The following is a 127,851-nucleotide window of genomic DNA, read 5'->3' on the forward strand; positions in this document are numbered from 1 at the left end:
CTCTCTCTCTCTCTCTCTCTCTCTCTCTCTCTCCCTCTCTCTCTCTCTCTCTCTCTCTCCTTCTATATGCTCCTCTTTTGTCTTCCTCTCTATGTCCTTTCCTGGTGATCCCCTCCTCCTGCGGGACTCCCAGCCGCTGCCACACGCCTCGTCACCGTCCTCTCGTGTGATGCTCCCTGTGTCTGCGAAGCGTCAGCTGCTGCGGCCAGGTCCCTGCGTACGGTGAAACACTCCTCCTCATCAAGGGTGTGCAGAGCCATTTTTATAATTGTGCTAGCTGCTGGGCACTGAAAGCCACAGAGCCAATCAGCTTCTATTAGCACACAGCTCGCTGAAGACAAAGTAGGGTGCTGCTAATGAGATGCATACTGTGTGAGAGGGGAGGGAAAACACAGCTACACTACTTCAGCGTTGGAAGATGGTAGGGACCAAAGCATGGAGATCTAATCATTGAAGTCTGTAAGAAAGCCAGTAGATGTACTTCCTAAAATGTTGAACTATTCCTTTAAAGGCTGAGCAATATGCTTTTAGAAAAACTGGATTCTCAGCCATTGTGCACAAGCAGTACATGAAAGACATGCTCAGACTTGCCGTCCCATTTTTTCCCTTTTCACATCCACACACACACACACACACACACACACACCTACACCTTTCTCACCTTTTGCACATGGCTGCCATGCCCAGTGGGGATCTCCAACAGAGTACAGACAGTTCATTTTATGTCTCAGCTCTGTACACTGCAGTTATTAGTGCTAATTACTAGGAGTGTTGCCAGTCAAAGGAAAGTGATGATACGCTATCTACATGTCAGGCGCCAGTTGAACGTCTGCCTGACAGAGAGAGAGACAGCGATGAATGAAGTGGAAACCCACCGACTTGATGTCCTGAGAGTGAATTTAGCACTCTTTGCCCACTGGTGAAGTCTGGATTCAATTTGTCTTCCCTTGTCTGTGCTGCTGATCAATACCAATTGTATTACAAGTGGAACCGGGCCAAACCAATGTGCACTGTCAGCACCTGCACATGGATGGATTGGCAATACCGCTGTTTATTCATATCAGGGAGAAACACGTTGGGAGTAATTGAATCCATCTTAAACTGATCCCTCTCATCATGTATATCAATAGCAAATTGAGGATAACTGTATTATCACTTGATCGCAAAGTCAATTTGAGGGTCGAAGGCAGCTTTGTGTGTCATGACAAGTGAAAAGTCTGGAGAAGTCACATGTGGAACTATGTGAAAATGAAATAAACAAAGCGCTAAAGCTCAAAACAATGTAAAGAGAAAAAAAACCCTCTGCTCCTTAAAAGAATAATTTGATATTTTGGGAAACACACTTTTTTGCTGTCCTGCCCAGAGTTACATAAAAATACCATTAGCTCTCTCATATGTGTTTGTCAGATGTTACTAGCTACAGTCAGGAGAATCTTATCTTAGAATACTGATTGAAGACTTTGTTTAATTTTGGACATTAAGTCTTTATGCTTAGCTGCTCGGCAATTGAGGAAATAAGGGTATTTCTCAAAATGTGAGAATATTCCTTTAAAACCTGTCACCCTTTTAAAAAGGTGACAGGTTTCTGACTTTATATTATTACTTAAGTAATTTCCCTCTGTGTCATTATCAACTACAACTGCATTTGAGTCTGCTTAGTTATTGATATGGTGACATTGACTTGATTATTATTGCAGCTGTCTTGGCCACAACACTTGTTTCCTACTGGATCTTCAGTATGTAATGATTGGCACAAAAACAAAATAAGAGTTATCTAATATATTTAAAAATGCCTCATAAACGTGTCTATATTTGATGTGTTTTGCCATTCTCAGTTTTGGCTCCTGTCTACTCTGTGCCTATTAAAAAAATAATAGCAGTGCAGTTTAGTTGGCACAAAGTGAGATAGAAGATGGTGCCGTCAGCTTTTAGCGGAGACAAGAGAAACAAGGGTTATTGCCGTATTTATACCATCATCTTGTACAAGTATTACGTGAAAATATCAGAGAGATTTGTGTGGATATACAGAGCTGTAACACTGTCAATTTCTATGAAATACAAAATTATTTTTGGATGCACTTTCATGCCAAGAACGACTTTTACATTACCACTCCCACATTTATGGAGCTGTTAAAAGCAGCTGTTCCATTACGCTTAGGTGTTTTTATTGCCTCATGATGCTGCACACAAAACAGCAACTGTGTAAAGCTATGACAGTACATCCAGAAACAGGCTTAACAGAGAGCAGACATCATAAAAAACTTGAAGCTGTGAGTCTGAAAATGCCAGGTAAAATCAGACCGTACAGTTTCATGCGCAGGTAAACAAACACTCTGTTTGGTTGGGAGGACAGAAAGAAAAACAGAGCAGAGGAAGTCTGCTGGTTCAGTGTTTCTGTGAGAAACAGGGTGATTCTCTGTTGACTTCTCCGTTTCCTCCGAGGAAAGGGTGTAAAATCAAGATGTTCATCAACATGCACAAAAAAATAAAAAGTCACACTGGAGGAAGTGTGTAATTACAGCTGTCCTTGGCTCAGCTGGGAAAGAGAGAAGTCATAGATCCTCCCATTAACTGAATAACGCTGTATTTTAGCCACAGAGCAGAGCACAGACCTGAAAGGGAGAACCAGTCAACTCAGCATCAAGCAAGAGAGCAGCCGTGACGAGTCGGTGCTTAATTACTACACAGGCAGAAGACCTTGGTTTCCTCCAACTTCCCAATGACATTATTGGAAACTGGTATTTTATGAGACAAATTGCTGAACGAAGCAAAAGCCCTCCTGAAAAGGGGCACAAAAGACTGGCGTGGCGTGAGGGTACATAACTGATGGCCTATCAATACTCATTAGTTTGGAAACCTATTAATTATTTCACATTCACCCAAAGGAAAGGAGATGGAATGAAGAGACCAGGACAGATCAATTAGGGATGAAAGAACATGTGGAGTCATTGTCAAAAGATTAAGCCTACTAAACCTAAGTACGACCGAGGCTTCTGTTAGATTTTATTGGTTTCTTCTGCAACAAAAATGCAATTAGTGTCTAGAAAGGCTTGTATAGAGCAGGAGGAAATACATTTCAGGACAAAACAGTCTGCAAAAGATTATAATATACAAGTATATATATATTAAATTGACATGGGCATGGTTCATTATCAGGATAGATTTCCTCGGTCTCTGAAAATGGGTTTGTTTGTTTTAGATATTGCCAACAGTGTTTAAATTACCCGTGTTGAGGTTGCCAAACGGTCTGGCAAGATCATCAGGGGCCTCAAATGGTCCATTTTTCTGCCAGTTCTTTCAGGAGATGTTTGGCCAGGTCTCTGATTTTTTGCCGGTTCAATGGTTTATCGGAGTCTGTGATGGAGCAGTACAATATGAACCCCAGGGAAGTTCAAAGGCAGCCTAATCTCCACAGACCTACTGTCAATGAGCACAAAGCACTCACAAGGTGGTGCAACCAATGGTCACTGTCTTACAAACTTTTTATGCAGTCAGGCACTTCTCTCTTTCTCTCTCTGTAATCCCGAATCTTTCACCTGATCTGATGGTTTCTCTCTTTGCTGCGGCAGTTCTATTGTTAGTTACACAAAGAGATCAGGAAGATAGACGCCTCTATACATTGTACTACAATCCACCTTTGTGAAACTTTGGGAAAATCCACACACTCATAAACTTTTATCGTCTGACAGTCACTGGAATATGTGTGAATTTTCCCTCATCTTTGTGAACCTCATTTTTTTAGTCAGTAGTTAATAGCTGATATTGTCTTATTGTACTGCATTGTGGGGTTTTTCTTATATGTTCCTCTATATGTAATTATGGTGGTAAAAATATCACAATAACCTTTCAGTGTAATGTATTAAAATACTACAGCACAAATTATAACAAATCAAAAATATACCATACCATTAGTCAACATACAATTAAAGTAGTATTTACAACACAACTAAACATTGTGAGTGAGGTACAGTAGTATTTGTTGCAGGCTGTTGTTCTCACAGATGTGTATTCGTTTGGTCATTCAGAGTATGGACCACTCTCTGAAAACAATTCTTCAAGAAATTCTTGTAAATAATTGATCTGTGTTCCTACATGTTGGAGATAGTTGTCTTCGGACTTAGTTGAGCGTATCAATTATACAAAGCTTCTTCCACGGATACATCTTCTTTCTTGTGTCATGGCATCCAACATCTCCCTCTCTCTCTCTCTTTCTTTCTCTCTCTCTCTCGCACTCGCTCTGTCTCTGTCTCTCTCTCACCACCATGTATCCTTGTTGCTCAGCTTACATTTTATCTTTTATGTTGGAGATGGTTTCGATCAGTAGGCAGGGTCCCAGGGAGGGCGGGGGAAGATGAAGGCTATTTTACTACACAGTATAAGAGCATCCACCTCATGCTCAGGGAGGAAAGCCACCCACACTTCATCTGCCTTACGCCTCAAAATAGTGGAAGGAAAAAAAGAAAATCAATGGTGTGCTTTACACACTCAAGAATTAAAGCCAGATCATGGAGGACTGCAGGAGGATTTGTGTTTCTACTGTACATTATAACTTTTGGAATAAAGGAGCCAAATTTTGACTCTAATCCAGCTCTGTATAACTTCCTGTAAGTGTTTTAACAAATCATGGAATTAGCTGCTATGTTTTGAGGGGTACAGATAAGCATCTACATTTACAGTATGAGCACGGATCTGAAGTTTGTTGGACAAGTCTGATGTATGTTTGGCTCCTGAACTGCAGAGTCAGGTGAAAAAGTGCAAGTGGAGAGTGTAGCTCGTCCTGTAAGAGGCTTTCAGTTCATCACAACATGCTAGCACAGCTTAGTCCACTGCAGCATTTTATCAAATGGCACAGCTGTCATTTTTGGATGATCCCCTTATGTGCCCTCGGCCTGGACACCACTTCCTGAAATTCAGTGTTTCCACATCCCACAGATAAGTTTAAAGCATTTCTAAAATTTCCCCAGACAGTCGTACTTTCTAGTGCTTTGCATGAATGCCTGTTTTTCTCTATTTAAGCCATGAAACTGAATTTGACATTCAATATAAATTCATCATATAATGTAATTTGAAAAGCCATTTAATAGAATTTACTTGCACTCAATAATTTCATTCATTTTATTCCCATTCTCATTCTCATTTTCTTACTGCAGACAAATCTTTTTTTTTTTTATATAAAAGTCATGTGACAGATCAACTTTAGATTTGCAAATGCTTGGATATATCTAAGTTTGAAAATGATGTCCACCGGCAGCGCAAATCATGAATAGATTCATTACACATTTTCATTCAATTCATTTTCTCTGTGTAGAAATCAAGGAGACATTTTTCTATTCTTTCTATCAATGTGGAATTCTTGTTTTTCTCCGAAATGATGCACGCATCGACCACCATGTCCTCTGGGCTATTAGGAGGCAATCGAGCAGTTCCCTCTTTTTAACTGAAACGCACAAATCAGTGGCAACATGACAAATGCATTGACTGTATAACTGACAGCAGTTTGGAATATTGCAGCGGCAGCCTTATTTGTTTAAAGTCAGCTAATTTTTCACTCTAACAGCTTTTGACACACGTCTTGCACTTGTTTGACAAACTTGCTGCAAAGGCTTCTGCTTGAGGGTGAGCTCCAGCTTTCAATAATAAACTGCTCTCTTTGGATATTGTATTTTAGGTTCATGTAGTCAACCAAATGTGGCAAATACAATTTCATATGCCAATAAGCAGTGATGATGTGAGACACCGGTTCTCTTCATTTTCTTTTTCACATGCAGAACTTACCTTATGTCTTATACCACTGATATATTGTCATTGCTAATTGAAATAGCAACAATTTACGTGTTTCCAGCATTTTCATCTGGTTAGGTGAGGTTGCGATACTGCTGCATTATTATAAACAGACCAAACCTAGAGCTACATATGTGGGCTCAGAGGATGCATGTGAGAGCCAAGCCTGGGGAAGGAGAAGGTACACTAGAACATCTGAAACTTTCTGACCTGCCAGAAATTCAACCTATCATCCAAAAGCCAGATCATTAAGCGTTGTGACCCTTCCTCAAGCTGAATGTCAAACAGCAACCGATCTGACAGAAACTCGTTCAGACTCAAAACTTAGTTGGGGGGTCCAGCAAACGTGTCTTGCCTAGTCTTGTGTGTTTTAGCACAAGTATGTATGCAGCATTGCTTGAGTTTGCATACGTCAGCTGCACAAGTGATGCCCAGCACATGGCAGAGAAGAAGCCCCTGTGTTTCTGTGGGAATTGCTTTACCAGGCTACGGTACAGGTTGTCAGATTGAGCAACGAGTCAGTGCTGGATTTTATGAGAAGTGCTTTCTGTTACAAGAGAGTTGGTGCATAAGTCTTTTTGGGTGCCCATGCAATGACAGCTGAATATCATTTATCAGGACAGGACTATCAGGGGATGTGGTCTGCAGAAGCGCTGACATGCTGAACTGCACTGCCAACGTTGTTGCCATCTGAGCCCGGCCATGACAGATGGGCAGGTCAGGACTCATGATAAAAAAGGGCCCAAGGAGCTTGCACAGTCGCAGCCATCCCTGTCCCTTTGGGTGACACAAAAGGACTCTGTGTCTATTAGGAATATTGGATTGATCTGGGCCAGCATCAGTTCACCTTCAGTAGAGTTTGGTCAAAGATGAGTAGAATCATTATTGAGCACACCTCAGACAGCCAGCAGATTAATCATTGTTCTAAATCAGTGCAAAAACTGACTACATACAAAACTAGCTATAGTTGTAAAATAGTGCAATAATGCACTTTAAATACACATAGAAAATAGTGGACTTGTCAACAAGTAAAGAAGTCAACATTAAAGGCCACAGTAGATCTCAGCTTTTACATTTTACATACAATTTTACAATTTACAGATTCAGTCTCTGTCACGCAGTATTGGCACACTGTAGAGCACATAGCAACACTCTAAAACTTGCCAGTTTCAACCTGTTTTATGTCAGTTCTGCTCAGGTTCCACCAAATATTAATTATTACAAATAAATAATAAGTTGTTTTATGTTTTAATTACTGTACTGTAAGATCACGGTTCAGGTCAGTAGATTAGCAAATATGAACGACTGGATGTGATCTGACATAGCACAGTGAGTCACACGCACAGAGAGACTGGATGGGTTTGGAAATATCTTAGAGGCAGAGGAGATGCACTGCGGCCACCGCTGACACCCACTGCTCTACCCGCCATGGCCAGTTAATCAGCCACAGGGACCCCACATAAAAGACAAGTAACTCCATTATAATCAGTTTTTCTATTTTTTAAATACTGAGCATTGAACAACTCTTAACTGTGCGCTGTGGTGATTAGTCTGCGAAAACACTTCACAGAATCCCATTAAACGGCTAATCAAGAGTATCCTATGCTAACAAGGTTGTGTCAAGGATTTTAGCCTCAATTGCCGGTAATGGCCATAGACACATAATACAGTGGCACAAAGTTACTTTTGAAGGCCTTTATTTCAGCAGGAGCCCCGTGCTACGGCGCTCTTGAAAGCATTGACTCTCAATAATGAGAGGAGGTGTTAAGTTATTCATCAGTGGTGCTCTACCAGTGTTGGCCCTCCAGAACCCAAACAAAGCATGAACTGCTTAATTTGCCCTGACCAGTGCCAAGAGGGCCCATTTAATTCAAGTCAATCAGCGCAGTGGCATTCTGAAGCAGCGGAGCTTTTACATGTCACTGGGGTCTGTTGTGCATTAATAAATATTTATGAAGCCGATGATGAAGTGCTCTCAGGGTTTATGTTCCATTATCATATTTTTGTCGGAGGAGCAACAGTGGAGTCCTTGTGGCCTCCTGTATTCAAAGTTCAGCGATAACAGAGGTGCAGGTGTCGCCACCTGTGTGTTGGCTCACTTTAGCTGAGGAGTCTTAATCTATAGTTCATAAACTAGCAAAGAGCACCTTGTTTCTCTTAAAATAGTCCCCAACAAATGCATTATGTGCATTGTCCAGTTGTTTTAGGAAATTACTTTAATCTTTTTTAAAAATGAAACTACATATTTGTGAACCATTTTTTAAAGATTAACGTCCTCAGTATGAGCCAGTGGAAAGTGTTGAGAGATGGTGAAACACTTGGTTTTGGTCTGGTTTTGTTGACAATAACAAAAATATAGAATATCTACAGTTTAACCTTTAAATTGACAAATAATGAAGCACAAACAGGAGGCAATGCTACTCTGGCAGTAAGATATTTCTAAATGTGTGGCTTTAATGTCCTTGCTCTGCTCTGCGTCTTCTACAGCAGAGCAATGACTGGACTGCTAATGGACCCTGACGAACAGGAAGTGGAAGAATATAACAAGCCACTGGAGACATCATGTTGTACTCCAGAGAGCCATTAGCTAAAGTTTCCATGTATTTATCCATACACAAAAAAAGAGTGCAGTGGCTTCTTGCTAATTGCCAACAGAAAACTGTTGAGGTAGCTAGGGTGGTGCACCCTAGCAGCAGACTCCCCTCTCGCCATCCCTGATGGTTCTGTTCCACTCTGAAATTTTCTGTGATGCATGCATGAAGGAGGGAGATACCTGCTGTACTGACAGGTGGTCCCTTGTAGATTCAAGAAGTTTGTACACTGACATAAGAGCCTGGGAGCCAGAGTGGCACTGGAGACTGAGCATGTGCAGTGTAACTGTAGTGTCACACAGTGACACGAGGAGGAGATCGGTTTGTGACGGACAGGAGGAGCAGGGCAGACGGCGAATGAGTGACGGGGACTCCAGAAGATGGCTGTGGTTATGTGAGGTGAAAGTGAGGGGCCTTGTTACAGCCTCACTGTTGGAAAGGCAGACACTGACCGGCCCTGGCCTGGCAGGCTCTGTGAGCTTTAGATGCCTCCAAACAATACAAGCACACCACTTTGTGGAGCGTAACCGACACCCTAAGTAAGCCCCGGGGAGGGGTAAGGTTAAGCTGGAAAACAAAACACCAACGCAGGTCATGTAATAGGCCTCTCATTTTGCACATGTCTTTGTCAGAAACCTAATTTATTTAATAGCCTGCCTGCTTCAATGCCAGGTGTTTGGCGCGAGTAAACAGAAGGCAGCGACGATGAAAGCATAGCGGGAGAGAGAGAGAGAGAGGACAAACACTTTCCTCACATGCACTGGCGAGATGTGATTTCCAAAGTGAAGATCTGGTTCAGCCATCTGGTGATAGAGAATAGCAGGAAACTATGTCAGCGTGCTATTTTCAATAATGCAGGCATGCATGCTGTCACTATATAATTGACAATTCAAGGGGAGAATTCTGTGAAATGTCAGCCTCTGTTCGTTTATTGTATATGCCTTTTATTTACATCCCACGGTATAAATCTGTTTCTCTGTCTCTTTTTACCCTCAGCACAATTGACACAAAAGACGAGACTCCAGTTTTCTATCACACTGCTTGAGTCCATCATCTGGCTGGAGAGAGTATAAATAAAACCAGTTCGCCTAAAAATACATAAGAGATAACTGCACCTCCAGTCCTCACTCTTGATCCTGACCTCTGACCACCCTGTATATTCCTCATCCATACTACATTGGTTATCATATGATCAAATATAACCTCAGAATTGAGCCCACTGCAAATAACTGCATTTGTTTTCAGCAGAGGTTGTATTTGCAGACATTAAGCCACTATGCCGCTCTCTGGGATCGCATTCATATTCAGCTAATAAAGGTTGCCAGTAGAGATAAATCAAATCTAAAACTGAAAGGTCCAATCTGAATGTGCATTGGCCCTCAGTGAAATGAAAGCGTATTTCCCATTCAACAAAATACAAGCTGCTGATTATGTGCTTTGCCATTTCCTTTCAAGGCCTTTGTAGTAGTGAGAGGTGACAAATGAGGCATTACTACAAAAAGAGTCAAAGCATTATCCAGAAAAAGACAGTTTCTCAGTTTCTCCATTGGTACAGATTTTTTACTTAGACACTGTGACATTATCAAACAATGATAATGACCCATGTGGTAAGTAATTTAATTAACTTAGAGGAGATGGTTTCTGAAATGTGAAAAATAATACATGGGTGTCGGCAGGAAAATGAACTGCAGCAGTACATTTAGTTCCTGTGGGTTCTTTTTCCTTTTTTCTTCAGGGCCTATTCTTTCATGGACACCAGCAATAGGCATGTCAAATTTTTAATATACGCCAACTCCGTTAATAAAGGCAATGCTGGTGAAACTGTAGAGTGTCTGGCAGATTCATATTCCTCCATCTCCACCACTCCACTCAACTCCATCCTTTACTATTATGAAATGCAAATGTTATGTCACCCGCCCACTTCACGCAGAGATAAATCTGTTATTCTGTGCATTACGACACAGAAAGTCAGCACCACAACGTTCTCATTGCAGCACATAGTCACACAGTGTTAATTTGCACTCCAGTCTTTACCATTCATGCTGCATTTTATAACCATTTCCTTTCCATGACGGGGAAATTAATTGAGTTTGAGACGCCACCACATATGGAATGGAAAAAGAGGCATATAATGGATTATTGCTTCCCTGAAAACAGGATTGGACCAAAATGATGGAATTGGCTGTGGCACTACAGTAAAGTATGATGAGGTATTGTTGGAGGAGAAACTCTCCCTTGGATCAAATTATTGTGATATTCGCCTAGTTCAGTCTGTGAGGGACTATCAGAAAAAACTGAAGAGAGTCACATCAAACCTCACCAGTCAGTAGTGCCAAGGCAGACACTAACAGTAACAGTAATCTGGATATCAAGCAACATACGACAGCTCAGTCAGATTCCCTTGAATGCCTCCATATTTGTCTGTCAGGAATCCAGGTGATAAAGATCACCAGGAAACTAGGGAGGATGAGCTAAGAGATAATTCTGGCTTATTACAACTATTGAACAATTACTTCTATCAGAGTATTTCTTTCTATCAGCAAATGACACTGCACTCACCAAATTATCCGCTACGTTCTCAGAACGTGGTGACATATACTTCTCACCACCGTAATATTTATCACAGTTTACTTTGACCTCTAGTCTACTCTCTGTAGTATACAATTCCCTCCCTGTAATTTGCAGATGATGTGGTGCTCTGTGGCCTCATCAGACCAGGACCTCCAGCATGCACCGGGGCTGTTTGCAGTCAAGTGTGAAGCGGTTGGGATGAGGTTTAGCAGTTCCAAGTCTGAGGCCATGGTTCTCTGCAGGAAAATGGTGGATTGCTCTCTTCGGGTTGGGATGGAGTTTCTGCCCCAAGTGAAGGAGTTTAAGTATCTTGGGATCTTGTTCATGAGTGAGGGAAGGATGGAGCAGGATATTGACAGGTGGATCGATGCAGCATCAGCTGTAATGCGGGCGTTGTACTGGACCATTGTATTGGACCGTTGTACTGGACTGTTGGGGTGAAGAAGGAGCTTAGCCGGAGGGCAAAGCTCTTGATTTACCAGTCGATCTGGATATATCATATTTGCTGGATGGATGGATGGATGGATGGATGGATGGATGGATGGATGGATGGATGGATGGATGGATGGATGGATGGATAACCGAAAACTAATCACATATCACTCATCCTCTGCCAATCAACTTTTAATTTCATTGTGTTACTATTGCTCAGCAATCAACTTGTCGAGTACAGTGTTATGATAACTGACAGAAATGATGGGCAAAGCAACAAAAATAAAACCCAAGTTATGATAAACCAGAATTTTCCCGAAAAAATGCTCAAGTCTAAGGTAGATAAAAGCCAACAACATCAAGAAACACACAATAAAACATTAACTGTACATAAAAAAATACAATGTAATTTATTCAAAAATTTATTTTGAGGATTCATTAAAAAACACCAAAGGTGATAATATCTTTGCAAAAACCGTGCTGTACAGCTCAAGATCACATAATATTAGCACCTAGCTTTATAAAAATGTCAGTTATGTAATACAAACACTGGTGAGCGCATCATAATAATACACTGTTTTCAATAACATTTCATCACATTTATTACATCAAATAACATCATAATAAACATATTCAAACTGTGGTAATTCTCTTGATGTTCTTGTAGTTTTCCTCCTCTTGGCTCTCACTGTGTACAGACAGGCTGCTGCAGTGCACAACATCAGGGGCCTGGAGAACACCATCAAATTTAGCTCTTAGTGGCAATACACCAGGTAGTTTTCTGCAGCACTGTCGATGGACAACAGTCACAGGAAAAGGCTACAAACTAAGATTCCTATCCTGAAAGCTTTCCTGGAAACAACACGATCGTACATGAGTGCAGCAGTGATACTGTGTCTTTGTCCGGTGTATGATGACCCTCAGACATATCTGAAGACAGCTTGAAGACAGCTATTGCCTTAAAGGCTCTAAAAGTGGCCGTCTTTCAGCTTCAGTACCTCCAGATAAGGTAATCCTATTACCAAATTTAAAGCACCTGGTTCATTACTTTAAGACAGGGAATCTGAACTGAACTTGTGAGCTCAAGTCAGCGCTGCTCCACATCAGAGGTAATTGGGGAAAAGCCAGTCCAGAAGAGTGCAGTTGTCCCTCCGCCTTTCATTATTAGACACCAGTATTTTACACAAAGTATCAATAGAGTATTTAATCCAAAATCAGTGTGACAATCAATTAGTCAGTCACATTAAAAACTACCCAAGGCACAATTACCTCAACACGAACATGTTGGGATCACGTTAGGCCAATGAAAACATGTGCAGGATACACAGCATGTATTTTTATCAGTTTCTGTCTCAATCAGGTCTCAGTTTAGTCCTACATGTACACTTGTAGTTCATGACAATATTTGGATCATACACAGTAATGGAGGAGCCACTTAGAAGTGCCCTGTAAGCTAAAAATAGTGCTGATTTTGAGAAGCTCTACAAATTTGGATTTACTCAACAGTGGTTGAGTTTCAGTTGTCTGATGGGAGGCCACCTGACGTGAGACAGTGTAGCGGTGCAGTTCCCTCCTGTTCTCATCAGTGTGAGAGAAGCAGGAACTCCAGCTGCAGAATGACTGAATGCATTATTCAGCTTCAGTCGATTTCTGCCTCTATTGGTTTCTCTCTCTCTCTCTCTCTTTCTCTCTCTCTCTCGCTCAGCCCTCTCACCTTCTTCTCTTTCTCTAACGTACCTTGCGAAAGCTGGCAAAGTCCTTCTGGCTATGAGTTGTCATGATTAGCTCATTGTAATCTGCATCTGTGGGGTGAAAAACAGCAATTTAGCCTGATCTAACCTCACAGCCCCTCTGACCAGCTACAGCCCACCAGCTCAGACCTCAGCAAAATAGTAGGATTCAAGCGATTTAGTGGCTCAGAGGTCTGAGATGTGTACAAAGTAGGCACGTCATCCTGATTTTAAATGTATCTTTTGTTTCTGTCTGAAAAACAGAATTTAAAAAATTAAATTAAATATGATTTGCTTGATTTTCAAACGAGCATTGTGTTTTGCAGCTGCTCAATTAACTGTGATTGACCATTTCATTAAAGCCAATTTGCAAGTACCTCACCCACATAGGCTAATACTTCTGTGAAGTTCACTGTATGTTACTAATAAATAATAAGGTGATAAACCAATCATTTTTGGATGTTTAGTCAATTTACCACAATATTACAGCTAACTATCCTGTAAACCATTCTGCAGTGTTTTAGAAAATGTCTGCCATTCCACACATCCATTGGCCTCCACTGCTTTCTGTACAATATCAAAATATATTAGCAGACTATTGAAATATGATTGAGTTGTGTAATCGGTCACAGTGAACATCACGTCTGTATTATTTTTTGTCAAAGTTGGGCAGATTGGAGGCTGCAGTGAGTCTCTATGGGAAAGTCACAAGACAGACCATGGCTAGCTGGTTAGCATGCTAACTTCAGTAGAAGAAAAGACCGGTGGTCCTTTCCACCGCTGGAAACAGCTATTGGCGAGTAAAGAAATGAAGTTTGTTATGCTAACGTTGGCTATGTAGCGATTGCAAAACTTCCAAATAGCTCCATTAACTTTGACAAAAAATAAAAATACAAATTTTATGTTCAGTTACATGACTTTATATTACGCAAAATATTGATTTTCATATTGTATGGAAATGACATGAAACCAATAAATTCCTGAAACTATAGGAAACAAACAACCAGAAACCTAAAAAATAGGTAGAATGCATTAAAGAATATTGTAAAATGTAAAGTTTACATAATTTGTAGTTAAGAAGCTAAAGCTGACAGATGCAAACACACTGGAAAGGTCCTTTAAAGTGACTGAAGCAGTTTTCAGTAATCTATGAAGTTCATTGACCTTTACCAGTGACCTGTCAGAAGCAGAGCACAGATGTGCCACAAATGACCGCTATAGAGGTTTGTGAGGAAACTATAAACTTACTACTGTCATATTAGCCTGACATGTTAATTAAAACCTCTGTAGCTCATCAAGTAATTGTTGATCAAGTGGTAATAAAACTGTGACCTACGTATGCAGTTAGCATAGTAGTAACCTACTTACTATAACTAAATTACCGAAATATTTCTCTTTACTCTCTGATATGCAGTGTCATTCTGTTTTACAGTTGTAGTTGTCATGGTGAACTACATGTAGCTCTCTTACCTGTGGGGCCCTCACTAGAGTATCCCAGGTTGACCTCCCCCGCTGTCACCTCAGCAACCGAGCGTTTCCCAACCTCTGATTGGTCGAACCTGCAAATACCCAAATGAACGGTCCAATGGAAAAAGTAACCTTTAGCTGGGGTACGGCAGAGCTACACTGTCAGAGGCTATGCTGCGGTGAACAGACAATTTTACTTTCTCATAAAGCTGCTGCACTGTATCAGAGGCTGCTGCATTGTTTTCATCATAAAGTGCTTTGATAGATAAAAAATGAACATCATCATCATTTATCACTGCATTTTATTAGCCCCAACCAATGTACTCAACTCTCTCTTCAGTGTGCTCAGTGGAAAAGCTATAAATTGTATTTCAGCTGCATGGAAAGTGCTGACAAATACAATGTGTGATATATCTTCTTAAATGAGCTAATGACAATTTGAATCTTAATTAAGTTGCTACAAACTGTAATGGCTATTTAATGCATGCAATTTCAAATTCATGTCTTCAGTTTTCTTTTATTATCAGGAACAATAAAAGTCCATTCAGGCTCAGAAATAAGATGTATGTATTAACTAAGATTCACGCTGAGGCCTCATATTATAGTAGCTTATGTAAAGAATAAAAGGAGCTCAACGCAGCCGGGCCTGCATGTCTCTGCTTCTGCCACAGATTATTTGAAGCTTCTCCCTCTACGAGAAAGTCACTTTCACTTAAGATGCCACAGTTTGTCTCAAAGTTCTTTTTCTTAGTTCAGAAAAGTGAAAAAAATCCAATGTGTTCATTGTTTAAAAATAGCCTCATAAAGCAGAATGAGTCTAGAAAAAGAGCTTTTAAATCTTACCATATGGCCGCCTGTGGACTTGGTTCTGAAAGGTAAAAAAAAAAAAGAGGCATAAAGTTTACAGAACATCAGACGTTAACTTAATCATTCTCACTGCATTGACCACAGACCCATTGTGCTAGCTCACTGCATCTACAATATGAAAGCTGTAAATGTCCTGTTGTTTATTAGTTTTGGGTTCTGCACTACTATCATAGCCTCCAGTCAGTTCAACAGTGAAAGCTGGAGCTGAGTGTTAATGAGTTTTGTAACACGGCTTCATGGTTGTCTTTGCCAGAGGTCCTCCTGGCCACAGCAAAAATACAACAATGTAACAATGGTGCAGATGGTGCTTGCCCCAGGAGAGGTATAAAGTGTTTCTTTAACAGGGAGAGAAATTGCCTTTGTCATTATATTTTAAATCCCTGCTGTCATGCTGGCCAAAGTCTTTGAGGGGGCCTATATTAGATCCCTTCTATTTTTTAAATAATTACAAAGCATACATTGTTCCCCATTGAGGTGGATTACCCAAAGAAAAGCTTAGTGACTTGGAAGCAAGCCACATCCTCTAACATGTGAAATCTCCTCATGAAGTTAATTTAACTTGCTCAGGGATTGTTACATTAACGATACTGAGACTGAATCAAGGACGACGGTGAAGGAGGTATTAGACGTTTCAGGTACAGAATCAGCAGCCGAAGGAGAAAGGTCACACCTGCTTTATGATAATCCCTTAGCTCTAAACCATGGCCATGATTTGCAATGGTCCAGAATCAGTCACAGGGATTACAGTGACTTCTTAATGTGTGACTCAGGGCCACTTTTTGTTATCGCACACAAACAGGCCTCCTCCTGCTCCTTGTGCTAGAGCAACGATCCCCTCAGAGATGGCACTCAGGAAACATCTCTGCAACGTCCTGCTTTCCTGGCCAGGCTTTTTACAACATCACGCCACTGCACTTCCGCACCTCGCCAAGGTATCGACCTCTCTGCTTGGAGAGGTGACAAGTAGCCTGGCCACATCACAAATATTCCAGGTCGGGTTATGAGCTCCAAAAGAGTTGCAGTAAAACTGTCTCACTGTGTGGTGATTTTAAAACCTTATTAATGGGTTTATAGCATTTCCTGACCCATGCAAGACCTGGAGGGCTGTGAAGGAAGAGTTGGTGCTGCCTTAGTCACCTTTCAACTTTAAAAACAAAAGTTCAACTTAAAGGAATAGTTCAACATTTTGGGAATTATGCTTAGGGTTTTTTTTTTTGTTTTTTTTTGATGAGAAGTAGATGTGTGACGTGAGAGAGGTATTAATCTCCTAATCTAACTCAGCAATAGAGTAAAAAAAAACACTGTCTGACTTCCTTTGTTGGACTAACTAACTCGTGAGATACGCTGTGTCCTTTCTGTGTGGCACAGCGCTTCAGTCAAACATACCGACTCATCAGGCACGAACCAGGTGTGATTCAGAACCTCTCATTCCCCAAGGTACAATTTCTGCCAGTGTGTCAAAAACTGTAATCCTTTTAGCAAACAGGTTGATATCCTGTCCAAGGCCACTGCATTCCCAACACACAACTGTCAACTTGTTTTCACATCTCAGCCTTTATCAGAATGCTCCCACCAACGCAACTATCAAGGTTTAAGGATATAAACCCAGGGCCGAGACACAGCCCCTTTTATTTATACAGGGGAGGCTCACTGAAATTACAACCTATCTTTTTTTTCTGCAACAACTTTTATTAAATCAAACACCAGCAGTGAAGAGGCTGCAGGTCCTGTGGGAGTGAAACAACTGTTACTAGCTTGGTAGTTTATATACTGTAGTAGCACATTAAAAGTACAGTAGGACAAACTTCAAACTATAACAACTAACAAAAAATAGAAATTACAAAATAAAGTGCATAAACAAAGATATACTAGTTTTTCTGCTGTGACTTATTCTTCACTGTGGTTGGCTCCATAACTGTCCAGTTTCTGATGCCCAAGGAAATAAATTTACACTGTGTAATGAATATGATTACAAATGAGGTAAGGTATGCTACTTCAGTAAACACTTTTAAAAAAAACTTAGATTTCAGACTTTCAAGTCTTGCCAAAATCATATTTAGTCATGTCTTTTCCAGACAAACCTAATGTTCAAGTGATTTATTTAACTTAATAGTTGACAGTGGAGCCAGCAGGCTGCAGCCCAGCAGATGGAGACACAGCAGGGGAATGTAGTGACAAAACTTGCCCTGTAAACTGTAGCTTACAAGTGGATGAGTAATGACCACACCAACATCTAACTGACCAGAATTACACATGCAAGTACATTTTTAAAGTTGTTAAGTTTGCTGCATCTGACTCACTGTATGCTGAAAAATCCAATTTAGTTTCAGTTGGACTGAACACCTGAAAGCTGCCTTGCACAAACTGTCCAACTAGTGATATGCCTGGACCATGCCCTGCTCCTCTGCAGTAGATGTTCAGGATTGATAGTCATTATTTCTTCCTGTCTTGATTTTCCCAGTTGTTTCGGGATTCAAACTGGCAGCCCTGCACTCATGCACATACCTCTCCAACATCTTTGTGTGCTGCTGTTGCCCGAGAAATAAAGCTTTCTGCTGACAACTAATGTTCTGCCTTTGTCAGAAAAAATATCGTGTGCCCTTGGTGAAGGCCAGCGCAGGGCAGTGCCGAGTCACAGCGTGTAACCACCTATCTCCTTCATTATACTTTAATCACAGTTTCTGCACTGGAAAAGGGAAGGGGGAGGAGGGGAGGTTTTTTTTTTTTCACCTAGAGCAATTTAAGGAAGAGAAAAGTGCCTACTTGCTTGTCTCCTTTGTCTGTAACAGAGGACAGTGCAGATGCAGAGCAGGAGGAGCAGCAGCAGAGCAGAGAGGGAGGCCGTTACTGCCAGCGGGACTGTGCAGTCGTCTCCTTCCTGCACCACCTCTGCAACTGAGGGAGAGAAGGTCACATCAGTGTTTTAGTAAAAAAAAAAAAAAAAAACGCTGAAGCAGTGTTTTTACCTTGCAATTCAATCACAGATTTGCCGACCTAGTGTGAAGAAAGCTGTGTTTAATTTCCTGTTTTAATTTTTAGGTTTCAAGAGAGTGTTACAACCACAACTGCAAAGGGAACATTACTAAAATAATAATGCAACATTTGTATTTTGAAGCTGCGGGCCTTACAGAGGTTTGCAACCTCAGCTCCGCTGTAGTGGCTGTGATGCAAACTCATGCAGTGTTGATCTGGCAGCTACTTTCTATTCCACTCTCCCCTTCAACAATAATGCTGAGTGATGATTCACAAGCATCCCCCAAAAAAAGGGAGAGAACAAAATGAAACAAAAAAAAAAAGACGAGAGAGAAACACACAAAATGTAGAGACAGAGATCTAAACTAGGACAGAACAAAGAGAGGCTTGACAGACGGCTCTCACTGTGCATTTGTGTGTATTATTTTAATGTGAAACACGATGGCTGTGTTACAGTCTCACCCACTGTCAGGCGGACGCTGCTCTTCAGTGGCGTGGGGAGGGCAGACACGGAGGCCAGACAGCACACATAAGAGCTCTTTGCGGCCGTCACACTGAGGTTGCTGCTCACAGTGAAGAGGCTCTTCCCTGACTCTTCACTGCTGATGTTGTATTCACCCTGGCTCACCTCCACACCATTCCCCACAGAGAGAGAGACGATTACTATCACTTACAGTATATTCTAATTGGGATGACTACGTTCTAACTTGCCAGACTTTTTCAGAGTTTTTCTGTAAGTACGCCAAATGTATCTGAGCTTAAAGGAGCAGTTCACCCATAAATGTTTACTGTATAGGACTGAGGGTGAGTCTGCCTGTCACATTTTGTAAATGAAAAGTTTTAAAAAGTTGAGCTTTTTGAAGGTGATGGAGCTGTCTCAGATTTGTTAGCATCGGTTCAGCCTAAGGAACAAGAACAACTTGCATTGACAGCACCACTCCCACTCTATTCAGAGGCAGGACAGAATTTCCTGTCATAGCAGAAATACATTACAAGTAGGTACAGTAAAAGGGATGGACTTTACTAATGGTCAATCAAATCAGCTCCTCTCATCCCCTCTAAAAGCAGTGCACTCATCACCGTGACAACCTGCCAGTTTCCCAAAGGAAGAGACTTGAAGCCACCTCTTCCAAATATAAATATACTTGAGAAGAAAGTAGTTTTGAGTTTAAATGTTAACTGTGAATTATTGTGAGTAAAATGTTTTAATAAGTTTTGAAAGAGGCAATGAAGAAAGTGTTTTTAACATAATTTTGGGGCTTTTGGGATACTATAAACTAAATGCACTTGAGTACATTTTATTTGTATTAGGGTAAGTTACAGCCAATAAATAGATAGCAGTACATATGCTTTGGTTGGGTTTTTTGGAGCGTAAAAATAAGGCAGCTGTGAAATTTTTTTCACATAAACAATTTTTTGGCATTAGTGTATTCTGATTAGGGATATAAAATTGCTTTTTAAGTTCTCAAAGTGACATGTCTCAAAGGGGTTTTACAATCTGTACAGCATACAACATCATCTATCCTCATCCCTCAGTTTAGACAAGGAAAATACCCAAAACGTTGACCCATTTCACTATAAAGATGAATATGATGAGCATGTCTGGTTGCAGTACTTACCTTTCTGTCATTCACCTGCCACTGCAGACGGGGTTCAGGGTACCACCCTACTGCTTGGCATTCAAACAGCACTGACTGGCCCTGGAAAGCCAACTTATTGTCCCCAAAGACTTTCACGCTGCCCTTTTCTGCAATCAGAAGAAAGTACATTCACAAAGTTGAATTTTTTCTTTTTTATGTGCCCACACACATGCACAGTATACTGTATGTATGCCTGTATATTCATGCATATGCACCAGTGTGAGTAGGTCTAACTGATTTTCATCGACAGTCTCCTTTGAAATTCATGCAGCTTCATGCTCTTATCTTTACCCAAAGATGAGCATCACTTCTCCAGTTGGCCTGAAGATGGATTTCATTCGTCCCGGGTGATTGATCGCATGTCTCAAAAGTCTCAGTTGCCTGACGAATGCGTTTTCCCCTTCATCTCCTTCCCTGACAGCCAAATAAGCCACTTAAGGCCCTGGGAGATACAGTATCTCATATTTGAAGTTATTATCTAGCAGAATGAAAGGCGGTGGATGCAACAGACAATTGCTATAGACAGAAAGATAATTACAGAAGCGCCAGTGCTTTGTCTAAGCGAATGACATGTCTGTGGTGATTTAGTTTCATATCCGCAGATGTTTAGTACAAATCATTGGCTGTCCCTTTTCTCCAGGGGCCTTTATTTGATGCCTGATTTGGTGTCATAAACATCGTACCGTCCAATTCTTACAGAGACCGGTTCTGATAGTGGACTCCAGCTGCTCTTGGATAGAATCTCGGCACGGGTGGATAAAGTGTTGGCGAGGAACCAGCAGCCTCATTTGCACTGACTGAGGGGCTCTGGGCGATCACGGCTGATTGATACATCTGAATAGAAAAAGAATGACATCAGCACTTCCTCCCAAAGCTCCGATCTAAGTGATCCCTGAAATAAGGTTTCATAAGGTTTGTTAATCACTGAAGGGAAAGTGAAGACTGTGGGCTGCGGTGGCGGGCTCTGAGAGGCCGTGAGCCCCCAGCGAACTCTTAATTTCGGTGATTTTTCAGCAGGGGTCGTCAAAGGGGAAATTGCCACTTTGAGGGCAATATTTATAGACTTTTACGTGTGCGTATGTAGGATTGGTGTGTATGCGTGTGTGTTACATGAACAGTATATAACATGGGCACTTTATGTGTGGGTGTGATTTTTTTGCAAATGAGAGGGGCACTACTCACATGCATGTTCACTCTTCTGATTTATATCAAAGTGTTCTCCTTTTCTGCAGCTCTAGCCATCTGCAGATCCTCTTTATAGTCATGAGCGCATATTGATTAGTTCAAGTGAAAGGTTTGTGTGTTTGAGTTGGAGTGAGTAAGAGGAATAAGCAGAGAAGGAGCGGCGAGAGCTAGCGGGAGCATGTAGTCATATTTACACCATCTTCATATTGGACAATTAAAGCAGGGAGTGTGGATGGTAGCACACGGAGTCAACCAGGCCTGTGTGGATTTGTGGCTCTATTCCAACAGTATATTTGAGCTGCAGTACACAAATCACAGGCAGAGTTGCTGACTGTTAACTGGGCGTGCCAGGATGCACAATTAATTCAGAGGCTGTGTCAGGCCATAGTGATCCTCTGCATCCACACTGGAGGGCCTGATTCACCATACACTACTGTTAATGGCTGCATATGTCAGTGGGGATTTGTGGCACTGGCAGCAATGAGGGCTCTCTCCATAATATATTGGAGGCGATGGGTCATTGGTTTTGTTTCCTCTCGCTTTTTGCAGAGCGGATGTTTCCACGCTGATTTTTTTTTTTTTTTTTTTTTTTTAAGCTGAGCTCTCAGTTCACTTTTTGCATACTGTTATTAGATTTTTTTTTTTTTTTAAACTTGACCTAGAGAAAGAAACATCAACACCATCCATTCATTTCTTCTTAAAAATAGGATTGGTTGTATTGGAACAACCTCTTTTTCTTACCGCTAAAGTGACAAAGAATTTAAAATCTAATTTTTAATCTTAATATATTCTTGTAATAATCATTTTCACAGAATTTCCAAATGTATGATAAGTATAGCAAAATAATAAATATTCCAGCCAGATATAGTAAAAATGCTGAGCTTTAATTATAACATAGGCCATCTTTATATAACACATTTAACTTGGTTTAATGCTGTTATAATGCATTTGAGTGAATGTGTGAGCAACTGGAAGGGATAATGTTTAATCCCTAAGATCCATAAGATCCATTGTGTGTTTATCAACACTGGTATATTGGTCCAGTTAGCTAGATGGCCATGGCAGAACAAACAATATTCTCACCTTACCTATTTTATGACTTTTTTTCAATTTAATTAATTCCACAAGTTAAGGCGGAAATATAGATTTATCTTTCTGTGCTCTCCCAAGAAACTCAGACTGAATGATGATGATGGGGCCAAATGAAGTGCAGAAATGACTCTAAGTTGTTTTGGATGTGTTTTTCTTTGGTAATTACTATAAGGAATCCCGCTTGTTAAAATGCTGGTTCTCACTGCAGTTCCTGCTACAGATAACAACTCCATCTAGAAGTGCAGAGAACAACAGATTTTTATCAAGTCCTGACTCGTAACTCTTCAGCAAATGTGCCACCCAGTCCTCCTCACACAGCATAACCCCTTTGGCACAGCATCTGCATAATAAACACTAAATGAGGAGAGGAGAGGAGAGGAGAGGAGAGGAGAGGAGAGGAGAGGAGAGGAGAGGAGAGGAGATTGGTTGTAGCTGCTGCCTGTTCTGACTGCCATGGAGTTCAGCACTTTCCAACTGGTATTTATATCTGGGGCCAATCGATTCCTGTCCTCGGCACCACACCCACACTGTCATTAACAATGTCACAAGAACCATCAAACACGCCAGGGTAACTGTACTCCACCACCCGGACCCAAATGATTTCCCACCCGTGATATACACCATGATTGATCACTCAGGCACTAGTGCAGCAGAAAACTTTGATTCTCTGAACCCTACTCTACAAACAAATGCTATGTTTTTTTTTTCTCTGATTCTTTGTGTCTCTTTTTTTTTTTTTTTTAGTAGAGAGAGCAGTGTGTGGGTGGACAGAATCAAAGCAGCTACACAACTTTTGCTTAGTCCCTTCATTTACCTCTTTTTTTTCTCTTCTTTTTTTTCCACACTGCTTTTTGCCTTGTCAAGGTTAAATTCAGTTTATTTCTGCATTCTCTCACACTGCAATGGTTTTCAAGAGACTTGCCATCTGCTTGGTTTCCTTTCCATATGTGTGTGTGTGTGTGTGTGTGTGTGTGTGTGTGTGTTGTGTAAATACTCGTGTTTGCAAGAAAGTGAGTATCCCTGAGAGAACCTGGCTGCACAAAAAGCCTTTGAAATTCAATTCAAAACACACACGTGCACACAGTACCTCTTCTGACTTTCACACACGCAAACATATGCTCACATATGACCATACAGACCTTGTACAAACAGGCTTGCTGTTTTCCTATCAAAGTCCTGGAGGTCACAGGTCACTTGTCCCTGGTTGTTCCTCTCTGTGCTCTTCAGGACAAATACCCAGCTGTCTTTTGAGATTTGGCTTTTCTCAGCTGTCACATTAGTGTTGGTGGATGGCAGGACACCATGCAACTTTGAGATGGTGAGTGCCACTGTGCCGTCCAGCAGCCACACCATAGCGGTCCACTGGGTGTTGGGGCTGCAGGTAAAGCGGGCCTCCTCCCCTCGTAGGACGGTTAATGTTTCAGGTGACAGCTTCATCTGAGCTCCAACTGCTAAAGGTCCAAGGAGAGACAGACATAAAATATTGTAACTGAAGTGACATCTATCTTGTAGTGAATCTGAAGTGAAAACGATTCAAAACACCATAGCATCAGTTATGCGCACTGCTTCTGAACTACCTTGAAGGGAATAGTTTGACACTCTCTTGTGTGTTTGGTAAATATGAAGCTACAGCCGGTTAGCTTAGCTTAACACCTAGCCTGTCTCAGCTCACAAATTAACACGTTGTATATCGTTTAATTTGTATAAAAGCCAAAATGAAAATGGCCTTTTGTCATAGTGAGGTTGCCTGGCAACAATATATAACTCAATTTTATATTAAATTATATGAGGCTTTAGGTTTGTAGGTCTCTTTGGATAAAAGCGTCTGCCATTTGAGTAAATAAATGTAAATGTAAATGAAAAGCATTAAGCCAATCACAATTAAGAGGCTGGTTTTACAATATACAAAATGTAAACCACACACGTCTACTTATGGGATGGGTTACAAAAGCAATGTATATTTTAAAGATGCACAATTTAACAACTGTCAAATGCTACAGTTGTCAATAACATCAATACAAGTTTAACAGGATTGGACAATATTTCACTTTTTTCAACACAAATTGACTCCAGACCAAATAAAAATGTATCCAGGGTACATAAACAGCAAGATCACATTTGCAGTAGAAATCAGAAGGAAAACATCCAATCAGTATATTGACATACACAGAGACTCGGGGGGATAGATTGAAATTAGTGTATGCAAGGAGAAGGAAAAACCATTAATGTAGAGTAGAGTCAGTGGCCAGTAAGTATGGATACATTCAGCTTGGTCAGAGTGAATATGGGTTAATGCTTCGGTGTACAAATCAAAACCTTCCCATCACAGAGGACCCAATGCATATCTCCTCAAGACAACTTTGACAGAACATTCAGGACACGGAGGGTGCAAGTAAGAGATGAAATGATAGTAAGAGAAAAAGAGAGACATCAAAGCCTGAAAGGGATAAAGAGACAAAGAAGGAGAATGACAGCACAACTCCCTAAATCTGCTTCTTACTGTGGCTGTCCAGAGAGAGATTGGCGATTTGGCTTGTCAGGATGAATGAGGGCAAATAGGATTTAGGGAAGAAATACTGACAAAGGAGAAGAGTGTAAATTCATTAGTAGCTGCCTGCAACAGGCCACAGCATCGCTCTGCAGGGTAAACATTTAACAGGAACCTGCAGAACTTGATGAAGCTACAAGCAGTTGCACGGTTGGGGCTAAAATTGATGAACAGACTCTGAGCAATCATCCATAACCAGCTGTACAGTGTACTGCGAGGACCTACTCTTCAATTACTCTATAAACATTAGTCAGATACACGCATAAACACGGAGACACATGCACACAGATAAATTCCGGCACATCTTTGTGGCTTTTTGTTGCTGATAAATGAAGGAGAAAAGGAATTGATATTAATGGCATGACCGTGAAATATGAAATAACATGTTTATGCCACAGTACTCAGGGTGATGTATAACTTGTTTGTGGTGAGCTAACTGTGTTACCTTCTACAGCCAGCATGCAGAGTCATAAATTATGCATCCGTTTAGGAAATTAGGTCTGAGAAATATCTAGGCCACCCTATACAGCTATTCCTTTTCATTGCAATCAGAGAATGGCAGACTAATGAGCATAATTTGTGCGTGCTCCTATTGGGACCATGAACCAGTGACTCTGAAGTCCCCTGACCACCGGCAACATCTTACTGTTAACTAGATAGGCAGCCATTTTAAAGAAAATTAATTATAAAGTGCAAATAGATCATTAGGCCTTCTAATTAGATTGTCTGTTGGTTTAATCTGAAGGGTTCCGCTATTAAACACACCACGGCACTGAATGTGGCCATTAATACAAGCACATTACTGGCCTCTGTGACACAACTCCAGTCAAACAAGCTCCTGTGTTTGTCATGAACTGAAGTCTCATAATAATAGTTTTCTGCAACTGGCTATTGGAGAGGTAAATTACTGAAATATTTTTGCCAACAGGTCTACCAAATATGGCAATCCATGGGGACGGTTGGATTACTTCTCTATTTCCAGTACCCCTATATCTTCGTAAAAATCATGAGCTGAACTCTCACCTTGAATCCTGCATGAAAGTAGGAACACCAACAGATGAACCACCATTGTTCAATGCTGGATGATCCTGAAATTAAAATAATTGAATTATTCCATATATCGGGCCACATTTTATCATAATCTCAGGTGGTTTTTTGTTTTGTTTTTTTTTTGCATCCTCTGTAGCTTGTCTTTTAAGTTTAGCTGGTAATACAATTAAATTAAGAAAAGAAAAACAGGTAAAAAGGTAATAAATCCTTTTTTGTTAAATTTAGATTCATTCTCATTTTATTATTCTGAGTTTAATTCATCCTTGTGCGTTCATGCCTTTCCAAAAATCATTCATTTAAAAGAAGACTCAAAGCAAATTACAGCAAATGTGACGACACCTGAACAAACCATCTGTTAACCGTTTATCTCTTGTCTCTATGACCACAGATAGGACTGTAACTCCATGAAAGAAACATCAAGTTCTCTCTCTCTTCCACACATGTAAAGAGTATTTCTGTGTTGTCAAAGTGCGACAATTACAGCTTGTATTATTACTCAAAAACACCAAGTTAACCAGTAAAATCACTGAGATCTTGTATGTAACTTGTTGCACGGCACCTGTCTCTGAACCATTTCTTTCACACAAGGCAGAAAGTCGCATCTCCTGACTAAAATTGAGGTTGAGGTTAAGTTTACAATAACTATCAATAAATCCCAGAGTTTGTCTGGCTCACCTCAGTCTGGCGTCTCTGTGGATCAGCAGCGAACGTCACATACAGTGGATACATGTCAGTGATGCTGCTTCTTCCTCATGCCATGGTGCTCTATCAAGCAAAGCTGTCCCGTTAAATATTACCACACTCGGTGGGAACTTTGTACTGTGCAGATGTAAACACACAGTGTGACTCATTCTGCAAACAATGTCCCTTGTAAATCCCTATTTCCCAGGGGCCCTATAACTAGACCCCCCACCCTCTTCAGATGAATGCATTTGGACACACTGAATAATGAATGATAAAAGAAGAATGACCTATTTGGTAATTTAAGAAATAAAAAAAAAACATTTGGAAACTTTAAGTTTACATATTTTGTCAAAGCCAGTGCAATGCATGACATCTTATTTGCGTTCAGTGCTTTAGCAAAGACATATTTCCTGCAGAAAGCATATTTACTCAAGTGATGTACTTAAGTTTATTTTGACATACATGAAGCCAAGTGGCTTCTACTTGAAACTTCAGCTCCATTTCAAATCACAGGCAAATATTCTATGTTTTACTCCACTACATGTATTTGATAGCTATAGTTATTTTTTATTCAGATGAACATTTTACATCAAGACACATATCATAAGCGTTTAGTAATACAAACGATTGTTAAACAATAAAAACAAATTAAAAAGTCAGTGTCAAGTAAGGGTCCTTTGTCACATTGAAGGCCCAAAGAAGAAAACATATCCAATATCCTCCACACAAAAAAAGAAAAGTTTGTGTAGCAGAACTTTGTTTTATCATCTTTCCTTCCTCATTGTGATCTCATGAACCCTCAGATTTGTCGTTACCCTCTGAGGAAGAGTTTACCCCTAGGCTGAGAACTGCTGGATTAAACTACCAGACTTTGTATTAAGTATTAGGTTAAACATTAGCTTCACCTCAGGTGCAAGAGTAAAATGCTGCTTAAAGCAATGATGCATCAGTATTCACAACCTAATATTGTAACTCACGGGGGCTTTTTCTCTCTATTGAGTTCTTTTACTTTTGATACTTTCAATACATTTTCCTGTTTATACTTTATTTGAGTAAAGGATCAGAGTACTTTACTGCGACCTTCCAACTCTACGCCTACTCTACTCTGAGTTTGCGTCTTGACTCTCGAAATTAAACAAAGAGCAAATTCCCCAGTTCTTATTTTTAGTTCCTGTAAAGTGGTGGTCCTGCCTAGATGACAGGCTATTATAGGTATATTTAGCATATTAACAATGCTTAGATGTTTCAGTAAGATAACTACAGTTCATGCCAGGCCATTTCTTCCCATGTCATCTAATAATAATGGTGTACATTCCCCTCCACCTCTATTCAGAATCTCAAGGGACAAGGCATTTGCTTTCCTGTTGGCCCGAACACTGCTCAGACAGCACAATGGTCCATTGATTCATAAATATGCCAACAAAAGAGTTTAAAATAAAACAAAAATAGAACCACAGAGGTTTTCTTTTTTTTTTACCAGTCTACTTTATTGCATTTTCAATTGCATCCAGGACGGTCTTAGTCACATGTTTTACTCTTCATTCAACAAAGTGCATTGATTAGACAGTAGTATTAGCAGAAGTAATTGTGGTGGTGGTGGAGTAGTTTGCAATCTTGCAGGATGTGTGTATTTTCTTTCTCATGTGGCCATTAGGAGTCGTAGTTTGCTTTCATACGTTCAGCTGTTTGAAGGAGTCATCATGGCACAACATCGTAATGAAAGTACAGGACATTTGCTAAAGAGTGAGTTGTGAACCTCTGAATCTGAAAGCCAGGAGGCACACGCTAAGGTATGCCAAGGGAGTATTTTTTGTTTGAAAAGGTCACTGCCTCTTTGTGTTAGAAAACTAGAATCTCTAAAAGTAAAACATGAGAAATATGTTTGAATTTAACAACATAACTGTTGGTGCATTTTACAAAAGCTACTCATTAAAAACAAACGGACGCCTCTAGGCTACTCTGCACATTTTCATTACAGTATGACTCTACACGCAAAATATAAAAATTAAGTCAACATTGCAGTCAAAAGGGATGGGGGTTGCATATGTGGGTTAGGACTCAGTTTGGATTGACGCCTTCAAGCACATGACCGACGGTTTCCAGTGGGGTCCAGTACGGCCTTGGGGAGTGGTGGACGGGGCTGTCTGAGGGGTTTGAGTGGGTCAAGCATCAGGGGTCAGGGAAAGACAGGACAGGAGGCTCCTTCAGGCTGAAACAAATGAAAAAAACAAAACAAAAAAAAAACGAGGTCACACACTTCCCAGTTGTCTGTGGTGGCTGAAGGAGCCACCACCACCGCTATGGTTGTGCCACCTAGCGTGCCTGCTCCTCTAGAGGCAAATCTGAAGCTCACTTAGCAGCTTCCTCTAACAAGGCGTGACAGGGGCTCGCAGGGGTTGGGAGACAGCAGAGGGAGGAGGGAGAGAAGCATTGCCATTCCTTCAAAACCAGCATTGTGGTTCTTCCTGCAGTGGGTCATAGATGCCTGACATGCACTGTGGAACTGAAGGACAGGCTTTGAAGATTAGGATTATTATTATTATTATCTTCACCATCATCATCATCATCCCTGTCTCTGCCTCAGAGGGACAAAGAAAAAAAAAAAAAAAAAGGAATTGTGAGATGTTTTTGTTATAGCTCCAGATGATCCCCAGGCACTGTGTGTGCTCACTGAAGCTGTTTGCAGATGGAGACAACAGTGGCAGTCCTTTGTAAACAGGCTGCTGCATTATTTTGTTTCAGTGCATGTCAACGGAAAACAAAAGACAAGCAAGGTGAAGCAAGAAGAGTATCGGCAGATTTATGCATCTTATATGTTGAGGCAAGAACATGACATTATAATGAATATTATACCGCTACTTCATAGGGACAGTGTGCAGTGTAGATAAAGCAGACACGTTGAGTAATTGTTACCATACAGTGGCCTTTGATTTGACAGCAGGGTCAAAAAGGAACACAAAAGCATACGTGTTTATCTGTTTAATTAATCTGGTTACATAAATGCCAAATATAAAAGGGGATTTATTCATGCTGTGGTGATGTTTGTAACCAGTTCACATAATGTTGTACTGCCCTCCAGTGGTAAAACAGAAGCATTAAAACAAGACGGCGATGAGAGAAAATGCATTTTACCTGGACAGTAGTAAGTCAACATCATCCACGTCTCCTGGCTTCAACTACTCAGCCTCTTCCTCCTGCAAAAAGAAATAATCATGTAGTTAAGGAAAGCAATTAAAGATGGTTGAGGTAGACAATCAGCAAGAATGTGTTAAAATCAGTTTTTTAAGTTGCTTTGTCATTCTTTAGGTTATTACACCATATTTTTAACTATTCTGATGGCAAATTAGTCAGTTTTGTTGAAAGTGCCCAGTGAAAATTCACCCCTTCACCTCATTGACCTTGGTCAGATCCACTGCAGGGGGATTAATGGATTTAAGAAAAAAGATTACATAGATGATATATAACAGGCAGAAGTTTTCCTCTCTGCAAAACCAATTATCTTGCCTCTTGCTGCTCTACCCAGACTACGAAATCCAACATAAACCAGTCACTACTGGGGCTGAACCATCAACATGTTTTGTGTATTTGTGTCCCACACACAGCCATCCTCTTAATAAGAATGAAACAAGACTTTTTCTGCAAGCAGATCAAGCAGTTTGTTGTAATACTACCTGTGTTTCTTCCAAGTCTTCTTCTTCTTCCTTTGGCACATTAAAAAGAAAAAGAAAGAAGGGAGTAGTGTGAAGTCATCGTCCAAATGGCAGGAAGGTGAGAGGACTTCACATGTTAGTGGCTGTAGCGATGGGTTGGTTAAAAATGGAGAAGTAATCCGAGAGAAGTGCAGTCAAAAGTGGAGACGGAGGGAACGAGAGAGACTAAGGAAACTAATGACCTGCGGGTTTCCACATATTCTGAGATGAGCTTTGTGAGACAAGAATGGTGCTTAAGACGGGGGCACCCTATAAGATGTTTTAAATTCTGAAACGACATGTTATATGTTGTATTTAAGTGCAATCACTCAAGCTGCACTGACTGTTCCTTGTTAGTACAGTTTGATGACTGCCTTCTTGAAGTAAACAACTCGCTCACTGGGGGACAAAGGGAGTTGACATCATTATCTATAATTAGATGCAATGATAATTTGATTCCATCCAGTTGTACAACATAAGGTATAGTACCAAAACACTATCACACAAACAGATCTACACGACCTGGAAACAAATTAGGCAGTAACAAGACTGTTTTTCCCTCCTAGTATTGCACAGTGACAAGAGGTGCTCCATCTCCTCCATCCTCTTTGGAACTTGTCACATCCACTTTGTTTCAGAGTGCTCTTGGCAAAAAGAAGCAAAAGCCATGACTTCTTAAAAAAAAATTTTAAAAAGAGGAAAGAAAAGGACAGGTCCCCCCTGTCAAGACAGTGCATCCCCTGACCGTGCAACATACACAAACTGAGAACAAACATGTCCAAGTTATGCTCATGTGCACACAGGCAACGAAACTTTCCACCTGTTCTTATGGCATCAAAACAAAAAAGTAAAACTGTCTTGGCAGACTCACAGAAAATGCCTACATCAATGCTTCGTAAGACCCACCACAACACTGAACTAACAACAAATACTGTGTGGCGTCATCTCTGAAGTAATTGTGCACTGAACCGCATGATGCAAGGCTGCCTTTGGGAGAGACAGTAGAGAAGTTTACATAAACCTGTACATACAGTCTTTGTATGCAATCAGATCATGCACAAAAACCCCAATAGGTTTCACACCATGCAAAACATGGAGAAGTGAAATCAAAATATACCTCTTGTACTTCAGCCTCTTCTTCTTCCTATGGAAGATTAAATAAGGTATTGTTTAGTATGTGAACATCAACAAGAAGTTATGATAATAGCCAACCTAATGGTCTTTATGACTGGTAGTTTAGACTGGTATTTCTGTTACCTCACTAAATCCACCTAAAGTTTAAGTAAAATATTGTCATATTCATCATGCTGCACACCGTCAGGCATCTCTATGGAGAAAAATCTACAAGTCCATGCAGCACACACAGAGAAAGAGAGAGACAGAAGAAAGAGGGAGGACAGTGAAAATCTCTAAAGTCTATAAGGCCAAAATACAAAACAATACAAGACGCCACAAACCACAAAAACTACCTCACTGCCTTGTTCGTCTTGCTCCTGCAACAAAGGTAAGACAACAACGACAAAATAGATGGAAAGGTGGAAAGGAAAGAAGGCAAAGCAAAGCAAAGCAGTGAAGCATATGAGATAGAAGATCAGGCAGAGGCTGGAATGTCTCAGAGAGGCAGAGTCCTTTCAACACAGCACTTAGGACAGATGTTTTTTAACCAGATTTTTTTTTAACCTAGATTAACTGAGGCTTCACAGTGTTGCACTCCAAAGCAGGCAAAGCTGCATTTCAGATCTGGTTAGTTCTGAAATCTCTAGGGGAGCTAACCCTGAGTTAAGTGCTGTGTGGAAAAGTGAGGAAAGTAAATCGATCATGGACAGAGTCCCGAAACTTGTAACCCTGTCGTCAGAGCTTCATGTGCCATGTGAAAAACAGTGTGCAGGCGAGTGCATAGGTTTGGGTTGGAGTGGGGTACAATGTAAATCAGTAAATCAGTGTTCTTCCTGTATGTACCCTGACAAAACCTGGGCAAAAGAAATGTCCACAACGAACTTACAGCTGATGATAAAGCTCATTAGTCTATCAGCACACTGTGATAACTGAAGGCTACCTAGATGAGTCAATCAGTGTTCTGTCATCTGGATTATGATAGTCAGAGAGTTTGAAGACACTGTTCAAAGAAATTTTAGTCAGTAAATCAAACTGAAACTGTAAAACTGAGTGAGTAAAAAATAAGCTCCCCCGTCCACAGTGGTAATTACATCCCTGTATGTGAGTGCATGTTCACACGTGTCTATGAATATAAGCTTGTGTGAAATATGACAATAGATGTGGCAGGGAGTCATAAAGGGACATTGTAAATTCATTGTACTCTTAATAGAGGGCAGTATCAAACTAATGTAACAAAAGTGATGAAAGGGACTTCAATTATGAAGAAAATTACATTGTTATTTTATAAGAATGTTTCTTAAATTGGCAATTTCATTAAGACAATCACTGGAGGTCATAGATTAATCATCACTGCATCACTGCATATATAACACACTTGAGGTTACAAGCAAAACCTCTTGGTATGGCCAACAGTGTTGTCATGTGCCTTGTACTTTATTCTGACTCTTAACTTTGTTACCACAGATGCCATGCTAGTCATCCAGCTATGTGATTGGTCCCTTTTGGCCTGACAGCATGGCAAACTGTGCAAATACCCTGGAATATCCTCGGTGAGACGAGACGTACTAACAACTAACACTAGTGAAGAAAAAGGCTGAATAGCTTGATATACAGGGGGGTGGCAAAGGAAGCAAGAACTTGACTATAAGGCACAGGTGACTGAAAAAAGACAGGACGAACTGAGGACTAGGAGCAGGTAATAAAAAAAATCACATGAATCTACCTCAAGCTGTCGTAGCTCTTCTTCCTCCTATAAGGAATAACAGATAGCAGGTCAGCAGGCTGTGTGGGGAGCAAAAGAGCACCACAGGCATGCGCTACAGAACAGTTTAAAATGGAAACTATGGGGATAGTTGAGGTTGTCAGGAAGCAGCAACAGGACTGGGGAGAAATGAGGAACGGGATGTTAGCAGAGAGAGAGAGAGAGAGAGAGAGAGAGAGAGAGAGAGAGAGAGAGAGAGGTAAACAAAATAGTAAAAAAAAAAAAAATGGAGTAGAGTGCTGAAGAGAGAACAGGTAGAGAGGGAGGGAGAGAAGGGTGAAGTCTTGAAGTGAGCAAATCAAAGAGAATACAGATGAGTGGGAACAGCAGACCAAGACCCCCACCCCACCCTAACTCAACCAGAGCAGTCTTCCCTGACCTCTGCACCATCAAACCCACACTGCTGATGACTATACGGTGGAACCGCAGAAAGAGACGATCACCGACGCACAGTTACCTCTGACTGCAAATCCTCTTCCTCCTGGAGGGAGCAAACCAAGAGATGGACAAAATGGCAAAGAAGTGGTCAAACGCCATACAGTGTGTGCTTGAGGAACATGGCTGGTGTGAACACCAGCAGAAGGACCTCTAAAACTGTCGCGTCTAAGTGATGTGACGTGAAGTGAAGTGAAACACGGACTGCGGAAACATGTCAGTTCCTAAATGCAGCTATCTGAAGTAGCAGATGGAAATAGATGCATCAGCCAATCAGTGGGGTTTGAGCTATGGTGTATGTTTCACAGACAAAACCAACTGCCAAAGTCTCAAGTTCAAAGTTAATCGTAGCAATTCTGAATTTGTTTGAGGGGCAAATTAAGTTTAATCAACAGTCGTCCTTAAAATGTCTTATCATAGATAAGAAGGGCTGTAAAATGAGTTTGTTTGAATGGTTCATGACAAGACAAAAAGTACTCAAATCCCACATTGGCATGAGCAGCTACTACAGTGGAAAAAGTAGGTGATAAGTAGCTTGGGAAAAAAGACCAGCCATAGTCAATATAGCTGCCCATCTTCTGCCAAAGATACAGGAGTTGGCACTGAATAAAGATATATATATATATATAGATATAGATATATATATATATATTTGTGGTGTGGATGCGAGGAAGACCATAAATGTATACATGTGTCATATGGACATCAAAAAACAAGTACCATACTGTTTGAACAAAGAGATTTAAAAGTGATGCAAAGCAGTTTGCAATATCCACTACCACTATGAAAAAAGACTTTTGTTACATGATTACTTATCTGGCTGTCAGGTGAAAATTAAAACAGACAGTAAATGAATTTGACAGTTAATAGCAACCCTACAAGTTCAGCTCATGTTAGCGCTCATTGTGTTAGGCGACACTGTCAGATCAAGTATCTGGCAAGCGGACATGGCTGGGCAGCACTGGTGAAGATTGGTCATAGCACTGCTTCTAAACCAGCAACTACTGCTAAGAAAGGAAAGCGTTATTTCATGAACATCCACTGAATGTATTTCACATGCAATATTAGCTTGATATAATGAAACATGTATGGCGCCTACTGAGTGCAGGCATTGCTTACTACTACTAATGTTGGCACAATGCCTGCTGGCATGAACTGATACTGTTTGCTTTTATTATGAACACCCTTCACATTTGGCACCAAGGACAGTGTCCCTTCTTACCCTGTCATCATCAGCTTCTTCCTGTTTGAAAAAAGACAGGAAAATGGCTGAACACTGGTCCCCCTCAGCTTTGAATTGAGTTCACTGTTATCGTAAACTTTAGAGGAACTCACCTGTTCTTCTTCCTCCTCTGCATGGGCCTGCTGAAAGAGGAGATGAGACAGACACTTCAGACTATGCACATGGAGATATTTGATTCGATATTCGACGGTAATGACTGAATATTTATACTGACACACGACAACATTCACAGAACAGGCAAATAAAAAATCACGCAGTCGGGTCGGGTGTTTTCGGGACCCTACAGACACGACATAAACAGGACAGTTAATAGTGGATGTATATGCAGTGTCATGTGGGTTGAATCGTCGAGACAAGTGGTAACAGTGTCATGAGCAAAATATAAAGGTTGAGAAGTGAAGGTAAATTAAACACAAACAGAAACACATAAAAAGTCACAGGAATGCAAAATAAAGAGATTAAATGTCCAGTGGTGCTAAGGGGACAAATAGGGAATGATGGAGAGGAATGTTGCACATTGTGGGTTAGTAAATGACTGAATTCAGAGAGAGAGACTTGAGCAGGAGATGCAGTACAGGGACGACAGGAACTTAAAAGGGAGGCAAACCCTTAATATGGAGGAAAAAGACAACATTAAAGGGAAAGTATAAATGCTGAGGGGAGAAAAACAGAGCATTCCAGGAATGATGTGAAGATGGAGGAAAAAGACGCTCAGAACATGGGAGAGGGAGAGGCTAAACAACGGGAGGCTGGATTCTAGTTAAGTGGCAATTACTGTGTCTTCTGTGACCTCGTCTGTCTCTTCCACTGCCTCCTCCTCCTCTGCAGGGGCCTCGTCCCCTGCTGTTTCTTCTTCCGTGGCTTCATCATCTGCAGTCTCTCCTTCTGCTACCTCCCCCTCCTCCTCTTCACCACCCTCACCTTCATCCTCCTCATCAGCTGCCTGTGCCAGCTCCTCCTTGCTGTGTGCATCGCCGTTACGCTCCTCCACTGGTACCTCCTTATTGTGAGGTGAAAACAACAACTGGTGATCAAGGGCAACAAATAATGCGATAAAAAAAATGTGAATATTAATGGCAGAGATGTTCAGGCAGTGCTTCAAACAGCACAGCCGTGAGCTCATCAGTTGGGGAGGTTAAAAAGCTTAAAATGTAGGTGATGGTTAATCCTGGGAATGAAGTGGAGGAGGGAAGAAGGAGTAGCAGTTAAAAGGTGGAGACTGAAGTGTCAGTACTTTGCATGAAAATCAGATGTTTGGAATGATGCATCATAAACTGTCATAGGTGAGAATAAGTAATGGCTCTTAAAGGAATAGTTCTAAATTTTGGCTAACACACTTATTTGCTACTCTCTGTAGTCAATTAGTTTGTCTTAGCTCAGCACGAAGGCTAGAAACTGGAAATTAGCTAGCCATTATATGATGTCTGTTAAATCTGTGTAATAATTTAAGTGTCTGCAAAACAATTTACAGGGGGTAATGTGCCAGACTATTACAGCTTAAACTAGAATGGCACTTAGTAGATTCGCATGACAAATACCTCTACCAAGACCTAACATATTCTTCCACCAGATCTGAATTATCTGGATCTGCACCAAATTGTAAAAATCCATAGATTTCAATACCATAAATGTCTGATTTTTATCTTGCAATATTAATGAAAATAATACAAATTCTTGGATCCGCCCCTTTAACTGGATCTGCACCAAAATTTAATGGGTTCTTCCCTGGCCCATCCCCCATCCCTCTACCAAGTTTGGAGCAAACTGGTTCCATATTTTTTGCATAGTCCTGCTGACAAACAAACAAACAAACAAACAGATATGGGTCAAAACATAAGCTCATTGGTGGAGGTAACAAACCATATATAACATATTGATTAGAAAGCTTTAAATCTGCTAGTGGGTGGATTTTGATTATCTTTGGACAGAGCCAGGCTCGCTGTTTCCACTTGTTTACAGTCTTTGTGCTAAGTTAAGCTAACAGGCTCCTGATGGTTGCTTCACATTTAGCATACAGACAAGCAAATAAGTATATTCTATATATATATATATATAAGTGTGGATCTGTTCCTCTCATCAGTCTAGTCAACAGTATTTAATAAATAAGCAGTATAGTAACTCCTGGACTGAACTGCTGGAAGCAAATTACAGCTAAAATGATTCTCAATTTGCACTTTGTTCATGCAGTACTGAATTATATCCTGTGGGATTTTAAAAAAGGAAGATCACAGGTTCAGCTAAGCAGGATTCCTCAGTTGTGTTTTTAGCTAACCCAACAACAACAAAAACAACAAAAATCCTTTGGATCTTTTTCAGCTACTCAATATATTGCAGCTGTGTCAATATCTCATGATGCAATGAGTAAAATTGCATTGAGGTTGTGAATGTGAGTCAAATTCCTGCTTATGAGAAATGTTTGCTCATGCCCTTGACTTGCAATTGTAAGTAACAAAAATATGATTGCATTTTAAAGGTTAACACAGAGTCAAACACAGAAATCGAAAGATGTATGTAGTTAGGTATCTTCAGATTGTGGACTGTGATGAAAGTGAGGACAGCAGGGATTTTCTTTTGGGAGGAAAAATGTTAGAAAGTCACTGAAATCAAGAAGTATAGAAGATACAAAATGCTTTTTTAAAGTATGCATTGAAGAAAATATTAACAACGGAAACAAAACATCAAATTTCACAATGCAAACCAAACATATTACACTTTGTAAAGTACTAAGTGAAGAAAGAATTGTAGGAGCATGATGCCTCACCACCACTCTGGGGCAGTCTGAGTGATGCAGTGCCACAGTGTTATAATGACACGGTACATTGTGTTACTGTGGAATAAAATTTTTCACTCATGCAAAGCACAAAAAGATTTGTCAGTGTGATGACTGAGACAAGAGATAATGGAAAGTCTGTTCAAGTCAACAGGTTTGGACAGAGGGGGAATTATTTAGCTATAATGAATGGAAAGGAAAAGGTGAGACACAGTGAAAAGACACAAAACATAAAGGAAGTAACGACGGCATTACTATTGAGTCATCAAGGTTTCCCTCTGCATTAGTTTCCTCGGCATGGGTCCCGTTCTCCACAATATCCGCCTTGTCCGCCTGCACTGCTTCCTGTGCCAATGAAATGACCAGGTTTAATACAAGTGTATCACACAGAACCCTCAGCCCTTGATGTCAATGGTTTGGATCACCAGCAAATGTTGTCTTGTACATTTTGAAGTTACAGCGTCCGTGATTATTGTCAAACAATGGTTTTCTTAACATCAAAGTCTGCTGTTTGCATTTCAACATATTTAATAGTGAAATCAAAAATGCATAACAGATTTGTGAAATTGTAGCTTCAGGCCACTTCATTCTGAAGAAGTGATATCTTAAATTTGATCAGCGTCTGCCCGAGTTGTCATATACCATAACTTGATATTACTCACTATGGAGGTGAAAGTGTGTCCTAAAGATCATCAAACACTACTATGGTTTTGAATTTAATTATGATGTGTTTAAAGAAACTAAGATGGACTTACTTTGATTTCTCTAGTGGGTTACAATTAAAATGTGACATGCTTTATTGGTAATTTATGGATTTCTGACAACATGATAATGTAAGGTATGGACTCTTGTTATTGTGGACTGTATAAGCTATATGCACGACAAGTCATTTATTATTGTTCTTTAAAGTCTCTAATACCCTGATGCTGTCTTGATATAATTAATTCAGTTGATTGCACAGCTTTAAATGATAAATGAGATATTAGCCAACTTATCTAAGACAGGTAGGTGTTTCATTAAATGTATTGTTATATATAATATTGTTGTATATAATAAACTAAAAATGTATCAACAATATATATATATCAATAACATTCATACTAAGCCAAGCCAGAATTTGTTCCAACACAGTTAAACTGTCCTGAAGGACAATATATTGGCTATTTGATTAAACAAACACTGTTGAAGCTGTCCCACCACAGCAGATTTACATCCTGGCATAGGGTTAAACAAAATTAGATCATGTTGTTTAGGTTTTTCTTTTTTACACAGTGGAAAACAGGAAAAGGTTTGCACCTTTGACCCAGGAGGAGGGGGCAGCCCCAGGAAAGAATACACCAAGTTGTCCTCCTTGGCATCGAAGAATGTGTCGTAGTCCTGCATGAAAATATAAGAAAACATTCTGTTATAATCCACTCCATCTTTTATTTCTGCTTACACATCATGTGCACTCAGTGGAGCAGGTCTGTACATTAATAATGTCACTTAATTGCTCTCTTAATCATATACTCCATGGCCCACATTAAAGTATGTAAATTCTGTACTATTCTGCAGAGGCCCCCATGTTTTGGTTTGACATCTAGATCCAACCGCTGGCTAATAAACACAAGTCTAAAGCAGAGTGAGTCCCTGCTGTGAATATACTCACCCCGCAGTAGCTCTCTTCATTGAAGATCTGAGGTGGCAGGGGGATGCCGTTGGCGGGCTTCTTCTCCTCTGGGACATTCTGCCTCATCCACATGCGGTTCTCCTCGTTGCAGGCGATGTCCAACTGAGCGTAGTCCACTTTAAGAGCCTCCAGGAAGCCGACCACATCTTGCTGCTTCTTTTTGATCTGGGAAACAGAAAAACAAATAGCATAAGCTTAAAGAAAACCAACAGTGATTGCACAGTGTGTGGGGAGAAGGCTGTGATATTCAACTTCAAAGATTAAACATGTTGCACACTATATGACACAATGGGTTCAAAATCTGGTACATGACACTACCCTCCTCCCCTTGGTCTCCTGTCCTACTACATAAATATGTAAACTCCTGCTGTTATAATAATTAGTTGATTCACAGAAGATTAATTGCCAACTATTTTTATAATTGATTAATCATTGAGGTTCATTTGGTGGTTTGAGCTTATAATGTGTGTGCATATGCTGCTTTTCTCTGTATTATATCAGTATAATTTGAATACCTTTGTGTTTTAGACTGTTAACTTTACAGACAATGTCATGTGATGTGAAAACATTATTTTGAACTCTGGGAAACTAAGTATATTTTCCACTATCTTTTGACAAATTATAGCCTAAACAATTAGTCTACCAGTAGAAAAGACATGAATAGCCCTCCACTCATCGATAACAACAGTATGAAGCTCTACAAACATACAAACTCAGAACAAACAAGGCAGGTCTTTCTGCTGTGAGACAACAGCCCTATCCAAGTGGGCCACCATGCCACCACTAGGCCAGTGCAAGCTGCTTATTTAGCTTTGCCAAAAGTAGATCTAGAGGATGAATTCACCCTCCCTGCAGTGGTTATCACCCCACCTTGTGTGTAGACTGTTACTTCAGGCTATATCAGATCGCCGATAGTATTAAAAGGCTGTTTGTTAGGGGCAAAATCTCTACCAACACCGGTTATGTGGTCTAAAGCGTTTGTATATCGGGGGTTCCCGAGACATGAATAAGTTTGGGAGCCCCTGTTCTAGAAAGCTCTGCATGTGAATCAGGTCGACTTGCGAGGTAATTAAACGCACTGAAGCACAGCTCAAGCATAAATATTAACATGAATCAAGTCACACACATGTCAATATTCTTTAGATATGCGAAATCAAAGGCGAGTGACATTCATTTCGAGGTTTAACGCTCTTGACTCAGTGTGAGTGAACGTCCTGATCGGTTTCAGGAGCACTAAACTACAACCAGGAAAGTTCAGTCTACAGAGAAATCAGTCGCACTGGCTGAATGCTTACCGCAGTGGATCCCGATGAAGAGGCGAGGAAGACTTTGATAACCATTTTTTTTTTTTTAACAATATATTCTGTAGAGTTTGCAACAAGTAGGCTCTTAAAGGAGCAGGCAGTCTCCTCTATTATTAGAGCGCACCCAGGACGGAGGGAGACATAGCACTGAGATCACACACATTCACTCAGTCACTCACTCACACACACACACACACACACACACACACACACTCTGCTGAGGCTATTTTTGTCTCCAGGCTCCATTAGTGCAGGATTGGTGGGATGGCCCCTAGGGGCGCAGCACCACACTGACTGATTGGCAACTTCAGCTGTCTGTCGACGCGGGGGACAGTGGAGTTCATCTCCAGCCACTTGCTGAGTTCATATATGGACAGAAATAGCACTGACCAGCACTGTAGGCTGCAAGTCTTTGGTTTCCAAACGCAGGAGCTCGGACCTGTTAAGGGTTCTCGATTAGGATCCCCAACAACATGGGAAATTGTTGACTTGACTCAATAAAGTTTGTTGTGAAACTGGGCCAATGCACGTTAGATGCGCTATCATCGAGGTTTCACTCTTTCTCCATCTCTGTAAAGGGACACAAGTGAAAGCATCCTTGCGTGTAGTTCTTTTTAATTTACAATATTAATAAAATCTGCCAAAACCTCACTTTTGACTGAAAATTTTTATTTTTCAAAATGTTCAGGAAAGAATTGTGTAGCCTTCATTCAAAATGCATAGTGGACACTGAAAATAAAATTTGTAGTATCTTGCACACACACAGTCTAACCTATAGATGTATTAGCCTTTATATGTAATAGTTTGCAACTTTAATATAGCCTTTTTTTTTCCAAGCTGGTTTGGAGCTTCAATCATTGTTCCTCTAGTTACCGTGATAACCGCGAGTGTCTTGAAAAAAGCCCCTGGCAACAATCGATCCACTTATTTATTAACTAAATATTCAGAACCTGGATGTAAGTAGCTTAATTGGAAATAACAACATGTCTGTGCATGTTCTCCAGTAGTGAGCAACAAGAGCACAAAGAGAGCTCCTCTCAAAAGCAAGGAAAAGGTATGATGCTGTAATTTTTCAGGCTACACCAGTTAAAAATATGAAGAACCAATGATCCTTAAGCTGAAGATGAAGGAAACTTTATTTTATGCAACCCAGTCAATTCAACAAGATCATAGGGACCAACGAGAATAAGTATTAGGAATTTCTTCATGCAGGTCTTTTATGAGCAGATTTCTTTGTGATCCTTCAGCTAAAAAGCTGCAAAAAGCACTTGCTACTCATTTATGGTTTACAGCTACTATAGCAAAAGGAATAAGGTCCTCAAACTCATTTTATTTCATGTAAGTTCACATTAAGGCTTATGTTTTCCTGTTTTTTTTTTTCAGAGTGGAAACACCTGTACAACAAGTGACGTGTGCGAGGCAGCAGAGCCTGATGCAGCAGGCCTTGGTTCATAAGGAGGGTGACGGTGATGCTGTGAGCTGCAGCACTGACACCTCCAGGTGGTCAACTCCCTCCAAACTATACTGTGGCTCTAATAGTCTACAATACTTGTCTGACTGTGAAGACCAAGCTGACTCCCTCAGACAAGATTCCAGAGGCCAAGACAACAGACAAGTGGCAAGGATCAAAACCACCTGGGAGAAAGAGAGGTATTTTATTCAACCTGCTTTAATATGTGCCCAGTAGGAATCATGTTGTTTATTTAAATAAAGTCAATGTAACTCATACTATCATTAGTAAATTCTTTTCTTTTTTCTTCTTCTGTTTAGATAAAAAAGCCCAAGGGGATTGCAAACAGAAGACAAACTACGCTGCACACTGCCAAGTCCTGAAGTTGCCTCAGATCAAGCCGTTGCAGATTTCAAAACCAAGGACACAGTCTGCCCACTTGAACTGCATCAGGGAACTGAAGAGCCAGGTGTCAGATCTGCAGCAGCAGCAGCAGCAGCTGAGAGAGGCCCAGGCTGAGAACAAACTGCTGAAGAGGTTCCAGCGTCGCCACACGGTGGCACTACAGCACTTCCAAGACTCAGAGGGCAGCATTTCACAGGTTGGTTGATTGTGTCCCTCTGGTGTCTCCCATGCTCAGTCAGATCTGAATCATTGCCAAATCATTGTGTGCACAGGAAGCTCAGAGACAAAAACAGGGCTTTTGGTGGCTACCCATCCCTAAAAGTTGGAATGCTTTTATCTGTGTGCACCATGCATTCTACACCTACTCCCAGCGTATTATCCAAATTTCACAAGCTGTTCATATGTTCATCTCTGCAGGCAGAAAATCTGATGAATTTTTCCTCATCTTTCTCCAGTTCTCCAGTTCCTCACATTATGTTGTTGCCACCCCTGTTCCCAGGTCCTCACCAAGCACAACAACGAGGTCCGAGTCCTGCAGGGGCTGCTCAGTGAGACCCGTGCCTGCCGTGACCACCTGGCAAGGCAGCTACAGGCCACAGAAAATAAGTTGTTGAACACAAAGGCCACTCTCCAGCACCTGCAGCAACTCAGCCAGGATCGCAGCCTGCTGGAGAGGGAGGAGCTCACCCTCATGCCGGCCAAGGCCACTGCTGAACTGGAGGAGAAGGGCAAGAGGATGCTGGTATGAAGAGGTTGGTTGGGATGGAGATGGATTTGTGGGAGTCCAGTGTCTCACCAGAACTCCGCACAGCATCCATACATTAGCACTAGTATACTGGGGATATAACCAGGAAGGGCAGTTTTTTAAAATAATTTTATACCTTTGTTCATTTTCTTTTGTTGTATTTTAGGACTTTTTTTGTGCCAGGCATCGTTCAGTCGTCAATTAGTCACTGAACAGAGAAAGATCAGTGATGCAAGGAAGATTTCCAGCTGTCTACAAGAGCAGATATATCAGCATTGTAGTGTCCCTATCTGCAAACAGGACCATGGCCTTTTGAATTCCATTATGTTTTCATGTCATATCCAAAGTGAAGTCAGACTAAGCACTTGTTGGAGAATTAGGTTAAGATGTCTGGATCAATATTTTCCTCAGACAACTGGCCATTAGTGAACCACTGATACTGAGGGTTTATTGCTCGTGTTTGATGGTGTAATTGCTGATACTGAGAAAACTAAACATTACAAATTGTTATTAATGTTCTATTTAAGCATTTTGCAAAAACAGATTTTCAAATATCTTAAAATTTTAATGTATTCTGACCAACTGTAACATGGTTGCTCATTTAAGAAAGATCGGATATGAGACTATTAAATAACGTTTTTTTTGTTTCCCATTTACAGGAAAGAAAAAGAGAAGTGGATACATGCAATATTTACTCTCACAGATTACTAAAATGATCGACCAAAAAAAGTGAGTTTGGCCATTTCTAATTTGTTGGCATTTAGCGGGAGTTGTCTGAGACTCATTCCTCATTTACAGGCAATGAAATCAAGATGGGTCGAACAGACATGGAGCAAAATGCTTGTTTTGTCAGTGGGTCATTCAGTATTTTTCGAGAAGTATGACTATATTTGTTTTTAGACACCTGTGAGCAAAATAGTTGTTCAGAAGAGCGCAGAACATCAAACTGAGAGACTGTACAGACGAAAAGGAGGCATCAGAAGCATCAGAAGTGTTAGGGGCCCCACAAGTGTTAAAAGAAGAGCAGAAAAAAAGAAAACGAAAGCGAAAGAATACAACTGAACCTACAAGAAAAGGATACAAGCTGACTCAGATCAAACGCAACTATACTTTAAATCAAACTACTGAGAACCTGCACAGTGGCAAGACCTGCCTACAGCAGCATGGATGCGAGTCCCTGTGAAAGCACCACGATCTCGACAAGGGTGGAGGCCCTCAGCAGTGGGATTTGTGAACTTTCTATTATAAGCCTTCCAGCTGGGAAATACAGGAGAGGAGGAATAGGCAGCTCTCAGTGTGAGTAAAGGGCAGATACAGTGCACATTGATGAGCAGCTCTTTGGTCCAAGTGAGGTCACTGAATTGGTTGGTTAAACCTTTAACATGTCATACAAAGAACCTTTGACTGAACCAGTGGATAAAGTTTGACTGTAGTGGCAGAGGACTGGGATTTTCTCATGCTCTTTGTCACTAATGTATTTCTCTGAATAAATTATTTTCTGACATAAGAGTTACACAAAGTCAATTGTGGTTTATCTACTTTGGTTTAATCCATTGCAATTCTACTTCAAGACAATTACCTGACATGTTTTTATTGGTCAACTCCCAATTTGCAAAGTGACAATAAATAGGGTTTATTTTTCTTTTTTGTCTTTTATTTAAAAAGGCATTTCAATATTTCCAAATCATTCCATTTTGAAATAATACACAGTAAAAACAATCTCACATTTAAATTAAAGTAAAATATAATAACAAAATTCAACAACCCCAAATTGCTATGTTATAGAATGAGACAACCAACACCAACAGACATGGAGCAGCTGACAAAAAAATAATAATGGAACAAAACTGTAGCTTTCAACCAACAAAATGTTGAGCAATAAGTTAAGAGAACAATGTGTTTAATGTTTGTGCTCACAGCTTTAATCTCTAGCTGACAGCATGGAGACCGAGTGTAACTACTTTGTTGCAAACCACCAGCCAGCATGTGATTCCCACTCCACCTGAAGGGAGAGAACAGCTCTGTCAATGCCTTAATAAACAGACTCACATTACTGACAAATTTAAGAGAAAAAGTATGACATACTGCAGTTTATATGTGAACCAAGTTCTAATCCAAGTTATGTTGATGAAAAAACTCTATCCCATGTGTATTATGTTGTTGTATTTGAGGTGTCCTGCTAAAGTATATGGTGAGTACCTGCCACTCCTGTTGGGAAGGCCACAAGGCGCTCCACAGGGGCAATCCATCTATTGGGGACCACTGTCACTGGATCAGAGTAATACTTCCATATCAAGGAGATCATCAGAGCAGCCTGACAAATTAAAGACAGAAATGTGTGGATACATAATACATCATATGTATTTTATTAGCTTGTCATGATGCTAGCAATGTCAACTCTAACATTATACAGTATGTTTAAAATTAAGAGAGTGTAGTACTTAAATTACATTAACTGGAGGTTCTGTATGAAATATATGGCCCATGCTTACATTTTTGATACGGAAGTAGCTCTCTTTGTAGGTCTCATTGTTACACTGTAGTCTACTACTAAATCTACTTACAATACCCACCTACCTGCAGTATATAAAAGACAATGTTGACAACCCATTTCATTTTGGCTTGTTGTGCTGTTCTTGATTTCACTGCAAAAGGGAGGAAATATGTAACTGTTTGAATCATTGGAAAATTGTTTGAATCATTGGAAAAATAAGAAGACATGGGCAATGATTCAGAGATCTAAAATTTGGCTATGCGCTTTTTATTGTACATTCCCAGTTACTGTCTTCCGTCTAGTCATTGGGTAATATAACAAGTATCACAGTGAAACAAAGAGAAAATTGTGATTGGTTAAATTTATCTAGTACAACACAGGTTGTATAGCTTGGTCATGGGAGACTGAAAACTGCCAGTGTGCAGTTTTCAGAAAATATCAATGTGGAAATCATATGAAACACCTTTGCACTGCTGTAGATGTGTATCCCTCAAATTCCTTTTAACCACTTCCTGTCTGAGCACAAGATCCTAAGGCTGTGGGCAAAGGACAGCAACAGACAGCAGCTGTTCCCAGAGAACATTTAGTAAGTATGTTATCTAAAACCCTCTGCCACTTCCTGCAAGTGGTGGTTTTAAAGTGTGAATCTGCTGTAGTAGACATGCAAAGGTGTGGAAGACACGAAAATGTGCCGTTTACAGTTTTAGTGACAGTGTGTCGCCATATAGTTTCCATTTTCTTTCAAAACGAAAATAAGCTACAAGGAGCGTACTAAGTAACAAGGACACCAATCCAAAACAGCATCCCTGCAACAAACTGTTCCTTTCTAAAGCCTTTGTTCACTTCTCATTGTGACTGTCATAAAAATGCTGATTTATATTTAGAAAATAAAGATTGTAGTGTTGTTTGATGTTGTTGCTATATGTTGCTGATGTATTGAATGTCATTTTAGGGCTCCTGTCACATTGCCTTTCCTCGTTATGTCAGTAAATACTTCTGTTTCTCACCGTGCGTTTTCAGCTTGTCTGTCATCTTGTTGATTTTGCGCTCCAATCTGGCATATCTTGCAAACTCATCCATCATGCTAATGGAGGACTGCTCCTTCTTCATCTCCTGAATTTCAGCCCTCATCTCACTCTCCTGCTCCGCATCTTTCTGCACCATCTTTGAGAGCTTGAAAGAAGAGGAAAAAGTGAGTTAGCAGGGGGACATGATTTTAGTGTGATGCAGTCACAAAGCTCTGAAGTGCTCCTACTGGACAATAAAAGATGGTATCCAGGAGTTTTAGCTAACATATTTGCATTACGCTAAGCTATCTTTAGCAGTAATGCTAAGATGTAAACAGTTACAAAACTCCCTCGTGTTACAGTGGGCTCATTACATTTGAACAACGACGCAGCACAAGATGTTTCGCCCCTTGTGTGTTGTGACTAGACAGGTTTCCGGGGAAAACTCCACCCAAGTAGCATTATCCATTATCCGTTAGCTGTTCAGTAAACTAAGCTAGGCAACAATGGGCTGTCTGAGAGACGAAGCAAAAACACCAACAACCATAATACACCACCACAGCCTATACGTTTCAGTCATAATTTCACATATAATAACAATACACCCAACTTACGAAAGAGGATATGGTCGGCAGGAGTGTTTTCATGAGATTGCACAGAAAAACCGACCCCAGCACAAGGAACCACGCATACCCAGACGCCATGTTTTCTCTCCTCCCTCCAGTCCTGTCAGCCTCCTTGTTGCAGCCGTGGAGCTATTGGAGTTCACAGTGCAGTTACATAATAATTAGGCCATTCAGGTTCTGCTGGTAATACTTTAAGGTACACGGAAGTTATTATTTTTTTTAAAAACACACACACACACACACACAAACATCAATGACCTCATTTAGTTTATTCGGCAGCATATTAGAATTGTGGTTATATGATTTGGTGATAAGAAATTGAACTAGAATAAGGAAATACCACTGACTCAGAGGACAAAAAGATATTTATGCACACGTTTATTTAATACTTCATAACATGGACATAGTTGTCTTGCACACACTGCAAAAAAGCCCGTGATTAAAAAGTGAGAGTTGGCTGTCTTCACTGATTGGCATACAATCTTGCCCACACAGGTAAGATGTTATGGTTCAAAAATATGCTGCCTCGACCTCGAAGCCAATCACTGGAAGCAAGGGGCGGGGGTTTACTCTTCCTGGTAGGTTGGTAGGATAAGGGATAAAATATACCGAGAGGGGGATCCAATCCAGTTTGAGCTAGTTCTGGTGCTGGTCGGACGTCTATAACGTTTATACATTAAGTTACATACCGCACTGGAGGTGCAAGCAGAGGCGTAGGGCTGACTCTTTTCATTCAGTTTCTTGAGCTGTAAAAGACCGTTGTTCTTTTATCTCTGCTGTACAGTCAAAGCAACAATGGGAAGGAAAAAAGTAAGTTAAAATATGTAGATTCTGTGGAATTTCGACATATGCAGTACATTTATTAACATAAATACATAAGCTGTATTTTAAATTCGCTACCGTGTATCTTTTCACACTGCATGAGAAATAATGTAACGTTAAGAATAGTCGCTACAGTGTCCATGTGCATGCATTAAGTCCACCTTTGCTGCGCTCAGGTCTGTCGTGTCTACCCTGTTGATACAGGGAAGTGGCGCCTTTTTACTTAGTACAGTGCAGCGTGCCTTTTCATCGACCAAGTTTTCCAAATGCATAGTCTCATCTAATGCAACCACTTCGTGATTCAGGGGCTAAGATGTATATCTGTCCGTGGTTTAATAATAATTAGCCCTTACTGTGTGCTGAGATCAAACAAAGGGGTGTAACCACCGTCGATGCACAGGTTGCCATTTCAAGGAAATTTCGTGCGTAATTGCCACTGGATATGTGAATTTATCGTGATTAGACGCGTTACTTCTTAGGCAGCCGTTTTTACTAGGGATATGTGGAGTTGTAATATGTGTAATCCCAGCAAACACTGTTGAGATTTTGACCTCTGTCTGCGAGTACTGTAAAGCTAGTGCGCGTCACCCTTGAGGTGTACGCTCTTTTCTTTAAGAGCGTCATGGCAGCTGATATATCTTCGAAAAGACAGCGACACATCTGGTCGTTTTAACTGCTCACTTGTATAATCGTCATGTCGGAGAAGTTTTATGGAATAATCCTGAGGTTTAGTCAAACTGGGAACATAAAAAAACACATTCACTGTAGTGATGTATGGAAGTGCATGTGGAGATGGAGCGACTCCATGACTTCCCCCCTTCTTGAAGTAGCAGGAGCACCGTGCCTACTTAACAAAAACATGTTGGTCTCATGAATGATGCGCTACAGTGCTTTGGTGGAATATACTTGAACTGGCCAAGCCTTTCTTAGTTAATTTAGAAACGTATCAGACTCCTCTCCCCACTTTAAGGTTGCATAATTTCTTTGTGACTTAAGGGGAGGGAGAGGTGCCCATCCCCCCTTTGCATTACACACCCACTTCAGCTCACTCATGAATAGCGGTTGTTTTTGGTTTACTAATTTCTTTTTCCCTTCTCTGTCTCTCACAGTCCAGCAGTGATGCAGTTGCAAGTGCAGAGGTTAGTATTTGTGTCATGTCTTGACACCCAAACTGACAAAAACAGATCTTGACATGCACATGTACAGTGAAATGAACATTTTGTTCTATTTTCTGTCAAGAAAAAAGAGGAGGGCTTGCTTCATGCAGGATGGTTATTTAAATAGTTATGCGCTGGCCACTTTTAATCCTGCAAGTGAGAAACTAAAGCTATAAGGATTACAGTGTCAGGCAGTTGGTTTTAATGCACTGTTAAAACCCAAACCTGGTCATTCTGTTGGGTTTGAGGATTTGCACAGCCTCTAGGGGGCGCTGGTTAAAAGGGGCTCCTTGCTAACTAACTTTTGGTCCATAGCTTGTCCACCATACTTTGCTACAAATCTTAAAACGCAATGTTTCACCTTTGCCCCCAGTATGACAGTATAATGTACAGTTAAGCAGAAAAAGTGAACAAGAGTACAAGGAAGCTGTTTCAGTTTTCAGTCTTAGTTTGCTAATTTGCTAATTTATTTCTTCTGTCAAGGATGGGATGTTTTCACCTCTGTTTGTCTGCAACTAATAAATGCCAAAGTCCAAGTATTTAAATTGTAACTCTCACAAAGAAACCTTTTCACACGTCTGATAAGCTTTGACTTAGGCTACCTATAGTCTGTTTGTAATTATAATTCAGAAGTTGGTGCATTTGAATGAGTTGTAAGAATTGTTTAATAGACTTTTTAAACTGATAAATAAGTTGGATTTATTTATTTATTTTTCCAATACTGACCATCTCTTAAATAACCAACATTAACCCAGACATTCAGCTGAGGCCCATGTTGGGCACTTCTTGGTGTCTAGAAATGCATATAGAGGCACTCATTACCTCCCCCTTGTACTCATAGTACCACCCCACATTGCGTAACATTTGTTTCATGATTGATTTTATGGGCAAAAAGTGTTTTTTGGACTCTTTTGTATCATGTATTAATACTCTCAAATGACTGAACTAATATCTTGTCCTATGTTTCTCTTCAGCCGCGGAGAAAGTCTCAAAGGTTGTCAGAAGTGAGTTTTACAAAGCCCAGCAAAAACCATCTCGCATTATTTAAATCATCACATATTATACTATAACTATAGGTATTTTGTTGGCCTAATATGATGCATAATTGTTTGTTGTGTGTGTGTGTTTTGCAGAAAGAGACACAACCAAAATCACAGCCAGAAAAGACAAAGGTAATAGGAGAAATTCTGCCATTGCACAAGAGCACTGTATCCACTTAAAATGCAATGTTTTGCTCTCTATATTCTCTATTATTCAAATTTGACGGTGCATTTCATGCTGCTTGGTTTGTTTTCAACATGGTAGGCACCTCCCAAGAATAAAAAGGTGAAAGAGCCTGCAAAGGCCAAGCCAGAGGAGAAGAAAGAAGAACCTCAGGCAGAGAAAGAAGAGGCTCCTGCAGAAAACGGTGAAGCCAAACCCGAGGAGGTATGCCAGCTTTGTATCTTCATGAGCCTTGCCACATGAAATTTGCTATTTGTTTGCACTGTAGCAATGTTCAAAGAAAACAAAATGATAAAGCATCTTTTCTCCATCCTCCAGAAGGCTGCAGCAGCAGATGAGGCAGACAAAAAGGAGGACAAGGCTGAAGAGGAGGATGAGGAGGAAGAGGAGGAGGAGGATAAAGCAGCAGAGTAGTAGTAAAACCTAAAAACTCAGTTGCTCCCTGTACCTCCTTTCTTGTACAATGCAGAGAATATTTTTATCTTCTATTTTCTTAAGACAGCAGTGTTTTTAGGGATGTGATTTCAGAAATGCATTTTTTTTTTTTTTTTTTTTTTAAATACTACAAATTCCATTCAATTTCATGGCTTCTGTGAAGGGAAAGTTTGTGGTTTCATTCATTGTACTTGTTTTTTGTCTCTCTGGCTTCTTCTTTGGCCTTTTTTAGATTGTGGTTTTCTGCATGACATGTAGTCATGCCTTCAGTGGGGTCCAGAAGTCTGAGACCACTTTCCCATCCAAGTGGCCTCAGACTTTGGGACCCCACTATATATCAGGAATTCCAGGATTCACCTGAAACATTCTCGAGGAGTCTCGAGGGATTTTGTGACCTGTACTGTTTTGGAATTTAATCCATTGTAATACTGTGTTTGATAGGGAATAGAATGGTTTAAAGTTTGAGAGTTGTGTTCTATGCTATGTAACATCTTCTTCACAACGTTCACTTTAATCATGTTCACTAGTACTGGAATTGGTCATGTTGATTTTTTTTTTTTTTTTGATTTTTTTTATAATGCAGTCTGTGATGGTATATTTGAGGACAGTTAAATTTACGCATATTCTCAGCTGTGCTCAAAAGAAAATACATTACAGAGTTAATCATACTTGCTGTGTTTATCCTTTTAGGATAACTGTATTTTCATTTAAGTCAACAAAATGTATATGCCACACATTTGTGGATATATTCATTGTGGTTTTGGGATTTCTCTACTAATGTACAGTTTCCTCCTTTTTTTAAAAAAAAAAAAGAAAAAAAAGAAAATGTTTTCTTTGAATGGTATGAATGGTATAAAATGCCAATTAAAGTGGGAATTTCTCTTAAATCTTTGATTGGTTCGCTGATTGACTGATTTAAGATGTTTACCTTTTGTTACCTATAATAATTGATTGATATTTTTAACCATTTAAGTGACCGGATGATATAAGGCAGAAAATGTGTCTTTTGAACATAAAACTAATGAATGTGGACTGAATTGTTAAATGATGATTAATTAGTTTTATACATTTTAGGTATATCCATATACAGTTTTCCTGGTAGTTAAAGCTAGAATGTGTTTTCTTTAGTGAGTTACAGTGTACTGTAACTCATCCTCATTTACTCATACTTGTACAATTTAGGATTGTAATATTAATTCAATCCTCAAACAAAGAGTTTTGGAAATCAATGTTATTCTTAAATAAAATAAACAAAGCATACTGAAAACATACAGGTCTGCATGTCCACTGCACCTGTAAAACATTGACCAGTAGTGCATCAATATACTGGTCAAAAGTTTTAAAACACATCCATTTTCCAGTCTTTATCAAAATGTAAGCAGCTCAAGTCCAGTGAATAATATTAAATGGAACAAAGGTAAGAGATGAAGAACAGGGGTATTAATTTCATATACGATTTCATCATTTTCAGAAGTCAAAAAAATAGCTAACTCACAGGTTTTCTGCAGCAATAGAGATAAATTAAACCTTGAAAGTTGAGGAAAACTATTCACACAGGTATGAATGCATTGTTGGAACAGATAACGTCACTAAACCCACTGAAGCATCATTTGGACATTATTGCACTACAGGAAGTAGTAGTGTATATTGCTATCAGAATGGTGAGAAAAAGGTAAACAGAGTGGGCCGTGGATTCATCCTACAGCAAGATGATGACCCATAACAGCCTCTAAACCCCATGGAGCTGGTGTAGGATGAACTGGAAAGAAGAGTAAATGCAACATATTTCTAGGAACTTCTGCAACAGTATTGGGAGGAACTTTCTGAGCAATATTTGACTTCCATTGTAGTACGAATACCATGAGTGTGTTCAGCTACTGGCTGAAAAAAAAATTAGATTAAATTTAGTTCATGAAGAAGATTTTATGATTTAAAAAAAAAATCTACTATGTTTATTTAATCTGTGATTTAATTTCAGAAATAGATATTAAACCACAACTGGAGAAACTGTTACGGAGGTGTTACAAAACTTTTGACCGGCATTATATATTAGCCTACATTAATATATAACATATGAATACCAAAGAAGATAAAACACTCAACTCACATCTGAGTACTACAACGAAATTAGGTCAGCGACATTATTGTAGTACCTTTTCCCCTTTCCAGCGGCCTATATGATACAAAATACAAAATTGATGAAGCAAATCAGCAGATTGATAAAGCAAATTTGGCAACCATCGCTAATGACGTCATGTGCAGGACTCACGACCTTGGTCGGTAAAAAGCGGAGGGGTGTTTGAGTACTGCGTTATATGTAATGTTTAAATTTATTTATTCATTTATTTTATTATTTTTTTAAGAGTGGTTTAGAAATCATATCAATGCCCGATGTTACACTCGAATAATACAAATGTCACTATTTTACGAGCTAACGTATACTTTGGTCTTTTGTTGAGAGGGCGCTCCTCCCCACCCCCTTTTTCCTGTGTTACTCCGCTGTGGCGGAAGTAAGTCGACTCACTGAGGCCTCATCCTTCCAATGGCGACTGCAAACAGGCTGAATAGAAAGCGGGAGCAACCGTGGAGGGGGTCAGAGCTGTGTAGCCGAAATTAAATAAATATATCATATTCTCTGTAGTCATAAAGTTAGCCTAAAATTTGTTTCTCCTCTCCAAATCACGGCCGATTCAATGGCCAAAAATCGGAACACTTCGCTCCTTGAGTCGGGTAAGCCGCAGAAGTAAACCCAAATGATAGCTCAATTTACAACGATACGGTTCGTGCTAATTGATAACCCAACTGATTTTCTCACGGTTAATTTCCTCACTGTTCAATTTCAGAGCTCTATTACTTGATTTCTCGTTTTCTAACAACGGGTCCATGTCGGAGAGCGGCTGAGGTGAGCTGGCGTGCCTTGACTGGCACAGTGTTGTCTTTGAAAATAGTTGACTAGCTAGTTAATAATAGAGTTTGTTAATAGATGCAGTCTGGTCTGAATCGCCTCTTTTAATCCACTGCAGGTCCTGGCGAGCGAACTAGAGGAATATCAGGTGTGTATCCCCGCTGTCTCTGCTGCTTGTTATCTGCTAGCTGCTATCCGTCGGTGTTGACTGAGTCTGGGCATAAAACTTGTCTCACTTCTGTCGACTTTTTAATACCTCTGTACGTCTCACTCATTTGACATCACCCGGTTTTTTACTAGCTTAATGATGTACCTGCTGGTGTTTTCTGTGCAGCCTGCGCTTTACAAAAAACTCTTGTTTTCGACAGCTTTTGCCCAGGAGACTGGACTGGTTGGGAAACGAGCACCCGAGAACATATGAAGATGTGGTGAGATTTAACTTCATCTCTGTTGCTAAGTTCATTGTCGGCGGTTGTTATTGTCTTGTGACAGGGGACCCTGTGCCCATGCTCGGAGCTTGTTTACGGTCTTTGTTCTTTTTCCTGCTTGGCTACTGTTGGATATCCTTGAGCTGGGAGGATTGACAGGGTCATAGCTCGTTAACACTGGGTTAAATTTTCAGAAAGTGAACTGTGATGTGTTCGCTGAGAAAACGGCGTTTGAACAGAGGGTTTAATATTATTTAGCCCCGACTGTTGTACTGCAGATAGGGTGGGTAGTTCGGCTTCTCACTACGTAGAGACGGCTCCACTGGCCAATCATACGACGAGATGCGCTGTCTCTGCGTTGTTGTGCATGTGACCGGCGTTGTGATTGGTCCTTAAAAAGAGAAAGTTTTGCATAAGAAGCCACGCCTCTCAGAATAAGAGTTGAGAAGCACATGAAACAACCAGACACCCTGTCAGACATTAATTTTTACAAAACTGCAGCTCCCAGAAAAGTCTGAAATTGCTAGTGTTACATAAGATAAACATCGTAAAATGTTATGTTTATAGTCAGTTTTACATATATGGATCTCAAATTAAGCAATATATAACATACCAGAATGGTTTCTTATTTTCATGTACCAGACTGTTTGTATTTTATGATGTATGTGAGAAGTGTTCTTAAAATGAAAACCACTGAAATATAATATATAACTGAAATCCTGCAGACTATATTGACTGTCATTGACTATATATTTATATATGTCATCTTCCCATTGCTTATTTTGTCTGATCACCAGTCTTAAATGCAAATGCATTCAATTTACAATAATCCAAAATAAAGAAGAGCAGCAAATCCTTACATTTAAGAAGGTTGTTTGGCATTTTAGTTTTATAATTGATTATCAGAATAGTTGGTGAATAGTCTTTCTGTTAATTGACCAATCGTTTCAGCAATGATCTGCATTCAGTGTCATATCACTACTGTGTATTTGTTTGCTGTCACAGGTTGCAGCCAACAGACACATTGCACCAAACCATTTGCTGCAGATATGTAAGCAGATTGGACCACTTCTTGACAAAGAGGTGCCATCATGTGTCCCAGGAGTACACTCTCTCTTGGGGTCCGGAAAGCAGTCAATGCTTAGGACCCCAAAAGGTACGCATTCGTCAAAGCTTCTTTTAAGTATTTCTGGATACAGAACTTTATGACACGCTTTTTTTTCCTTAGTACTGACTATGCAGTGGAAATTATACTTACACTGATGAATATTGAGTTTCACATAACATGAGGGTTTGAATAGTTTGGGCAGTCATAGGAATTGATACATTGTATTCACCACACGCAGCTGGTAATCAGCTGAATCATTCTCTGAACTTTCTGTTTTGTTTTTCAGACTGTGACAGTGTGCGGTTTAAAGCTTCATCATATGCAGCCCTTCACCGGGGCAGACCACCAGAGAGGCCTTTGAACTGCAAGAATCCTCCACCCTTAGGTACTTCTGGCTTGCTCGAGGCTCCTTTGTGGGGAAAAAAAAGAAATGAAATGAAATGGACAAATGGATGCGTTAGGATTTATCACATGTGCTTTTCATGGTATTGCTTGGCACTGTTTTTAAATGTCTCCTCCCACTAACCATGCATGTGACGTATGTGCTGACAAATCACTGAATAACTGGGTAATGTGCACATTTACGAATCTGAAGACTTCTGATTGAACCCTAAGTTACACACTGTGTAGACTGTGTAATGCACTATCTATTATTCTTTTCCCTGACTGCCAAATTTAAGTAGACGGCATTTTGTCAGTTTATTTTTGACAAATAGCAGTGTGGTGCATTGCAGTGACTTAGCTAGATTGGGTTCCTTAATGCAGCCTGTTACACTGCAGTGGTTGTTGGTAATGACATGACTGTTATCTTGATCATAAGTCATAATCATCAGGTTTGCGCAGAAGTACTACAATTTTTTTCCAATACTTTACCTGCCCGATTCTTCAGGATTTCCAGCGCTTCCTTTTTGGTCCTGAAGTTGAGGCATTTATCTCCTGCACACTGCTGCAGAGATTCTTGTTATGCCTGTTTGCAACAGTGTTATTTTTATTTAAAACCTATCCTTCCTCAGGGAAAGTAATACACATGCAAGCTTTTTGGTTATTTTGTTCATTTAAAAAATGCTATTGAAGTTACGCAGCTGTTAGTAAGCCACCTTTTAGAAGGCGAACAACAAACGGGCCTCATTACATGCTTAAAACAACTTCATCTTGAGCCTGTGAGAACTTAAAGCAGAAAAAATATTACAGATGGATTCATGTTGCTTTGATTTCTTTATTTTGTTGTCTCCCATAGTAACGGATACAAACCAGATACAAACCAGATGCATCTGACTTAGAAGCAGCGGTGATATTGCTATTGTTTACAGATCAGATTTGAATAAGGGATGGCATGATTAGGATAAGAAGAGATATAAAACAAGTGAGCGAGAAACACAAACTAAACTAAAATGTAAGTTTACTAGGTGCTGTAATGAGAGACATAAGATTTATTGAAAGACAAAGTATTTACATACTTTTAATCCCAAGAATAACAGCCTCTTATATGTCCATATGTTTCCTTTCATCCCATGGTTATGCCCCCTCCATTCCTGCCCACATTAGAGTAAATATATCTCACGCCCACTGTATTTGTGCTGATGCCAGTCCTGTTGCAGTCCTGTAATTTCATCACTCTTCTGATGATTGGCATCTTATCGTCAACAGTGAAGGTGCATCGCGGGAGAGAGCTGACGGGAGCGCAGCGCTTCAGCTCCATCAATCCTGTCAGCAACTATGAGCATATGCGACTGCATAGGCGGATCCTGGGGCATCTATCTGCAGTGTACTGTATCGCATTTGATCGCTCCGGTCTCAGGATCTTCACAGTAAGATGGAATTTCTCAGCATATCCCCCCACTCAAAAATAACCCCCTACTTAATGTGCTGTGATTACAGTAATTTTAATTTTGCTTTGGCTCTTTTAAAACACTGATTAACACAAAACAAAAATTGTATACAGTATTCACATTCAAGTTGAATATGCGTCAATTGTTTTATCTTAACCTTGTGCAAGACTTGTCTTGTCTATTGTATGCTTCAATAGAATTTTAAAGTAGAAGTTTTTTTTTTTTTCTTTTTTTCAGGGCTCGGATGATTGTTTGGTGAAGATTTGGTCTTCGTTTGATGGAAGGCTTCATTCGACGTTGCGAGGACACTCTGCAGAAATCACAGACTTGGCGGTTAATTATGAGAACACATTAATTGCCGCGGGAAGCTGTGACAAGACCATCCGTGTATGGTGCCTTCGTACCTGTGCTCCTGTGGCTGTGCTGCAGGGGCACAGTGGATCCATTACCTCCCTTCAGGTAAAGGAATCTCCATCAATATACTAATATGCTGTCATTTTGGTTATGTTTTCTTTACAAACAATAGTAATTAGTATCTTATGAGTGTGCTAAATTGTCTTGACTACCTTACCAGAAATCAGGCAGTTGTAGATATATTACTGCTCTGAAAGCAAAGAAGCAAGATTCATGAATACCCTTTTTATATTTCAAGTGTTTCCAACCATGCAGCTCTCATAATTTGTTCGAGATATCTTAATTGTACTCCATTTCATTAGTTAAATGTTTCTAAAATGTAGATCTTACTAGGTATGTTTTCATTGGAGTCTGCAAAGTTTAAAGAAAAATTTTAAAAAAAAATCACAAAGAGCTAACTTGAATCTGTGTCCCAGTCCATCAACTCATGCTATGCAGATATAGGACAGAAAAGATTACCTAATTAGGACTGTCTGTAACTTTGGTACACGGTGCATCTTTTTCTGCTTTCCACCTATAACTGAATAATTTTATATGCTGTATCATATTTTCTTAATGAACCAGAGGCTTGAAACACTGGGTAGCAGTGTTTTTCATGCACTGACAATGACTGAAATAAAACAAGAATGAAGCATGTTTCCATCAGCCTTCATGTCATCTTCTCTTCATTGCTATGGCAACTTATGCCTCAGCAAGTGTTAAACATTGTTCTATGCACAATGCCAAAACAATGTTATTCAGATCCAGAGAAACTGTCAATAATTGTGAATTTCATGGCATCACTCAAGCCACAGAAAGTTTGTATTGTACACCATAAAATGAAATGACTAGTTAATTTGCATGTTGGTTCAAAATCAGGATTTTGGCCTGACTTACATAGTAAGAGGGGAAAGTGTTAATATTTGACTCTCACAAAATATATGTCTGTATGATTTTAAAATAATGTTGTCAGCGTAATTCAGGTAACTGATCTGTGAAAGTCTTGTGTTTTCAGTTCTCACCGTTTGCCAAGGGCTCAAAACGTTACATGCTGTCCACTGGAACTGATGCTACTGTCTGCTTCTGGCAGTGGGATGTCAACAACATCAACTTTAGGTGAGTGCTGCTTGTTAAGTAACAGTATGTGTTTGAGAGCTTTTCATTAACAAATATTCTGTCATAGCACTTAAAAAAATTATGAAATTAATAATCCATTAAAAGTTTTTTAAAAAATCTCTTAAAGCAGCAAAAATTTAGAATTCAAAGGAAACACTCGCATTGTGGCTATTTAGAAAGAAAAACAACATTGTTTTGTTTGCTTTTGTATAAGTTAAACTAACAAGTCTCTTAGCAAACGTTGTAACATGCTAAGTTGTAGACTGTCATGTGAGTGGGAGTTAAAAACTCAGTTACTAACTGAAGCAAGCCTACAGCTGACACTGGAAAACTAGCCCAACTGGGTTGACAGTTTTTTGTTTTGCTCCACCACTGCAACTACACTGATGAGCCATCTGCATTAAAACTGGTTTTAATGTTGTGGTTGATCGGTAGGTAACACTAATATATCACCTTTCGATATACAGTGTAGGTTAATGAAAAGTGCCTGCTTTGCCTTAATTAGCTGAAGTAGAAAACGGCTACTTGTACAGCAATCAACCAGGTAAAAGTATAAAACAATTAACCGAGTAAGACATCAAGAGAGAATTGGACTAAATGGGTATAAAGGGACCCCTGATCTCCTCAAAGTATGTGGATGAGCTTTATCTGATATAAGAACCTTGCACCTGTCCTGACCTCAGTCACATCTGGCATCCTGAAGTTGACATGCTGGTTAGATGAGATGAAACTTTAATTGACAGTTTTGTTGAAGGATGGACCAACAAATAAGACTGCTCTGTTTTACTGTGTGATTCATTCAAATGCCCCTTTCCTGTGAGTAAAATTGTCTCTACTATCCTTCAAGTGATCGGCCACACAAATTTACAGAGCGGCCAAGGCCAGGAGTTCAGACTGTGTGCTCCTCATTCAGTCCAGGTAATGATTCATTTAAGGTAGACATTCGTATGTAAATGCTGTTTGTGTTGAATGAACCTGTATATATTCTTCTCAATGTGTTTCAGCATAGCACAATTATCATAGTTAGCATCTAGCTAGCATGTAATTATGACAGACATACAGGTTAAATTTCTGGTTTAAACACTTCAAACTGATTTTTTTTTCTCAGGTGGGATGTTCTTAGCAACAGGAAGTACTGATGATGTCATCAGAATATATTACCTGGGATGCGGAAGTCCAGAAAAGATATCAGAGCTCCATGAGCACACAGTAAGAACCTTCTTAAGAACTGATTAACGTTTATATGGCTGCTGCAGCACAGAACATACTCACATAAACCTTCAGCTGCACACCAGCAATAACACCAACACGTAATAATCGTTCTCCATATTTCTGCCGTGTCTGTTTAGGACAAAGTTGATAGCATCCAGTTTTGCCACTCAGGTGAAAGGTATGATAAAATTACTATATTAATTTGCTCTATTGCACCATTTATTTGTCATGATAGTTAATAGTGAATTATATGTAACAGTCGCTGTTACTGTCCTGGCTCAGGTTTGTGAGTGGAAGTCGTGATGGAACAGCACGGATCTGGAAGCTCCATCAGCGGCAGCAGTGGAGGTGCATCTTGCTCAACATGTCTGCCACTCTTCCAGGGTAAGGACCAGCTCTGCTGTTGTAAACTAGCATGGATGAAAATGAATTAAGTGCAAAAGCCTTTGGTTTGTTCTCAGTAATCGTGTAATGAGACGAGGAAATGCATTGTACAAGCAACAAGATATGAAAGAACAAGATTTTCTTTTGCTGTAAATAGTAGCTGGAAGATTTGTTAAATGAGACACAAGCAGTTGCTTTCTAGGCCGCCTCAAAGAGCTGTTGGAGCATGTTGAAGTGAACCAGGTGCTGATGTCAGCTGAGGAATCCATTTACCCAAATGTTTTATTTGTTCAGTTGTCATGTTGTGTAAGTCTTAGCTCTCTCATCTGTTTGTAAAGCATTGACTAACATGTCATGAAGACTTAGCATCATTTCCAGCTCAGGACTGGAAGATGTTATTTGCAATACCGTTATTTCTGAATAATGATTTGTGATTGTTGAAACCCTAGGGTACTGTAAATACTATACTACTTCTTGCTTTTTTGCATAGCAGCAGCAATTCTTCCTGGAGAGTAGATGCAGAATGTATATGTGCCAATGAAGTACATTACTGAAATATGAATATAAATCTAGCTATACTCTCAGTGCCTTTCTTTTTTTTTTTTTTATAAATCCTTGAAAAAACAGTGTTCACCACCCAGAGCTTGTCTGTCTGTCTTGGGAATAACTATAAAAGCTGTACTGGCAGTTTCTATAATTAGCTCATCTGCCAAACACATTTTCACTGCCTTTCACAAGTAACATGTAATCATCAAAATCAAAAATCATCAGCATCACATAGCTTTAGTTATTTGTTTATACAGCTGAGAAAGTCATTCATAGGTCAAACTAAATGCACCCATTCTATTTAATCTTTGATTATTTTTGTGGTAAATCTGCTGGGTTGCTTTGGATTGCTTTATTTGAGCATAAATGAAAATACCAACTTGTTCGTCCTCCCCAGTACAGTGAAAGAAAACACAAATTCACAGGATAATGCTGTGGAGGGGGAGTAGGTGTCAACATGCTCCTCGCAACAGGAAACAAAGTGGAAATTCGTGGGGAATCATTTCCAGAAACACTGACATCATCAGATACAAGCTGCCACTTGTGTTGAGTAAAGAGTTGCAACCTAGTGTGGTGTGTGTAATTTCTAATTTTATGTTGTTTTTTTTTTCTTATAGTGCTGAAGCAATGAGTGAAGAGGAAAGCTACTTCAAACCCAAAGTCACCATGGTAGCGTGGGATCGCCATGACAATACAGTCATCACGGCTGTTAACAACCATCTCCTCAAAGTGTGGAACTCCTACACAGGACAGCTGCTACATATCCTTAAAGTAATTGTGCACAATGTTGTCTTTCTCCTAATAAAATTTTGAGCATAGTGGATGTCACAACAACCTAATCTAACATTCACTAAGTGACTAATTTTAAAACCAGAGACTAACCTGAACATTTTTTTCAGGGCCATGAGGCTGAGGTGTTTGTGCTGGAACCGCACCCTTTTGACCCAAGGATCATCCTATCTGCTGGCCATGATGGGAATGTCTTCATATGGGATCTGCTGCGAGGAACAAACACACAGCACTACTTCAACATGGTACACTGACACTCAGCAGTATCAGAACATGGCGTTGACAGAATCGTGAACACAGCAGTTATATAACACGATGAACAACAACAATACTCAAACAAACAAGACATGCCACGACACACAATGTAACAGATACGTCAATAAGTAACATTAGTTTAATATGTCCTTGGTAGTGAGGTTGAAACAGAATGTGATTTATTTTATTATATAAATGTACTTTGAGGTCCTGCAGGATCTGAAAGGAAAAAATAATTCAAGGACCTTATAATGTATGGATATTGTTAAAAACTCCTTTGTGTGGAGTTTGCCTCCCTTGTTAACGAGTTTCTATACCTCAGCTGATTTTGTGTTATTCATCCAGATCGAGGGCCAGGGTCACGGAGCCGTGTTCGACTGCAAATTTACTCCCGATGGCCAGCGTTTCGCCTGCACAGACTCTCATGGCCATCTGCTCATCTTTGGCTTCGGCAGTTCCAAGCCATATGAGAAGGCAAGGATACATTGCACATGTATATTTAAATCTTTACACACAGCAATTCATCTTTATTGCCAGGTAAAAACCGCAGTAGTGCCATTTTATAGACAGTGGTTATGTTCTACTTCTATTTTTTTTTACAGACAAAATAAAATATTACAGCCTTTTTAAATTTAACACTTTGTAAGCTCACTGTATAATATAAAAATGTAACAGTGGTCATCCAAATACAAGCGTGTGTCTGAATAATACCTCATCACATAGCAAAAGCAGCATGGTGTCTTATCAAGCATCTTTCTCCTGGTCTCCACACAGCTTCCAGACCAGGTGTTCTTCCACACAGACTATAGGCCGTTGATCCGAGACGCCAACGGCTTTGTGTTGGATGAACAGACACAACAGGCACCCCATCTCATGCCCCCTCCCTTCTTAGTGGACGTGGACGGAAACCCCCATCCACCCAGGTAAACATGACCTTTCAGTTATACAGCAAACAATATGTTCTCCATCCATTCAATGTTTAGTCCATGCAGGTTCTCATTGCTGTAGGGAACTATGAAAAACTGTACTAAGTATATTAGAGCGGTTAAATTTTGATCCTCATGTATATACGTAATAGCAAAGTCACTGTTGGCATAAAAACAGCTGTCTTCTATTTAAATCAACTTTTTGTTTTGTTTGTGTTAATAATTTTAATCTCAGGTACCAGCGTCTTGTCCCAGGGCGGGAGAACATTGCGGCTGAACACCTGGTTCCTCAGCTGGGATACGTAGCCACCAGTAAGACCTTAATTTGACCATAATGAGCCCTTTCTAAAATGTATGTACATTTTAATTCATAAATCACAAATCCCCCCACTCCACTTTCACTGCTTTATCAGCTCCACTCTAATTATATACCCATTATGAAGCTCCGCTACCATCCACTCATGCTCTTGGTCTCCCCATTTGATGACATCTTCAGGTGATGGCGAGGTGGTGGAGCAGGTGATCAGCCAGCAGACTGCTGAGCATGAGGAGGTTGCAATAAGACGCAGCAGCCTTCTGGACGAAGCCATCCGACAACTCCGGGAGCAACAGGACCGGCAGAGCCAGCCTGGGAGAGAGGCAGTTCTGGTTGCTGTAGCAGGACCAGAGGGGCCAGTTGAGGCACAGGGCCCAGCCTTGGCACCAGCACCAAGCACACCACGCAGAGGTATCAATACAGCACCAGTGTTCCATTGGATTGTTTTAGCTGATGTATTGATCTGCTGAGCTGTTGGAAGGCTAGCTGTTTGATTTTTGGGGGTTGGACACAATGTCCTGAAAATGCAGCACAATCATCCACTGATTTTTGTTAATTTCCCTTCATTGCAGTGTCTGTGAATGATCGAGCAGATGTGCAGTCACCCCCTAATGTGGGTCTGCGCCGCAGTGGACAGGTGGAGGGTGTCCGGCAGATGCACCAGAATGCTCCTCGCAGCCAGATGGCCACAGAGAGAGACCTGCAGGCCTGGAGACGCAGGGTGGTGGTGCCTGAACTGGCACCCAGCAACTACAGGTAGAGACCTAGCAGTATTACCTTTTTCCAGCTACAGCTGAGATATGCAGAGTGTGATTGGAGATGTTTGTGCTCCTTCTGGACCTTTCTATTGGATATTGTTTTTGAGATGACACTGTTTACACAAAAGACGAATGATTACTTGTTGTGATTGTTTTAATATGACCTAAATGGAAATGGATCGTACTCCCATTTTAGACTGGATCAATTTTTATATCATACCCAACTCAACAATTCACATATTCATTAAAAAAAAACACATTTTCTTTAGAAAGATAATTTGTCATAACTTGGTTGAGTTGGGCCTTTGTTTCATGACATAAAAAACATTTAAGAGAATGTGAAGGCAGCCCAGTTTTTATCAACAGACAAAAGGTCCAGTATCATTATTTATGGAATTAGAAGGTATGGTATTAACATCAACAGACATGTGAGAGATGATTATGGTGTGTGTTTTACATATATCAACATTTTACAACGTTTAGATTTCTCTCAATTTTGGTGGTGTTCCTCTTTAATCTTAAACATAATGGAAATTTGTTTTTCAGGGACCAGGAGGACATCCGAACAGCCAAAGGAGATGAGGAGGTGGCTCTGTACAATGCAAAGAAGAGGCGCATTATCTACAGTAGCTGTCGAGTAGGTTTCTTGTCTCTTCACCAATATAAGAAGTCTTAAATGGCAATTTTAAAAAATGGGTTGTGTACCCCTATTCTGTGAATTTTCATTTTACACTTTGCATTGTACTTGAACCCATCTGCAACATGGATATAACAACATAGTCATGACAGGTGCTGTGTTGGATGGTATCAAAATACTATATGTACAGTGTGTGTTTTTTCCAGTTCACAGCTATTTCCGTACAAATCTTTGCACCGGTGTTGAGTCCATCCTATCTGTCCTTCTCTCCCCCCAGGATGATTCAGATGATGAGCCTCCCACTACGAAGCGAGCACACGGCCGCAGTGACACAGTGGATTTCATTGACTTCTCATGTGAAGAGGGAGAGGAGACTGCAAGCTCAGAGGGACACTCTGAGGTATCATGTTTTCCACTTTTATGACTTTGAGAAAAGTGTCATTTACAAGCACCTGAGGTCTTTTTTTTGGGGGGGAGATATCAAGCGATTTCTTGTTTTGAATCTATTCAGGACAATGACTTGGATGGGAGTGAATTGGAGTCATCCAATGATGAGGAGGAGTGGAACAGTGACAGCTCAAGGTATGATTAAATGGATGCACTTATTAAATATATGTAGTACTTGGTACTTATGCCAAGGTCTCCTACTGCACTGAAGCTTTTGTGTCCCTCACTTGTAAGTCACTTTGGATAAAAGCGTCTTCCAAATGAGTTAATGTAAATATATAAAGTTGTATAAACAAGTAATTCTTTTAATTTGTTTGAACTTGTTTAGAGTACCAGATAAGAGTTTTCTCTTATTCACAAAAACCTAGGGTATAAACTATTTAAAATTGACTGTGATGTTAAAACTTTGTTACTCCTTTGTGTTGTCTTAGGTGGCAATCTCCACACATCTGGTACCCCAAGCAGGTTGAAACAAGTTAGTTAATTAAGTTTTTGTATTGCCTGTTTTTCTCTATGTAACTTAAATGGTGATTATTACTCCTTTTTGATTGGACAGCCACACATCCAGCGAGTACTCAGACTGGACGGCCGATGCTGGTATCAACCTGCAGCCCTCCACCCCATTGTCATCACGGAAACGAGTGCAGCGCAGACTCAGCACTTCCGAGGAGGAGGAGGAAGAGAATGATGATGAGGAGGAGAAGCAGCAGAGTGACGAGGAGGAAAAACCTGAGAAGAAAAGCAAAGAGAAGGCAAAGAAATCAAAGAACAAGGCACCCCGGGTGAGTGGTTAGACACAGATATCCTACTCCCCTCATGAGATTACTAATCCTGATGTGTCACTGTGTGAATCGTAACTGGTTAGTCATTGCCCAGACTTTGCTTTAGATTCTGTCATTTCAAAACAGGTTCATATTTACTCTTTTAACATTATCCATCTTGGTGCTCTAATCAGCGTCCAAAGGCCAGACCATCCATCAACAGAGAAGTGTCCAATGAGTTCAGGCCCTCTCCATGGATCACTGATGTCATTCCCAGGAAGTCTCCTTTTGTTCCCCAAATGGGTGACGAGGTATATGCTAATATTGGGATCTTTTTACAGAGCCATGGTGTTATTATATGAGGCAACATAATCTTTTTTCAATCCCCCCAGTTTCTTTTCTGTCTCCTCAAATATAAATCATTATTTTTCCAGCCATAACTTAACATCTTGTCAGGAAATCTTGCTCCTTAAAACGACGAGATCAAACTTAATTCTTCTTTAGGTCATTGCCTTATCACAACAGCGAAACAGAAGCAGAGAAATGGATAAAGCTACTTGGAGAAACAAAGAAATGAAACATAAACAAAATGTGAAGAAATTCAAGTTTCTGTTAACATCTTGCAGATGATTTTAAACTGTCCGCAAACTGTGGTATGTGAAATATGAAATGTACATGAAATGTTTTTACATATTATTAATGGCTTGGATTGTTCCTAAATATATAACAAAAAATGGATATAGTCTAAATACAAATCTTTTGATGTCTAGCATGGCATCATGAGCATCCTGTAAAAATAAACTGCAAAAATTATGATTATGATCATCATGTCACTCAGTTACTTTCTAAGATGTGAATCTCTCTGTTTTGTCAGGTCATCTATTTTCGGCAGGGACATGAAGCCTACGTTGAGGCTGTGAGCCGGAGTGAACTGTACCACATCAACTTAGACAAACAGCCCTGGAAGAAAATGGAGCTGCGGGTAAGAATCGAAACATTCCTGGTAGAAGTGTTTGGAAAAATATACTGAATTCTAAAAAAGTTGAGGAAGTTGATTCTACAATGTCATCACCCAAGTCACTAAAACCACTTAAAATCAACAACACATTTCTCACATAAACATCATTAACATCATGCCACTTGTGCCACAGCACCCTCTGGTTGGTTCAAGCCACACAGGATAGCCTTTGTTGCCCTTGTGCATCATTAATGCACCGGTTTGTGGTTTGTCTCAGTGGACCAGTGGCCCCCTCTGACCACTGCTGACCAGGAGCACCACACAAACCTTGATTTTTCTGAGATGCTCCAAGGACAGTCATCTAGCCATAACAATTTGACCCACCTGCCCGTTCTCCTGCATCCAACACTTTATCTACGCAAACCGACTGTTCACTTACCGTCTAATGTATCCCAGACCTTGTTGTTACAAGATTAAGAATGTTGTTTGCTTAATGTCTTTGAGTGGTCATGATGTTGTAACATATCAGTGTAAGTAGAAATCTTGGAAATGCAAATTAATCGAAACTCTACTGTATATTTTCTAGGACCAAGAGTTTGTGAAGATCACTGGGATCAAATATGAAGTCTGCCCTCCAACTCTTTGCTGTCTGAAGCTGACCCTTATTGACCACGGCACTGGCAAAATCTCAGACAAGTCGTTTTCTGTCAAGTAAGCAGCTCAGTTTCATTAAGTGGCTCTCTATTGAAAAACACATTAAACATGATTCTCATAATCATCCCAACATGAAGGTCGCTTTTGCCTGAGTCTGATATGAACTGAATTTGCTGTATGTATTTGCTCTTTGAAAAATAATAATGGCTACATTTGTGTGATGGGTTGCTGTTATGATAAATATAAGTTTTCTGCTTCCAAAATTTTCAGGACAGGATTCTGTTTTTGGTTTTGAAATACTGGCTAAATTTCGGGTGTAGTCGTTTGTTTTATAAAATGAATGAGTATTTATTAACATGATTCAGCATCAGTTTCATAAAGACCACAAATCTTTATTGTACTTCGTCATTAAAATGACTGATTTCTCCAACAGGTATCATGACATGCCAGATGTTATAGATTTCCTGGTTTTGAGGCAAAGTTATGACGAGGCACTCCGTAGAAACTGGCAACCAAGTAAGTTTGTGCACCCCGTTAGAGATGTTAAGTCTTTGTTTTCACGCCAATTAGCATATTCCATGTATCTATTTCATCAGTTTTAAATACATGAACCTACACAGAAGAAAGGTGCTTCCCAGAGTGAATTTAATACTTTTATGTCAACATTTCAGAAAAGCTAATATGTATTCTGGTGGAGACCCTTATTCCAGCATGTGGGTTCATTTTAATTTTTGCATTGCTTCTTAGTGTAGGTGCTGATAAATGAAGATCTGTTGTTTTTCACACCTGCATAAATAGATGTTTTTCTCCTCCTGAATTTGATAATATTTGCTCTGTTGCAGACGACAGGTTTCGCTCAGTGATAGACGATGCCTGGTGGTTTGGGACCATCGTCTGTCAGGAGCCCTACCAACCAGAGTATCCTGACAGTCTCTTCCAGTGTTTCAAAGTCAGGTGGGAAAAATGCACAGTTGTTAGGACAGGATAACTTGGAACACTGTGGTTGTGGCACCATTACCAATACTAAGCTAGTTTCTAATACACTGATTGACTGACACTTCTGTCACTATTTAAAGACTGAAACAATGGCATGATTTAATTAATTAATTAATTTTATTTATATTTGTATTAATTAAACATACTTTTACAGACTATCCACTTGGCCATGACTAATCTGTCTGCCCCCTAGTGGTCACAAAGATGCACTGCAGTGTTTATGGTTGACACATTTACATTGAATCAAGATCATTTATTCATCTCTGCTTTGTACTGTGTACAGAACATCGTGTCTATGACCCTTTGTGTTCTTGTAATTACAGTAACATTTATTTCTATATATCTTGTTAATGATGTTTAACAGTCTTTAATTAAAGAAATAAAAAAGAGGTAGCACTCAGTGCTGCAGATATGATAGTTGACTGTAGCAAATCGTCTTACACCAACTTTTGTGTGTCCACCAGATGGGACAATGGGGAAACTGAGAAACTGAGTCCTTGGGATGTGGAACCTATTCCAGATAATGGTAATTAAGAACTTTTACTTACTGTCACCTCTATAGGCATCACGGTGTTTTCTCAAAAAGTAAGGTTAAAGGGGTTTCACTGGGTATTGAACAAGTGTATTGCCAATGCTGTGCAGCCCAGCAGCCAGAGACAGAAGGAGGTGGTATCCCTGTGACAGCAGATGAGATGAGCGAGCTGATGTACAAACCTCTGCAAGGAGAGTGGGGGGAGAGGAGCAGGGACGAGGAGTGTGAACGCATCATTGCTGGCATCGACCAGCTCATCACTGTCGGTGTGTATACGATACATACACAGACATGCTTTAACTTTGTTAAGTTTGCATTCACTCACATACGTTCTCATTTTCACTCATTCACTCACATCAGGATATATACAGGTCCAGTCAACTGTGAAAGGTTTCCTTCCCAGTAATACTAACATCATCACATTGTGTTCTGCTACAGAGATTGCAGCTCCCTTCTCTGGTCCCGTGGACTTGATCCAGTATCCCACCTACTGCACTGTAATCGCCTATCCTACTGATTTGGGAACCATCAGACTGCGACTCATGCACAGATTCTACAGGTCAGTCCCACCAGTGTGTCTTTCTTCCACATGCCTGTTAATGCAAACTGGTCATTTATGGAGTTATTTGTACTCTTGACTGATCTCTTGATCTGTCTTTGTCTTTTCTTATTTTTTTTGCTTTCTGAAATTCTACTAACTTAGATTTTGTGCAAAACTGTATATTCACTGAACCTCTGGTGGTCCACAGACGCCTCTCAGCATTAATTTGGGATGCCAGGTATATTGCACATAATGCCCGCACTTTCAATGAGCCAAGGAGCAAGATTGCCCACTCTGCAAAAATCATCACAAATGTCCTCCAGAAGTTTGTCAAGTAAGTTCTTCTTCTTTGTATTGTAACTTAACATTATGTGTGTCATAATGATTAAATTGATCATTGGAGAACAACAACTGAAGGGATTGACATCTATAGAACATGTGATGATAACCAAACTATAACACAGAAACACTTAAAGAAATCGTGTTCTAGACAATGATGTCTCAATCATATTAATATTTTTCCTAATTTCCTCAGTAATCCAAGCTGCACAGATATCATGGAGATTTACAATGCTGTGGAAGAGATGGATGATGATGAAGAGGTAAGTGTACCTAAGTAAATGGCTCACATGTAATAATATTTATATACTGTACTAGTCAAATTGTTACTTGTTTGTCAAGCAAATACAGATAGATATTTTTTATCTTTTTATTTTTTGCATATAATCTGTCCAGTTGATTTAAGTCAATAAGGAGAGATCTAGGAGAAATGATTTAGGAGACACTGAACAAACAGTTACAACTGAACGTTCAGATGGTTGTTTTCCATTTGTAGTTTAGTAGTTTATGAATGTGCCCTCAACAGTGGAACATTAAATTAGCAGTTCAATATCAGTATATTTCATTACTGTCTACAGGATGAGGACACAGAAGCACCAGGAACCTCAGCCGGACACCGGTTACGTCAGGTAAATTGTGTGTGTGTGTGTGTGTGTGTGTGTGTGTGTGTGTGTGTGTGTGTGTGTGTGTGTGTGTGTGTGTTTTAAGTCTCATGCAAAGGACTTTGACCGCATTTGAAAACAAGACAACCCAAATTAAGAATTAACAAACATCACAACTATATAATTCTTACTGCTGTCTGAAGACATACTACCTGTATGAGAAAAGAGATGACAGTTTGGTGGCAGACTGACTGTAAATGATTCAATAGCAGCAGAGTAGCATGTATTACATATCTCCTCTCCTCCATAAATCTCCATATTTGCAGCGCTCTGTAGAGGTGCTGCCAGACAGAGATGCCTGGAAGGAACAGTGCAAGAATCTGCTCAACTACATATTTGAGTGTGAGGACTCAGAGCCGTTCAGACAGCCTGTGGATCCCGAAAACTATCCAGTGAGTTAACATGGCACGCTGGAGTCATGCTAAATGTGCTGTGCGTTCTGTGTTTTGGTAAAGATGAAGTCTAAATCGTGTTTTGTGTGCCTGTCCAGGACTACCATGTCATTATTGATACACCAATGGACTTTGGCACAGTGAAAAGGACCCTGGAAGAAGACCACTATGAAAACCCTGTAGAGCTTTGCAAAGACACCCGCCTAATATTTGCCAATGCTAAAGCCTACACACCCAATAAACGCTCCAAGGTAGGGGAGTAATTAAAGCCTGGAAAATTTATGTCATTTATGTTTGAACACTATACTTTATATTTTAGTTTGTCTGACCAATCTCTTCTATTCTCTTTCTATTCTGTCATAGATTTACAGTATGACCTTGCGCCTCTCTGCCTTCTTTGAGGAGCAAATCAGAACAATCATATCCGAGTACAAAACTGCCGTTAAGAGCAGTGATAGGCTCCGCCGCAGTCAGCGGTTCCGCAAGAAAATGCAGCAACAGGATCAGTCCACCGCCACAACAAGGTCTGTTTGAGTTGTGCCTCTCCTCAGCTAACATGCTTAACAATTTAGTGGATCGGTGGGCATGTACTCTATAAGCCATCTGGAATAAGCACTTGGTTGTAACTGTGTATTTTTTTTCCTCAATTGTACACTTATAAAAACAGTGATGTTTCAAAGTTAAAGTCAGTTAAATTTATAACTAAATAAAAACATACATTCTTCTTTTCTCAAGTCAAAAGAGGGCTGCAGTCAAAACTCAGGAAAAAGTGGAGTCGACGTCAGTGACCAAATCTACCTCAGCCAAAGTGTCTGTTCCTGAGAGAGCCAGGAGGAGTCGAAGCAGCAGCTCAGGTCACAGCTCCTCCGAGGACGACTCCGGCTCCAAAGCTGCTTCGTCAACACCAGGTACAAAAGAGACTTGTCCTTCTAATGATAAATTGATACTTGAATTATAGTAAATCATTGAACCGTTGCACCGGGTTTGTCTCACAGATGACAAAGCTGGTTCCAATTGTTGGAATGGAAATACTGCATGGCTGTAATTGTCAATTAATTTGCTTAATCCCAACTTGCATTAAGCATCGCTGTGCATTCATACCTAAATACTACACACTAACCTTTTTTAGTTTGTAGTCTGATTGCATTTCTGACTAATCCCGCTGCATATTAATAGTAGAGATGGATTCTGTCTCCTAAATTATTGTGAAAGTTGTTTAGAAACTGAAAGCTACAGTCTGAGGATGATTTTCACAATATTTTTACAACCCCCAAGTAAACACTGTTGAGAAGAAATACTTTTAGAGAGTGTGTTTCTGAAGTGCATTGACATGTCTCATAGCTCATTAGATTAAATCTTGACATGATTCAGTGTTTTTCTACTTCAGAATCTGACAGTGAGAGCGAGTCAGAGGAGGAAAAACGTCCTGGTTCCTCAAGGCACCACCAACGCAGACACAAAGCAAGAGTTACAAGAAGCAATTGTGCCAAGCAGAGGAAAAAAGGTCAGGAATTAAGTTTTTCAGTGGGAAATCCAGTTTTGAAATGTCATGCCTTGTAATTAGATTTAGAGAAAAAACAGGAGATCATAATGCCACATTCAAAAGTTGTGTATTTAAAAAAAAAAAAAAAGGCCCAAAAATGATGAAATGGAAATATGAAATGGTTGTCAGTTGCAGAGAGCGATAGTGAAGAGGAGGAAGACGACGATGAAGAAGAGGAGGAGGAGTTTGACAGTGAAGGTGAAGAGGGTGAGGATGGAGAAGTGTCCTCCCAGTCTTCAGGTCGTCGCTACCCCAGCAGGAGTAAAAACAGCAGGAGTACACGGCTGACCAGAAACAGTGCTGCCGCAGACAGGAAACGGACAGGTAAACGCTACAGACAAAACTCTCCTAAACGCAAAGCCCTGTCAATCACAGTTACACATTTTTAACATCCCTCTCCGTGGCTTGATTTCAGAGGGCAGAGCAGAGATGAACGGTCACAGCAGTAGGTCATCTCGCAGGGAGAGACGTCACCACCAGGACTCTGATAGAGCCACGTCCCAGGGCTCGGACAGGGAAGAAGAGGAAATCACGGTCCGCAGATCACTCAAGAGGAAGACAGCGAGAGCAGCTGTGAATAAGATCAAACTCCTAGATGTGTCGGATGAAGAAGACGATGAAGAGGAGGAGAAGCCAAGGAGGAGCAGCAGCCGCCTCCGCCATACAGCCCGTGCCAGCAAACGCACTGCAGTGATCCAGAGCAGCTCAGATTCAGATGGAGAGCGGTCAACACGGGGTAGGCAAATGCTTTTCTTTGTACCTTTTAAAATACATATTTAAATTCTGAAAGAGTAGGACACTCATGGAAAACACAGATTGCGCTCAGATCTCTCAGTGCCTCTGCATTTTTATGTTTTAGGCAGTTTATGGGTTAGATTTTTGCTCAGTTCTGCTCTTGTTCCACCTTCTAGCTTCTCGGAATACAAAAAAATCAGGTCGTGAATCCAAGGATGAGGAGGATGGAAATGAAAGTGATGCTTCATCCTCCTCCCAGAATCAACAGAATGGCAACACGAGGTCCAGTAAACAGAGGACATCAAAACAAGCTGCTAAAACAAAGGGAAATGGTGAGTAATGTACTCATTAGTCATTTTTAGTTTTTGATTTGTAGTTGTCACTTGCTTAGAATTGTTTCCCTAATTAGTTCGTTTTTTCCTTTCTTCTGCAGATAATTTGTCCCATGTAAACGGACACAGTGCAAAACATCACAAGTCTGAGCAGGAGGAAACTGCAGAGGAGAGTTCCGGAGAAGCTGAAGAGGAGGAGGAGGAGGAGGAGAAGAAACAGGTGGCCGTGTCTCGGAAACCTTCTAGAAGCACAGGAAGCACTCCAGCCAGGAAAAAGAGGATTACAAGTGAGGAGGAAGAGGAGGAGATAGAGGACACTGAACGCAGGACCACACGACACAAACCTCCTGTAAGCTCAGATGAAGAGGACAAAGACCACAGTTCCCAGAAACACCCACACCAAAATGGAAGAAACATGGAGGAAGCAATCCACAAGGACCCTAAGAAAAAAAGTAAAGTTTCGCCATCAAAAAACCAAGATAAACAAAAATCTGCCTCAACTAATAAACTGGATGGTGCAGAATCAGATGAAGTCAGTGATTCTCCAAAGAGATCCAGCCCACGCAAGAAAAGACTGAAAAAAGACATAGAACACGAAGAAGAAAGCAATCACTCCAGTGAAGAAGTTGAAACAAAGACAAAGAGGTCAACACGAAACAAGAGCAAATCTAAACGGCCTCATGGCGACACCTCAGCCTCAGAGAGTTCTGAGCAGGAATACAGACCCAAGAGGAAGTCGAAGAGGAAACGCTCCACTGGCTCATCAGATGAAGAGTCGGATAATTCAGATAACACATCAAATAGACGGCTGAGTCTCCGGGCCCTACCAAAAAAGAAATACATCAGTGACAACTCTTTTTCTGAGGAAGATTCTGCTTCTGTGGGCCAGGGTAAACAGAGGAACGGCAGGTGTAATAAGAGAGAGTCTAACAGGACCTCTCCCAGTGAAACCAGGAATCAGTCTTCCAAGAGAAAACGTATTTACACTTCAGACTCTGAAGATGGGGAGGAGGACAGAGAGAAGGAGCCAGTGTCCAAGAACAATACAAATAGCAGGTCAGGCTCATCAAAGCGTCCCAAAAGGGAATCCAAACAAGGGGATGGCAACAGCAATGAAGAAGACACCTACTCCCAGTCTGATTCCAGCGAGGAGGAGGAGGAAGATGTCCGCCGTTCAAAGAGCGGGAAAAAGAACTTGAGGCAGCCAAAACACAAACGAAAGGAAAGCTACAGCAGCAGCAACCACAGTTCTGACTCAGAAAGCGAGCAGTCATCTTCAGCCTCTGAAAACTCATTTGCCAGCTCAGGGTCCCACAGCAGTCCAAAGAGGAGAAGTCACAGACAGTCTGGGACTGGAGAAAGGACTGCCAGCCGCCAACTAAGGCAGCGCCGGCAACGTGCTGCCTCAGGGGAGGAGGAGGAGGACAGCGACGAGTCATATAGCAAATCGCAGCGAAAGACACGCGTGAACACCCGGAACCGGGGGAAGCGGACGGTAAATTATCACGACAGTGAATGAAGGAGAGCGGCTGGAACCACAGGCTTTAGAGGAAAGACAGAGACGGACATTAACTGGAGACCTTAAAGACACTTGATGGCCATGTTATGGTAGTAGCACTGGAGTCCTCGAGAGAAAATGCTGTGAATCTGTTTCATTCAGGGATATTTATATTTTCTATGAAAAAAACATGTTTATAGATGTAATACAAATTCAAGCATTTGAACTGCTGGTTTTCACAAGGATACAGAGCAAAATACCACCTCCCATACTGCTTGTTGTGATTTGGCCAGCAGAGTAAACCATTCTGGGGAATCTTGTCAGCTTGGGTGCTATCTAATATACCTCTGTTTAATCAAGCATATTGCTGGCTTGCACTAAGATACACTGTAATGAGGTATTTCATACACTAGTTTTGCATTAGAAACTCAGGGGTCAACTAAGTTTACTGTAGTCTCAGACATGCAGTTGTTTTTTTGAGCTAATGTAAGGAAAAGAAACAATTCCAGGTCGGCAGATGTCCAAGCACACTCAGTGGGACAAAAACGAATCCATGTTCAGACTTTTGACTACAGCACTCCTTTGTAAATCCACACACTTAATGCTTGACTGTATTATGTTTTGATATGAGCCAAATGAACGAGTATGATTTTTTTTTCCCATACATTTCATTTTTTCATTAGTTTTGTGTTGTATTCTAGTAAATAGATGTAAATATGTGATTGGGAATGACATTGTCTGAAAGGGTTAATCAGTCAGTAGCAAAGCATTAATTTAAATTTGAGGGTGTTTTTTTTGTTTGTTTTTTTTAGTTTTTTTTTTTTTTTTTTTTTTTACATTTAACTGCATTGTCTTGCCATATGTCACAAATTGGTACCTTTTTGCCAAGTACAAGTAACCAAATGTACTTAATGCAAAATACTGTGATTTCTCATATTGGGAAGACCTTTTATTGTTGTCCTGTGTTACCTACTTTCAGTATTAAATTCTTTTTCAGAGTTGACTTAAATGTTTTGCCAGTCACATGGTTTAGTTTTGTTTATGGGGAGGTTTCTAAATAGTCGCTTTATGACATTTTGCTTAATGTTTTTCGTACTACACCTTTAATAAACAGATTTCACAGGAAAACTATTAACGCAATGTGGTTGTGGAGTGCAATGAATGAGTTATTCCTCCTATTAATAAAGACATCATTTCAAGGTGTATTCTTTGTTGGACTTAATCTTACATATTGCCATCACAAACATGATGCACCTGGAGTTAATTCTGCAATCTATCATTTTGTGTTGCGGTCAGTTTGCAGTAGGTCTCTGCTATTTTTGTGTGTCTAATTTGCCTCTGAAATTTGATTTATGAGCTATTATTGTTTTGAGAAGTTCAGCTTGTGAAATTAGATTACTGTATCTCTGCTTCAAAGGATTTCACCTAGATGTTAATATGTCAAAACTGAATGGTATGTATAGACAATCATGATGCATTCAGTTTTGATAATCTATGGTTCATGGCGAAATGCCCCTTAAAATATTTTAAGGGATTCCCGGAAGACAAAATAATTGATTTCTTGATTAATAATTCACCAGCTGTTTATCAGCTTCCAGATGAAATAACGACTAAAACTGATTACCCATTTAGCGTTCTCTGTTTTCCCTGTTTACAATTTCATGGTGTTATTTGGACTTTTGTTATCCGCATACGTTGTATGGTTATGTTACTTTTTTATACAGTTTATAAATACTGAGGTAAAGGTGACGAACAGTGTATTAAATTTTGGTGCACGATAGTACAGTCTATGGCTATTACCTCGTTTTATTGTGAAGGGCTTCCATAAAAGCTCGCCCTTTTATTGTGAAGCGACCCAGCGGCCGTTCTGCGTGATGAAATCACGTAACGCATTTCGATTGCTTGTCGCACTTTCGACATATTTGATTTGTACAGTTTGTAATAATTGTCTCTATAAGTTGAGATAAAAAATCAATAATTTCCGAATTACATTGTAGTATTACATAGTTTTATATGTGTAAATGACGTTAATCATAATGAATTAATTTTTGTTTCTATCTTTTCACGAAAATACCAGCTCTAACCGTCACTTATATTGACTTAGATAGCTAGCCAGTGAGCTAACATGTGAGAGGTTGTGTTTATTGGACTGGCAGGTATGTTTCATACATGACAAAAAACAAATAATCTTGAATTTCTCGAAAGGAAAGGTGTAGAATATAATAACGTTGTTTAAATTAGCTGTTTACATTTGCGGCTTTTGCAAACGGGTTAACGTTAAAGCTAAAGTTTAGCATGTCCTCTGTCAACCCCTGTGAGCACTACAAGACCCAGTAGATATCAGCAGGACATACAGCAGAATAAGAACAAAATGTCTGCGTGTAAAAGGTTGCTATACTTTGTGAAGCACAGAAGCTTGTGGACACATGTTCGGAGAAATGTCACAACATGGTCACCTGTTGGAGCTGCTTTCAATGCCAAATCTGTCAGGAGACCGGACCTCTTCGAGAAAAGCGTGGTTTGTACATGCCTTAAATGTGTCCGTTCAGTTACAGCAGTGTAGCATTAATGCACACAGCCTCAATCAAAAAATACAGCTACATAAACGCTGGATTAGTTTGTGGTTAAAATCTCATGACATTACCAGTCTCTCTCTCCGGTTGCAGGGTTTGTTTGGTGTGCCAGAGCTGAGCTGTCCTGCAGGCTTCCAGGCAGCCACAAAGGCAGCTCTCAAAAACACTGAGCTCCTGGTGCAAAGAGCTTGTTCTTGTCCTTCAGGGGTTGAGACTGTTGATTCTTTTGACCAGCTCTCAGATGGTTTGTGTAAAGTGGCTGATCTGGTGAGTTCAGTGCCCATAATACGCCAAAACTGTGCATTACAACCGTGCAAAGATATAATTAAAGTTATTCTTCAGCATTAGTTTGCAGACATATTCTGAATGGTTGCTGTTCATCTGTACCAATCCAAGTGGGAAGAAATGTGCACAGTTGATACCATAGGTTGACCGTTAAATGAGTTGGACTGATGTTAACTAATAGCAGTTGTATCAGTGTTTATGTATTTGTTGAGACCACTGACAAGTTTATTTTTCAACTTTAAAATGTGTCACTAAATACAAGCGAATCCCCTCGAATCCCCATCAAACCTGTTTGTAGATGTTATAGCTTCAATAGGTCAATCCTGATAGTTAAACATCATCAGCTTCAGCAGGGACACATCTGTAGCTAAAACTGTGCACCTACCTGCAGTATGACTCACATACTCTATACTGGATACATACCTTAATTTGTACTTTGTCACACAGAGAGAATTTGTTTTTAATACAAGTTTGGCTTGTTCATTCACTTGGCGACCTTGCCATTATTATATTGAGCTATAAGTAATATGTAATTTTTCTTCCAATATCCAGGCAGATTTTGTAAAAGTAGCTCATCCAGATGCAGCGTTCCGCGAGGCTGCCGAGAAGACCTGTATAGAGATTGGCACAGTTGTGGAGAAGTAAGAGGCAACTTATTGATCTCAGATTGACTGATGGTTTTTACATTTTTCACTGCTGCACAACACCAAGAACAATTACTAAGAAAACATGTTGCATGACACGGTTTACATCAGTAAGACAATGCTGGTTATTGAAAGATATATATTTCTGCTTGCTTTGGCTGAGGTAGATCTTGAAAAGTACTTGAAATATGTTCAGTTTTTCTAACTGTATGTTTCAGGCTGAATACTAATGTTGAGTTATGCAAGAGCCTAAAAAATTTGTTGGGCAACCCAGATATTGTGGCTCAGCTGGACCCTGACACAAGGTAATTTTATCATTATCTTATTAAGTTTTATTGTAGGCTCTGTCGAAGGTGTTGAGAATTGTTTATCTCTTTCCATGATTGCATTAGTGTCTAATAATGATATCATGTCCTGTGATGAAACGTTAAATATTCTTTTGTGTTTGCCTTTCTAGACGAGTAGCAGAGTTGTTCATGTTCGACTTTGAAATCAGTGGAATTCATCTGGATGACAAACTGGTGAGTTAGTCAGACTGTGCGGTCACTACAACTTCAAAATAGCCTTGAAAGAAATGGATGTGAAAATACTAATCAAAAATGCATATTGGAGACAACATCAATGTATTTGCTGAACTCTTCTTGAACTTTTCCCTGCAGAGGAAAGAGGCAGTTGCCCTGCACGTGAATCTGTTGGATCTAAACAATGAGTTTTTGGTCAGTTCCCACATGCCCAACAGAATTGCAAGGTCTGCAATTCCTGAACATCTCCACCTGCACTTTGCAAGTGAAGGAAGCTTCATTCAAGTTGGGGGATTGCATGCAGACTCCCCTGATGACTTGGTATGTACAGGAGTGTGTGTGGATAAGTGACTGGAATATTTCTCCCTTTTTGTTCAGCAGGTGGCGCCTTTGCCATATAACAGAGAATAAGACTGAACATCAGGGCAGGTTGAAAATTATAGTAGTCTGCTCTGTCCTGATTAGTAATCAAATTCTCTTTCAAACAGCTAATATTTTTTTCTTTTCATAACATTTTAGTTTATAGAATATTGTTTATAAACTAAAATCATAACATATTTTACAGTGCAGGTGAAGGTAAATTAATAACTCCTGTCTACAACAGATCATGCAAAGATCTCTCCACTTGCCCTTTAACTATTGATCAATAGATTTTTTTTTTTCTTTTTTTGCTTTACACCATAACAGCCTTCTTCATATATCGCTTTGACGTGGTATGTTTTATCATGAATTTGTCCTGTCTTTAACTTGTAGGTGCGAGAGATTGCCTACAGGATTTATCTCTATCCCAATGCAGATCTGATGGGGTGTCTGGAAGAGCTGCTGAAATGCAGATACAAACTGGCCAAACTGGTGGGCTACGAGTCCTATGGTCACAGAGCCCTAAAGGGAACGATGGCCAAAACACCAGGTTAGTGCATCACTTTGCTTCAGCCTCAGTAACTGCTGTAACAGTATGACTGTTTGACGAAGAGAGTGTGAAAATATACATTTTAATAGATATTTGAGTATATGCTATATAAGAATTAGTAATAATTGTTAACCATATAATTCTTGTTTTAGAAGTTCAATACAAGCTGCTTAAATTATTTTTCCAAGATGCTCTTTCTGTGCCTTCGGCAACTAGTCTGAGATAGTGTTACATGCTGAAACCTTATTTTATTACCCTTTGCAGAGACGGTGATGAGCTTTCTTCAGTTGTTAACAGACAAGCTGTCAGACAGGTACAGTCCTCTCTTAAAAGTTTTTGTCAAAAATGTAAAGACTCAGTAATAACTTTAGTAATCTACAGGGTTGTTATCATGACCTGTTTTTTTTTTTTTTATACATATATATATATATATATTGTTCTTAAAAAACGGTTGAGTTGTTAAAGCCCCAATTAATTTGGTACTTCCCTTATAGTTAACTATAAGTTGTCTGCCACTTAACACAAAGTGATGCCCAAGAGTCAATATTATTTTGTCACGTTTCCACTGTTGATTCACATTCAGAAGGCCACAGTCTTTTTTGTTGTTTGCATTCTTCGTATTTTTACACATGTATATACTGTGTGCTTGGGATTCCTTAAACACTCAAGAAATATGTGAGTCAGGTGGACCCGAGACTCTAAATTACCCACAGGTATGAATGTGAGCGTGTTAGCCTGGCAGTCTGTCCAGGGTGTTTCCCTGCCTTCAGCCAAATGCATGCTGGGATAGGTTCTGGCCCCCCTTGACCCTGAGTAGAGATAACGGGGAAAAGACTGGAATGAATGCCTCCAGTCAATTAGCTCATGACTTTTTTTGGTGTTTTTCTTTTTATCTCACAGAACAGCGAAAGACTTCAAGATGATGGGGGACATGAAGAAGAAACTCAACCCTCGTAATTCTGTGAGTGGTCCACAACATATTCTCCATATACATAATATTATCTTATTTACAACTACACAGCATTACAGTGTATCCTCATACTTTCAAATATTATACATTTCCCTCAGTATGTAAGTACTATTAAGTGCCTAAAGGTTTTAATGTGACCAGGTTTTATTCTGTATTTTATTGACTATAATTCAGTTTGTCTATATTAATTTGTTTGATATCAAATGTGAATGAAAAGCTCCTGGTATTATCTTATAGGAGCTCATGCCCTGGGATCATCCGTTCCTCAGTGGTGTCTTGCGTGCTGAAAGGTGAGTATATACCATCTTATGAAACGTAATTTTCAGCATGCTGTCATTTGATAAAGGCGTCTTGATCAGTATCTTTGTGTTGGTTGATGAGGATGTTTGTAACCCCATATTCCAGCACGGTGCAAGTTGTTATTGCATCCAGATACAAAAGCTGTTAAGGGAGAAGCATGGCAGTTGTCGAAGTGTTCTCTCATATTGCTCTTCTGATTCAGGACAATACATTCTGATATAATCAACATCTCCTGCTTCAGTCTGTGGTTGTCCTTTTGTTATTGTTTGTACCAGTGGCATTTTAGGGTGACTTTATGTTCACGCTGTCTTTTATGCCTAGTATTGCTCTTGGGTTCCAATGCATTTTGCAGCCCCTAAAGCGTTTGTCTGTTACATTAAACATGTCTCTACATTATTGTGGCAAAATTGTTGCTCCTTAACAGAACAACAACACTTTTTCCTCATTTATTTCTCTGGCTATGATGATATGCGTGGTTGTGATGATCTTGGCTCCTTTCGCTCTTCACCTGCTTTGACTTGATGACCACCTAAGTTAGGTGTGATTGTTCTAAATGAGATTCAACTTTTCCCTTTGAATTTGAACCCCTACGCATCCAGGGCACCCCTATTACTGAAACGTTTTCATTTCAAACTAATTTAAACAGCACATCTTAAGAAATCATGCTGCCATGTTCTAAGTTTAGCTGTTAAGCATCTTCAATATTTTTTACAGATATCGTTCTTAATGAACTGCACTTTTCCTTCCTAGCACTCACCAGAGACTATTAACACATTTGGCCAAATGTTTTGGAGAAGTTTTAAATAAATCTTTATTGCAGATGTTATAGATCCCTCATGTGTCCTTTGTATTTAAGCAGCCACCAACTTGTGTGTGTGCATTTACATGTGTTGGTAACTGTTCTGAGGAGGACTAGATCTTGTCCTCTACTCTCTCATACTGCCACCCCTCCAGCAGAGGAAATTTCTAGTCTTCTCGTGTATGTGGTTTTGGGTTCTGCTAGTTGGCAGGAGATCCATAAAGAAATTAAGGATGCAGTCTGATTGAGTTAAAAAGCAGTTTCCCCAGAGCAGCTTCTGTTTTCCACTAGACACACACACACACACACACACACACACACACACACACACACACAGACCCAAAAATAGTTGATCTCTCTAACAAACCCAATGGTCGCTATCCCATGCTTTTTCACTAACTCACTCACTCAAATAATTTTCTCTGATTTTCCATCAGTAACCACTTGAAGTGTTCAAACCATACTGAATGAGGTACAGATTGTGTGTGCGTCTGCGTGGGGGGTTGTGTTAAACAGAGCTGGTAGCTGTGCTCAGCAGCAGTCTGTTATTCATCACTGATAATACACTAGATGTGCTGTTAAACAACCATTTTGGTTTGGTGGTCTTTATCTAAAGTGCCTTATAGCAGCATGAATGCATCCATTTTAAGAACGGGTGGCCCAAGGACAAGAACCTTGTGGCTTAGACTGGGGATTTTTCTGTCCTTAAAAATGAATTTGATGTGGATTGGGCTTTTTGGAACATTTTACTCAGTATCTAGTCTTGCATAGCCTCCACAGCGCTGTGTCACCATTGGGGAATGGTCTGGCGGCACCTATTATCATTCTGCTATTGGGAAAAAAATGCTCTGGATTGTTAGCATTTCTTTAAACCAGTCACAATCGTCTTGCCCAGGATGCAGTGAAGGTGTTCCTGCAAAATAGTGTTTGAAGGGAACTTAATTTGGTAGAATATTTGCAATGTCATTTAAACAGCTGATTCCCTGCAAAGAAAATGCCACGAAAAGCACCAAACACGTACGTCAACGGTATGATTACACGATCCAAATCTCATCAAAACTTGCCATTTTCAATGTGTAGGTTGCCAGTTCAGACGTTGTTGCAAAGGGGATTATAAAAACAGTAACAGGCAGGGGAAGCAGAAAGGGAGGAGAATGTGGTCTGAAACAGGCACCCAATGGCATGTTTATACCAACAGTCTACATCCGGTGACTTTCAAATAGTTTGATACTTTCCTCAGTACAGTAGAAGATGGGAGGCACTCTTGTGTCACCTGAAGACAGAAGATTATTTTCCATTAGGGACACAGCACATTTTTTATTTCCTGTGTTATTCCTTAGAGTCATTTATTGTTTTTTTAAGAGCAAAGAGCAGCTGAAAACAATCCTATGTGAAGAATGCCTGAACATTTCCCCACAGATTTGTGCAAGACTGAAATCATCCATGCCCAGGAGGCTCAAATCTGTCATCAGAAATAAAGTCATGCATAGTATTTTAAAAAAAAAAAAAAAATAAATAAGAGAATGGAATTTCACTAATGAAAGATTTTTGTTGCAGTTGGCTCTTAAACATGTGCCTTTCATTGCAGTTTAATTGGTCATATGTTTCTGTTTTTCAAATTAATTGGCTTCATTCTTCTTGGGCTTTGGCTAAAAACAAATAAAATTGTAATTACTTAACATTTTAGTGATATTGATCAGGGATGTACTCAGTTTTGTTGAATATTGAATATGTAGATTAGACTTTTTAAATAAAGGATGTTAAAACATTTGGTGAACAAAGACTAATCACATCATGATCTACTGACCTGACCTGAAGATTCAAAGCAGCTGCTTCTTTCATTTCTATATTAGTTTATGTTTTATGTCTTGTCAGGTACAACATAGAGCCCAGTCTGTACAGTCCCTACCTGTCTCTGGGCGCCTGTATGGAGGGTTTGAACAACCTCTTCTCTCAGCTGTATGGTGTCTCCCTCATGTCTGAACATCCCAGCGCTGGTGAGGTGTGGAGCGAGGATGTCCGCAAGCTGGTAACTCTTACTAATACTGGAAGCAGTCTGTGATTGTGTTGATTCTTTATGCTAATGACGCATCAGTGCCTCTTTCGATGTATGTTATTCACGGAAGTCTGTTTTATGCTCTTCATTAAACCAAAGACAGTTTTCAAGGATTGTGAAAGATTTCAAAGATCAAAATCAAAGAATGTGTGTGTGTGTGTGTGTGTGTCCCTCTAGGCTGTCGTACATGAAACAGAGGGATTACTGGGATATATCTACTGTGACTTTTTCCACCGGTCAGATAAACCTCATCAGGTGTGTATACATACACTCATCTACAGAGGTTCATGTTAGATGTCTAGACGTGTCTAGGAAAAGCTTTAAATTAATAATAATATGATAATAGTAAAGTTTATATTGCACTTTTAAAATAACAGATGATAAAGTATTTTACAAAAAACAAAAATAAAACAATAAAAAAAAAAACTAGAAAGGCACTCGGACAACTCAGACCTCTGACAAATAAGAGGGCACGGTCACAGTTAGTGATGTAGACCTGTGTTATTCTCTTGATTACACCAGTGACAAAATATGCATCTTCCTCTACATTATGTTTTTTTCTGTCAGTCTCTACCTCCCTGCTCACCCGTGGCCTCACCATTTCCTCTCTCTCCCAGGACTGTCACTTCACTATCCGCGGCGGCCGTTGGTGCCAGGAAACAGGTCAGTACCAGCTGCCAGTTGTGGTGCTGATGCTGAGTCTGCCCCACGCCACCAAGAGCGCCCCCACCCTGCTCACTCCAGGCATGATGGAGAACCTCTTCCATGAGATGGGACACGCCATGCACTCCATGCTGGGACGCACTCGCTACCAGCATGTCACAGGTGAGGCGTGAGCACACACAGAACATGCTGGCTACTGTAACCATGTGCAATTTAAAAGCTTTATTTGGATTTACATCTACTTTCAAAAGTAAGTCATTATAATTGGGCTAAGATTGTACACGTTTATCATTCAGTACAATTCAAACTGTTAACGTGGCAGAGGATTTAGTGAAGTATTAATAGTCCAGGAATGTGGGAGGTGATTGATGGTTGAGGTTTAATGAGACTTGTGTCTGAAAATGATGGCTGTGCCGTGTCCAAATGTCACAAGCTAGAATTATGTAGTTAGGTACAGAGCTATAGGTTATTCATTACAGCGTGTTGAATTGAAAATTGAGGGTAAATCCGATTAAGTGTAAGCCCCAGGGAGAGGTTTAGACTGAATCCTTGGCTGCCAAAGCTGTCATTCAACACTGTTTCACTTGCCAGATGAAGTTGATGGATACCTTTGCTAGTAATTCAAGATCCCAAAAGTATTTATTTTACAGTAATAATGGTATCTATTAACTCAACTGGAGGCTGTTTCTTCAGTGGACACCATGTTTACACCTTTTAAGACATGCTACTTAAGTTTGAATTGTGTATAAACACCCACAATGGATGCGTTACCAGTAAGTTAATGCTACATTTTTCAGTTCTCATAATATCTTTTTAATGTCTGATGCTGCACATGATATTACATTTAATCCTCTGTGGATGGTCAGAGTGATGTACAGTACTTGCAGTCTAAAAGGATGAGCCAATTGGAGTGATGTGTTCTTTTTTGGGGAATATAAAGACCTGGTTTTGTCATTGCACCACAAATCACTTGAGATTTGTATTATTACACTGTCTTCATGAGGAGCACAGTGTGAATGCCAAGGTACAGAGTGGGTGATAGATCTGCGTCTGCATCAGCCCACACAGCAAGATTGAACTAAGCCTTCCTTTGTTTTATGTTTTTTTCCCCGTTATATCTGAGCTCTGACATCTTTTCTCTAGGAACCAGATGTGCAACCGACTTTGCTGAAGTCCCCTCCATCCTCATGGAGTACTTTGCAACTGACTATCGAGTCATCAGTCAGTTTGCACGCCATTATGAAACTGGACAGGTACACCTAAACCCTCAACATAAACCCCAATATGAAGACAGATTTGCACTAGTGAGACTTAGAGATTGCAGATACATTTTGTCCAATTAATCATAATTATAGTATTATGAACACCTTCATTTTTCATTTTAGCTATGATGTTGTAAATTGTGTTGCATTGGCTGATACTATGTAAACCTTTCTATGATGCAAGAAAACAGAGTTAATTGAATTCTTACCAACATGTTTATTCTGTCTCCTCAGCCTCTGCCTGAGAGTATGGTGGCTCGGCTATGTGAGTCGAAGAAAGTGTGCGGAGCTGCAGACACCCAGCTGCAGGTACAGTGATCAGTCCCACACACATGACCCACAGTTAAAACTAAAAGTATACAGTGCTTCACTTTTCAGGGAAAACACAACCGCAGGATCTTTTCACAACTCATGGTAGCTAGTTTATGATACCTGTTTTTGTGACAGTTCAAAGGATGTTTCCATGGAGCTTTTTGTCAGAGGTATTTCACTGCTGTCAATATGCCATGCTAATAGGGAGAATAAATAAGTAAATAGTAAATAACAGAAACACCTAATCACTCAGAGCCATCCTTGACCTCCAGCTTCGGTGCTTCTCTGAAGTCATGATGGAAAGCTGAAGATACCGATGTTTTGATAATGAACATTCCTTTAAGTTGGAAAGCCTCAAGTCCTTTATGGATGAAGGATGCGGAAATCGTACTTATCATAAACATTTAACAGCATCTGGTAGTTCAAGGGGTTACACAAGTTTTTTTTCCTGATTTAGTGTTTGTGAAACTACCACTGAGTTGGTGATTTCTGTTAAATCATTAAACCACATTACCTTTTTCTAGTTTTGTCCTCCTGGTTTATTTGTCTTTTAGCAGTTTTACTGGTCAGGGATTAAGCCCTGTGTTAGACTCAAACAAAAAGCACCCTCAACCTAGTTTAACTGCTTGTTCTTTTAATTCATTGTTGATGTTAAATACAACAATATAAATGCTATTATTTTCCCCTATTTCTATAGAGAAGTCTACAAATTTTCTTTTCTTTCCTCTGTTGAGCTTGTACTGTATGTGCAGGACTGATTCAGTAGGAGCTGTGTTGTTTTCCCTCCTGGGCAGATTTTCTATGCAGTCTTGGACCAGATCTACCACAGCAAACCTCAGAACCGCTCCACCACAGAAATTCTGAAGGAGATGCAGCAGAAATTCTACGGCTTGCCTTATACCCCCAATACGGTACATCCCTGTCTGTCTTTGTGCTATTTCACACACTGTCTTTGAGTTCATTTCTTTTTTGTAGCTGGTCTCCTAAATATTGTATCATGAGATCTGTTACAGTCTTTGAGGTTGATGATAATTTGGGGAAAGTTCTGTCCAGGTGATCACAGCACAGAAACAACACACACTTCACTGAGGACTTTCTACTTTGATTTCCCTTTCTCCTTCTCTTTCCTTCCTCTTTCTCTCTGGTTTTATATCTTTTACCCAGGCACAGCAGCGTTTAAGGGATTAAAGTCTTTTTTTGAAGCCCTGCTAAAATAACAAAGCAGAGGTATACTTTGAATGAGCTCTCCCTGGGGGAAATATTTGAAACTCTTCCTCCCGGTCCTTTAATGAAAAAATCTCTCTATTTCCCCTACTTTTGCAGCTGTGGGCGAGGGGATGAGGCCAGCAGGGAGAAGGGAATCAAAAGCACAGTCATAATTTAGCCAGAAATGGTCTTCATAGCGCATTTACTCTGGGCTATAATTATGTGGGGTGCCATCAGGAATAGAGATTTCAGAACTGCTGTATATTCTCCCAGTTGTCAGTGCCCCAGCCAGCGTTTCTCCTCACAGGAGTCCTCCTACACTTCTGCTTGTGCCCTGCTTTGTAGCTCCCTCGCCAGAGCTTGTGGTTTATGTCATACAGTTTCCCACTGTTGCAGTTATTTCTCTTCAACTTTTCAAACCACACTGAAAGCTCTAACAGACACTTCACCTCCATGTGCACAGCTAACCGCAGCAGGATCGTTTTCCTCATTTGAACTGCAGATGATTGCAGTGCTTGACTATCGAGGATTGGATCATCATTGGATCAGCGCAACTGAAAACAGATTTGTTTAGATCCTTCAGTGACAGACTCTACTTAAACTTGTCTCTTTTTTAAATTTACCCTCTGCATCTCTCTTTCTCCTCATGGAAACACAGCACAGGAAAAGTTTCCACAGAAAAGCGAACATTTGAGTGGCTAATAGGTTACGGAGGGCCACAGATTATAAACACTGGGGTGACGCTGACATGTGTATAGTTTATAGAGCAGGGCTATCAGTTCCCGCTGTGCGCTGAGAGAGAGGATCAGCTGTGAGTAACACAGACCACATGCTCACCCTTGAGCTGAAGATAATATTTGGAAATAAATGGCAGAAAGCAAAATGTTCTGCTTGCTGTGTTGACATTTCTCTAATCTGCAATTCTTGGCTTGAATGCTCCGGGACCAAGTGTTTGTGCCTCTTTTTAATGATCCTCTTTTTAAGTGTTTTTAAGGCAAGGCCTGGCTCATATTTTTCCACATTCTCCTGTAAAAATGTGTTGTTGCACCTTAGCACCATGGACAAAACACTACCAGTTGAGTTTGGAAAGAACAAAACTGTCTTTTGTCTCACGTACAAGTGGAACAGAGTAAAAGGCCTGTGCTGACTTTGTGTCCTTTGTGTGTAAGGATCAAAAGGATATCTCGCTGACATGTGACCCACTTACACTCTCTCATAAAAGTTGACATTAATCATTTGATGTGTGGCTAAGGGATTGGAAACAAAGAAGAGCTTGGAAGTCTAAAAAATCATTTTCGTTGCACATTGTGGCGATTGTTGTCAAACACTAAGACAGACATACCAAATAGCTCTTCAATAGCTGCTTTTTTTCCCCCCAAAATAGCAGCAGCTATTAACCACGCAGGAAATACAGTGGAATCAAAGTTTCCAAATGAAAGGCTGACTTTCCCACTGGTTAAAAACTTTAATTAAACTAAAAATGTACAACAAAAAAAGCACAGAACAGCATAATCTGTCAATTAATTTTGTGAACATTTTCTGTCAGTTTTTCTCTCATGTGAGTTTGATTCTAAAAGTCTAAAACAGACTTCTAACCCACATGACCTGAGGCAGTGTATCACTGCTGCGTTCAGCTGACGAAACAGACAACTTCAGCTTTCCTGTGGTTTTGTGAGCCTTAAATCCTCTGAGGAGTGCTATTCACTCTTATTAAAGTCACTACAGCCAGAAGAGTCTCATCAAGTTGACACTTTGGAGCTTAGGTATTTTTTAACGCTGTTGGATCACTCAGGCCAGGTCAAACCACCAAGCTCTCTTCCACCACGGTGACGATGAGGAGCTCCCATTTTAGACATTAACAGACAAAGTTCATTACACTTTGTCATCCCATAACATAAATTTTAAGATCTTTTATTAGAATCAATCCATAAAAATTTCAAGGATTAATTTTGAACTCCTTGTTATATATTTTAGCCCAAACTTCAGTATGTTAAAATAAAATGTATATACAGAGGTAACAATTATGATTCCAGATATGATTCCATAATACAATCCTGTCATTATAATCCAGAATTGATGAAATAGACTTATGATTAAATTTCATAATGTCATTGATATTATTCTTTAGCAAACAATGTAATATAGAATGCCTTAGACAGAATGAATGTACTCAGGTCTCCCTTAAAAATCATGCAAGATCTGAGATCTTATTCTCAATCGGACATGGCAGATTAAAGTCAATATTTTTATTACTATGGATTACTGTTTTGGTTTTCCGTCCTGCATCTCTACTGTTTTGTTTCACTCTCAGCGCTGTCATGGTGTTGTTTTCGGCTGCAGTAGGCAGCTGTTTTTTATTGATAAACCCGCTGTACATCACCTACTCAGCACCAAATAGCAAGCTGGCAAAGTACAGCATTTAGCTCCAGATTTTTTCCTCAGTAGTAGGTAGTGACCAAAAACAGGGCTAAAAGTACAGTCAATGTTGGACTTACAACTACAAATTAATGCTAAAATTAATCTTTATCTGTGTGGTGTGTAAATAAGCAACTGTTTGCTATCAAGTTTTGCCATGTCAAGTTTTGCCATGTCAACTTAATGAAATTAAATTATAATTAAGTATGTCAGTGATGTGTGTCATGGTTAAATACAGTATGATGAAAAGGGTTAGTTTTGGGTTGCAAAAATACACCAGTCACCAAGGCCAATAAAAAATATACCTAGTTTTTCCCTCTTATAGTACTGAAGCATGAAGGTTGTCTGCGTACAAACACAGAACATTTCATGCATTATGCTTTCATTCAGACAGTTATTTCACTTGCAGTCGGAGTATACATCATTAACATGTTTAAAGTTTTTTTAATGTGGAGTTTGAGGGAGGCGTCTGTAGTCTGTTATGGTTTTGTTAACTATGGCAGCTGCTGTCTTCTCTAACAGGCTGAATGTTTGAGTGTTTGCCAGCTGAATTCCCCCAGAGTCCCCGTTTGCAAAGATCATAAAAGAGCTTGTCTTTATAGATATGGAGAGGGGGCCCCCTCAGGCAACTATGAGGGAGAAAAGAGGAGAAAAGACCATTTAGGAATTTCCATGTTTTGTCCTTTAAAGAAGGAGCTGGCAGGTTGTGATTTAATGCTTTGTTGTAGAGGTTTGTTGGGGTTGGCTGTATATATTCCACCAATATAAAGACAATGGAAGCAGCTTAAAAGATGAAAAGAGTATTTGACATATTTATCCAACTGTTTATTAATATCCACATCAGTTTGGTTCCAATGTCAAAAGAAAAACATGAAAGAAGGTTGATAATTTATGGAGATGGTTTTTATGCCTGACTATAGTTTTAGTTTGAGTTGTAGTCATCATCTACAGCCTCACTTTGTGCCTTTTTACTGGAATAGTTAGCTGTGCTCATGGAACAGCTTCTCTCAACAAGTTTTACAACCACAGACGCTTAATCCTTTTAAGGCTGTGATGTCCTCCCTCTGCCACACCGCAGCCTCACCATATACACCGTTTCCATCAAACACATTACATGTTTAATTTAGTCAAAACTAATTCATAGTAGCAAGCAAGAATTGCATGCACTCTTTGTGTAATTTCCTCTATTTGTGAGACAGAATTCTGCTGTCACTTCTTTCCTCTGTCACATCCAGTCTGCTGTAGTACAACCTGTGGATGTGGACCTTCTTCTTTTTTTTTCTGGTGTAGGCATGGCAGCTGAGATTCAGCCACCTGATTGGCTATGGGGCCAAGTATTACTCCTACCTCATGTCCCGGGCTGTGGCCTCAATGGTGTGGAGACAGTGCTTTGTTCAGGATCCTTTAAACAGGTGAGACAGCTGCTTAAGGTTAAAAAAAATTCAATAACAAACTATCAAACTCAGCACAGAAAGTTCAAATTGAGCATTTGATATCAAGTACACTTTCGCATGAGAGGGAACTACTAATGAACTTTGTACTGATTTGATAAAACTCCTCTACCTAAAAATAGAAGCCCAGGAAAACTGCATATGAATTTAAATTCCATGTCGGTACTTTGTCAGATATTCAAACCTTTTGCACCATTTTATTGATTCTGATAAATAACAGAATATTGAAGTTAAAACACATCAGGGAGATTCATTTTGTTTCGATTTGAATAATGTGCCATATTTGATTATGTTTGAATATGTTGGTATCACAGAGATGAAAATGACAAATTTAGACATTCAATTTACTACACAAATAATGTGAAAGCACAGCGTGAACCTGTTTTGCGTTTAGAGCACTGAGACAGATCCCCCCTGACAGGCCGCCTTCCCTGGATACTGTTTGAGGCTTTGCCGCCAGACATTGAACATGACATTAATGTGAAACTTGCACTGGCTAGGCAGGTGTCTGCTGTAATTCACAGACACACAACCAGCATCCCCATTACCAGACCCTCCCTTTTCACAAGTGTTTGCCCCTGGACAAAGCACAAAGACTTTGTTTTGAAAAACAAAACCTCAACCTTATCTCCATCAATTCAAGCCCTGCAGCGTTTTCTCACTACTTCTCTTGTTCTTTCCCTTTCTCTTCTTTTGCCGTCTCTCTCTCTTCCTCTCTTTGCTTTCCTTTTGAGATTGTTTTAGTTCCACCTGCAGTTGTCAGATCTCTGTTTCCTGTCACTTGTCTGCTGCTTGTCAGCTTAGGAGACTTGGCCCTGGGCTCCAAGTGGTGGCAGTGGTGTTGGAGGGGTATGAGGAGCTGACAGAGGAGAATACAGGTGTCTGTAACCTTATCTCTCTCTCCTCTCTGTCTGTCTTTGTCTCGCTCTCTGTGTTTTTTCAGAGAAATGGGTGAACGTTATCGTCGGGAGATGCTGGCCCATGGAGGAGCCAAGGAGCCCATGCTGATGGTGGAAGGTAACTTCCTATGTCCAACTTTTTTTTTCCCTCAAAAGTTGAAAGATTCTTTTCACTTATACCAGTTAATCTCAAAATGTTTGGGTTATATCAGGCTTAAGAATGACACCTTTATGCCTCACTTCTCCCTCCAGTATCTACGGTTACTATAGTTATACTCCAGATTTCCCTGAATTTATTTCCAGGTTTCCTTCAGATTAGGAATTAAACTGTCCATCACATTGTTTCCAGTAGCACCAGAAAAGGGGTCAAGAGAACGTGGGGGTTTCCATCACACATCAAACTGTTTATTAATAGCAATGATTTGGGGCAAATGGGTATTTTATAGCAAGTTAGATAGACAAATGTTCTTGATCTCCATTACAGTCCTTTAAGGCTAGTGTTGTACTTTCCACAACTGCAAGTATGTGAGGGTCACCTAGGGTCAGAGTGACGTAAATTCCGTCATCAGAGGGTGTACGCATGGCTTTGTGCGTAGCCTCCAAGCGTGGCCATTATGCTACAAGGGCACCAACTGTGCATGGGTCCTTGGTGCAGACTAGAAACTAGAGCAACCACACGTCCGTGGTGTCCGCAGCTGTCCGTGTGAGCGTCTGAAAGGGAGTATAATTGAGGCTTAACCTCACTTGCAAAGGTTGTGTTGAAGATCACCTGAGGGGAATCTTAGTATTAACTTGAGTTTGTCATCAGGCAGAAGCAGCTGTGAGTCTATTAGTCATGTTTTTTCCAGCTGTTCACAGCTGTTGCTGTTGTGGTTTGGCCCAATCTGTGCTGGAGCCTCCACAGTGGCACATATTTACCGGTTTAACATACCTCCCAAGGTTTCTTATCTTTGTTTACAGGAGCTTTGTCAACTCAGAGACTCAGCCAGTCCTGCTATGTCAGGCTAAAGTAAATTGTCAAGTTAGCTCCCTCTGTGGCAGCCAGAGTGTTCATTCTACTTTAGTCCAGCCCTTTTCTAAGCTCAGTTATTTGATCTGCTTTAATTAAAAAAATGACATTGTGTATCGTGTTACTTTTCTATGCACAAATAAAATCTAGAAAGAGGGGAGGACAGACATGGATGATTATGGGTCTGAGAACTAAACACTGCTGACTCTGCAGGGCTGAGAACACAGACTAGTACATTCCACTGTGTGTTTAACCACTTGAGATCAAATACATTTTTAGCCATGCTAACGACATGGCTCTACAGATGGCCTTTGGATGATCTATTGGATGGATTGCCATGAAACTTTGAACAGACACTCATGGTCCCCAGACAATGAATCCTACTGATTTTGCGACTGCTGACTTTTCATCTAGTGACAGCACCAGGTCAAAAATGAATTTGTCTGATATTTTGGTTTATGACTAAATACCTGCAAAACTAATGATATTCACATTAGCCGCAGCTGTACTTTGCTCTGTATACTAATTACCAAATGTTTGCATTGAAACATGTGAAACTAGCGCTCTGTCTTTCAGCTTTTCTCCAGGTTTGTAACCATCAAACTGTAGTTAATCAGATTATGTCACTGTATCAGAAGCTTTAGGATTGACAGGCAAGAAAAACTACTGCTTCCTTTTGCCCTCCTCGCTTCATCCTCCCGTCACTTCCTTTGCTCCTCCCCTCCTTGAGCAGTCTCTGTGGCATGTCTGGACAGGACAACAGAAGAGAAGGTGAGAGGGAGTAGTAATATCAGGTGACACTTGGGAGTGTACAGTAAATCTCTCCCTCAGGGTCACCTCCTCCCTTCCCCATCGGATTGTCCCTCTGACAGCTCCAACCAGGGCTGCACCCAGCCTCTGAAATTACAACCACCAACAGAGCAGATCCTTGTTATTAGATCTACTGTCCAATTAACTGTTGTTGAACTAAGAATATTTGCTTTTATGGCTCCCTTTGAAGTGCATGCTACTCTAATTATAGGCCAAGGCCCTGTGTGCAGAATAGTTATCAGGGTCATATTGATCCCTCTGGTTGTCTTTCCCAGCCATAAGTCATTGTACGAGTCTAAGACTGCAAAAATATCTGCATTGGGAATGTGGCTAGTTAAAATAATTTCATTTTATAACAAAAAAATGCAGATCAAATTAAAAGAGCCTTGAAATGGCTAAATGTTAGTTCCAGTCTAACATTTTTGGCAGTGTCCTATAATACACTTTTGAGTCCAGTTTCACTCTGTGCACCTGCATTTATGATAATCATCGAAAAAACATTTCTTTCTTTTTTAAGAAAAAATCATAATAAAATCTATTCTAGGTCTGGAGAAATGCTTAAGCTAAGACTCATTCAGCCTCCTTGCCATTTTGATGGCTACATATGTCCTCATAATTTACCCTAACATCATGAACGCTAAAGTCAGAGTTATAAAACCACATCAGTGCATGTGCTGAAACATTTAGTTTTTCACTGTTCTTCACTGTGGGGTTGAGAGGTTCATAGCAATCATCTTGAATTCCTATTGGGGAATGGAAACGGATTTTGAAGCGAATAAGAAGGGCCCTTTTTATGTCTAAAGGAGTATTTAGGCCACAAGAGACCTGAAGACGAGAGGAAGGATACTGAATCCAGATCCAACCCATTACACGTAATCCTTTCAAACAAAGACCCTTGTAAATGGAGGTGTGTAACATTTCCTTGCTATCCACTTTGGCGGGGTGGTAGAGGGGGCACAAGGGCACACGGGGAACCGGAGCAGGTCTGGGAAGGCTAATCAGAGGCCAGTCTTTATCTGCATGGCTCCCTGCCATGCCTGCTACTGGATGTTTCCCAGGAAAGACGGTGTTGAAATGTAAACCTGGGCATTAAATCCAGACCAGCATCATCAGGACTGAGTGGGGGAGACAGAGAAAAAGAGAGAGAAAGAGGGAAGAAAAAGGAGAGAAAGGGAAGGAGAGAGTGAAAGGTGAGCGACTGACTGAACTGAACCTCGGGTCCTGCTACAGAGAGGGCTTTCATAGCCCAGACTGTTCCCATAGCCCCGACCGCCAAGCACAGAAAATGGATCTACTTGGTCTAGGCAGCTGAGTCCCAGGACCCCGTTAGTTCTTTGTCCGGAGGCAGCTTGGCTGAATAGTTCTTGACTGCTTGCATAGTTTCTAATAAACCCCAAGAGCACGGTGGTCTCTACAGTCCCACAGCATTTTTGTGACAATAATATATAGTTCTGTTTGAACTTCAGGAGAGGATTTGATAAACTTCACAGCTTAGCTGTAAAGCCACAAAATACATAATTTATAGCCCTTACTTAAAAGCAGACATGATTTGTGATGAAAATTATCGTTCAGTGCGCCGTGCAGTGCAGGCACAGAGGGAAATGTCTTATCCTTGATTTACTGACAGTAATTTGCCTTTTGATGACCACAGAGCTGTGAAGAAAAAAGTAATTAAAGTCCTGAAACATTTTAAGACATATTTGGCGTTGCTCCAGAAATAGATGGCAGTTTGTTGTTGCTTTTTTGTGATGGAAATGGAGCTCTGGCCAAATGGTGGCGCTAGAGAAAAAGTCAGGAAATTGCCATAGTTATAACTATTTGACATATAAAACCACAAGTGCAAACGTCATGGTGGAATTAAAATTTCTGGCACGCATGTTTTAAGTCATAAGTATACGTCATCAGAACTGCTTGTTGTGTGCTTCGAGTATATGCTTTTCAGAACAGATGTTAACACTTTTGCCTTAGGACGAGGTCGGACAACACGTTACATGAACTAGTTCTTTTTAAACATAACCTGACCCATATAATCTGAGACTGTGTTAAGTTGCATAAGTCTGATTGTGCATTTTAATACATTTTAGTTTTATGCAGGTTCAGGTGAAGAAAACGTTTTTACATTAAGATATTGGCTTACGGTGTTTTGTAGGGTTTTTCCTCATTTACATTGTAGGTTTTTTCTTTTTTCTTCTTTTATGAAGGCACTTACTCAACAAAGACCCTCCCAGTGCAATGTTTGTCATCACCCTTGTCCTGCTTGCTTTCTGGGCCTGTCTTAAGTGTGGTTTGTAGAAAAAGCTTCCTGAACTTCAAAGGCATAATTACAGAGGCATTGAACCAATGGCTTGCCTCCAGGTCTGAAAGAGGTAACTGCTTTTCACACTTTGACATGTTTGGAATGGTTATGAGCAGCAGCTAAACAGCTACCGAATCAGTCAGAAATTTGTTTTGAAATGTGTGATCATATACTCTTCTCTGACTTGAGTGACTTTGAGCTCCGTGTACAAGTCGCAGAGGAGGTGAGGCTGGGGCTCATGTTACTGCATGCTACAGTTTCTTCACATTTTAAATGTACAAATGTGGCAAACTGCTGCTCCCTCCAAGTTGCAAGTAGGTGTAATTGGCCTATAAAAGCAACCGATTAAATCATGAAAGAACAGAACACAGCCAAACCCATGGGAGTGGGATCAATAGCTCTTATAAAACAGCCAGTTTAAGCTAAGCCTTTGGATTGGTTGAGGACACTCTCCAACAGTGCTGATTAGTGCTGTAATAGCAAGATCCAGGTAAAAAAAGAAGTGCTTGCTGCAGAGTATTTCAGGGAGCCAAGAAACCAAGTTATGGGTCAGTATGCTGGTGTAGAAAAGCCAATAGGTCTATTTAAGTTATAATTAAAGTCTTTAAATTGTACATATGTTCAAAATAAAAATCACATTTCATATTATTTGGCCAAAAAAGGGGAGCATTATTTTATTTATCAGCTTTTATAAGAATGTAGGGCATCAGACAGTTTATTTCTGTATCCGTCATGACATACATAACTCTTTCTAGGCGGTAACTCAGATGCTTGATAAATTCTACCAGCAGTAGCTGCAGGCTGCATAGCAATTTTGAAACATTTCTGCTGAATTCTTGTCCCCAGAGTTGTCATTACCAAGGCCTCAGAGCTGTTAGCCAGCCACATAGGTCTTCATTTCACTGATACCCATCACCCACCACCCTTTGAGTAAATAAACAAGTTATTCTGTGCATACTGTGTACATACTCCTGTAAGAGGTAAAAAGGCAGAAAAGCCAAGAGCTGTGTTAAAGTGCACTGTCAGTTTAAAATGAGTTTCCATTTCTCAATAAGAGTCCCTCTGGTCTGGTTCAAGAAAATAAATATTAAGGACGAGAAGAGGCTGTGGAAGTTGAGCTAAAGAAGAGGGTCTGTGATTTGAACGTTCCCACACCAGCTTGGAAAAATTGGACAGGGAGAGAGAAAGAGAGAAAAAGAGTATTGCACTTTCCTTCCCTAACAAGTACTTTTGAAGTACCCTTGAGCAAGGTACTCAACAGCCAATTGCTCCAGTGAGGCTTTTCTGTGGCCTAAATGTGTGTATCTGCACATCAGGGTTTTGGTTAAAAAGAGCTTTATTAATCAGCAATTTGTCTGAGGATAGCGCTGTTATTTTGAATACTTTGTTCATCATGTGTCTTTTAACACCTGCTGTCTTACCCAAACTCTGCTGGCCAAGTTGGCTAATGCTGCGGGCCCTGAGATGACTGTAATAGGTAGAGGCCATGTTCCTCAATGGCTGTCAGTGCCATTATGAATGGAAATGGAAACTCTTAAATACGAGATGACTCACACGGCAAAGCCTCTGTCCTAAGGCTCTCTCAACAATGGACACAAAGCAAAGCCTATGTTTAGTTTGGCTCTGGTTTTTCCTCAGTGCGTAGCCAAGAGTGAGTGTACACTTCTGCCCACTGTAACTGTGCTATCAATCATAAACACAGACTCGTACAGTATCTGCACTGATGAGGTGCTGCTGTAAACCACAAGCAGCTGGATGGCCTGTGTGAATCTGTGGAGTCGATTTTAGTTGTCCAGATAATCGATGAGGTGGTACTGGGTTGGTTTGCATGAATTAAAAGAAAAACACCTTACTGTGAACTAGAACTGCAGCGACAGCCTTAGTCAATTTGTCGATCGACAGAAATTTTATCTGAAACTATTTTTAATAATCAGTTGAACATTTCACTCATTTACCTTCTGTGTTACCTGTGTTTTGCAGTTAAATCAAAAGCAGTGCATCCATTTTCTTTCCAAGCCCATCACCTTTAGTGATCACCCTTTACAGTATGTCAAATGTACCCTGCCAGTCTGATTTGCCGGATCAGCCCCACCTCCTTGTGTGTATCTATTAAAGCAGCTTCTCAGATCCGATACTCCTCCACACTGCTGTTATGACTTTGAGGTTATCTGTGCATTCCTCTCAAACTCTCCCAGAGACCTGGGTTGAGAAAAGACTCACTCCTCTTTGCTTATTGTTGATCCTCTCCTCATCCACTGTTGGACACCATGTGAGACCCAGGTGCTGACACCACAGGCAGCTGGTGGTGAGAAGCCAGTGAGGGCACTATTGTTTACCTGCCCTTCTTTTGTGATCACACCTCCCTTTTCTATCTCTAATTCTGTCTCTTTCTCTCTCTTCCTCCTCCTCCTCCTCTCTCTGCCTCTCTCATCACTCTTGTCCTGTTAACTTTGCTTGTTTAACACACAAACCTGTGGCAGCCAGAGCTCCAGACATCAGATCCCCCTGTGGATACACAGTCAGGAAATTACATCTATTAGAGAAAGTGGTGGTGACGCTGCAGACAGTGTGTGGAGAGTTCAAATGAGTAGCTGAGCCCACAGCTCTGTCTGCTCACGTACTGTAATAAGTAAACAAGTGTCATGTCAGAACATGTGTGTACCTGTGCGCCTGTTGCTTTGTTGTTTTTGTGCCGCATACTGGTGTAGCGAGTGGAGAGTTGACTACCCTTCAATCCGGGAAGCCGCTCTTCCACCTTCAAGGATGCTTTTCTGTGACTGACCCCGAACTTTGTGCATAGTAGGGCAACTGAGAAGAGGATATTCATGTAGGAATTAGTGGTGTACTCCATGGACATGTAATCATTTGAGACCAATGATACATTTTCCCCTCCCAAGTGGGAGTTCCCTGATCATGAAGCCGCTTAGATTAGAGCAGCACTAATCAATATTTTCACATCATCAAAGGGTCAAATGTCTATGTGTGATGTGAAAGGTGTTGAACGAGGCAGTTCACCTCCGCCCTGTGATGCGTTTCAGCATCTTTCAGCTTTTATTGTCCACAACAGAAATATTGGTGGTTTTTGCTTTAAATGTCCAGAATTGGTTGAATTTGCTGGATCTTGAAGCTGCAAAACAAATCATGATAGTTAGCATCCCAGCATTTGTTGCAGATGTCAGTCATTATTAATGCACATGAAATGGAAAACAAGCTAGCTAAATAATATTAAATAAAAAAATTAATTGCAGCTAAATAGTTTTTTTAAGAACCCCATGACTAGCATGTATTTAAAAAAAACTAAACTTTTAGAAATAGATGTGACTATACTAAATGTGCCACACACTCAATGCATGTCAGTTTTGTCATTGTGAGCATTGTAGCATGGCTGTACACTCTTAGTCTTGTTTTCCATCATTAAATAGATATTCATTCATTAATATTCATCTATGTTCTCTGTATTAACATTTATTAATGCAGCTTAAGCTGTTCATAGCATTTTGGTGTCCACTTTAAAGTGGTCCTCAAATGCCATAGAGGTCAACAGTGGTCACAGCAAAAACATCCTTCAGCTCTTTAATTAGGACTGTCATTTATGGTTGGAAGTCATCGCTTTCATGTGGCTGCCTTGTTCCCAGGGATCCTGGGGCATTGTGGTTGCAGTGTGTTGGGGACCCCTGTACGTTGGTATCATCTTTTAGCCAAGGGGCAGGGTGCGACCGGTGGGGTGGGTAAGAGGAGATGATAATCCCTTCTCTGGTGTTCTCATGCAAGGAGATTCACTGCAGGTCAGGCCAGAACTGCACTCAGTTTCTACCTGCTGAGCCAGTTTCAGGATGGCAGCAACACACACTCCACAATAATGTGTGTGTGTGTGTGTGTGTGTGTGTCTCTCTCTCTCTCTGTGTGTCTGCGTTCGACTGTCCATATCTTGATGTGTGTCCGTACATTCAGGATAGCTGTGTGAAACTCTTTGCGTCTCCATTCATGCGTGCCTGTGCAGACTTGCTTGTGTGCGTGCATGTGTGTGCGTGTGTGTGTGTGTGCGTTGGAGGTGACCCATGCAGGAAAGCGGGGGAGGGGAGAGCGCCTATTTACATTGGCAGCTACACAAGGGGAAATGAACTGACTTCAAAGCCGGCGTGCAGCTGAATTGTAAAGCGAGCAAGGGAGTCCTCCATGCATGAGCTGGCAGACGGGCTCTCAAAACACAGACAGACATTCCCATGGCTTGCTCACGGCTGCACGGTCATATTTGCTCTACGGCACTAGTCACAGTCTGGTGTAAAGAGAGTGTGAGCTCAGTCTCACCCTTATAAAAATCTATAAAATGTACAATATAGCCTTTAGTTTTGTTAAGGCAGAAACAGAAGTTGAGAACTTCATAGTGTTGTTTTACTACATACAGTCTGCTGTGGTAATGTCACCATCTGAGGCCAATTCAAGGTGTTTCTCTGAGTTTCTGTGCCTGTTCTCTTTTCTTTTCAGTATAAGGAGAATCTGTGAGGTTCAGAAAAACACAAAATGCTGCACATCGTCTTTAATGATTAGATATAATAATGAAGTTTTGTTGTCCAAAATATGGAAATTTCCTTAAACTTTTACTTTAAAATACATTCATTAGAATGCAACATTGCCCTGACTATGAATAAAACCATCCATAAAATACATCATATCTGAAATACATTATACTAGTGTGGATGACATTGCTAGAGAGCTGAAATTAGATCAAAAGTCTCACGGGCTGCAGCCTGTATCCAGTAACTTAATTGGATTTTAACTTAATTTGGGATAAAAATAGCACTTGCTTCAAAGGATTTTTGAAAAATGCCTGCTCTGTTCTGTAAAACCTCTGCTGTGACTTCAGGTTAAAAATATTTAAAGGATCAGAAAATCTGTACTTTTCCTATTAGAATGAGGCGAGATGGACTGTCAGTAAATGGAAAACCAGTTCATCCCAGTGCCTCGCCAGAGCTTTTTTTTTTCCTCTCTCTTAAACACACACACACACACACACACACACACACACACACACACACACACACATACACATACATACACACACACACCCACTGAAACCTGCTGCTCTGTGTTTCTGTGTGACAGGGATGCTACAGAGACGACCCACAATTGAGGACTTTGTTGACGCGCTGGTGTCTGAGCTCAACCCTAACTTTGAGACTTTCATCATGGACTCTGAAAGCTGAAAGATGATGTGTCTCTGGTGGCGTGGACATGGACTTGAATCTTTGCTGCTGAGCCAAGAGGTGAAAGCACTGGCAGCAAAGTGCACACTCATTCTTACTAAGCGTCTTTACTTTGTCTGTAAATGAATTGTTTGCATTACATGTATTGTTGATGTCTCTTAAAGTCACATTGACTTACTTGTTATTTTTTGCCAATTCTGCTGTCAAGAAAAGGTAAAATGATAAGACTTAAAAACTTGATGCCAACTCTGAAAACTCCTGGTAATCTCTAATTATTCATTGTTGCAGATTATGGTCAGTTCTGCCCCATTCACAGGCACAATAATGACATTTCAACATATGTTACAGTAACTTGTGCTAAGGCCTGTTCATTCATCATACAATTTTGAGTTTGTACATATGTTTTTCGACATTTTCTCACCACTGAACTTTGTTAAAAATGAACAGAAAATGTAATGTAATATATCCCTATAAATTTCTATGAGTTGATATGTTTTGTGGTTTTCATCATTTAATATGCCTTTATTTTCATTAATCTATTAGTTCCACAGCTAATATCCCATAATATATCCCATAATATAATATCCCCTTTCAGCTCACACACTAGCACAACATTGTTTTTTCCTGATCAAATCAGCGTGAGGAAGAATACCTAATCTGCTCTTCCTGTCATGTGGTCATTGTTTAGACTTTAAATTAATACCGCTCCATCTGTTTTGTCTGTCAGGAGTTTCTGACGGGGGAGGAGGAGGAGGAGGAGTCCAGCATTTTGTGTTATGGATTTTCAGTTGTAAATGGGAAAGTTTTGGCCAGTTCTGTTTTGGGTTGTGTTATTCATAGCTTGTGTGGCTCAGTGTAGAAATATCAGTCAGTTGATTTATTATGGAAAGTTCATATTTTGTTCTTTTTACTTCATACTGTGTTAAAGCTGCTCAAACATAACTTTAAAACAGAGCTTCTTGTAGTTTGGTTTCTAAAGGTTTCTTCACATTTCCACAGATGCCCCAGAACATGCAGCCTGCTCGACAGAACGGCTGTTTGCATCTGTTTCAGTACATTCAGACAGTAATTATCAGCTGAGCTGGGACTGCAGCTGCTCCCCGAGACAATGTCCTTGCTTGCCCTTGCTCGGATCTGAGACCCAAGGCAGGGAGCGCGGAGCAGTTTCACATGGTTATTGAAGGTGTGAACACACTGTCACTGAACGAGCTGGGTGACTTTAACCACACAGAGGCTGCAACATCGCAGTTTGTCTAATTGTCTGGATATGAGGCTGCACTTTAGTTGAAACAATCTAAATGTTAGTAAAGGGATTCGTTATACTTAAAGGGGCACTCCAATAATTTGACACGTCAGTTAACTTCTCCTCAGCCTGTGAAAACTGTTGTATAATGTCTTCTGTGGCTTTGCCAGTCTCATTCTCTTATTATTTTCTTTATTAATTTTGATCATTTTTTACAGAATAATCAATTGTTTGCCTATAAAATGTAAAATAATATAGGGAAGAATTCCTGTCACAGTTTGACATCCACAAAATGTTTGTTTTGTCTGACCTCCACTCAATAACTCAGACACTGGTCAAAATAGTTTACAGGTTTTTTTGGAGGTATATGCAAAAACTCAGGATATGTCAGCCACTGAAGCATCAATTGTGAAACTTATTTTTTAATCTGTCCTACATGAGTCCAATAAAGAGTTGAGAGCATATAATTCCTCAGAATGTAAACTTGTTCACGTGGTTTATTTACAAAAAACGATATGTGAAAGTGACCGTTCACATCCATCAACACTATAACTGGAGGAAGAAAAGCAAACATATTATCAGTCATGTCTATGTTACAAAAATATTGACCTATTTACTATTTTACAGTATCTACAGCATATTTATCACTTAAACATTCCTCGTCTTAACTTGTTCCGTGTTATCAAGATTGTCTTCAATGTGCAACATAATCACTTTTGACACTTCACACCTCAAATTTTACACACAAAAGCTTCATAACACCAGCTGCTAGATCAGTGGTACAGTTTATGTCCACCTACATGTGAAGATGTGAGACAATCTCAAGGCAGAGCAGAGGCTCACTTTGATTCACTTTGCTCCACGATAATAAGTCAATGCTCCTCGACGTTTGAACTTCATTCAATTTCACCTTCTGGGCCAGTGAGTTCACATTATGTGTTTGTGTGTCTGTCTGTGTCTGTGTCTGTGTGTGTCTGTATCTCTCTATGCCTTTGCTCTTGCACTTTGCGTTTCCTCAGCAGTGCTTTTGTTTGCTTGTATGTACATATTCCGTTTGGATGCTTTGACGAGGGGCTTTGAGGTCAGCGGCAGGCATTTCAAAATGTGTGTGTGTGTGTGTGTGTGGGCGAGTGAGAGCTGGTGAGTAATCTGAAACGGGATCTGGCTGCGGCTGTTGTTGAGTCCAGGGTGGTTCAAGGGTGGAACATGAGCCAAAGTAGTCCATGTCATCCTGGAAAGAGAGCAGGAAGAGGAACACAGACACGCAGTGATTAGTAACGTATCTACCCAGAGCCAGCCAGGGGCCGACTTAAAACAGGATAGTCTTGTCTACATCAAAGAACTCGTGCTATCTCTTGTCTCTTTTACCAGCTGCTCTTCATGGACACACACACAGAGCAATGTTCCAGTCCTTAAAAAGGACATCCGAGATTATTATTGGGTTTCCTTTGCAGGAAAATTACATGCAGTAGTTTGAGAGAAGTTGAATCTTCTTTCACAGACTCAGTCTCTTAAAGTTTGTAGGAATGAGTAAAATACAGTGCAATTTTTAAATGGTAACTTTCAGCCAGACTTTAGTATTGAATTAATCTAAACGTATCTATGTTTTCTGCAGTGGGAGAGGCCATGTGATTTCTTCTTGGCACTTCAAATAAATAATAAAGATATTGAGGATCATTTGGCATTTTTCTTTGAGGCAACTAATCCTAAATGACAAGGGAGTGTCTTAATGCACCAACAGAAACATTTATGAGTAACACTGACTTACAACCTATTATGTGATTTCTGTTGTGCATGAAAGAGCTGTAGGGACTCACCTTCCTAAGTTGGTGGTTGCTGTTTGGGAAGAAGTGCATCTGTTGCAGCTTCACTGTAGCTCTGTGACGTCCTCTCAGGTGAATTCTCCCTTGATCTGCATCCTTCTTCTTCCTCGTCACCCTCACAATCCTCTTCCTCTTCCACCTTCATTCTTTCTGCAAGCTCTGAGCTCCCCATCATCCCACCAGCCTCTGCAGAGACAGACTCTGGATGTCCTTCCAGCTGCATCGGAGTACCCTCCTCATCCAGGTGTGTATTTCTGGGGTAGCATATTATAGAAAGGTGTGGTTATTATCACCCTGAATCTCTGTTCACAGCCACACCCTGTGGTGTTTTATTTATGAAAGATATCTCTGGTTGTTCCCAGCACTTCAAAGACTTCAAAGTCATTACGCACGTTAAATTATGTCTACAGCACCTTGAACAGCAACAGAAATGAGAACACTGCCCCTGAGGCAGAAGGACAGCCGTTATGTGTTTTCCTGCCTATTGTTCCCTGGTTCTCTAGATGTGCTAACCAGTAGCTGATGGGGAATGACACTGTGTCAAGTTCTTTTACCATCAGTTTTTTCAAGTATGGACCTTACTTTACATGATTTATTGTGTACAATGTAATAACCTGCTATGAACTACTGTAAATATAGTTGAACAGCTGGTTTACTGGAATTGTAATTACATTACAGAGGCACGAAAGTGTTTGTATGATTGTATTTTTATAGTGTTTGTTGGAAGGTTAATGTTTGAGCAGAGCATGGTCCAGAGTTTCCAGTTTCCCTCTGGGCTGAAAAATGTTTGCAGTCATGGTCGCCTGGCCGTTTGAACACAGGTGTTCACCACACAGTTCAGTAATAATGTAGTACATGCAATATGGAGTTTATCAACAGCTGTTCATCCATCTTTCTCCATTCGATTTCGCCATCCAAATATTGATGAAAGATATTACCACATGAAAAAATGACAATTTAATGTCATTTTGTTCCTGGTGGGGATAAATTTGCTGCAGAGTTTTCTCCTTACCCGTCACTGAGGCTCGTCTGGGACTGGAAGGGACTGTTGTCCTGGCTGCGGCCCAGACTGCTGCTCTCCTCACAGCACAGAGATGGGATCAGGTGGACTGGACCTGAACATCATACACATAAGTCTTAATACATTCTCCTCAACATCTGAAGTCCTTGTTTAAATCTAAAGGGATGTTAAGGCAACATGGCAGTGAACTGCTGAATTCAGAATACAGCACTTATCCTTATAGTCAAAAGTGATTGTGATTGTGGCTTTATGAGCAGTTTGCGTGAATTTTAAAGTGTCTAAAAAAAACAGCTGCAGCATAAAATCTTGTTGATCTGAACTTACCGCAGGTGTGTCCGGGACCCAGGTGACACTGGCAGCAGGGTCTCTGGGGGAAGTCATGTAGCCAGCGAGGGTCCAGGCAGGAAAGCTCTGCCCCACTGTACGGACAGTCCTGTGACCTCAGAGAGGCTGTTGAGGAAACATGTTGGAGGACAGTCAGCCACGGAGACATACAACAACTCTTGGCCCAGTACAGCACAGACCTACTGGTACCACTTTAATAATAATAAGGTATCCCTCACAAAAGCCTTATAAATGAATGGAATTAACAGCACTAAGCCATTAAAGCAACTTCTCAATTGCACCGTTGTGAAAAATTTCCTTGAGTGTTTGAACTGCATGACTACCAAATGCATTTATCAACAACCTTTTAGGCATTTAGTAATGGCTTCAGTAGCAAAGAAAAGGGATAAACAACCCAACATTTATATTTAGTGATGCTTATAGCTGAGCTTTTATGTATTAGTAAATGCTTTATTAACTATTAATAAATCCATTAGTTACAGCTTGTAAACCCTTTGTCTTATTGGAAGGTGGTACCCTTCTACTTTTGCCACACTCCTACTAAGAATAATAACAGAAACCAGTCTGGAAGGGGATTTTCTTGCAGAGCTCCGGACTATCTGACTAAACTTACACGCTCTTGTATGAGTTGGGCAATGCCTCACAACCCTCGGGTCCATGAGGCCGATTAAAATTCCTTTGTATAATTTAAAAAACAACTGTGTTAGCATTTTGTAGCAGCTTGGGTGAAGGGTGGGGTGCGTGTTTGGACTGAGTGGAACTACTGACAAAATATTTAACTCATGCATTCACTTTACACACACTATAAAAACATAACTGGTAACGCCTTGGTAACTTGTACCATGCTCTTTGTTTTAGGTGAGTTTACCAGGGAAAAATGATGTCATTAATTCTTTGCCCTGGGATGTTTCACACACTCAAACATTTTTGGCCTGAAGAATGCTGCTCATTTTACAAGTTCCCACAAATATGCAACATCAGGGTTTAATAAGGCTTAACACGGGACATGACAGATGAACTGGCTCTCTGTCTGTGTAGATGTGTAGTTAACAAAAGAACATTGAAATCATGCTCACCTATATATACTCTTCTTTATAAATTCTATATAATTGCTTTATATATTCAGCTCTTGCACTTCACTCATTAAATGTACAGTTAAAAGCATTGAAGCCTCTGCAGAGGACTAAAAAACCAACAAAGAAAATGTGCTTCAAACGGCGGCTTCCATGCAGCTGCCTGCTCAGCACACCTCAAAGCACACAGGTGAATAGCACAAGTGATATAATCCAGATAACTTATCACCACCTTATCTTCACTGTTTGGTATTTCTAATGATGTTGTATAAGAAAGTAAATTTTGGAATATATAGTCATGAGCTTTTCCTTTATTTTGGAAGTCTTGACCAGAGTACAAATTGTACTGGGAATCCACTGGCACCTGGGGAGGACTGTTCAAAGTTCAATGCTCACTGCATAGAACCACATGCAAACCTGGCTTGTGGAAAAGAAAACTGTGTCTATAGAAAGCAGTCATAGTGGGGCATGAAAAGTCTTTTTGGCCCTAAAATATGAACCTATGTTTAGGCCTCTGCTCTGGTTTTAAAACTTCCTGCTCTGATTCATCTAATCACTGCTGAATCAAAATCCCAGCTCTTGTGCCTCTCCTTTGTCTTAATTGTCTTAATTCTACAAAATCTTTCTCAGATTTAAATGTTTTGTTGAACACAGTGCTTCCAGGTGTTGTGACTCACCACTGGGCTTCTTCTCCAGCAGCTGTCTCTTGCAGTAGATGACACACAGGACCAGCAGGGCCAGCAGCACAGTGGCCAGAGCGCTGCAGATGACCGCGGCCAGGGCCATGTCCCGTGGGCTGGTCACCACTGAGGGCAGCGGCACCAGGTTCACTCGCCCACTGCCTGTGGACAGAGAGGAATGTGAAGTACAGATAAACATTAAGGTATGAAATGTTCACAGTTTCTTTGATTGATAAACCATATAACAGTAGACGTTAGCAGCTTATAGCAAAGTGATGAGTAGAATCAATATAAGACTAAACTTATTTGAGGGTTTTAGACACAACAACTAATCTCTTGTGAGGTGCAGGCAAGATACGAGTGTATATGTGACGGCGAGCAACAGTCAGGAATGTATTTATGCTTCTGTGTGTTATTGTGTCTGTGGTGGTGAGTTGTGTGCACATGTACTGATTTCACGATTAAGCCGCTGGTACGGTTCTTATCCTGCCTGAGGGGAACCGTGATGTCACTGTTTGCCCTGCCTTCAGGACCCATCACACACTCTCTCATGTAAAGACTTCTGGCCCCAAGAATGCTGCTCATTATACAAGTTCCCACAAATACAGAACATCAGTGTTTAATACAGCTTAACGCTTAATATCACAATGTAAGACAGATGAACTGGCAGTGTTGTTTGAAAATTTTGGCTTCTGTTACATGTAATTATCCTTTCAAACACTCATCAGAGATGAAGACACAATCTGTGATCCAAATGTAAACTAAGAGCAGCACAACATGACAAAGGTAATAAAATCACAATCAGGTGATACATACTCAGGAGAAAGGTGTTAGTGTTGGAGAGAAATCACTAGTGTGTTGAATGAATAGAATATTGCATTTCCTGATTGGTGATGTCTAGTTTAAAATTAAAACAGCTACACTTTCTGGTTCTGTAGAAATATGGTGGCATCGTATGGATAAGAAACAAGTTTTTTTCTGACTGCAGGCTGAGACTGAACCATTACATTAAGATAACATTTTGACATGGAGAAATGAATTATAAAAATTCTAAACTATTATTATGTGCAGCAGCACATTGCCAATCCTCCGCAGCTATTATTACAGAAGTTATATCAAAGAAACAGTAGCCTGCGACTATCCCAACATTGTGTGTGATGACTGAGACATTGGAGAGCTGTGATACATCAGCGAGAGAGCTGCATATTCCACATGACAACAACCCCAGCTCTTTGGTTTGTAGCTTTAAGAGGGAGTTGGAGAAAAAAAGAGTAGCATGCCTGAATTCTCAAACTGAGTGACATTTCTCTCTGAGGCCATGTACGTGTAATTGTCTCTGATCATTATCGGCAATCAAACATAATTTGCCTCAATCATCAATGTGTGATAGAGACGGTGCAGGTTAATACAGAGCAAACAGTGAAAGTATGCTGTACTGACACTGTGAAACAGAGTGACCAGTTGACAAAATGCAGGGAAAAAAATAATTGTGAGAGAATGTTTTATGATTATGGCAAATATAATGAATGACTTTTTCAATGAGCCCTGCTGTTTGCGTTTCAGTATATTAATCATGGGAACTGGTTTCAACCTTTTCACATCCAGGAGCTCTTTGTTATGCAATGTAAACATTTTTTTATCCAGCCATGATAGGGGATAAGGGTATTTTAACATTCCTTCTTAGAGAGAAAAAAAAGAGGAAAAACTCAAAGCAGCTCTCCAAAACTTGGTTTGACCCAGAGGGCAAAGTAAAGGAACATTGTGGTGTACGCACTGAAAAGTAAATACTGTCAACAACATGACTTATTACCTGTTATTAAAAAATATTGCCATTCCAGTACCAGATCTTAAAAACTGTTACAAGAGCCAACAGCAAGAATCATTGCAGCTGCTCTAAATAATTTGAAGTTTATATAAGGGTATTTGTACTAAAAGGCTCGGTGTTCAATGAAGCTGACAAGTTTTTATTTGGATGTAATCCCACTGGTCATGTTGAGCAACAAAGTATCACCTGTGGAGTCATATATGATCACTAAATCACATTCAGTGGTATTCTCTTAAAAATAATATTACATTGTATATAGAAAATATATTTATTTTTTAAAAACAGTGTAAAAACAGTAAAACCACCAGATTTTCGATTTGAGTTTGTCAAAGCAGCAATCCCTATGTAATTTTCATATACACAAACTTCACTGTATTGTTAATTTACAGATGTAACATCTGACCATCATGTTTACATTTGGTTTTCATTGTCAGGGTCAAATTGAATTCATCCGAGTTGAGCATCATCTGCCCGGCAATACAAAGGCAGTCTGTTATCAGAGGCCCAGCAGCTGCAGCAAACACAGATAAACACTGGTCCATTGAGGAGAGCTCACCTGCTGATATTATCTTCACACAAACCAGACCAATAAACCACAGCCTTTCACAGACTCCCTGCCTGTTGACTTTATGGAACACCACATACTCCAAATAAAAGAAGCACTTCTTTACGCCTCTGAAGGATCTTTGACTGTGGTCTGTAAAAAACCCTTTCAAGAGGTTCTTTGGCAGAACTGAGCACTGTCTTATCCAGAACTCTCAATAACAGAAAATAATGTAGTATTCTTCAGTGTACACAGCTAAGAGCAGTGAAAACAATGACCTCTATTTCATGCAAAGACATTTACAATGGTTTACTCCTGAATTTATAAATCTATACCAAGAGCCTTGGATTGAGCATTTTTACTAAGTTGTCACATGAGATGCAATGACATGACATAAACACAAAAATGAACTGTTGATCACTTTCCTCTGGCTTTCAAAGATATGGAAATGTAACAGCTTTACTGCCAATTTGATTTGATGCAATTTCAGACAGAATATGAAATTTATGAGAGTTTTAATTCAAGGAGATGTCCATTTTATCATCTGTTATTCCCTCAAATCTTTGATCATAAGTTCAGTTTCTTCTATTATTTTGAGAGCATTCACATGGATGTCTGGTCTAGAATAGCTTCACCAGATTCAAATATATTCTATATATTCTACTTATGTATGTATATATATATATATATATATATATATGTGTATATATATATATATATATAAATAAATAAAGAGTTTTCTTGTTTCTAACTTTTAGGGTCTATGACTTATTGTACTGGTGCAATTGAAGCTTGAAGCAGGTACAACTGACAACTTATTGAATCACCATTTTGCATTATTTCAAATAAAAAATTGGATGTCTCCAAAAGTGCAACCCCCAAGATGCTGTGATTTTACGATTATCACTTCTTGTAATGTGGCAACACCAAATATCATTACTGCTGTGGGGCTGTGTTTTGATAATTGCATGATAAATTGATTAGGACAGCAGTGAGGATAAACCATCATCATTTCAGCTGTTGACCTTTAAGTGACTTTGGTGAACATGCTTTTGAATATTGAAAGGCTCTGGTTTGAACTGCTGGCAGGCAATAGTAGTTAGGAATGTTTCCTGTTCCTTGCCAGCCCAATGTGTTTTGCGCCGTTTGTGGTGAGAGCTGATTGCATACAGCTTTGAAGTCAGTGAGGATGCCGCAAGAGCGAATACGTTACACGATGGAGCAGTGAGGTTATCAGGAGGGACAGAGGTTTGTTGGATCATGTTTCTTTTGGCTAGTCCTCACTAGGAGCTCTGCTGTATCTAAAAAGCATGTAAAACTGCTCTCCAGAATTTGCTCCATTTCTTGAAATATTTCACTTGAGAAAGCTGCGATAGCCTGCCTAAGATATCAAGGATAACTGATGTCTTATGGCTGCATTTCAAACCTACACCATTGTTTCTCTTTACACTGACCCAGGAGATAAGATGACTATCTCACTTCTGTGTTTCTCTGGTTGGAAATATTAGTAATGGCAAGAAAGGGATAAGCTACAAAGAGCAGATAGTATTCTTTTCTACTTGTGTGAGTGCCACTGTGCATGGGTGTGTGCATGTATCTGTCTGCATGCCTGTATGTGTTAGTATGGCCTCATCAGCTCTCTGTGATCTACCGTGACAGTGAAAAACTCAAGCAGATGAAACACATTAAAGAGGCTAAAGGAATCCATAAAACACAATCTCGTTTTTACTCCACTCCAAAAAGCCACTAGGGGAAAGGGAGGAGAAGAGAGGAGGGGTGGTTTAAGATTTACAGTCCACCCCAGACGGTGACTGCCTCCCCTGCACAGCTGCACCGTTGCCCCGGGCCAGTGTGGCCTATTAGAATGATCTGCCCTTTAAGTTTTCCCCCCCCGCCTCAAGATAACACTGGAGGGAGGGAGCAAGACTTTCAAACATTTGGAAATGCTCCACTGAGAGTCCCTGTAGGAGCTAACTACCAGCTATGTTCTCAGACACAATGGCCATTTTGTTTCACAGGCCTCCTCCAGTATCAAAACGGGAAGCTGCACAGATGGAAAAATGAGCAGAGGGAGGCCGATTGTCCCAAGGCTGGTGTTCATTACAAAAACAGTAATGCCGCTTGCAACAATATACATATGAAAAGAAATCAAGACTGAGAAAGACACTACAATAAAAACCAAACAAACAGTAGATGGTTTGATGAAATCATATATCATCTTTACATTTAGGGCCTGTAAACAAGGAGCAAACTAGTTTTTTTTAGTTGTCCGATAGCCCAGAGCTGTCTCCATTTATTTAACACAGGGGTGCTAACCCTGGCTCGGTCTGCTCTGATGCTCATGCTGCCAAAAGCCTCCACAGAAACAGCTGCAGCCTCCTCTGCCATCAGGAAGTCACACTCAATTACCAAAGGTATAAGTTCAGTCGCCTGTTGGTTTTATGTGGAAACCTGAAATCATAAGGTTCTACTTAACTACTTATAATGGCCGGAAGAAAGATGTTAATTGGATGTGTAGTCCACTGGAATGTGAGCCCTGTTTTGTGAACGTATTGTAACACACCTCGTGCCTCCTTTTAGCATAACGGACCTGTACAAAAGGTAATAAATTATGCTGCTTGAACCAACACACTCCCTGATGTGTTTACTCTGGTACTTAATCACAAACATGTAGAACAGTGCAGCAGTTCATGACATGCTACTGAGATTTTGTCTGGAAAAATCAATGGAGGTTTTGTCCAAGGAAGTTTGTTCATTTAATCCAAATTGAGTGCTGAAAATGAGTGACGTGTTCTGAGCTAATATAATCCAGTGTTGGCAAATCCACTATTATGATAATGGTATCCATTTCAGCTTTTCAACTGCTCAGCTTATAAATCCAAGCATTTATTTTCACATACAGCATAGCTGCTTGGCTCAGTGAGACTTAGTGAATGAACTATGGCTTGCTCCACCCTTTAAAGGCTGTGGTTCTGGTTACTCCAAGGACCTTGTGCTGGCATGTTGTGTGTGTATAGGCTTTGTTGTGGCACTGCTGCTTGAGTTTTGGTTCTAGTAGCACTTGGCTAGGGTTTCAATAGTGTGGTGGTGTTTGCTTTTACACAACAGTATCCCTGTTGTTTCATCTTAAAACATCACCTATTGTGGATTGGGATGAATAGCCTATATTCATGAGAACATTTAACAAAATGTGCCAGTGATGTCTGGCCAACATTTAGAAGAGGTAAAAGAAAGGAAAGGTGCTTACAGTGAGGCTCATAAGGAGGCGGAGGGTCCCCACAGGGTATACACTCCATGTCTTGGAAACCACTTAGTTTTGTTTTCCTGTAATATCTGTTGAAGACACAAAATTACATGTTTTAACCTTCAAAACTGTCATGAGCAGCAAACATATACACTCTGATAATGGTTTGTTGTAACATGTTTCTCTTCTTCGTCAGGCTATTCTTGTAAAATAATTTTCATAATTAACACAAGTGTCTGGTGTCTGGTGCATTTGTGTCTCTCCTCTCACCCCGGCAGACAGTCACCACACACAGCGTTGCTGGTGGTAGAGCAGTTGCCCTTCTGGAAGCGGTTGATGAGTCCACAGTCCAAGCAGGGCTTGCACTTCTGCAGGCTCCGGTCCTCTTTGAAGCGACTGCTCCGGCAGGGCACGCACCGGGCATCCTCTCCATAACCAAAGCCACATTCCTGGGGGGATTAACGGGAGAAATACACCGGGTAAGAGGTGGGGTCGGTGGTTTGGGTGATGTGCAGCTGGTGAAAAGGGGGCTTGAATGTGGACTACCGGGGGTCTGGAATTAAAGAATGATATTGGCTCGAAGGATCAGAAGAGAACAATGGCCTGCCTCTTTTGAGAGTCCATTTTACACTGGCAATAATCTCCCTGACTCTCTCTGTATGAATGAGCAGCCTTCCGCTGCAAGACCCAGAAAGGCCAGGCATTTGAATAATAAAGGCCCTGGAGGACACCCACTGTTGTATTATTGCAAGTTTATTGCTGTGTTTTTGTGTGACTCCCTCTCCAAGCAGACTCAGTGAGTGTCCCGTTGATTGAGAGGCCAGCAAGCAAAGGAAACGCTTCAGGAAGGGGGTAAGGATTATGGAGAGGTATATGGAGAAAATAAGATGAATACTCTTTTGTGTTCAACAATTGAAAGTTCACTTAAAAAGCACAGCTTCAGACTACCGTGTGAGTGATCTAATTCTAAACAACCTTTTGAGATTTTGTTCACCTGGACCAATCAAAATCTGAATTCTGACCGATATTTTTAAGAACATGAAATATAAGATGAATGTACTCTTTTCTATGACTAAAGACAGAAGATCAAGTCTATATCATGTTTGGTTGTATGAGTTTTACATATTTCAGAGTCAGATTAAGTCAGCAAAATTACATTTTTTTGGTGACAGGAACTCAATCCTGACACTGAATTAACCACAAATCATTTAATTTATTTAATTATAATCATTATTCCACCTGCTCATCTCCATCTGCCAATGTTAATCTTGTTATGTCTCTTTTCTAATTGGATCTCTGTCACTGTCACATCCCCTAGAATTATATTGGAAGGTTGGTGACCTCAATGACAAACTGACATTTACATGACAGCTGATATTACTGTACACCACACTGAGTGAGAAGACCCTGCAGGGATGACATCATACATTGATCATTCATTATCAGCTCCACAGCAGCTGCCCTCCTGTTGTCCAGTGTTGCCACACTGCAATCCAAAGCCAGGAGGATAGAAGGGGAAGGGGTGGGGTTGCTCATATATCATTAAAGTGAAGGTCAGCTTCAAACAGGGCTTCTCTCTTCTCTTCTCTCTTCGCCCGTGTCCCATTTCACTGCCTGGGCATGCAGTCCTGCTGGAATGTGGGCACAAGAGTCTGATATGGGGGTTGGGTTTGGGGAAGCAGGCTGGCTGGCAAGGAATTAAAAGGGAGGTTAGAGGCAAAGATGTGATCGTGTGATGGCACCGCACAGTCGGGCTAGAAGATGAGGAATTCAGTCGTTCCAGCCAAACACATGTGAGCCTGACACTGAACCCTTGGGCCAGGCCAGGCCGAGGTGGACCGTCTAGGGCTGGACTTTTGCAGCTGTTGTTATGAACTCTCCATATAAGGCTTTGCTCTTCAGCAGGGCAGGGTGAACAGTGGAGGTGGTGGGGGGCAGAGAAACACAGAGAAAGAGAGGGGGGGGGGTGATGAGTGATAAAAGAGGGGAAAGTCAAAATAAAGAAGACTTGGAGTTGCAAGCCATTATCTTGCCCCTCTCAAGAAAAAGAATCAGACTAAGGCAGGGGAGGCAGATAAACTGTCACAGCACTAAACCCTGAAAATGAACTAGTCGTTAAGAAAGTGTAGTAGGTCTAGCCACACAAGGTACCTCATATTGATTCTGTTACCCTCTTCCACATTAAGGAAGAGGCCCAGGGACGATTCATTCCCACTAAGCCCAGGACTGGCACAAGCTCTGTCCATGGGGCACCACATGGCAGGATGGGGACTGATGCCACATACACATGAGCAGATCAGAGCACTGAAACAAAAGGAAAATGGAGCCAACTTCTGCCCCTCTGATCCAGGCCATACGGAACATCAAGGAGTGATCTCTTTCTTCTTTTATCTCCCCTAACAAAGCTCCACAGAGCGAACACCCTGCACTGACTCAGACTCGTTTAGCAGCTAAAAGAAAGACTATACTCTGTGGTAATCCGTGATGCTGAAGTTATCATTATATGGATAGGTGAGTACACAATGTATAAGCCTTTTCCAACAATAAATTACCATAAAGAAGCCAACCAGTATCAACAAAAGAATACATATTCAATCTGTTAAACCTCCCTGAAAAGACCATATTTTCAGGGTGTGTACATGGCTCAAAATACCACAAAACACACATAAAAACGGAGGTTAGAAGTTAATTCCCCATTATACATCTGCTGACAGCTGAGAGAAAATATTTTTATGTTTCTCTTCAGGTACAATTTATGATTTTTTGTGTCAACTACTCAAATGTACAAGATAAGATTGGGGAGAACTCTACCAAGGATGTAGCCAAGAATAAGAACTGCATGAAAAAAATATCATGAACAAAAATTAACAGCAGTCCCTCAAATTTTAGAATTAACTTTAAGGTGGTTTCACCTCAGAGCAATTAAAAAAAAGCGGATGCTTAAAGACCCTGTTTCCCTATCCTATCTCCTGATCTAGTTTGGGTGAGATTGCCAAGTATAACAGCCGTGTGGAGTGGAGAGAGGGGGTGAGCTGGCTGGGACCTGAAGCATGTTCAGACGCAGAGATATTTTTGAGATTAGGAGGGAATCACAAGGGGGGCAGTCAGTCATCTGATCTGGTAATGAAACAATGCAGAAAATAGTTCGTTAGAGAAGAGTTCTGTGTGGGACAAAACACACTTTTACGCCCTTGTTTTCCTCGCTCTATTACACTTTCTGAAACTTTTGTTTCTGCCTGACTTCTTTAGAAAAGAATAACATAGCTGATGTCTGACCACTGTGATTTTGACCCTTCTGCTGAGAATGCACTATTATAACTGTGACTCTCTCTTTAGCCAGTACCATTCAGAAGTCCTTTGCCCTGGGAGTGTGGCTGAAGGAAATGTTACACTCTTGCTACATACTACAAGATGTTGACACATCAAAGTTGTGTTCCTGCCTTTTTTGCCACTGGCTGTTTTCCAGCATGCACTGGAAAGCGATTCCCCCCTTCTCCTTCATGCAACGTAAGAGACTAAGTTACTTACAATGAATGAACCCTAGAATGAAATATGTTTGAGATGAAAACAATAACTGGTTTTAATGGACGTTCCCTCTGTGTGGGTGGTTCTTTTAGCTACAGTTAGTGTGGAGGGGCTAATTGATGTTTGTCAGCCTGCCTCAGAGCAGCTTCCAGAGGCAAACTGGGCCACATTCCTCTGGGATCTCTATGGCAGCTGCACAGAGGGACTCCAAAAGTCTGCTTCCCTCCCAACACTCGGTCGTGCCTTTCAGAATATGGACAGACTGTCTTGGTTACACAGAGCTCAGATCAGAAGTTGTTTCTCTGGGAAACTTTCTCTGAGTGCAGGCATAGGTCTCCAATGTGAGCCGGCATCCCGCTACCTTCAGAGAAAGAATGAGGCAGCCAATTATTAACTAGGACCCCAGGGTGGCTAGCAGCATTCATGCCTGTTGAGCTGGCAGAGGAACATGAGGACTACTGAAGCGTACTACCAACCACAGAGTACATGTCTGTGTGTACTGAGATTAAAGGCAACTGGGCTTAAATGCATGTGTGCAACAGATGTCAAGGGTGACACAGAGTTTTCTCATCAGTACTCAAAGATGTAGTGGAGTGTAAACCCACCCAAAGTCAATTTATCAGCCATTTTATGTGCTGAATATTGTTCATTTAAGGTTATCATTACTTTTTATGATATAAAAGTATACTTTACAGTATAATAAAATAAACTGAAACTAAGTTATTAGGGCAAAAATCTGTCTCTGGAGACATTTTGCAAACAGTTGAGTCTATCTTCTATTCTTCGGCCCAATCAGTATCTTTGATTTTATAATAGAATGTAACAGGTATACGTCGTGTGTATATCATATGCACCAGGTTTATTAGGTTCACCTAATTAGTCTAGTCTCAGTCCTGCAATAAATCCTACATTCATGAAGGTTATAATGTTCAGTTTTAGAAATAATGAGATTCAACTATCTGCACTTTGACCGAGTAGAATTGTCTCAGTATTTTACTTAATAATAGTCTGCAAAGCTGCTTATGGCAGAAAATGACTAGTTGAGATGGAGGGTTTTTGCAGTGTATCACCAATTACTGTTAACCCCAGAAAAGTAGGAGTTTCTTAATGTTAGTGTTTGCCACAAAATGACAGGTGATTATAGTTTACTCACCTTTACATCACTGCCTACACTTGCAAAAGTAGGTGCATAGCTGCTGCCATAGAGGAAAGCCTTTGCTTACCAACCTTAACTGACACTATTGAAGCCTGTTTGTACAAAGCACACAAAAACCTGTGGCTAAGGTGGTGGAAAAAACTGTATTCCCAGCCGAGAGAGCAGCAAGCATAGGCATGGCTAGCTTCAAACAGTGAAGACAATAAGTTGGACAGGGTGCAATAGAGAAAAACAATGGAAGCCATTCAGCTGCAGAAGGTCAAAAGTATGGGTGTGACTGATTAAAGAAGGGTCGGTGTTCTACAAAAGCTAATAACAGCTTGGCTGTTCTCTACATGAAAGAGAGGAAGTGATAAATAATGTCGGTTCCCTGGATAAGATACACTTTTCTAAACAGTGATGTCCATTCTTTTCATGAACTCAACAGTTTTCCTTTTTTTGTGGGGATTTTTTTTACCAAAGGAATAATCCATCCAACTTTTTTTTCATCTTAAGGAAGTTGATTCAGCTGACCTGTTGTAGATCCCTTGTGTTACTACACATTCCATTTCCCAAATAAACAAGTGACAATACTTTTTCCTTTTAGGGGCTATGTGGAAAATGCTCCTGAGTGAACACAGCACTTTAGATCAATCTTCTTAAAACAAAATATTCAGTTCATACAGGTGAGGTGATAAACAGAATAAGTCCAAAACAATTTTGTTCCAACCTTTGAAAGCTCCTGTCCTGCATCACACTGCTTGCAGGGTTTGCAGTTCCCAAACCGGTCCTTGTACTCCTGTTCTCTGCATTCTCTGGTCTCCTCCTCTGCCTTCACATGAATCTAAGAGGGACAGTCATTTGGTGAAAGTTAGAGATTCCTGTATTTCATCACCACTTCTATCCATAACAGATACAGGAACAGCATCTCAGTCAAAAGCAACAATAAGGAGATCATTAAAAGCAGATACGAGAATCTCGATAGCAAACACAATCAATCAGGATAGTGAAGAGGATGAAGGTAAAATGATCCACAGGGCGTCACCAGCAAGGGCTTTGCAGATCCCACAGAATTACCCAGGCATGCAGCACAGTTCAAGTGCATGTCTGTAATTTAGGCAAAAACTAAAAACTTTGAGTCGTCGCATAAATGGCTACATTTTTGATGAGATTAGAAGGAGTAATTTGATTTTTAAAAATCTTAATGCAACACCCACTTGCAAGCTTCTTTTTTTTTTTTTTGAGATTTCCATCGCATCTCACCCTAGCACATGAGATTTACTCAGTGGTATTGTAGAATCTGTGATCTGAATCTGAATCTGGAGAAACTGTACTATGTGCTTCCTTGTACAATACACAAAAACTGTAACAGATGAGCTATACACCTATTAACACAATTTGGGTAAACAAAAGGTTGTTAAAAAAAACACTTGTGTTCAAAATGCATCATATAATGAAACACTTACCAGAGTTGAATATATGACATGCACAGTTAGTAAAAGTGAGAAGGTGTACTGAAGCACCCAGACCATTTTGATGGGCAACTTGCTGTTTGCAGCTGAAAAAAGACACAACAATAAAAGATTGAGCTTAAGTATATTATTACACAGTTTCTTCTCTATAGTACACACTTAATAATTTATTAAGAATAAAAACATATTTGGTTGGGTCAAATTTCCTGTGGTGACAAAATTTTTCTATAATGATTATTAACACCAAGACACCCAGAATATTTCCATTAGCAGACGTTAAAACATGGACTCTTGGGTTTGAATATTTCACTGGATGTAAACATCCTATAGTTTGTGCCAATGATGAATGATAACAAGCATATACAAAATATATATGACACAGTCATGCAGTGTGGAATATGATGATATTCTCAGCCTGAAAAGTGTTTTCTGGATTTAAACACATTTTAAAACTTTTTTTTCGAATAAAGCAGGTGTGGGCTATGAAGCACTGATTAAACAATAACCACATGCGCGTCCAAACTGTAGCAGAGTGAATTGATGTTTTTTGATTAAAATCAGTCAGCAGCTGCGACAGTACAGCCCTCAGCTTGAAGCTCACTGAGCTTCCATAGCTCTACACGGGGAAAACTTCAGTGTTCTCATGGGACCATTACATAAAAATGTCTCAAAAATCCATCATATTGTCCCAATGTAACCAACATCATAACTAAAAGTAAAAAAAAAAATATCCATACATTACGTGTAAAGCGACTACGAGAATCTGTACGCACCAACTCTTGACTTTAAATCGACAATATCGCTTCTGTTTATTTTGTGGTGTATAATATATAATTGTGGTCTATAATAAGACTATAATGCTTAAAATATTCATTTCGGGACTATAGTTTTGTTGTTCTTATGTCTTACTGAAATCCCAAATGAACCTAATGCTCGCTCCGTATCGTCTGTCGTTAAGTGCATAAACTGTGAATGTCCAAAACTAATGAGAAACTAGCTTACCTGCTAGAAAAGGAGCCTGTTGATCAAAGTATTGCTTCTTAAGAGTCGAAAGCAGACCGGCGAGAGGTGTGGTGGTGTGTTTCCCGCACCGGTCTGCTCACCATGTCAGCGCTGCTGCCCCAGCCCAGTACAACACAACACAGAGCCGCCGCCGCAGCAGCAGCAGCAGACCGAGGACAAACCCAGCGCCGAGATCAAAGGCGGGTACAAAGAGAGAGAAAAGGGGGGGTGGTTTATGGATCTGAAGCGCATGTATCTGATCTGTGATCAGCCTGCCTACATCAGAGACCTGGTCCCACACAGAGCTAAACACACACACACCGCTCACTGAGCTCAGTCCATTGAAGTAGTTACAGTGTGACCGACAACAGGGTTTCCAGTCAGCTGGTTTATTATGAGAGACGATGTGGAAACGATGCAGTAGGTTTTTTTTTTTTAAGTGTTGAAAAAGAAGAGGACGAGTTACTCCGTTTTGAAAGCCTCTGTCTCTCCCAATGTGTGTGTGTGTGTGTGTGTGTGTGTGTGTGTGTGCGTGCGTGTGTGTGCGTGTGTGTGTGTGTGTGTGTGTGTCAAGGGCGTAGGTTTGGTCTCACCATTGGTATGGAGAGAGAGAGAGATTGGCTTTTTAATTCCGTCAACCGAACGGTTTGTTAATATATAAGATCTGAATTTACATTGAGGAGTGCACATATGCAAATGTAATATATGTAAATGTGTTGAAATTCCATATGAAATATATGTACATATGGAGTAAAATCATATATATATTTTAGGTATAGCCTATATATGTAAAAATTACATATGAAACCAGTTAGAAATTGGAACAATATCATACATTGATATTTCGACCTAATAGAAACATGAATTTTAGTATGTCTATTTATATGATTGACATATGTTATATAATAAATATATATCCATCCCCAAGCCTGTCAGTATGTTCATATTAAATTTGTAAATATAATAGATATTTTGGTAATCATGTTGTTCTGCTAAAGTTACAATTTACTATGAGTATTTCTTATATGTTATACACTTATATCTTCATATAGCCATATGATGTACTGTATATATGTCATAATAATATGTATTCTTACACGGGACATATATGGTAACATGATTTTTGATATAGGGGCATATATGTCATGTTTAAATCATAGTATAGTAAGGAATAAAAACGTCATAGTAAAGGAAGTTCTCAAACATGTATTAATAAAATGTCACAGATGTGCAAGATGTGAAAAAGCGACATAGTATAGTAAGGCATAAAACGTCATAGAAAAGACAAAGTATAGAAAGGCATGAAAACGACATAGTACAATAAGGCATAAAGACGTTATAGTATAGTAAGGCATAAAAAGTCATGAAAACAACATAGTATAGTATGGCATAAAAACGACATAGTACAATAAGGCATAAAAAGTCATAAAAGAAGTCATAGTATAGTAAGGCATAAAAGGTCATAAAAACGACATAGTATAGTAAGGCATGAAAACGACATAGTATTGTAAGGCATAAAAAGTCATTAAAAAAAGTCATAAAAACAAGATAGTATAGTATGGCATGAAAACAACATAGTACAATAAGGCATAAAGACGTTATAGTATAGTAAGGCATAAAAAGTCATAAAAACAACATAGTATAGTATGGCATGAAAACGACATAGTACAATAAGGCATAAAAAGTCATAAAAAAGTCATAGTATAGTAAGGAATAAAAAGTCATAAAAAGTCATAGTATAGTAAGGCATAAAAAGTCATAAAAACGTCATAGTATAGTAAGGCATGAAAAGTCATAGTATCATAAGGCATAAAAAGTCATCTTATAGTAAGGCATAAAAAGTCATAAAAACATCATAGTATAGTAAAGCATAAAAAGTCATGAAAACGTCATAGTATAGTAAGGCATAAAAAGTAAAAAAAACGACATATTTTCTTGACCAGAACTCAAGATAAGGTCATTTTGTCCTTCACAGTCACACTAGAAGAGAAATTGCAGGGAGATGAAGACATACACACTAACTGTAGGTAACGCATGAAAAGTCATAAAAATGTCATAGTATAATAAGGCATGAAAATGACATAGTATAGTAAGGCATAAAAAGCCATAGTATAGTAAGGCATAACATTTTTTTTCACGTTTGGAGCAGTAGGTGGGCATCAGTGGCATAGCACTGGAGTGGTTCAGGTCGTACTTGGCAGATCAAACTTTCTGTGTGGGTCTTGGTGACTCTGTATCCTCCTCTGCTCCTCTGTCATGTGGTGTCCTGCAGGACTCAGTCCTAGGCCCTCTTCTCTTTTCTTTGTACCTGCTCCCGCTTGGTTCCATACTTAGGAAGCATGGTATTTTATTTCATTGTTATGCAGATGACACTCAGGTCTATATGCCTCTTAAAAAGAATCAAGCATTCTCTGTCACACCCTTACTTGAATGTCTTGCCGACATAAAGGCCTGGATGGCTCTAAATTTTTTAAATTTTAACGAAAAGAAGACAGAAGTGATTGTTTTTGGTGGCAGCTCCGAGACCCTCTGTCTAGATCTAGGTTCCTTGGCTCAATACCTAAAATCCAGCGTCACTAACTTGGGAGTTAAGGTGGACTCTGACCTCAGACTTGACAATCAGATCAAGACAGTTGTGAAATCAAGTTTTTACCAGTTGAGGCAATTCTTTCAAAACAGCACTTTGAGACAGTAATCCACGCCTTTGTCACCACACGGCTGGATTACTGCAATGCACTTTATGTGGGGGTTAGTGGGTCCTCCATCAACCGTCTCCAGATGGTACAAAATGCTGCTGCACGTCTTTTAACTGGCACACGCAAATATGACCACATTTCCCCCATTTTAGCCTCACTTCACTGGTTGCCCATACATTTTAGGATTCATTTTAAAATGATTTTATTTGCTTTTAAATCTCTTAATGGTCTCGCCCCTCCCTACCTCTCTGAATTGCTGCAACCATATTCACCCACCCGCTCTCTCAGGTCAGTTGATCAGCTGCTCCTGAGGGTGCCAAAAACGAAGCGCAAGCTCAGAGGGGACCGTGCTTTCGCTGTGGCAGCCCCTAAAATGTGGAACGATCTGCCTCTGCACATTAGACAGGCATCTTCCTTGTCTGATTTTAAATCCCTTCTTAAGACCCATCTCTTTTCCATGTCCTTTGACACCTTGTAAGATGTGATTTTATTTTATTGTTCTATCTTATTTTATGTTATTTTATTGTTTTCTCTTATTATATATCTGTTTTTATTGATGTTTTATGTCTTTTAATTTATCTTGTGTTTATCATTTTTATCATGTACAGCACTTTGGTAACTTCTGGTTGGTTTTTAAAGTGCTTTATAAATAAAGCTGGATTGGATTGGATTGGATAAAAAGTCATAAAAAAGACATGGTATAGTAAGGCATAAAAAGTCAAAAAACGTCATTGTATAGTATGGCATAAAAATGTAAAAAAAAAATCATAGTATATTAAGGCATAAAAGGTCATAAAAACGTCATAATATAGTATGGCGTCAAATGAGATTGTACTGGAAGGCATAAAAATGACAAAAAAACGTCATTGTATAGTATGGCATAAAAATGTCAAAAAAACATTATTGTATATTAAAGCATAAAAGGTCATAAAAATGTTATAGTATGGTAAGGAATAAAACAACATAGTACAGTAAGGCATAAAAATGCAAAAAAACGTCATTGTATAGCATGGCATGAAAATTTCAGAAAACGTCATAGTATACTATGACATAAAATGTCAAAAAAACATCATGGTATATTAAGGCATAAGATGTCAAAAAAACATCATAGTATGGTAAGGAATAAAACAACATAGTACAGTAAGGCATAAAAATGCCAAAAGAAACGTCATTGTATAGTATGGCATAAGATTTTTTTTAAGAATGTCATAGTATAGTATGGCATAAAATGTCAAAAAAACATTGTTACGGCCGCCGCTCTGGCCATTTTTGTTGTGTCTGGTTTTCCTGTCTGCCAGGCTGCCTGCCGAGCTGCCTGCTCCGTCCACCCGGATGCTCCACCCTCTCTGGCCTGATTGGTGCGGCCTGTTTGCAGCTGGCCAATCCCTGCCGCCCAATCAGGAACCACCAGCTATAAAACCCTGGCCAGCCTGTCAGTCCGGGCGGCTGGCTGATGGTGGCAGCTCGCCTCGTTGTTTTGTTGGAGTTTGTGGATTTAAGAGAAAGCGAAATATAACAGCTATTGTTAGCTTGTTTTGTGTTTAGTCCCGCCTGTATTCTTTAAAACCTGGAAGTGGGGCCAGGTTTAGACTTTCGGTTAATAACTGACTGAACTACTGATTCCTCCACCTGTACACACTGCTTTTGTTACATACACTAGGTGCAAGGGTGCTGTTTCTGTTGTGATTTTTGGTTAGTTTTGGTTTTTAGTTAGCTTTGGTATTCAGCCTTTGTTTTTCCTTTTACTGTGAATTAGTTAAATAGGAAAACGTATTAGCTCCTAGAGAGTCCTCCTTTTGTTATATTCTGTTTTTGATTTGAACAGCACCCACCGGCCCCATTCCTTGGTTTATTTTGTGCCCGTTAACCATTACCTCTACGAATTTATGTTACAATAAACAACTCTACACCTGTTAACAACTGGGTTTTGTGTTGCTTCCCTTTGTAACGAACATCATAGTATATTAAGGCATAAAAATACCAAAAAGCGTCATTGTATAGTATGGCATAACATTTTTTTAAAAACGTCATAGTATAATATGGCATAAAATGTCAAAAAAAACATCATAGTATATTAAGGCATAAAAGGTCATAAAAACGTCATAGTATGTTAAGGAATCAAATGAAATTGTATTGGAAGGCATAAAAATGACAAGAAACGTCATAGTATAGTATGGCATTAAATGTCAAAAAACGTCATAGTATAGTATGGCATAAAATGTCAAAAAAACATTATAGTATATTAAAGCATAAAAGGTCATAAAAATGTCATAGTATGGTAAGGAATCAAACAACATAGTACAGTAAGGCATAAAAATGCAAAAAAAAGTCATTGTATAGCATGGCATGAAAATTTCAGAAAACGTCATAGTATAGTATGGCATAAAATGTCAAAAAAACATTATAGTATATGAAAGCATAAAAGGTCATAAAAACATCATAGTATGGTAAGGAATCAAATGAAATTGTATTGGAAGGCATAAAAATGACAATAAATGTCATAGTATAGTATGGCATAAAATGTAAAAAAAAAACATAATCGTATATTAAGGCATAAAAGGTCATAAAAACGTCATAGTATGGTATGGAATAAAAATTTCAAAAAACGTTATAGTATAGTATCACATTAAATGTCAAAAAAACATTACAGTATATGAAGGCATAAAAGGTCATAAAAACTTCATAGTATGTTAAGGAATAAAACAACATAGTACAGTAAGGCATAAAAATACCAAAAAACGTCATTGTATAGTATGGCATAAAATGTCAAAAAACGTAGTATAGTATGGCATAAAATGTCAAAAAACGTCATAGTATAGTATGGCATAAAATGTCAAAAAAACATCATGGTATATTAAGGCATAAAAGGTCATAAAAACGTCATAGTATGGTAAGGAATCAAATGAAATTGTATTGGAAAGCATAAAAATGCAAAAAAACGTCATAGTATAGTATGGCATAAAATGTCAAAAAACGTCATAGTATAGTATGGCATAAAAGGTCAAAAAAACACCTTAATATATTTAGGCATAACAGGTCATAAAAACTTCATAGTATGGTAAGGAATCAAATGAAATTGTATTGGAAGGCATAAAAATGACAAAAAACGTCATAGTATAGTATGGCATAAAATGTCAAAAAATGTCATAGTATAGTATGTCATTAAATGTCAAAAAAACATCATGGTATATTAAGGCATAAAAGGTCATAAAAATGTCATAGTATGGTAAAGAATGAAACAACATAGTACAGTAAGGCATAAAAAAAGCCAAAAAACGTCATTGTATAGTATGGCATAAATATTTTTTAAAAATGTCATAGTATAGTATGGCATAAAATTTCAAAAAACGTAGTATAGTATGGCATAAAATGTCAAAAAAAAAAAATCGTATATTGAGGCATAAAAGGTCATAAAAACGTCATAGTATGGTAATGAATCAAATGAAATTGTATTGGAAGGCATAAATATGACAAAAAACGTAATAGTATTGTATGGCATAAAATGTCAAAAAACGTCATAGTATAGTATGGCATAAAATTTCAAAAAAACATTATAGTATATTAAGGCATGAATGGTCATAAAAACGTCATAGTATGGCAAGGAATCAAATAAAATTGTATTGGAAGACATAAAAATGACAAAAAACGTCATTGTATAGTATGGCATAAAATGTCAAAAAACGTCATAGTATAGTATGGCATAAAATGTCAAAAAACGTCATAGTATAGTATGCCGTAAAAATGTCAAAAAACGACATGGTATATTAAGGCATAAAAGGTCATAAAAACGTCATAGTATGGCAAGGAATCAATTGAAATTGTATTGGAAGGCATAAATATGACAAGAAACGTCATAGTATAGTATGGCATAAAATGTAAAAAAACGTCATAGTATGGCATAAAATTTCAAAAAAACATTATAGTATATTAAGGCATAAAAGGTCATAAAAACGTCATAGTATGGTAAGGAATCAAATGAAACTGTATTGGAATGCATAAAAATGACAAAAAACGTCATGGTATAGTATGGCATAAAATGTCAAAAAACGTAGTATAGTACGGCATAGAATGTCAAAAAAAAAAAATCGTATATTGAAGCATAAAAGGTCATAAAAACGTCATAGTATGCTAAGGAATCAAATGAAATTGTATTGGAAGGCATAAATATGACAAAAAACGTAATAGTATTGTATGGCATAAAATGTAAAAAAACGTCATAGTATAGTATGGCATAAAATGTGAAAAAAACATTATAGTATATTAAGGCATGAAAGGTCATAAAAACATCATAGTATGGCAAGGAATCAAATAAAATTATATTGGAAGACATAAAAATGACAAAAAACGTCATTGTATAGTATGACATAAAATGTCAAAAAACGTCATAGTATAGTATGTCATAAAATGTCAAAAAACGTCATAGTATAGTATGCCGTAAAAATGTCAGAAAAACATTATAGTATATTAAAGCATAAAACGTCATAAAAACGTCACAGTATGGTAAGGAATCAAATGAAATTGTATTGGAAGGCATAAATATGACAAAAAACGTAATTGTATTGTATGGCATAAAATGTAAAAAAACGTCATAGTATAGTATGGCATAAAATGTCAAAAAAACATTATAGTATATTAAGGCATAAAAGGTCATAAAAACGTCATAGTATGGCAAGGAATCAAAT

At 39.9% G+C, this 127,851-nt stretch overlaps 8 protein-coding genes across 56 annotated transcripts; 4 read left to right on the forward strand and 4 right to left on the reverse strand.

Moving 5' to 3' along the window:
- Window positions 1-11,784: 11,784 nt before the first annotated feature.
- On the reverse strand, window positions 11,785-26,746 carry igsf5b (immunoglobulin superfamily, member 5b). 4 transcript variants are annotated; one of them, XM_087173785.1, is made up of 10 exons: window positions 26,603-26,734; window positions 25,901-25,965; window positions 23,469-23,777; window positions 20,032-20,159; window positions 18,875-19,040; window positions 18,203-18,334; window positions 15,416-15,440; window positions 14,576-14,664; window positions 13,113-13,177; window positions 11,785-12,104 (listed from the first exon to the last, which is right to left on the reverse strand). In XM_087173785.1, the coding sequence occupies exons 2-10, from the start codon at window positions 25,944-25,946 to the stop codon at window positions 12,009-12,011; spliced, it is 1,056 nt and encodes a 351-aa protein (XP_087029911.1). In that variant the 5' UTR covers window positions 25,947-25,965; window positions 26,603-26,734; the 3' UTR covers window positions 11,785-12,008. The 4 variants fall into 4 exon arrangements, with proteins under 4 accessions (XP_087029911.1, XP_023261411.1, XP_023261412.1 ...); XM_023405643.2 differs by having other exon boundaries at window positions 23,469-23,780; XM_023405644.2 differs by lacking the exon at window positions 25,901-25,965 and having other exon boundaries at window positions 23,469-23,780; window positions 26,603-26,746.
- A 1,325-nt stretch (window positions 26,747-28,071) lies between these two features.
- On the reverse strand, window positions 28,072-40,781 carry sh3bgr (SH3 domain binding glutamate-rich protein). Of its 46 annotated transcripts, none has more exons than XM_087173789.1 (14): window positions 40,591-40,781; window positions 39,275-39,460; window positions 38,923-39,003; window positions 37,882-37,971; window positions 35,647-35,856; window positions 34,949-34,975; window positions 34,836-34,856; window positions 33,636-33,659; window positions 33,140-33,166; window positions 31,770-31,793; window positions 31,418-31,444; window positions 30,283-30,312; window positions 29,744-29,805; window positions 28,072-28,820 (listed from the first exon to the last, which is right to left on the reverse strand). In XM_087173789.1, the coding sequence occupies exons 1-13, from the start codon at window positions 40,633-40,635 to the stop codon at window positions 29,788-29,790; spliced, it is 810 nt and encodes a 269-aa protein (XP_087029915.1). In that variant the 5' UTR covers window positions 40,636-40,781; the 3' UTR covers window positions 28,072-28,820; window positions 29,744-29,787. The 46 variants fall into 46 exon arrangements, with proteins under 46 accessions (XP_087029915.1, XP_087029914.1, XP_087029913.1 ...); XM_087173788.1 differs by having other exon boundaries at window positions 34,949-34,978; XM_087173787.1 differs by having other exon boundaries at window positions 35,632-35,856.
- Window positions 40,782-42,020: 1,239 nt separating this feature from the next.
- On the forward strand, window positions 42,021-45,124 carry LOC147819156 (lebercilin-like protein). The gene is given in 5 exon segments (XM_087173778.1): window positions 42,021-42,275; window positions 42,370-42,650; window positions 42,954-43,206; window positions 43,366-43,550; window positions 45,119-45,124. Coding segments are annotated over 5 exon segments (969 nt in total). The 5' UTR covers window positions 42,021-42,031.
- On the reverse strand, window positions 44,832-47,466 carry get1 (guided entry of tail-anchored proteins factor 1). Its single transcript, XM_023405659.2, has 5 exons — window positions 47,315-47,466; window positions 46,701-46,866; window positions 45,777-45,844; window positions 45,399-45,513; window positions 44,832-45,201 (listed from the first exon to the last, which is right to left on the reverse strand). The coding sequence occupies exons 1-5, from the start codon at window positions 47,402-47,404 to the stop codon at window positions 45,128-45,130; spliced, it is 513 nt and encodes a 170-aa protein (XP_023261427.1). The 5' UTR covers window positions 47,405-47,466; the 3' UTR covers window positions 44,832-45,127.
- A 486-nt stretch (window positions 47,467-47,952) lies between these two features.
- Window positions 47,953-51,851, forward strand: hmgn1a (high mobility group nucleosome binding domain 1a). The gene is made up of 6 exons (XM_023405614.2): window positions 47,953-48,136; window positions 49,258-49,287; window positions 50,280-50,309; window positions 50,439-50,477; window positions 50,611-50,733; window positions 50,848-51,851. Exons 1-6 carry the CDS (start codon window positions 48,122-48,124, stop codon window positions 50,941-50,943), a joined length of 333 nt encoding a protein of 110 aa, XP_023261382.1. The 5' UTR covers window positions 47,953-48,121; the 3' UTR covers window positions 50,944-51,851.
- Window positions 51,852-53,504: 1,653 nt separating this feature from the next.
- brwd1 (bromodomain and WD repeat domain containing 1) lies at window positions 53,505-76,159 on the forward strand. The gene is made up of 44 exons (XM_023405626.2): window positions 53,505-53,694; window positions 53,808-53,866; window positions 53,988-54,017; window positions 54,238-54,297; window positions 55,303-55,453; window positions 55,692-55,790; window positions 57,053-57,213; window positions 57,472-57,693; window positions 58,643-58,743; window positions 59,591-59,661; window positions 59,852-59,952; window positions 60,093-60,133; window positions 60,238-60,339; window positions 61,503-61,656; window positions 61,785-61,919; window positions 62,275-62,403; window positions 62,704-62,852; window positions 63,091-63,167; window positions 63,352-63,582; window positions 63,744-63,927; window positions 64,476-64,566; window positions 64,844-64,966; window positions 65,078-65,148; window positions 65,570-65,795; window positions 65,969-66,085; window positions 66,649-66,756; window positions 67,319-67,443; window positions 67,820-67,902; window positions 68,229-68,340; window positions 68,847-68,908; window positions 69,025-69,180; window positions 69,353-69,473; window positions 69,664-69,789; window positions 69,991-70,057; window positions 70,373-70,423; window positions 70,723-70,848; window positions 70,947-71,099; window positions 71,212-71,372; window positions 71,584-71,756; window positions 72,236-72,352; window positions 72,521-72,715; window positions 72,807-73,127; window positions 73,303-73,458; window positions 73,560-76,159. Exons 1-44 carry the CDS (start codon window positions 53,658-53,660, stop codon window positions 74,975-74,977), a joined length of 6,753 nt encoding a protein of 2,250 aa, XP_023261394.1. The 5' UTR covers window positions 53,505-53,657; the 3' UTR covers window positions 74,978-76,159.
- An 876-nt stretch (window positions 76,160-77,035) lies between these two features.
- mipepa (mitochondrial intermediate peptidase a) lies at window positions 77,036-102,030 on the forward strand. The gene is made up of 19 exons (XM_023405622.2): window positions 77,036-77,474; window positions 77,623-77,796; window positions 78,367-78,455; window positions 78,677-78,763; window positions 78,916-78,979; window positions 79,118-79,300; window positions 79,733-79,889; window positions 80,154-80,202; window positions 80,790-80,850; window positions 81,097-81,149; window positions 83,834-83,987; window positions 84,192-84,269; window positions 84,632-84,839; window positions 85,821-85,930; window positions 86,174-86,248; window positions 87,046-87,162; window positions 91,163-91,284; window positions 92,267-92,340; window positions 101,441-102,030. Exons 1-19 carry the CDS (start codon window positions 77,328-77,330, stop codon window positions 101,539-101,541), a joined length of 2,103 nt encoding a protein of 700 aa, XP_023261390.1. The 5' UTR covers window positions 77,036-77,327; the 3' UTR covers window positions 101,542-102,030.
- A 1,221-nt stretch (window positions 102,031-103,251) lies between these two features.
- Window positions 103,252-120,746, reverse strand: tnfrsf19 (tumor necrosis factor receptor superfamily, member 19). The gene is made up of 10 exons (XM_023405624.2): window positions 120,474-120,746; window positions 119,466-119,557; window positions 118,730-118,843; window positions 113,610-113,788; window positions 113,343-113,428; window positions 107,724-107,888; window positions 105,953-106,078; window positions 105,620-105,722; window positions 104,602-104,861; window positions 103,252-104,015 (listed from the first exon to the last, which is right to left on the reverse strand). Exons 2-9 carry the CDS (start codon window positions 119,529-119,531, stop codon window positions 104,606-104,608), a joined length of 1,095 nt encoding a protein of 364 aa, XP_023261392.1. The 5' UTR covers window positions 119,532-119,557; window positions 120,474-120,746; the 3' UTR covers window positions 103,252-104,015; window positions 104,602-104,605.
- Window positions 120,747-127,851: the final 7,105 nt, after the last annotated feature.

The sequence above is a fragment of the Seriola lalandi genome, unplaced genomic scaffold (genome assembly GCF_002814215.2).
Source record: "Seriola lalandi dorsalis isolate HSWRI2012SDOR001 ecotype SW California unplaced genomic scaffold, Sedor1 jcf7180002054281, whole genome shotgun sequence".
In the NCBI taxonomy this organism is placed as follows: Eukaryota; Metazoa; Chordata; class Actinopteri; order Carangiformes; family Carangidae; genus Seriola; species Seriola lalandi.

Bases quoted from the DNA above. Each gene is read 5' to 3' on its own strand.
- hmgn1a (XM_023405614.2), top strand. The intron at 49,288-50,279 runs GTTAGTATTTGT...GTTTCTCTTCAG, and splicing joins ATGCAGTTGCAAGTGCAGAG to CCGCGGAGAAAGTCTCAAAG. The intron at 50,478-50,610 runs GTAATAGGAGAA...TCAACATGGTAG, and splicing joins CACAGCCAGAAAAGACAAAG to GCACCTCCCAAGAATAAAAA.
- igsf5b (XM_023405643.2), bottom strand. From the start codon at position 25,946: ATGGTGGTTCATCTGTTGGTGTTCCTACTTTCATGCAGGATTCAAG. The intron at 20,160-23,468 runs GTCTGTATGGTC...TTCTGATTGCAG, and splicing joins AGCAAGCCTGTTTGTACAAG to AAAAGGGCAGCGTGAAAGTC. The intron at 15,441-18,202 runs GTAGGCACTTTT...TTTACCTTTCAG, and splicing joins CAGACAAAGGAGACAAGCAA to AACCAAGTCCACAGGCGGCC.
- mipepa (XM_023405622.2), top strand. From the start codon at position 77,328: ATGTCTGCGTGTAAAAGGTTGCTATACTTTGTGAAGCACAGAAGCTTG. The intron at 79,890-80,153 runs GTTAGTGCATCA...TACCCTTTGCAG, and splicing joins AACGATGGCCAAAACACCAG to AGACGGTGATGAGCTTTCTT. The intron at 91,285-92,266 runs GTGAGACAGCTG...GTGTTTTTTCAG, and splicing joins GTTCAGGATCCTTTAAACAG to AGAAATGGGTGAACGTTATC.
- brwd1 (XM_023405626.2), top strand. From the start codon at position 53,658: ATGGCCAAAAATCGGAACACTTCGCTCCTTGAGTCGG. The intron at 54,018-54,237 runs GTGTGTATCCCC...TGTTTTCGACAG, and splicing joins GCGAACTAGAGGAATATCAG to CTTTTGCCCAGGAGACTGGA. The intron at 72,716-72,806 runs GTAAACGCTACA...GCTTGATTTCAG, and splicing joins CGCAGACAGGAAACGGACAG to AGGGCAGAGCAGAGATGAAC.
- sh3bgr (XM_087173786.1), bottom strand. From the start codon at position 40,635: ATGGTTATCAAAGTCTTCCTCGCCTCTTCATCGGGATCCACTGCG. The intron at 39,004-39,274 runs GTGAGTATATTC...ATTTTCATGCAG, and splicing joins ATGAAGAGAGCTACTGCGGG to GACTACGACACATTCTTCGA. The intron at 30,313-31,417 runs GTATATTTTGAT...AATGTGCCAAAG, and splicing joins AAGAGGCTGAAGTACAAGAG to GAAGAAGAAGAAGACTTGGA.
- tnfrsf19 (XM_023405624.2), bottom strand. From the start codon at position 119,531: ATGGTCTGGGTGCTTCAGTACACCTTCTCACTTTTACTAACTGTGCAT. The intron at 113,789-118,729 runs GTTGGAACAAAA...TAATCCCCCCAG, and splicing joins CAGGACAGGAGCTTTCAAAG to GAATGTGGCTTTGGTTATGG. The intron at 107,889-113,342 runs GTAAGCACCTTT...CTCTGTCCACAG, and splicing joins GCCTCCTTATGAGCCTCACT to GCAGTGGGCGAGTGAACCTG.
- get1 (XM_023405659.2), bottom strand. From the start codon at position 47,404: ATGGCGTCTGGGTATGCGTGGTTCCTTGTGCTGGGGTCGGTTTTTCTG. The intron at 46,867-47,314 runs GTAAGTTGGGTG...TCTTCTTTCAAG, and splicing joins TGCCGACCATATCCTCTTTC to CTCTCAAAGATGGTGCAGAA. The intron at 45,202-45,398 runs GTACTCACCATA...CTCTCCCTTCAG, and splicing joins CTTCCCAACAGGAGTGGCAG to GTGGAGTGGGAATCACATGC.